This window comes from Oryctolagus cuniculus, chromosome 12 (genome assembly GCF_964237555.1).
Source record: "Oryctolagus cuniculus chromosome 12, mOryCun1.1, whole genome shotgun sequence".
In the NCBI taxonomy this organism is placed as follows: Eukaryota; Metazoa; Chordata; class Mammalia; order Lagomorpha; family Leporidae; genus Oryctolagus; species Oryctolagus cuniculus.
Window position 1 is genome coordinate 13,862,396 of NC_091443.1, and position 121,896 is coordinate 13,984,291.

General features: G+C 47.2%; 34 non-coding genes and 2 pseudogenes across 34 annotated transcripts; all 36 read left to right on the forward strand.

The window, feature by feature from the left end:
* The first annotated feature begins 25,159 nt into the window (after positions 1–25,159).
* Positions 25,160–25,226, forward strand: LOC127484066 (small nucleolar RNA SNORD109A). Its single transcript, XR_007910845.1, has one exon. It is a non-coding gene; the product is annotated as a small nucleolar RNA SNORD109A (small nucleolar RNA).
* A 10,696-nt stretch (positions 25,227–35,922) lies between these two features.
* On the forward strand, positions 35,923–36,016 carry LOC127483999 (small nucleolar RNA SNORD116). Its single transcript, XR_007910782.1, has one exon. It is a non-coding gene; the product is annotated as a small nucleolar RNA SNORD116 (small nucleolar RNA).
* A 2,557-nt stretch (positions 36,017–38,573) lies between these two features.
* Positions 38,574–38,667, forward strand: LOC127484006 (small nucleolar RNA SNORD116). Its single transcript, XR_007910789.1, has one exon. It is a non-coding gene; the product is annotated as a small nucleolar RNA SNORD116 (small nucleolar RNA).
* A 2,587-nt stretch (positions 38,668–41,254) lies between these two features.
* LOC127484001 (small nucleolar RNA SNORD116) lies at positions 41,255–41,348 on the forward strand. Its single transcript, XR_007910784.1, has one exon. It is a non-coding gene; the product is annotated as a small nucleolar RNA SNORD116 (small nucleolar RNA).
* Positions 41,349–43,913: 2,565 nt separating this feature from the next.
* LOC127483998 (small nucleolar RNA SNORD116) lies at positions 43,914–44,007 on the forward strand. The gene has a single exon (XR_007910781.1). It is a non-coding gene; the product is annotated as a small nucleolar RNA SNORD116 (small nucleolar RNA).
* Positions 44,008–46,572: 2,565 nt separating this feature from the next.
* On the forward strand, positions 46,573–46,666 carry LOC127484004 (small nucleolar RNA SNORD116). The gene has a single exon (XR_007910787.1). It is a non-coding gene; the product is annotated as a small nucleolar RNA SNORD116 (small nucleolar RNA).
* Positions 46,667–49,243: 2,577 nt separating this feature from the next.
* On the forward strand, positions 49,244–49,337 carry LOC127484003 (small nucleolar RNA SNORD116). The gene has a single exon (XR_007910786.1). It is a non-coding gene; the product is annotated as a small nucleolar RNA SNORD116 (small nucleolar RNA).
* A 2,563-nt stretch (positions 49,338–51,900) lies between these two features.
* On the forward strand, positions 51,901–51,994 carry LOC127483997 (small nucleolar RNA SNORD116). The gene has a single exon (XR_007910780.1). It is a non-coding gene; the product is annotated as a small nucleolar RNA SNORD116 (small nucleolar RNA).
* Positions 51,995–54,553: 2,559 nt separating this feature from the next.
* On the forward strand, positions 54,554–54,647 carry LOC127484016 (small nucleolar RNA SNORD116). Its single transcript, XR_007910799.1, has one exon. It is a non-coding gene; the product is annotated as a small nucleolar RNA SNORD116 (small nucleolar RNA).
* A 2,472-nt stretch (positions 54,648–57,119) lies between these two features.
* LOC127484015 (small nucleolar RNA SNORD116) lies at positions 57,120–57,213 on the forward strand. The gene has a single exon (XR_007910798.2). It is a non-coding gene; the product is annotated as a small nucleolar RNA SNORD116 (small nucleolar RNA).
* Positions 57,214–59,772: 2,559 nt separating this feature from the next.
* LOC127483993 (small nucleolar RNA SNORD116) lies at positions 59,773–59,866 on the forward strand. Its single transcript, XR_007910776.1, has one exon. It is a non-coding gene; the product is annotated as a small nucleolar RNA SNORD116 (small nucleolar RNA).
* Positions 59,867–62,429: 2,563 nt separating this feature from the next.
* Positions 62,430–62,523, forward strand: LOC127483996 (small nucleolar RNA SNORD116). Its single transcript, XR_007910779.1, has one exon. It is a non-coding gene; the product is annotated as a small nucleolar RNA SNORD116 (small nucleolar RNA).
* Positions 62,524–65,097: 2,574 nt separating this feature from the next.
* LOC127483995 (small nucleolar RNA SNORD116) lies at positions 65,098–65,191 on the forward strand. Its single transcript, XR_007910778.1, has one exon. It is a non-coding gene; the product is annotated as a small nucleolar RNA SNORD116 (small nucleolar RNA).
* A 1,507-nt stretch (positions 65,192–66,698) lies between these two features.
* On the forward strand, positions 66,699–66,792 carry LOC127484014 (small nucleolar RNA SNORD116). The gene has a single exon (XR_007910797.1). It is a non-coding gene; the product is annotated as a small nucleolar RNA SNORD116 (small nucleolar RNA).
* Positions 66,793–69,390: 2,598 nt separating this feature from the next.
* LOC138844849 (small nucleolar RNA SNORD116) lies at positions 69,391–69,484 on the forward strand. Its single transcript, XR_011381211.1, has one exon. It is a non-coding gene; the product is annotated as a small nucleolar RNA SNORD116 (small nucleolar RNA).
* A 3,062-nt stretch (positions 69,485–72,546) lies between these two features.
* On the forward strand, positions 72,547–72,640 carry LOC138844851 (small nucleolar RNA SNORD116). The gene has a single exon (XR_011381213.1). It is a non-coding gene; the product is annotated as a small nucleolar RNA SNORD116 (small nucleolar RNA).
* A 2,560-nt stretch (positions 72,641–75,200) lies between these two features.
* Positions 75,201–75,294, forward strand: LOC138844852 (small nucleolar RNA SNORD116). Its single transcript, XR_011381214.1, has one exon. It is a non-coding gene; the product is annotated as a small nucleolar RNA SNORD116 (small nucleolar RNA).
* A 2,537-nt stretch (positions 75,295–77,831) lies between these two features.
* On the forward strand, positions 77,832–77,925 carry LOC138844848 (small nucleolar RNA SNORD116). The gene has a single exon (XR_011381210.1). It is a non-coding gene; the product is annotated as a small nucleolar RNA SNORD116 (small nucleolar RNA).
* Positions 77,926–79,432: 1,507 nt separating this feature from the next.
* LOC138844853 (small nucleolar RNA SNORD116) lies at positions 79,433–79,526 on the forward strand. Its single transcript, XR_011381215.1, has one exon. It is a non-coding gene; the product is annotated as a small nucleolar RNA SNORD116 (small nucleolar RNA).
* A 2,598-nt stretch (positions 79,527–82,124) lies between these two features.
* LOC138844850 (small nucleolar RNA SNORD116) lies at positions 82,125–82,218 on the forward strand. Its single transcript, XR_011381212.1, has one exon. It is a non-coding gene; the product is annotated as a small nucleolar RNA SNORD116 (small nucleolar RNA).
* Positions 82,219–85,280: 3,062 nt separating this feature from the next.
* On the forward strand, positions 85,281–85,374 carry LOC127484000 (small nucleolar RNA SNORD116). Its single transcript, XR_007910783.2, has one exon. It is a non-coding gene; the product is annotated as a small nucleolar RNA SNORD116 (small nucleolar RNA).
* Positions 85,375–87,934: 2,560 nt separating this feature from the next.
* LOC127484009 (small nucleolar RNA SNORD116) lies at positions 87,935–88,028 on the forward strand. The gene has a single exon (XR_007910792.1). It is a non-coding gene; the product is annotated as a small nucleolar RNA SNORD116 (small nucleolar RNA).
* Positions 88,029–90,552: 2,524 nt separating this feature from the next.
* Positions 90,553–90,646, forward strand: LOC127484007 (small nucleolar RNA SNORD116). The gene has a single exon (XR_007910790.1). It is a non-coding gene; the product is annotated as a small nucleolar RNA SNORD116 (small nucleolar RNA).
* Positions 90,647–92,166: 1,520 nt separating this feature from the next.
* Positions 92,167–92,260, forward strand: LOC127483992 (small nucleolar RNA SNORD116). The gene has a single exon (XR_007910775.1). It is a non-coding gene; the product is annotated as a small nucleolar RNA SNORD116 (small nucleolar RNA).
* Positions 92,261–95,162: 2,902 nt separating this feature from the next.
* On the forward strand, positions 95,163–95,256 carry LOC127483994 (small nucleolar RNA SNORD116). Its single transcript, XR_007910777.1, has one exon. It is a non-coding gene; the product is annotated as a small nucleolar RNA SNORD116 (small nucleolar RNA).
* Positions 95,257–98,866: 3,610 nt separating this feature from the next.
* LOC127484012 (small nucleolar RNA SNORD116) lies at positions 98,867–98,958 on the forward strand. Its single transcript, XR_007910795.1, has one exon. It is a non-coding gene; the product is annotated as a small nucleolar RNA SNORD116 (small nucleolar RNA).
* A 928-nt stretch (positions 98,959–99,886) lies between these two features.
* LOC127484011 (small nucleolar RNA SNORD116) lies at positions 99,887–99,978 on the forward strand. Its single transcript, XR_007910794.1, has one exon. It is a non-coding gene; the product is annotated as a small nucleolar RNA SNORD116 (small nucleolar RNA).
* Positions 99,979–102,644: 2,666 nt separating this feature from the next.
* LOC127484010 (small nucleolar RNA SNORD116) lies at positions 102,645–102,736 on the forward strand. Its single transcript, XR_007910793.1, has one exon. It is a non-coding gene; the product is annotated as a small nucleolar RNA SNORD116 (small nucleolar RNA).
* A 1,673-nt stretch (positions 102,737–104,409) lies between these two features.
* On the forward strand, positions 104,410–104,501 carry LOC127484017 (small nucleolar RNA SNORD116). The gene has a single exon (XR_007910800.1). It is a non-coding gene; the product is annotated as a small nucleolar RNA SNORD116 (small nucleolar RNA).
* A 2,852-nt stretch (positions 104,502–107,353) lies between these two features.
* Positions 107,354–107,445, forward strand: LOC127484019 (small nucleolar RNA SNORD116). The gene has a single exon (XR_007910802.1). It is a non-coding gene; the product is annotated as a small nucleolar RNA SNORD116 (small nucleolar RNA).
* A 1,179-nt stretch (positions 107,446–108,624) lies between these two features.
* LOC127484008 (small nucleolar RNA SNORD116) lies at positions 108,625–108,716 on the forward strand. Its single transcript, XR_007910791.1, has one exon. It is a non-coding gene; the product is annotated as a small nucleolar RNA SNORD116 (small nucleolar RNA).
* Positions 108,717–111,316: 2,600 nt separating this feature from the next.
* Positions 111,317–111,408, forward strand: LOC127484020 (small nucleolar RNA SNORD116). Its single transcript, XR_007910803.1, has one exon. It is a non-coding gene; the product is annotated as a small nucleolar RNA SNORD116 (small nucleolar RNA).
* A 2,881-nt stretch (positions 111,409–114,289) lies between these two features.
* Positions 114,290–114,381, forward strand: LOC127484018 (small nucleolar RNA SNORD116). Its single transcript, XR_007910801.1, has one exon. It is a non-coding gene; the product is annotated as a small nucleolar RNA SNORD116 (small nucleolar RNA).
* Positions 114,382–116,084: 1,703 nt separating this feature from the next.
* On the forward strand, positions 116,085–116,176 carry LOC127484021 (small nucleolar RNA SNORD116). The gene has a single exon (XR_007910804.1). It is a non-coding gene; the product is annotated as a small nucleolar RNA SNORD116 (small nucleolar RNA).
* Positions 116,177–118,258: 2,082 nt separating this feature from the next.
* On the forward strand, positions 118,259–118,343 carry LOC127484022 (small nucleolar RNA SNORD116; annotated as a pseudogene).
* Positions 118,344–121,495: 3,152 nt separating this feature from the next.
* Positions 121,496–121,579, forward strand: LOC127484023 (small nucleolar RNA SNORD116; annotated as a pseudogene).
* Positions 121,580–121,896: the final 317 nt, after the last annotated feature.

Sequence of the window (121,896 nt, forward strand, 5' to 3'; positions counted from 1 at the left end):
TATTGGCATAGTAGAGGGCAAATGGCAAGTTTTGTTTTAGAATATGTTATTTATTTGAAAGCACTGTGACAGACAAGGAGAGACAGAGAGACAGAGATCGAACTTCCATCTGCTGGTTCACTCCCCAAATGACTGTAATGGCCTGGGCTGGTACAAATTAAAACTAGGATCCCAGAACTCCATCCAGATCTTCCACATGAGTACCAGGGGCCCAAATACTTGGGGCATATACTGTTGGTTTTCCAGGCCCGTTAGCAGGGAGGTGGATTGGGAGAAGAGCAGTTGTCATTTGAATAGGAACTCTGATATGGAATGCCAGCTTTGGAAGCAGTGGCTCAATCCAGTGTGCCACAACACTTGCCCCAAAGGGCAAGTTTTTGATAGTAAGTTACAGCAAGAAAATTGAACAGAGCCTTGATCATCGACAGGTTGATCAAATAATTTTCCTTAGTGAAGTTTAAAGCAGGGTGGTAGTTTCTGGTTAAGAGTTACTTTTGATCTTTAACATATGGTAAATCAGGAGTATTTTCACTGATTTTGTTCTTTATGTTCTTTAACCCTTGGAATGTTCAAGATTTCTTTTGATGAAAGGACTGCGTTTGTGTACTAGCCAATGCTAAACATTTTATTAACTTTTTGTCACGTTTCATCTTAACACTGTCCCTCTCACACTTCATGATAATGTCTGTATAGATCATATAGACTGTTACAGTAGCTATGTGGGTTAAAATCTATATATCTCCAAGCTTGGTCTTCTGTTTCTTATAACTAGGGCAGAATTTCACCAATAGTTACCTCAAATTTTATGCTAAAGGTTTTGAGAATAAAGGCATTTTTACTTTAAAGATGATGGAAAGTTCTTAATGTCCTGAATATAAATCATACAGGACCACTTGATAATCGAAGTGTCCTATTACTTTTTTTTTTTTTTTTTTGACAGGCAGAGTGGACAGTGAGAGAGAGAGACAGAGAGAAAGGTCTTCCTTTGCGGTTGGTTCACCCTCCAATGGCCGGCGCGCTGCGGCCAGCGCACCTCGCTGATCCGATGGCAGGAGCCAGGTGCTTCTTCTGGTCTCCCATGGGGTGCAGGGCCCAAGTACTTGGGCCATCCTCCACTGCCTTCCCGGACCACAGCAGAGAGCTGGCCTGGAAGAGGGGCAACCGGGACAGAATCCGGCACCCTGACCGGGACTAGAACCCGGTGTGCCGGCGCCCTAAGGCAGAGGATTAGCCCATTGAGCCACGGCACCAGCATCTATCACTTTTGACATTGTGAACTAGTGCAGTAGAATTAGAGATGAATGAAGATGACCTAAAGCTTTGGCTGAAAGTGATGATCTAAATGCCCCCTATTCTCTATCTGTACTTTTTTGTAGCTTTTAATGGAAGTCATGTGGTATAGACTTGGATACAATAAGGGTGTAATAAGGAGAAATGAAAATAAGGCCAACATTAGATTGTAAGCAAGTGAAGTATCCACTAAAGAATGTACAAATAAACACAAACATCCAGTGAAGAAATATGTCATCTAAAGAATAATAACCAATTAAAGCAGCCAAGAACTTACTGGTATCTGTACTATGAATACTTTTAAGTTTAATATGATAAGACTATCTTGGAAGATTTATTATCTACCTTATTAAAACGCCTCCTCTTTTCCCTGAGACAGCGTGTATCAGAAGACTTATGATGATGTTTTGCCAAATTCATAAATTTAGCTTTAATGTAGTAAGTCCTTGTTTTCTGTGATATGCAGAAGTTTTAAAAATTTAGAGAAGTTATTACAGGTAAGCATATTACTATGTAATCATTCTCTGTAATGGTAATGGAAACTGTAGTACCAAAAACTTTTTGATATAGGTAGAAATATAGAGTTGCTCCACACGGGAATTCAGCCTCTGTCTAACTTCAGTATACCCTTATTCTGGAGATGATTGCAAGGGGACATGATGTCTGGGTCTACTTCAGGAAGAAAGGAGCTTTCAAATTTTAGAATCTCTTTCTGCCAGTGGGAACAAAGTGATAGGTCAAAGAAAGCTTGAAGAGAAGATCTTTAGATCTGTTGAGCTTCCTTGTTCTCTGATAAATTACTTGCAAAACTATCAGGTTTATGGCTCTTCTGACAGTTGATTTGAGGAGGACAGGACAGTAATTAATTCTGAGGCAAAACTCTGCAGTTTGTTGAAAATATCACTGTATTTACTTGATGGTTTGAAATATTCTCTTTTACATTATTCTACTTAGTTTTTCATGTGAGATTATATAAGAATCATGTCATTTTTGTTTTTATTTCTCCCACAATAGAAATTCTCAATACATAATTTACATTGAATAATTATAGATTCTTGTGAAAATATTTACTTATTTATTTACTTGAAAGGCAGAATGATAGGCAAGAAAGAGAGGTTTTCCCGTTGCCTGGTTCAGTCTCCAAATGGTTGCAACAACCAAGGGTTGGTCAGTTCAAAGCCAGGAGCTAATAATGTCATCCTGGTCTCCCATGGAGTTGGCAGGGACTGAGAAACTTTTGCTGATGCTTTCCCTGGTACCTTAACAGGAAGTTGGATGAGACATGGAGTAGTGGAGACTTTGTCATTCCAGTATGGGATGCCAGTGTCACAGTGGCAGCTTAACCCACTGCACCACAAATGCAGCCCCAATAATTATAGATTCTAGAGGTGTCTTTCCTCCCTTAATTTCTCATTCAACTTTTTTTCTAAGAATGTTCTCACTTAAAGGGTTCTGTACAAAAATTGTCTCCCTTAATGCTATGGTTTATTCATTGTTAATAAAAGAGCTGCTTTGGATTTGTAAGATCTTTATTTTATTTATTTGAAAGGCAGGGGGACAGAAATGGAGAGAGAGAAGTATCTTCCACCAGCTGGTTCACTCCCAAAAAGGGCTTCATTGGCTGAACCTGGAACAGCCCAAAGACTAGAGCCCTGAGTTCCATCCAAATCTCCCATGTGGATGGCAGAGACCCAACCCAGGCACATTAGTAGGGAGCTGGATTGGAAGCAGAGCAGCTGGGACTTGAACTGGCTCTCTGATGTGGGATGTCAGTGTAGCAACTATGGCTCAAGTTGCTGTCCCACAACACCAGCCCCAATATTTCTAAATTTTTATTTCTAAAAGTTTTTCCTCTTCTGAGGAAAGCTTTATTTATTGGCTTGTATCAAGTCATGGATACAGCTGGAAGGTATAGTTCTCCAAAAGCAGCCACCCCCTCTGCAGTTTATATATATGTATGCATTCCACAAATTAGGTAGCACAGAGATCGCTGTGTAATGTCTAAATATATACTCTGATAAGATGTCAAAAGTAGAACAATTGCAAGTTTGTGATTATTTCAATGGTCATATGAAATGTTTCATTAGATTGGTTTGTCTGGAAGTATTGGGAAGTACTGAGATTTGGGGTGTATTTTGAAGTATTTCCAGCCTTACTTGTTATAGCATTGAAAGATAATCCCAAGTGATATTCCTAAAATCTAAACAGTTGACTGAAGGGTGACATCATTTACTGTTCATATTCCTCAGAGTGCCTGATTGAAGAAGAGATTCATGTTGCCAGTTTTAGATCTGTATTAAACTGATTGGCTTACCATTTTGATCTTTAAGGTAGAAGTAGGAACCTAGAGATCTTGGAGGTAGAGGTAACTAATATTGGATTAATCAATATATGACTTCTTATGGCCTTGAGAAAGGAGATCTATTGACAGACTGCATATGAGAATAGAAATGTATCCCTCTGAGCTTATGCCCTGAATTGCTTAGGGTTTAGGTATTAAGAAAGTAAGTAAGATCCTTTAAAGGAGAATATGAAAAGTGGCTAGAGTTACTAGGTGAAAACTAAGTAATATTGGTTTACCTAAAGAAAAATGAATAATGAGAGTAAAATTGACTGATAGTCAGCATTGCCATATAATAGATTCACTTGAATTTTTAAATGAAGAGAGTATCATTGATTTTTAGGGAAAACACGATGTTGACAGGCATAGAAGGTTCTTAATATTGGCAAGGCCAAATCAAAAGATAACCCATAGGTTGACAGTTCGTCCTATAATGATATTACTAATGTTAGCCGAACACGTGCTGATGCTGAAAATTTAGTATAGGAATATAGTAAGATGAGCATGCATCCCAATTGGTTTACTTCGTGTCTTCAGCATTCTATGTTAAATGTAGACAAGATAGAACTGTATATCTTTATTACATTATCAGTCATCCAACAGCAATCTATGTGGAATTCATCATTTCCATTCCCACTTGCTTTGGTATTTCTTTTGTTGGCCATGGAAGAGTGGTTCACTGAGGCAAGATTTCTGAATTATTCAGAGGTCTTAGCTTTCATGATATTTTTCAGCAAATAATTCTGAGTAAAGGAAATGTGTAAGGAACTAAGTGAAGGAAAAAGTAACAACCTAATAATGAGTAAGTGAAGAAAGTATGGTACTAAAAATAAGTGGGGTGAAGCAAGATAGGATGTGCAGAAGGGAGAATTTTGTAGGAAAGAGTTCCAGGTCAAGGCTATGGTATGTTGTCTGTTTTAGATACTAGTTCTAGCAGAAAGTCAATGAGCATAGCATCACTAAAGTCAAAGAAATGATACAATTGGAAGATATTTTCCTTTTGAGTCTGTAGAAACTGTTGAACATATCTTCAAAAATTTATTGCAAATTTTCATTTCCTATATGATGGCTTAGAGTTGAGTTTGTAGAAATTATTTGCCCAACCTGTCTAGATTATCATTATTTAAATAATATGTCACGCCTTGTGTCTCTAGCATTCAATTACCAAATTTCATTTAATTTTTCTTTTTGTATATCTGTTTAACAGACTAGAAACAATGAGCTCCTCTTGACAGGGATATTTTCCTATTCATATTTAACTTTTCATTATCTTACAGATCCCTATCACATAGCATATTTTTAATAAGAATTTTGGCTAACTACTTGTTTATAAATGAGTGAAATTATGATGAATGCGTGTCATTTACTTAAAGGATAAGAAAAACAAGGGTTTCTAGAGACCCAGTATGAAGTAGATGTTTGATAATTCTTCCAGGGAATATTTTGGCAACAGATTCTATATAGCGTGAAGTTAGATTTTGCAAATACAGATGAGGTACTGAACATCTTCTAGATTAGAATTTTTATAATAAACTAGGGGATAGGTTATAAATCCCCTGTTTCATTTTGTGTTTATGTGGCATGTGCCATCAGTGTTCTCTTTTTCAATCTATTTTTTCAAAAACAATCAAAAGATGAAGTCATTTGTATAGTAGACTTCTTAATCAGGAAAAATATCATTTATAGTAGTGCTCTTTTGATGTGCTTGTCATTCCCTAGGAAGGATCCATTTTTCCTTATTGTGTGCTCCTCTACTCAGAATTTCTCTTTTAAAAGAAGAGTTATTTTTGGAGAGAGGCTATGGGTGTTTCACTGATGAGAAATTACATTATAGAATATAGTCACTGAATAATGCCATAATAGGATAGCCCATGTTGCAGAATTCAGTGAGACTCATACTGTATTGTTGGTGTCTTTGAACTTAATAACTGTAAAAATTTACTCTTTATGTATCTGTATATCATAATATGCTAAGTATAATGGATATTTATCCCCAATTTTTACTGGTTATCTTTATTTCTTTGATCCAATTAGCCTTTTTTAATATTAGAATTCAAGAAGTGCTGAAGATGTGTCTACTTATTTATGATATATGGGAAGAATATGTTTATTTCACAAAAGATAACAAGAGAGGCAATAAGGAAAAAAAATTTTCTTTGAATCATCCACAGTATATTCAGCCTCCATGGTGATTATGAAGAGGTGAAATTGTGTAGAAAAATGCTCTGTTGGCAGGGAGCTAACCAGCTTGTTAGATAGTGTTGATTCATAGGGTGCATGAGGATATTAGGTAAACAGGACATGTACCTCCTTGTTTATTTCTGATGTCTCCTCAGCTGTTCTGAATAAGTTTAAACTTTCTTCTCGTTTTATTAGCTTTGGAAAAAGTAGTTATGTTTATTTAATTTAGAATAGTATCATTCAACAAGATAAAGATTTTTTAATATTATATGGGATTTCCACCTACACATATCTTAAATTTTGGTGGACAAGTGCTGGTTTGGAGAAAATATCAGAATGTAGTTTAGCTAACACAGTAAATTTGATGAGGTCATTGTTGAATGGCAGTTAGACCTGAGGTATTATAGGATTTATCAGTATGCCTTAATGTAAATAGATGCATGAAAAGTCATACTTACTTTGTCCATTTTGAGATCTTAAAAATTTTGTTTATATTATTATCAGTTATGAATCATGTAATGTTTTGTGTTCTGTCTCATTTTTCCAAAATAAATATAATGAGCTCCTACTTGACAGGGATTTCTTTTCTTTCTATTGTCTTATGCTGTAATGTCAAAAAGTAAGAATTTCATTAAAGTTTGTTGAATAAACAAATTTGTGAATAAATGAGTGAGAAATGAATAATGTGAGAGTATAGCAATAAAGGAGAGAGTGATAATTTGTTATACACTACATTATTTGAGAATTGGTTGAGTTGGACAATGCTGAGAAAAAAAGAACATAAAATTTAGTGAGATTTTTCTTTGTGAGATATAGAGAGACAACTCTGAGAGTAAAGTGCTTTATTTAAAGATAAGTGATATGTAAGAGGCTTAGAAATATCTGAAATATCTGAATTTGGGCAATTAGAATAGATTCTGCTCTTGGAGGGGACCTTCTTCCTATGTCTGTTCTGTGTACTAGTATTTGGTTCTCACTTTGCCATGGCTTCCTATCTGCTAACTCTTGTGAACCTTTACAGGAAAAGGGAGAAAGTCACTCCTTCAGGACACTTAGGGTCTCTGTGTGCTTTTTGGTAAAGCAAGGGACATGAGCTCCTATGAACTAAAAAATATTCTGTTACCAGTGGAAATAAAAAAGCTTAATTAATATATCATTTGTTATTGTTGGAAACTCCTTAAGAAGTCTGAATGCTGAGTTGAATCTTTCTTCTCAGTTAAATAGTTTACCTTTAATCTTAAAATAGTATTTATGAATTGCTAATATTTATCGAAATATTAACCATTTTCATTGTTCTTCATTCTCTGGAAGATCCATGTTTCTTACTATTATCATTATCCATCTATCTGAGATAATTTTCTTTAGTACTTCTTATACCACAGGTCTACTGGTGATTTTTTTTCTTTTTGTGCAATGGTAGCTTTTATTTTTTAGTTACCATTATTAAAAGGCATTGCTACTGAATCCCAGAATTATTGTTGACATTTTTACTAACAAAGAGTCGCTGTTATTGGCTTCCAGTCATTTTGATTGGAAATCACTAAATACTTGAATCATTGTTGCTCTATGTAATTATGCCATTTTTCTATTACTCATAATTTTCTTTTTATTTAGTTATTTGAGTATGATTTGACTAAGTAAAGATTCTTTTTGTCTTATTTCATGGTTTGAAGAGTTTATTGGATCTTTAATTGTATGTATTTGACCAACTATGGGGAAATTTCTGCTATTTAAATATATATATATATATTTTTTTGACAGGCAGAGTGGATAGTGAGAGAAAGAGACAGAGCGAAAGGTCTTCCTTTTGCCGTTGGTTCACCCTCCAATGGCCGCCACGGCTGGTGTACTGCGGCCAGCGCACTGCGCTGATCCGAAGGCAGGAACCAGGTGCTTCTCCTGGTCTCCCATGGGGTGCAGGGCCCAAGTACTTGGGCCATCCTCCACTGCCTTCCCGGGCCACAGCAGAGAGCTGGCCTGGAAGAGGGGCAACTGGGACAGAATCCGGCGCCCCAACCGGGACTAGAACCCGGTGTGCTGGCGCTGCTAGGTGGAGGATTAGCCTATTAAGCCACGGCACCGACTATTTAAATATATTTTATAATACCTTTCCTTCCCTAATACTACAGTCCCCTTCTGTTTATTCTGTTGTTTCCAATCTGTCCTGAAGCCTATCGTAGATTTGTACAAATGTTTAATATTCTATTTTTCAATTCCATCATTTTCATGGTTCTTGAGATGTCTTGTTTAATTACCATAATCATATGTTATGTGTCTTTACTGTAAGTATAATGACTTTTAAAGTTTGAACATCTTGACACTATGAGAAACAGTGACTTGATCAGCCCTTGTCATGACTGTCAAGGAACAGCTTACTATTCTGTTCTTTTCAATATTTTCTTTTTCTACTTAATACCATTGATTGAACTCTTTAATTAACACACAATTACTCTTTGATGTTTAAATTTGACTTAAAATTGGTCCCCATTAAAAATAAGAGTGGGAATAAAAGAGAGAGGAGACATACAGTTTGGACAAGCTCACTTGGACTTACCCCAATGGTAGAGCTAGAAACGTGCCATGGAACTCCAAATTCCATTAAGTTGGCAGGTGCTAATGCCATCTTACTAGTTAAAGTGATCAGTTTAAGTTCATAATCATAAAGATAGGATTAAGTGTCAGGGATCACATAAATAAGACCAATGTCTGCTAATAATAATTGATAGAATAAAAGGGAGAGAACAACCCAACATGAGAAGCAGGATACACAGCAGACTTATAGAATGGCAAATGCCCTAAACTGCACTTTGATCTCAGAATCAGCCCTTAAGGCATGTGGATCTGGCTAAAAAAAACCATGAGTATTTCAGGCATGGAAAGCCAAGACACTGGCAAAAAATGACCTAAATGAAATCTCAGTGAGTGAGATCCCAGCGGAAAGAACAGGCCATCAAAGAAGGAGGTACCTTTCTCAGAAGGGAGAACTTCCACTTTGATTATGGTCTTATCTAAATAAGGTCAGAGTTTGTGAACTCGAGAGGCTTCCATAGCTTTGGCAGCTCATGACAAGAGCCTTGGGTGATTACTGACATCATAAATAGGAGTGTCAATTGTTAAGTCAATAATGGGAGTCACTGTGCACTTACTCCCCATGTAGGATCTCTGTCCTTAATGTGTTAAACTAGTATTCAGACAGTACTTTATGTGTCCATGTGGGTTGAAATCTTTACTTGGTATATACTAAGTTGATATTCTGTATATGAAGATAATTAAAAGTGAATCATATTGAATGGGATGGGAGAGGGAGTGGGAGATGGGATGGATTGCGGGTGGGAGGCTGGTTATGGGGGGAAAAAACGATATAATCCAAAAGTTGTAGTTTCGAAATTTATGTTTATTAAATAAAGGTTTTCTTAAAAAAATAAAGGGACTCGAAGGGAGAATTCACATAATATTCCATATCTCTGACCACAGTAATAGTGAAATTAAATGTATTTTCATCATCAATTCTCTCCAGTAATTTACTTTGCTTTTTTAAATATGTCATCCATTTAGTCTCAGTTCAGTGAAAATACTATGATAGCAAACTACCCATTTAAAATATGTAATGATTGCTTGATTTATGATTTTTCTGATGTAAAAAGGGAGATGGGAGAATAAGGAGCTACCTCATGGTGGATGTCCTGGATATCTGACATGAGGTAATGCTTATGTGACTAACATGAAGGCTGATGGTAAAATGTAACCATATTTCCTCCTTGACTAGTGGGGTTTGACTGGTAAAGCAGGGTATGATAGACAATTTAACCAAGAGTACCTATGAAGAGTTATTAAACAGCTTTAGGTGTTGCTTTTTCTATCGTACATTTTTTTTTTTTCAAAATAATGCATTTGTTTGAAAGGGAGAATTATAGAGAAGGACACACACACACACAGGGAGAGGGAAGGCAGGGGGGAGAGGGAGAATGAGAATGAGAATCTCTCATCCACTGGTTCATTTCTTAAATGAGGGCAAACATCCAGGTCTGCTCCAGGCTTAAGCAAGTCAGAAATTCCATCCAGGTCTCCCACATGGGTGGCAAGGGCTCAGGAACTGAGGCCATCTTCTGTCTTCCCAGGTGCATTATTAGAAAGCTGGATCACAAGTGGCAGATTAATCACTGTGCCATAACATGGACCCCTGTTTCACAGTTTTGATAAAATGAACCCCTTTTGACAGGAATTAGTTTTGCCAATGATTCTTGCCTTACCCCAAAAAAATTCTAAAGCAAGCAGTCATTATATATTTTAAATGGGTACTTTGTTTTCATGATATTTTCGGTGAATTGATAACTTAGAGACTAAATGGATAGCTTATTTAAAAAAGCAAGATAAATTATTGGAGAGAATTGATAATGAATATTCATTTAATTTCACTGTTACCACGGCCAAGGCATAGATATGGAATATTATGTAGACATTTGATGTTTTTTTTTTAACACAGAATCAAGCTCTTGAAAGACTGTCTTTTATTGAAAAAAGGTGCATTTTAGTTATTCACACCTCAGAATTTTGGGAAGTTGAAATCAATCCTTCAGTTATATCTGGTTGATTTGAATAGTATATTTTTTTTGATTTTTATCATAACTACCTGGTTCCAAAACCCAGGGCAATTATGCAGGAAAGGGGAGCTTTTCACTTCTTTTGTACACAGCATTAAAGTGTAGTTACTATCCTTCTATGGTCTCAGAAGAAATTCAGTAATAATATATAAGGTAATATAAGGTAAATCAGCTACTATATAAAAAGAAGTGTTGAATTTTCAAAAACATCTTGTTTTTAATTACTGTATGTTATGTTACTGGTTATTCTCATACTCTGTTTTAGTTCTGCTTTTATTTGTTGACATCTTATATGTATCAGTTATCTATCTTACCTATCATCATCATCATAATTATGTCTTCCATGTGGACTACTGCACATCTGTCAAAAACATAGCAGTGGAAAACCAAATGATTTACCTCCCTTGTGAATGGCCAGTGGTGACGGTGGTCTGTGAAGTAATGATACATAGAAGGATAAAGCTTCCAGAAGAGATCATGAGAATGAGGGTCACTAACTCAGGGAAACTGCCCAGTAGGAACTCTGGTTTTGTTACTATGCTTCAATGTGAAAAATCCAAATATTTCCTATATTTTCTTGGCATGAGGAAATTTACAGTAAATGTTATGACTTTTTTTCTGTCCTTGTACACAGTCATATATAAAGCTCACTTTTAATTATATGGAATTACCACCCCAGCCTGTGCTAAACTAGACCAACATTTTTGTGTGTATAAGGAGCCAAATAAAAATTTTTAGTTATAAAATTTTTATTTCTGTTTCATACAATCTTCTCTGCTTTTGTGGTGTGAAAGGAGCTGCAAACAGTGGTAGGTGATTGAATTTATATAGACAGCCTGTGGATTAGTTTATAATACCTAAACTATAGCATGGTTAAAATAAGGATCTCAAAAATAATCAGATTAACTTAGTCACATAGAAAAAATAGCTGAGAATTGTTTTACCATTTTGTTTTCATGAAAATTTAGCTGCTCTCCAAATCCCATTCATAAGAGAGTGATATAAATGACTACCACATGCCATCATTATAAACAGTAAAACCAGCACTATATAAAGAAACATAAACTCCTTTCCAGTTATCAGAATATAGTGGGAAATACGTTTTTATGGAAATTAGTGTATTTTGATCAAAAATTTTGTTTCAGAAAATTTGCCTTTAAGTTAAATTAAATCTCTTTCTTTCGTAGTTCATTTATAATTTCTCCAAGTAATTAGTGTCTTAAGTCTAGCCTGTGACCTTTTCATACAGAGCACAATTAATATCAAAATGTTGTCTGTCTTCAGCTTTGATATCAATCTTCTTGATCAATGAATTCTTAGCTTATTTGAACTTGTCTGAGCTGTTGTAATTATGTCAACATATAAAGAATGATGACTACATGTCAAAGCTAGAATTAAATTTGGGTTACTTCTTATTTTATAAATATATATATGTGTGTGTGTGTGTGTATGTATATATATATATCTTAGTTATAAAAACTTTAGTATCCACCTTTTATAACAGGCTTATTCAAAAAAGAAAAAGCTGAGCATCCCAATAGGAAGTAGGAAGTAGGAAAGCACATAAATGAATAGTTCATAGAAAAGCATTGGAAGTGGCCAACAGCATATAAAAATATGCTCAGACTTATTAGCCTTAACAATGATATTATAAAAATTGTGTATACATTAAGTATATGAAGCAGATCTCTAAGTATTTACCATTTTTCACCTATCAGATTAATAGGTACATGTATGAACAAAGCGTGGATACTTTAAAATTCTTCCAGGAAGATAGTGGAAAATTCTTTGTAAATGGAAATTTGCTCAGTTTGACCAAAATTTTATTTTCAAAAATGTGCCTATAAGATATTATAGAAAGTGTTCAAAGGTGTATATAAACTCAAGGGTACTTATTGCAACATTAATTATATTTGTAAAATAGTAAATTACATGTTTCTCAAATCATAGTACCAGGGAAATTAGTGATGATGCCTTCATCTAGTTGACTTATTTTTTTTTGTTAATAAGGGATATTCAAATTAATTTATATGAAAATATAGGTCCCAAAAGTTCATTTATTCACTAGTTATTGAGTACCAACTATGCTCTAGGAATTAATATTGTATTTTATCCATGTGAAATGACATGTATATGTGCTTGTTCTGATACAATCAATAAACAAATTTTACAGGAAGAATACTCATAAAAATGTTCATAGTCCTGGTCATTATTTAACTTGTTCATGTGTGTGGTTTCAACTACTTATATTTCTATTATATATAGTATTTATTGTTTTCTAAAAGTGGTCTTCTTCAAAAGCTTCATAGAAAATGCATATTATTTTAAAAGTATGTACCAAAATAAAGTCAGTATACTAACTTTTCTGTGCAGGACTTGGTTTGAGGCACTTAAGAGTTATAAGATATGTTTGAAAAACTCATGTCAGAATAACACATTCTGCTAAAAATTGAAGCAAGAGCAAATACCTTTATGACAAAAGAGTGGAAGAGTGGTGAAATCATGGGCATTTTATAAAAAAATTTATGGGGACAACACCCTCCCATCAAATCAGCAGGTTATAAGTAGAATATTTGTAGGGACGTATGAGGTGATTTGCAGGTAATCTGAAGACCCTCAGTGACAGATCATCCACATTAATTTCTATTTCTTCAACTTTCCTTTGGAAGAAGACCCCAATTAGCAACAGCAGAAATAATAGCCAACATTCAGACATATATCAATTGGTTTAGCTTACATAATTCTGACTGAAAAAGTAGAGCAAATCTGCTGGATGAGTGTCAAAAGTGCATTGGCCAAAACAGTTACAAATTAGTAGAGCTTTCAATGGAAATTTTAAATGAGTGGGAATTCATACTTTGAGTATGTTATCAAGAAATGAAACATGATTTTATCAGTATGATCATGGAGACAAGGCTCAAAGGAATCACTATCAGGAGGTGGAAGTTATCCAAAGCAAAAGTGGATCAATCAAGCAAAGCATGGCACCAATTTATTTTTCTCCCTTGGTAGGGATCTGGCTATTCAAAACATTTTTCTTGGTGACCTTTTAGAGGATCAAAGCATGATAGCATCCTAATAGCGAAAGATTCTGAGAAAATGAGCTAAAGCTTTAGGAGAACAACATCCTGGAAATCTTACCCTGAGAGTCCCTACATGACATCATTCCTGCTTATGAAACAAGGACAATTTTGCAAGAGTTTCCCTGGGAATTCTTTAGAGGTCTAGCTTATATTCCTGATTTTGCTCCTTCTGAATTCCATTTATTTCCTATTTTTAAAAAATCTTGGAAGGACATCCAGTTTCCTTCTGTCAGTGTAAAAAGGACTGAGTTAAGTCCCAGGACTCTCATTGGCCCTTATAATTGTTTGTGAAAGTGCCTTAAACTTCATGGAACTTATGTTGAGGAATAAAGTTCATATCTTTATGTTTTATTCCGATTTTCCAAGAATTTCTTGAAGTCCCTTCATGTGTGCTATATATAAGTATGAAATAACTTTGCATAATGCTCACAAGTATATGGAGTATTGTATTTATTCCTTTTTCAAGATAAGTGAACTGATAGCTTTGCCATAATTCATACTGTTACAACAAAAGAAAACTATCCCATTGTGTTAGTCTTTGAATGATAATTAAGATCTCTTATAATTTGCTAAATTCATTGTGTGAAACTGTTTTATGGAAGAATGCATATTTCAAACATCATGTTATTCTTTTAAATCAGTTGGTTGAGAACCATTAGGTGTAGCATTTTGTTATAGAAAATATGTGTTGAGGTATTATAGCAACAGAACAAAAACATGAGATGGAAATTGATTTGTTTGACTGGTGTATGAATCAAGGAGTGACCTCTAGAGATATTAGATATCATTGCTTAAGAGGTGGAGCTTTGCATTCCTGGCAAGCTTTAGGATGTTGAGGGTGCATACGTCGAAGTTTAAAGTGATATGGCCAATAAAAAAGTGACTAAGAAGTTGGCTGTGGAATAGACCTCCTGATAGGAAATATTAAAAGCATACACTGTAAGTTCCAGGGAAAGGGGTCAATTGGAGTCTTTGAATGAAGAAAAAATCACCACTTTATGTAGACTTCAATTTCATAACCTCCTGTTGGGATGTTTTTTCAATTATAATTTATGTCTGTAGGTTCTGATTTCTAAATAATCTGTCCCATTTGATATGTATTCTACAAGCAATCTACTTTCCCAGTTATCTTAATTTCTTAGAATAATTTTCTAAAGATAACACTTTGTGAATTGCAGATTCAAACATATAACAGTTCCTAGCTACTAACAATGTGTTCAAAATGATTGAGAAATTGTGACATTTTGCTTTACTATGCTGTAGCACTGGTTGAAGTATATTTAGAAATAACTAGTTCGTGATGTAAGAAATGAGCCATGCTATTCTAATTTTGCTTTTTTGTTTTCCAGCATTTTGGGGGAAGGGAAATTGTTCAATATTCTTTCAGGTGAGACCTGGAACATCTTTGATATTGAAGGAGGAAAATGAGTACAGGATGAGAAAGCAGTCAGAAATAGGTGAAGCTGTATCTTTCAAAGAGGGCTGCTGGACACCCAACAGTGAACCACCTCTGGGTTTGACTGACGCTGTTTGTGGATATTTTCACATTGTAGTTCTCTTGAAGGATGCAAAAGCCGATACATGCTGGTAAGATATTTAAATATTGTTTAACACATATTTGAATGAATGAGTGGTATAGCAAGTAAAGCTTTCCTTTGTAATAGAAAACCATAATAAACAAAGTGAATGACAGCATTTGAAAAGTCAGTATTTTGCAATAATCACAATTATTTCAGCCAGGAAACATCAAATGATGTTAAAACTTGCAGTAAAATATTAAGGAAGAACAGGATACATAAGTAGTCTGCAGTTGTCCTCCTTAAGATATTTATCCATTGCAAAGGCAAGTTAATAATCTTGTTGTGAATAACTTGATAGAAAGCATCTGAATATTGAGCTGAAAGTTAATGCTACTACTAATAGGAATATCTGGCAGTGATGAGTGAATGCACTCAGAAGAACACAACCTTATTACTGTAGTTGTCACAAAGAAAAGTGCATAAACCTGAATCTACATGTGAGGGAACATCAGATCCAAATTAAGTTACATTCTGCTTTCAGTCTTCAAATATACCAATATCACTGATGAAATGTTACACTTTATTTTACACTAAATAGATATAAGAAATCAATACAAGGTCGACTTTAACAAAACATTCTATTTGAAGAAATTATATGAACTAGAATATATATAATAACGTAAGTATTAATTGCCTAATTTTGGTAATGACATTGAAGCTAGGTGCCAATATTTTTCATTTTATAAACATCAGCTAGACCAATTTTTTTAAAGATTTATTTTATTTATTTGAAAATCAGAATTACAGAGAGAGGAAGAGATAGAGATGTCTTCCATCCGCTGGTTCACTCCCCAGATGGCTGCAACAGCCAGAGCTGCGCCGATCCGAAGCCAGGAGCCAGGAGCTTCTTCCAGGTCTCCCATGCGGGTTCAGAGGCCCAAGGACTTGGGCCATCCTCCACTGGCATCTCAGGCCACAGTAGAGAGCTGGATCGAAGAAAAGCAGTTGGGACTAGAATCAGTGCCCATGTTTGATGCCGGCGCTTCAGGCCAGGGTGTTAACCCGCTTTGCCACAGCGCCGGCCCCTAGAGCGATTTTTTAAATTTATTATTCCTTAAAGATTTGTTTGTTTATTTTGAAAGAGTTAGAGAGAGAGAAAGACAAATATTCCTTCCACTGATTCACTTCCCAAATGGCTGCAACCACTGAGTCTGGGCCAGGCTGTAACCTGGAGCCAGGTGCTTCTTCCAGTCTCCCATGTGAGTGGCAGGGACCTAAGTACTTGGGGCATCTTCTGTTGCTTTCCCAGGCAATTTTCAGGGAGCTGGATTGGAAATGAGCAACCAGGACAAGAATTGGTGCTCATATGTGTTGTGGAAATCACAGGTGTTGGCTTAACCCACTACGCTACCACAACAACCCCTAAAAATATTTTTTTTTCTTAAGAAGTAAAAATATTCATGGAATATATATAAATAAAATAGTATGTGAATAGAATTGAAAAGAACAAGTAAAGGCAAACATGAAACAGATGTAGTAAAATATAGGCATCTCAGATGGTATTATCCAGGCATTTTCCTACCCTTGCATTTGATCAGTAGGTCAAAATTAGATCAAAATAATACAAAATAGTACGTAAAAAGAAGAGACTTAAGCATATTGCTTCAAGCATATATGCATACTTAGGAAATACACTGTGAAATTAATGCATGAGTGTTATACCGGTAGCTCTTGTGGTTATTTGCATTTGAAGCATTTACGTTTGAAGGGTTTTTTTTTTTTTTTAAAGATTTATTTACTTATTTGAAAAAGTTACATAAAGGCAGGAAGAGACAAGAGAGATCTTCCATTGCTGGTTCACTATTCAGTTTGTTGTAATGGCTGGGGCTGGGCTAGGCTGAAGCCAGGAGCCAGGAGTTTCTTCCAGGTATCCCTCTTGAGTGCCAGGAGTCCATGTGCTTAGGTCTTATTCTTCTTTTGCCAGGCCATTAGCAGGGAGCTGGCTCAGAACTGGAGAATCCAGGACTCATATGGGGTACTGGAAGGTTAGGCTACAACTTTACCCACTATGCCACAATGCCATCTCCTTGAAGAATTTTTTTTTTTACCCTGAATTGTTTCACTTGCATAATGTTTAGAAGGTTTAGCTATGTATCAGAATTCCATTCTTTTTAATAGATGAATGATAGTCTATGGGTAGATATACCATATTTTGTTTATACATTCACTGGTTAATGTGCATTTAGATTTTTTTTTCTTCTTGGCTGTTATGAATAATTCTCTTAGGAATATTTGGTGTGGAGGATTTTGTGTGCATATAATATTTTGTTTCTCTTAAGGGTGAGAATAGGATAATGTTTTAATATTTAATGATTTAATAATGATTAAATATTTAATATTAATATTTGAAGGGCTATGTCAGATTATGTTTCCTGCATTTGAAGTTAGCCAATAGTCTATGTACTATAAATATTGCATTGAATATTTTTGGAAGCTTTTCTTCTTGTGGAAGTGATTAAAATTGAGACTGGCAGTTACTTCAGCACATTTTCTAACATCTGGTTGATCCAGTGGGTGTGAGTAAAAACCAAATATTTGCTTGCTTTGGCCTACAGCATTATTACTTAAGATACAGGAAAGCTATCCATACTAAGTACTTGCAAACTTATGTATTGTACTGAAAAGTAGCAGGACAAATCACTCAGGTCGAATTTTGCCACAGGAATAAACTGACATTTCCCATAAAGTTTGCATTAAACTGCAATGCAAAATTGTTTTTTTGGCTTCATAGCTGATGCAGCCTCCCTCGGTCATTGTGATCATTAGATTCATTTCACTCTAGATCCTTTCTCACTAGCACAAAGGTGCCCTTTGCATGAATTTGCCCAAATCATACTCTGTAGAAATGAAGAGACAATATTTTTGAACCATTCCAAGCAAGTGAGTATGTGTTTATTCTTGCTCATTTCAGTACCAGCCACAGTTCTGGAAGATTTGAGTGCTAGCAATTTTGCATGTGTTAAGCATTTCCCCTCTGAATATCTGATTGCTTGATTAAAGTGATATTCCTAAGAATGCATGACTGTTACCACGTAAGCTCCATACATGAGACAGTATGGAATTGACACATGAAAAGCCCAATGGCCTGGCCCAGCCTTTTTCAGTTTCATATTTTTACCTTGTATATGACTTTTTATTTCACATATAGCAAAATTCACTGCATGTAATATACTTTAGGTTTGATATGTTTATCATAATATGGAGGAGTTGATGTCAGCCTCAAAATCTCTATGTTATTCCTTTATAGGCTGTCCCTCCCACATCTCTTCTGAGCATTTTCTCTGTAGTTCTATTTTTAACCAAATGATTAAATGGAATAAACAAATACTTAAGTTTTGAGTCCTGGCTCCTTTCACTTAGCAAAAAGCTTCTGAGATAAATAAAAATCATTTTTGTTTTTATCTATGTCAGTTAATCCTTTTAAAGCTGTTGAATAGGATTTTATTATATGGATATATATGGTTTCTTTATACAACCATCTTTTTAAATATATTTGGATTGTTTCCAATTTCAGGCAATTGAAAATAAAGTTGAGCATTGTATAAGGCTTTTGTGTAAATACACATTTTCATTATTCTAAGATAAATGCCCATTAATATGATCACTGGGTTACATGTTTAATTTTATAAGACAGTTTAAGTACCCAGTTGCTTTGCATGTTAGCATGAATAATGTCTTTTTTTATTTAAGTAATTGTAGTATCCTGATTCTTACTTTACATTTTGCTAAAGACTTAGAATATTGAACATCTTGTGTGTTAATTTTTGCCTCCCACATAGCCTCACTGATAGTGTCTGTTCAAGCCTTATGCCCACTTTCTAATAGAATTGTTTTTCTTTTTTTGTTTTTGTTGCTGTTTTCAAGACTTATATATTTATGTATTTGAAAACCAGAGAAACACAGAGAGAAAGGGGGAGAGAGAGAGAGAGACAGACAGACAGACAGACAGACACAGGAGCACAACAGGGATCTTCCATTCGCTGGTCCACTCTTCAAATGACTGCAACTGCCAGGGATTGGCTAGGCAAAAGTAAGGAGCCAGGAGCTCCATCTGAGTCTCCAACATGTGTGGCAGAAACCCGAGTACTTGGGCCATCTCCCTCTACCTTCCTAGGTACATTCCCAAGAAGCTGGAAAGGAAGCCAAGCAGCCAGGACTCAGACTAGCACTCTGGTATGGAATGCTGGTGTTGCAAGTGTAGCTTGAATCTGCTGTGAAACAATGTTGGCCCCCCCTGCAGCCCTAATTTGATTTTAAAGGAAGGAATGGTGGCTCTTCACAGCTTCCAGTCCCTTTTTCAAAAAGTGTTTTTATTTGAAAGGCAGAAAAAAGGAGGGGAGAAGGTAGGGGGAAGAGGGGAAAGGAAAGAGCAGTCTCTTCTCTCTGCTGGCTCACTTCCTCAGATGGCCACAACAGCCATGACTGGGTCAGGCTCATGCCAAAAGCCAGGAACTCCATCTGTGTCTCCTTCATGGGTGACGGGCACAAGTACTTGAACCATTCTCTGCTACCTTCTTAGGTACATTATCACTAAGCTGAATGGGAAGCAGAGTAGCCAGGACCTGAGCTGCAATGTGGAGTCATAAGCAAAAGCTTAACCAGTTGTGCTAAAACATTGGGAGACTTTTTTCCAATGCTGTTGACTTTCTTTTTAGTTTTTAAGCTTTGTATTCAGTGAGATAAATGCATAGGAGAAGGAAATATGGATTCGTACTGAGTACCAGGCGTCAGCCTCATGGGGGAGCCTGTAGGCCAGAAAGTGTGGGGTGGGTGGCCTGAGGGCCATGCACCCTGAAGGCACGGGGACATACTGTTGAGTTTTGAGCATTCTTTACATATTCTTTTTTTTTTTTTTTTTTAAGATTTATTTGATTGTCAGAATTCCCAAAAAAGATGGAGAGAGATTTTCCATCTGCTGATTCACTCCCCAAATGGCTGTAATAGCCAGGTCTGGGCTAGGCCAAAGTCAGGGGCTTTATCCAGGTCTCCAGCATGAGCTGTCTTCTCCTGCTTTTCCTGGAACATTAGCAGGGATTGGAAGTGGAACAGCTGGGGCATGAACCAATGTCCGTATGTCATGTCAGCATCACATGTAGTAGCTTTATCCGCTATGCTACAATGCTAGCCCCTTGATATATTCTTGATAAAAAGTTTCTTATGGTTGTGGTTTCAAATATTTTCTTCTAGTTTTATTCCATTTTTCAATATCTATTTGGAGTCGCATAGAATATGTTTTTAAGTTTGTCGAAGTATAACTTGTCTACTTCTTTTATGATAGTGCTGTGTTCTTTTAAAGATTTATTTATTTATTTGAAAGAGAGGTAGGGAGGGAAGGAGGGAGGGGGAGAGAGATATCTTCCATTTGCTGTTTTACTCCCCAGATGGCTGTAAGAACCATGGCTGGGCCAGACTGAAGCCAGGGGCTAGGAACATTTTCCACATCTCCCATGTGAATGCCCAGGGCCTGAGCACCTTGGAATATCTTCTGTTGCTTTCTGAGGCACATTAGCAGAGAGCTGGATTGGAAATGGAGCAGCCAGAACTCCAACTGGTACCCATATGGGATGCCAGCATCATAGGTGGAGGCTTTACCCTCTATGGCATAATGCTAACCTTGATAGTGCTTCTTTTGGAGACCAGGTTAATGGTTGTATATTGTAGAACTGTTTGTAATATTCTCTGATTATGTTCATTTGATGTCTGAGCAAAATATCCCTTACTTATTGCTTGCAAGTTCTCTCTCCTTTTTGAACTTTATTTTTGTCACGTGAACATGTCTTAAATAGTTATATTGGTCTTTAATGACAACCAGATTTTGCTATCACTCGCTTTTATTTTTTCAATTTCATTGAATTAATACATACTTTAGTATTTCTTGTCATCTGTTGTATTTCTTGGCTTTTGTTCTAGTATCTTATTGTTGGTATATGGGTTGCTGATTTTATACCTTTCTTTTCTGATATTAGAATCTTAACTTTATAGATATCCCTTTAAAGACTGCTTTAGATATATCCCAAGAATTTTGATGTTTAAATTTTCTTTTATGTTTTTAGAATATAATCTTTTTATTTTTTAACGATTTATTTATTTGACAATCAAAGTTAGAGAGTAAGGACAGAGTTATCTTCCATCTGCTAATTCACTCCACAGATGGCTATAACAGCTGGCGTTAGGCAAGGCCAAAGCCAGGGGAGAGGAGCTTCTTCCACGTATCCCTCTTGAGTAACAGGGACCCAAGCAGTTGGGCTGTAGTATGCTCCTTTTTCCAGGTCATTAGTAGGGAGCTTGATTGGAAGAGGATCAGCAGAAGCACAAACTGGCACACATATGTGCTGTTGGCATTGCAGGTAGTATCTTAATACATTAAGTCACAATGCTAGCTCTTTTAGACTATTTTCTAATTTATTTGAACCACAATGATTATTTAGAAGTGTTTTTTCAAATTCTAGTATTTATATGATTTTCTGGTTATATATATTTTCATTTCCTTTTTAAAAATCACCTTTTTAATTTCAGTCAGAAAATGCATTTTGCATGCTTTCAATTCTTATACAATTGTTAAAGTTTGTCGTATGGTCTAGATAAATTATTATGGTCTTGGTAAATGTCCCATGTGTATTTACAAATATTTAATTTTGTTCTACTGGTGGTTCTTGGAATGCTCTGTGAATATCCAATCTTTTTATGGTGTTCAGTTCTTTTTTAAAAAAAATATTTATTTATTAATTTGAAAGGCATAGTTACAGAGAGAAGGAGAGTCAGAGAGAGAGAGGTCTTCATCTGCTGGTTCGCTTCCCAGTTGGCTGCAATGGCTGTGCCGATTCGAAGACAGGAGCCAGGAGCTTCCTCTGGGCCTGTCTCTTGAATGCAGAGGCCCAAGGACTTGGGCCATCTTCTCCTGCCTTCCCAGGCCATAGCAGAGAGCTGGATCAGAAATGGAGCAGCCTAGTCTCGAACCAGGGCCCATATGGGATACCAGCGCTTCAGGCCAGGGCATTAACCCACTGTGCCACAGCGCCGGCTCCATGGTGTTCAGTTCTTTATATTTGTGGACTTTCTATCTTCATATAGTTGATTGCTGAGAGCAGAGTATTAGTGTTTTCATTTATAATTATAAATTTCACATCTGTTTTTGCTTCTTGCATGTTCAAGTTTTGTTGCTACCTGCTCACACATTTGATACAGTTATATCTTCTTGGTGAATTGATTTGTGTGGTGTCCTTTATTTTGCTTACAAACTTTTATTGTAAGGGCAACGCTGTGGCACACTAGGTTAATCCTCCACTTGCGGCGCCGGCATCCCATATGGGCGCCGGTTCTAGTCCCAGCTGCTCCTCTTCCAATCCAGATTTCTTCTGCAGCCTGGGAAAGCAGTGGAAGATGGCCCAAGTGCTTGGGCCCGTGTACCCACGTGGGAGACCAGAAAGAATCACCTGGCTCCTGGCTTTGGGTTGGCTCAGCTCTGGCCATTGCGGCCATTTGGAGAATGAACCAACGGAAGGAAGACCTTTCTGTCTCTCTTTCTCTCACTGTCTGTAACTCTACCTGTCAAAAAAATAACTATGAATCTTTAAAAAAATAAAAAAGTAATTTTTATTGTCCTGATTTACTTTTTTTATTAGTAAAATGGTCACTCCTTCCCTATTAAGTTTTTTGAAAATTTCAGATAGCTTTAAATTTACTAAAGAAATTTTTGTGGAGTTGTACAGAATTTTGTGGAGTTGTACAGAGTTCCCATGTAACCCACACTCAGCCTCCCTTATTATTAACATCATATGTATTTGTCACAATCTGTAAGCCACAGCCAGCTTCCTCTATTTCTTTTAATCCACACTCCCTCTATCCCTCCATTTATTTTCAGCCTCTAGTAATTGTCATTCTGTGTTCATATTGAGGTTTTTTTTTTCTTTAGCTCCCATATATGAGGGAGATCATGTAGTATTTGTCTTTCTATGTCTGACTCATTTCACCACTATTCCTTCCTATTTTAAAAAGATTTATTTATTTACTTGAAAGGCAGAGTTACTGAGGGGGAGAGAGAGTCTTCCATTCACTGATTCACTCCCCTAAAAGCCTGCAATGGCCAGAGCTGGGCTGATTTGAAGCCAGGAGTCTGGAGCTTCTTCCAGGTCTGCCACATGGGTGCAGGAGCCCAAGGACTTGGGTCATACTTTACTGCTTTCCCAGGCTGTAGCAGAGAGCTGGACTGGAAGAGGAGCAGCTGGGACTCAAACTGTCATTCACATTGGATGCCAACACCCATAGGACATGGCTTTAGCTGCTTTGCCACAGCACTGGCCCCCATCCCTTCTTTTTGATTTCTGTGTGTATACCTTATCTTTCTATTATGTCCTGTCACTTTTTTTTTGCCTACCTACATCATTATATTTATAACAGGTTTTTTGGATCTGTTTTTTTGTACTTAACAAGCAATTTTACATTTTATTTCCCAAATCCTCCCCTAGCGTTCTATGACAGTTTGAATTCCATGATTTACCTTCAAACATTTATTCTTCAAAGTCCTCTGTTATTCTACTCATGCATTCCTCCTGTGATCCTTAATTGAATTCTATGTTTTAATGTAGAAGGACCATGCTCACCCCATGTTACTCTCTTATGTGTTAGCCTTGTAATGTCCTATTTAATTTTTTTTAAAAAGACTCAGAGTTATGTAGAGATTTGGAGAGACAGAGAGTCTTCCATCTGCTGGTTCATTCTTCAGATGTCTGTAATGGCCAGGGCTAGACCAGGCTGTATCCCAGAGCCAGGAACTTCTTCTGGGTCTCTCACGTGGGTGGCAGGGTTCCAAGCACTTGACCATATTCTGCTTCTTCTCTCAGGCCAATATCAGAGAGCTGGATCAGAAGTAGAGGAGCTGAGACTCCAACAAGTGCCCAAATTGGATTCAGGTGTTGCAGGTGGCCTCTTTACTTTCACAATGCTTGCTCCAATTTGAGATTTTTTTTTAATAGTTTCTATTTCAGTTATGAAAATTTTCATCTTTTAGTATTCTGGTCATTGTCCTATCATTTTATATATAATGTTTTGAAATAGATTTAAAGTTTTACAGATGTATTTTTGTATACAGACTTCTTATCTCTTCCAGAATATTTATGTCAAAACATCCCTATTATGCGCCTTTCATTTTAGTTGCTAAAATAAAGTGTTTATTTAGTAGGTTACAACTTTAGAACCATTCAAAGAAGCAATTGCTGTGTCACTATTTTGCATAGCATGTTAGAGATGGTTATTGATTATTCGCAGAATGAGCAGTTCAGAAAGGAATGAATAAAGAAAGGAAATGACAGGTGTCAAGAGAGCAACAGTCTTGGTTTGTGTGGAGATGGCTGTATGATAAATAATTATAACAGAACCATTATTGATTTTTAAATAGATTTCCACATTTTTATCTGACTTAATTTCTTTGTGATATTTTGCTGCAGGTCAAAGTTTAGAACAAGTTAGAGTACTTAATGGAAGAGAGGTGAGTGACTACTGTGTTGCTTTTCAAATTGTTTTTGTGGATTGTGGCTAGCGATGCCACAGCTTCAAGATTGGGTAATCATGTTCTCAGAGGTTCAGAAGAGAATATTTTTTATGATAGATTTTTCCCCCTGTGACTGTCCCTAGTTTGTTAATAGAATCCTCATTGTTGTTTGTTCCTTTTTTAAAAATTTCTTTTTGATGTAGCCTGAATGATTTGGTGAATCATTGGTATATTTCCTTTCACCATTTTGTTTTGGATGAAAGTACTCTTGTATTAAAATTCAAGTTTGCTAAGTATTGATTATTTTATCTTTATCTGGCATATTCAAAGCATATTTCTACTCATATTTGTTCTATAATCATATTATTTCTTTTTGCTCACTCTTGTAGAATTTCAGTTGATTAGAAATGTTTTCTTTTTAAATTCCCAATAGATTTTCTATAATTTTATTAGAACAACCAAACATATTTATACACTGTATACTAAGTAAAACTTCCACTGTATAATTATTGTTCTTCCTTTATAATGCATTACATAAGCTTGCACAAAATAAGCCTGGCAATGGAAATACTTATTTGCTGGGAGGGTGCTTATCTGGATCGATGATGAGAACAAGTGTCTGAGGATGCTGAGGGACTCATTCCAGATGTCAATCTGAGGTCCAGATGAGTGGTTCTGTAATAGGGCAAATAAGACTCTCAGAGCCTGGCAATATTTGGTGACCTCTGTAATGACAATACTGATATAAATATGTGTTTTCTTTTTCTCAGAAAATAATATTAGCAATCTATATTATATACTTTTTTAAGAAAATGTTTTTTATTTATTTGAAAGGCAGAGTTATAAAGGAGGAGAGACAGAGAGAGATCTTCATCTAGTTGTTCACTCCCCAAATGGCTGCAACAGCTGGGGCTGGGCCAGGCTGAAGCCAGGAGCCTGGAGCTTCTTCTGGGCCTCCCATGTGGATGCAGGGGCTCAAGGACTTGGGCCATCTTCTGCTGCTTTCCCAGGTCCATTATCCGGGAGCTAATTCAAGTAAACCAGCCAGGTCTATGATCTAGCACCCATGTGGCTATGCCACAACACCAGCCCCAATCTTAAGTAATTTTTATAGTCTCAGTGACTCAAGACTTGCTTCAATTTGTTCACTGTGAACAAAGAGTGTAGATAGATACTGTATATAGGAAATATTAATTAATGAGTGAGAAAAGATTGCATTGAAAGTGGATTGTGCAAAATATTATGGGTTCTGCAAGTCTTATTAATGTTGGACTAAAGAAAGTTATCACCAAATGCCTATATTAAATGTTGACAATGGAAATAATTTTAGTGCTTTGTTATTTTTACTCTTAAGTATTTTCTGAGATTATTTCTTTTCTTTCTGTTTTAATTTGCTGAGGTAGAGGAGTATTAGAATGTGTTCTTCCACTTCAGAGAATAGGGGTGAGTAGCTAAACCAGCATCCATTGACAGTCATACATCTTGTGTTCCATGCCACATCTCAGGTCTTTGAGTTCATCTTTATAGTGGCATGTTGGATAATATTTCCTTAATGTCTCTTTATCCTGGTGAGAATCTCCACATTGTTTCTGAATCATTTCCTTTTATAATTTTATTTGATCTCACTTTTTCATAGAATGACAAGTGAAGAATTTTGGGGGAATGATTGGTATTTTTTTGCGGCTTCATATTGCAATTAAATATCCTTTTGTGAAATTCAACTAAGAATTTCTCAAAAAATTTTTGTGGTTACAGCATGTTGACTTAATAACTAAGATTATGGCTATTGGATCATTTTGGTCAGACCCATAAGCTCATTATGTATCTTTTTTTTTTCTTTTCTCATCATTGAGGTTTGACTTGCATTCATTTTCTTTTATACATTTTCTTGATGCATAAAATTATTTTTTCAATTTAATGAGATTTTTCTAAGGCCTTCAAGATTTTAAATAATAAAGAATCAAGAAACACTTCATTCTTCAGAAACAAAAGTATGTTTAATTTTTATTTTTTAAATTTTTTTAAATAAATCTTTTTTTAAGATTTATTTATTTATTTGAAAGTCAGAGTTACAGAGAGAGAGAAGGAGAGGCAGAGAGAGAGAGATCTTCCATCTGCTGGATCACTCCCCAGTTGGCTGCAACAGCCAGAGCTGCGCCAATCCAAAGCCAGGAGTCAAGAGTTTCCTCCTGGTCTCCCATGCGGGTACAGGGGCCCAAGGATTTGGGCCATCTTCTACTGCCTTCCCAGGCCATAGCAGAGAGCTGGATCAGAAGTAGGGCAGCCGGGACTCAAAATGGTGCCCAAATGGTATGCCAGTAATGCAGGCAGCAGCTTTACCTGCTACGCCACAGCTCCAGCTCCTATGTTTGATTTTTAATTCTGTGTTGGCCTCACAAAAGAAATTACATCAGATTCAGTAAGTAGAATGATAATAGCATTTCATATATTTTATCACTATTATTAATACAATTGAAATACAAACCCATAAGAAATGCATTTTGTATATTATTTTGCATGACTATGCAGAGTATGTGTTATGTGGGACCTAGAGTTCAGTTCTTTAGTAGGAGTAGGTAAACTCTTCCTTTTGACAAACTTCTTATCAAAAATTCTAACTTTTCTTCTAAAATATTAACTTTTGATGTTTATTTTACATTTATATATGAATGAATGTATTTTTATATATTTTCATTTCTCCGGAACCAGGCAAGAGTTCAAATGAGCTAGATAACAATGAACAAAGTGGTCCAAAACAGGGAGAGTTGTAGAATCTAAGAGGAAAAAAAAACCTTACCAAATACTGAAGTATACTTAGAATCCCCATCATTAAAAACTTGTGAGAGTGAAAATGAATGGGAGGAGCACTGAAATGTATTTTTATCTGGTAAATATAATCTTAAAAATCCCTACTTTGTATATTTGTGCATGTTAATATACAAAGATGTGTGGTCTCATGGCTGCCCTCTGAATCCAAAGGGTATTTAAGTATACTGGTATGTAATATTTGTTCTGTAAATTGCAAGTATTAACAATGTACAATCTAGTGTGTTTTTAAAAGATATGCTTTCTATTTACAATTGGGAAGAGAATAAAGATGCCCTGTCTCTTCATTTATGTAGAATTCTATCCCCAGCCACAGGGGAATGGAAAGAAATGATCCATAAAAATCAGAGGCAAAAAACAAATCTGTCTTTACAGATGCATTATTCTTTACATTAGAAAATCTCAAAGAACTTAGAATACTCTTAGAACTAGAAACATGGTTTAGCAAATTGGTAGGATTAAAAGTAAATATACAACAGTTATATTATTATATTAGCCTTGAAAAAGTAAATATAATTTATAATAATACAAAAGTGTATACGTAAGTGTAAATCTAGTAAGATATAAATCATCTCTATGTTTAATACTAAGCATTGATGAAGATTGTGAAGAAATATCTAAACTAATGTAGGTTATAAAAGTACACTATGTTTATTAATTAGAAATATCAATATTGTCAATTCTACCCAATTTTATCTGGAGATCCAATGCAAGGAAAAATCATTGCAAGCTCCTTGTAGATATTAGCAAGATGATTAAAAAATTAATATGGAATAGAATAAGAACTAGAACAGCAAAAAAGCTTCTGAAAAAGAATAATACATTCTGAGTAGTGACACTAACTTATATAAACTTTATAGTTTTATAGCTTTATAGCTACCATAAACAAGATGCTATTTTGCTATTTTTTGAAAAGTGTTAACATAGGTTAAGGAAGGTTAAGATGTCTCTGGGTTGTTGTGCAAATAGGTCATCTGGGTGTTCTCTGGAGTGCTGGCAAATACTGTTTCTTCTGTGTGTTGATCACTCATTGTTTTTGTGTAGTACAGATTTATTCAGGTATGTCTTAGTGTATAAAGTTTGCTGTATGTACATTCTACTTCAATAGAAAGTCAATAAACTATTCTAAGTATCATTAATATACTTCCTAAGAATATTTTCATTTAGATTGTGGTGTATTTGGGGCCTGCTGACTGCTGTTCTCAGGATGGTTCAAGAGTGCCTTCTCTGTCACACAGACATCTTTTTGTAAATCAAATTAGGGAATAGTTTATATATTGATACTTTTTACACATTTGTATGTTTTTCACGTTTTAGTTCTCTTAGCAATTTTCATTATGAAAATATTTTCATGAAAAATACAATACAGTATTAAGTACTGAAGGTATTTTTTTCTGTAATTCACTTTGGCATTAAAATTCTTTTTAAAAATATTATCAAGCAGTAAATTCCATTTTTAAAAATTTTGGTATTTATAAATTTTAAAAATGTAACAATGACCGTAATCAGGGAATGAAGTTATGCTTATTAAGATGAAATGGTTTTCAGAATGGGTCTCATAGTAATGATAACTGTATACTATACTTAAGAAATACATCCCCCCAAAAAATATTTGGTAAGTTTGAGAATTAAATAGACTCTACGCAAACACAAACACAAAGGAAACAGGGGTAGATATATTAACATCATAAAATTAAGGAAGAATATATTAATATGTCAGTTATAGAATTCAGTGAAAACATTTAAAAATATCTATATACCAAATATTATGGCATCTACATTTTTGCTGTATATATGTATGCATGTTTGTGTTTGTGTAAATAGTATATGAATGTATATGAGCGTGTGTGTATATATTTTAATGTCCACCTATGATACAAAAAAATACATTTCTTTATATGGATGGTTTATTTTAGTTGTAAATTTCAGTATTTTATTTTTTTGAAGATTTATTTATTTGAAAGAGTTACACAGAGAGAAGAGAGACAGATAGATCTTGCATCTGCTGGCTCACTTACCAGATGGCTGCAATGGTTGGGTCTGGGCTAAGGTGAAGCTAGGGGCCAGGAGCTTTTTCTAGGTCTTCCACGTGGGTGGAGGGGCCTAAGCACCTTGGCCAACCTTTGCTGCTTTCCTGGGTGCATTAGACAGGAGCTGGATGGGAAGTGCAGCAGCTGGGACATGAACTAGTACCCATAGAGGGTGCTAGCATTACAGGCAGTGGCTTTACCTGCTATGCCACAATGCTGGTCCCACCACAGATTTTACTTTTTTTTTTTTTGGCTGAGCACTATTCCATTGTGTATATGTACAACATTGTATTTATTCATTCATCCACTGATGGACATCTTGATTGGTTGAATATCATAGCTATTGTGAACACCACTATAGTAAACAAGAAAGTACAGGTTTCTCTTTCATGTGCTGACTTCATTATGTTTACATATGTTCTCAGAAGTAGGATAAAATGATCATATGATAGATCTATTTTTCATTTCTTAAGGAACCTCCATATTGTTCTTCATAATGATGGCACAAGTTTAAATTCACACCAGTAGTATACTAGAGTTCCCTTTTTACACCAACACTTTATTGTCTGTAGTTTTGCTAACTGCCACTCTAACTAGAGTAAGATAATGCTTCATTGTGATTTTTGGTTGCATTTCCCTTAAGGCTAATGATGTTGAGCATGTTTTTATGTGTTTACTGGCCATATGTATTTTGCCTTTGGAAAATGTATATTCAGATCAATTCTAAGATCATTGTTGAAGTTTTGGGTACTAGTCTTTTGTCAGATGCATATTTTATAAATATTTTCTTCCAGTGTGACACTTGTTTCTTCACTCTGTTGATTGTTTCCTTGGCTATGCAGAAATTTCTGAGTTTGATATAAACTGTTTTCCATTTTCACTGTTGTTAACTGTGATTTTGAGATCTCATGGTTACCAAAAAATACATGTATAGCCTATGCCATATAAGTGTTTCTCCTATATTTTCCTCTAGTAGTTTCATGTTTTACTTAGATATTTGATACTTTTCAAGTTGATTTTTGAATGCGAGGAAAAGTTGGGGGTCTTGATTCAAAAATTCTGCATGTGGAAATCCAGTTTTCCCACCACTATTCGTTGAAGAGACTGCTCTTTCTTCATGGAATATCTTTAACACCTTTATATAGCTATGGTGAAACTTGAAATTGCAGATACATGGAATGCTATCCTGGGTTTGTTTGTTTATTTACTTTCTTTTTACTTGTAATGCAGAGAGACAGAGGGACAGAGATATACATACCAAGAGAGATCATCCAACCCCTATTTCACTATCTAAATAAACAGAACAGCAAGAATGGAACAGGACAAACCCAGGAGCCTGAAATTCAATCTAGGTCTTCCTAGATCGAGTTTGTATCATGTTATATAGATTGGTTCATATCACTCATGTACTTAAGCCATCACCCGGTGCTTCCTAGAGTACAGATTATCAGGAAACTGGATAGGAAGAAGATGAGTCTGGACTTGATGTGGGCAACTCAAGTGACATCTGTTGTGCCACATGACTACCTATTTCTGTGTTTTTTAAAACACTTTTTTCTTTTTGAAGTTTTATTTGTTATTTATTAGGTTATCTATTTATTTATTTATCGATTGAATTCTTATTTTATTAAAGATAGATCTTCTATCTACTAGTTTACTTCCAAATGCCCTCACTAGCAAGGACTGGGCCAGAGTGAATCCTGGAGCCCAGGATTCTATCTGGATCTTGCATGTTTTTAGAGGGACACAAATACTTGAGGCATAATTTTCTGTCTCTGAGGTTGCATATATATATATTATATATATATATATAATAGAGTTTTTCATACACTTGGTTATTCCAAGGTATTTCATTTTTTTCGCTATTGTAAATGGAATTTCTCTTGTAAATAAGTTTTTTTTTCAGTGAGATCATTATTTATATATATAAATGTTGCTTTTTATACTCTGGTTTCTCTTCAGATTGTATAAATCTTCCACCTTTTACTAAAAATGCTGTTTTTTGGTGTCAATTTCGTATCTTGCAACTTTGTGGAATTTGTTTATCAATCCTAACAGTTTTGAAGTACTCCGTATGTCTATTCTGTGACTGTAACTTCATCTCTTGACTGTTCTTCTTTTGAATGGCATTCATGTTGTTTCCAACTTTGGCTGTTATAAATAAGGCCATGGATGATTATTTACAGTTTTTCTATGAACTTAAGTTTTCTATGTAGCAAGAATCAACAAACTTTATCTTGAAGCGCTAGATATATACGTGTTAGACTTCTTGTGCATATATTCTTTGTCAGAACCTATTCAGGTCTGCTACTCTAACTCAAATGGGTGTTGCCATGTTGTTTATATGTTTAATTTATTTTTTTTTCATTTACTTGGAAGACAGAATATGAGGGAGTAGGAGGAGAAGAGGGGGAGGAAGAGGAATAAAGAGAGGAGGTTGGGAGCTATAATTTAATTGCTGGTCTTCTAGAGGAGTTACCAGTGAAGGTTCTTATGATTAGAGTTGGGATGAGAGGTTTGTATTCAGCATTTGCCCAAGTTCCTGGTTGGTAGCAATCATGACCTTCCTTGGTTGATCAGCTATGTCATTTTCTTTATGATGGAAAGTGGGCTTCACTGCCTGGGGGCTACATGCAGTTAGAATTTTCTGCCTTGGGACTGGTATTCCTAAAAAAGAAACCTCTGGTGACATGACTGACCATCAAGCTAATTATCTATTATATATTTTTTTAAGATTTATTGTATTTATTTGAAAGAGTTGCAGAGAGAGGTGGAAACAGAGGGAGAGGTCTTCCACCCTCTGGTTCCCAGATGGCCACAACGGCCGGAGCTGCGCCGATCCGAAGCCAGGAGCCAGGAACTTCTTCCGGGTCTCCCTTGTGGGTGCAGGGGTCCAAGGACTTGGGCCGTCTTGTACTGCTTTCCCAGGCCATAGCAGAGAGCTGGACTGGAAGTGGAGCAGCTGGGACTAGAACCAGCGCCTATATGGGATGCCAGCACCTCAGGCCAGGGCTTTAACCCGCTGCGCCACACAGCACTGGCCCCTAGTTATCTATTATAGAAGCAAATAACCTCTTGAATTTGAAGACTAGGAATTTGTAGGAACATTGGCCAAAGTTGTGATTCAGCAGGTTAAGCACCTCTTTGACAATGGCATCCTGTAGTGGAGTGCCAGCTTGAGTTCTGGTTACTGTATTTCCTATCCTCCTTCTTGCTAATACATCTAGGATGGCAGTGGAAGATGACTTGGATTACAGTTGATTACTAATTTCTTTTAATCTAACTCATGTAAAAGTGTACCTTTTAACTGAAGAGTTTACTTCTTGTACCTTTCCTTTTTTTTTTTTTCAAATTTTTTCAAATTTTTGTTTTTCAAATGACATTGTTATTCATTCTAAGTCTCCTTTAAAAATTGTTTATTTACTTGAAAAAGAGGTGGGGGAGGGGTAGGGGGAAGAGAAATACTAATCTTCCATTTGCTTGTTCACTCTCCAGATGGCTTCAACCCAAAACCAAGAGCCTGGAATTCTCTCTGGGTCTTCCACATGGGTGATATGGCCCAACAACTTGGGGTAAATTCCACTGCCTTCCCAGGTACTTTTAGCAGGGAGCTGATTGGAAGTGGAGCAGGTGGAACTTGAGTCAGCACTCATTTGCGATGCAAGTATTGCAGGCAGTGACTTAAGCCGCTGGGCCACAATGCTAGCTCTATCATTAAAGTCTTTTACCAGTTTTAGAAGTATTGTGTATCACAGTTGTCTTTTTAAATAAATTTTATTTTATTTGAAAGGCATTTTATTTAAGAGAAAGAGGCAGAGAGCAGAAGGATATCTTCAATCTGCTGTTTCATTCCTCAGTTGCCCATAGCTGCCTGGACAGGCCTGTCCAGGCCCAAACCAGAAGCTGAGAGCATATTGCAGATCGATCCTGTATATGCGTGGCAAGGACCAAAGTAATTGAATCATCACCTGCCCTCTCCCAGTGTGTGCATTAGCAGGAAGCTGGATAAGAAACGGAATAACTGGGACTCAAACTAGTCACTACAGTATGGGATGTGTATGTACCAAGTGGTATTTTTCTGCAAACTTTTTATTTATTTATTTATTTAAATTTATTTGAAAGCCAAAGAAACAGACGTAAGAGAACAGAATCTACTAGATCAAATGCCTGTAACGGCCAGAGCCAGGCCAGGCTGAAGCCAGGAGCTAGAGTCCATCTGTATCTCCCACATAGGTGGCAGGGATTGTACTTGAGTATCAGTTGATGCCTCCCAGGATGTGCAGTAGCAGGAAGCTGGATTAGAAGAAGAGAGATTGAGACTCCAACCAGCAATTTCGATATGGGAAATGGGTATAAAATGTGTATCCTGCAAGCAGCATCTTAACTGTTGTGCCCATTGTCCATCCCTTGTAGCTATCTTTTAAACCTGATACGAGAAGCAAGGAATTTTAACAGGTAATACATTTATACTGCTTTTTGTAATGATTTCCTTAATATTTTATTGATCCTCTTTTCATCTGGAGTTGAAAGTTGCTATCTCGTGTTCTTCTATTTCACTTTCATAAATCTCCATTCAATTTTCCTCATAGTATATCATTCTGCAATACATTATCTTAGTTTTTGTTTATTTTTGAATGTCTTAAGTTATTCTTCATTTTTAAAGTCTAGCGCAGCTATCTAGGGAATTGTTCTGCATTTGTGTTTTGTTTTCAACAATTTGAATATGCCCTTAGGCCTCCATGTTTTCTGATCATAAATCTATTATCATCTTATTTAGGGTTAATGTTTTGTACATTTTTTCTTTGTCTTTTGCATTTTTAAAGTTTTATTTATTTGTATGGCAGAGTTACAGAGAGAAGCATTGATGGAGAGATCTTCTATCCACTGTTCACTCCACAAATAGCTGCAATGTTTGGGGCTGAACGAGGCCGAAGCCAGAAGCCTGGAAATCCACCTGGGTCTTCCATGTGCAGGTAAGGGGCCCAAGTACTTGGGCCATCTTCCACTGTCCTCTGAGGCACATTAGCAAGGACCTGGATTGGAAGTGGAACAGCTAGAACTCAAACCAGCACCCATAGGAAATGTTGGCATTGCAGGTGGTGGCTCAACCTGCTACACCAAAATGCTGGCCCCTATCTTTTGCATTAAAAAGGTATTTCTTTTACAGGAAGGAAAATGTGGGTGTGGGGGAGGGAGCAAGACAGATACACACATACACAGATCTGCCATCTGCTAATTCATTCTTCCTATATCTGCAACTTTTAGGACTGGTTCAGAGCACCAGCTAGGAATCATCAACTGAATACAGGTTTCCCACATGCATTATAGGAAGCCATCATTGGTTCCTCTCAGGATGTGCATTAGCAGCAAGTTGGAGACAGAAGCAGAGATGGGTATCCTATTGACAGCATTCTGGGTTTGTGGGCCAAGGGCAGATTTACTGAGAGCTGGCTTCAGGACATTCTGAGGGATTGACAGGATAAGGGAGATTGATGGCCAGCATCCTAGGAGGAGGACGCTGGGGGCCCATGCCCAAAACTGGATTCATCTGGGCAAAGGTACAGGTGCCTTCTGAGACCTGTGTGGCCAAAGGGTCTCCACTGACAAAATGTGAGATGGAGGGATACAGAGTGAAGGAACTAGGTTGGCCATATTGTAGTTGTGCTTTTCTCTTTCCCAGTGCAACACAGAACTCCTGGATCAGCTGTTGAGGAGGTCCCTTGCTTGTACTGAATTCTGGTGATGCTGGAAAGTGACCCAGACCCGCAAGATGCTACAGAGGGCCAAAGACTTGACTGTGTCTCAGGTCTTCTGAGGCAGCATGCATTGTACAAGTGGTACCAGGGAAGCTGAGTGGGTTTGAGGGAACTTGTCTCTCAAGGCCAGATGTAGGTGCCCTTCATGGAAAATTAGGAAATCAAGAAAAAAACCCACAAGGGCCTTTTCAGGAAAAACTTGTGTACCAATACTCCCATGTGGGAAGACTGGTTAGATTGAAAGGAAGATACAGGAAAGAGGATTGAGGGGACACGCAGTGGCATGGAACACCACGGGCAGCCTAAGCCTGGCAGCTCGGAGCAGGATATGGCTCTGGTTTTCTCAAGTGTGCCTGTGGTTTGTGTGTACCCCTCAGGACTGGTCGCTGATGATGACGTGGCCAGTGCATGGTGGAAAGAAGTGTGCTTATGCTGAGGACTTGAGGCCCTACAAGACGCTAGAATTCAAACTACCCTTGGTTAGCGGGAAGTTCCTGGATCAAAGAGGACGGTAAGCATGGCGAAGGCCAGCACTGGAGAAAAGCCCATAGCACTTAACAGCCCTGCAGACACCTGTATGGTCTCGGGAGACTTTGGTCGTGCCTGGGCCACACCTCTGCAGTGGTCGCCTTCCTCCCAAGCTGGGGCACATCCCTGGACCCTGCGCGGTGCAAAGGTGGTTAGACTGAGCAGCTGATGAAGCAACAGGCCTTTGGGGTTGAGGGCCCCACCCATTGGCATGTGCTTGGATCGATGATGACTCCCCCATAAACATTCCTTGGAAAAGCTGAACAAAATGAGTGAGAACTCACAACCGTCGTTCTCATCGTGACTGAGGTCCAGCACGTTGCCTCTGGCAGGGATTATGGCAGTGAGGGCCCACATCCAGGGTAGCGGTTCTCTCCACAACCCAGGGTGTACCCATGGTGAAAGGTCCATTTGAGCGGCGCCAGCAAGGCGATCTCTCAGTTGGCCACTCTGGGCAGCAGAGTGCCTGGTGCAGTGGTGCTGGGAGTTTGCATGACGGCTCCCCACGTGGGCAGCAGTGGTGAAGGATGCAGCAGGGTGTGCAGGATCTGATTGTTTGGATGCACGCAGGCCAAGTATTCACCTCCATGGTAGGCTGTGTGCAGCAAAGGCCCAGGTTGTCTGTGCAGTGGGTCTCAGAATCGGGTGGTCCTCTTCCTGGCCAACAGGAGATACATAGCCTGGTCGCCTGGCTAGCATTAGGTGTCTCAGCTGGTAGTCTGATGTGGCGGCAGAGTGTTGAGGTCTCTGAAGAGATCAGACATCCCCTTGAGTGTGGCATTGACACTTGGCAGTAGTGCCTGTATGACCTGGTGGTAGGAGTCAACCTGGCATGAATGTTGTGTTCCCTTCTCTTGGGAGAGTCTTCCACAGAGTAGAGTGGCTCTTGGGCTGGGTGCAAAGGAAATGACAGGGACAATGGGATGGGTTGTCTCTGAGGAAACCCTGGTGAGCATGGTTGCTGTGAGTTCTCAGGGCGTGGCAGCGAGTGCATCATGGATGACCCAGGGTGATTCCCGGTGATGTCAGAGTTTGATCATGCAATAGAGTTTGGGCACATGACTGGTACAATTTGGTTGGTGCCTTGGGGAGATTCTAGGCAAATAATGTGCTGGGATCCCTTTGCCGAGGGTGTGAGTGTCATGTAATCTGTTGTACTCTTGCCCATGGATGAAGCAGTTATGCAGGACTGTGCCACGAAGGCCCGGGTACTGTGCTTCTCCTATTTGAAATGGACAAACCCCCTTTACCTGGGCTTCAGAGGCAGGACCAGTGAAGTGACACAGTTACCTCAGGAGAGTTAGGACCTTGGGCATGGTAGCTTCCCTCAGCTAGTAACAACAGCTGTTGGACACTTCAGGGCCTATAACTCATGCCCCTGGCTCCTGTGCCTATATTCCTGGAGCCCGAGCCCAGATTGTCTTGGCCAGCAGAGAAACCTCAATGTCTTGTGGGTGGGAGGATGTTTTTAGAGGCATTTGCTGTACCCTGGGGTTTTGAGACTAATCCGTTGCCTGAACATACCCTGTCTTGGATGATTGGGTCATGTGGCAGGGCCATAATCCTGGTGGTTTTCCCTGTCTGTTGGGGGCTCACTTGTGCTGAATGTGGATCGTGTAGTCCTCTGGGTTGGCAGGTGTGAGGTTGAATCTTTGGTGGGTTTGAGGGCTGGTTGCATGTTCCCTTGTGCTGACTTGAGGACATTCAGAGGGCTTGCCAGGGTTGGGGCGATTAGGGAGGAGCAATTAGGGAGAGGTCACTGGGGTCAAGTCTGACCCTGGGTGCAGCTCGGCAAAGACATTGCTGGCCTCCCAGACCTGTGTGACCACTGAAAGAAAAACGAGATTGAGAGATGCAGGAGTGCAAGTACGAGGTGGGCTGTGTTTGCAGTGAGTCTCTTGCTCTTTGCTGCCGCAACACAGAAACCCTGGCAATGTAGAGGAGGTCCCTTGATTGTACACACTACTGGGGACTCTCAGAGCACACCACACCTGGCGGTGGTACAAGGAGTGAAAATGCATGACTCTGTCTCAGGTCCTATGAGGCAGTATGCCACACAAAGTGGCCTTTGTTTCCCTGGAAGTTGCCACGGGTTTTGGGGTGCGCGTGGAAATTTTCACTCTGTGCCAAATGTCAGTGCCCATCCACGGTATTAAAGGCTCAGACCCCCAGCAAAGCAGTGCCGGCAGGTAGATGTCAAACCTGTCCAGACCATGGTCACCGACGGCAGGACCAACACATACGAGGGACACGGACACATATATACCGTCACTCACATCTTCCCAGAATTTAGAAGTCAAGCTGATAACCCACAAAGGCCTACTCAGGAGAAACTTGTGTGCCCATAGTCCCATCATGGACAGACTGGCTTGTGTGTAAGGAAGCTTCAGGGATGAAGATTGAGGGGGGGCGCGGTGGCAGGGGTCACCATGGGCAGCCTAACCGTGGCTCGGCCGGGGCTCTCGTTTTATCAAGTGTCCCTGTGGTTTTGTGTGTACTTCTCAGGACCACTTGCTGATGTCAACGTGGCCATGCAGGGTGGGAAGAAGTGTGCTTCTGCTGAGGACTTGAGGCCCTACATGATGCTAGAGTTCAAACTACCCTTGGTGAGTGGGAAGCTCCTGGATCTCTGAGGATGGTAAGCATTTCCAGGGCCAACCCTGGAGACAAAGCCCTTAGCACCTCACAGCCCACAGAGAGCTGTATGCTCACTGTGCATTTGACCACGGTTGGGCCACACCTCTGCAGTGGACCGCCTGTCCTCCTTGCATTGGGGGGTATCCCTGGACTCTGCAGGGCTGGGAAGGTGGTTGGACTGAGCAGCTGACGAAGCGCCAGGCTTTGTATGTCTCTCACCTTGGCATGTGCTTGGATCAATGATGACTCCCCCATAAACATTCCTTGGAAAAGCTGAACAAAATGAGTGAGAACTCACAACCGTCGTTCTCATCGTGACTGAGGTCCAGCACATTGCCTCTGGCAGGGACTATGGCAGTGAGGGCCCACGTCCAGGGTAGCAGTTCTCTCCACAACCCAGGGGTGCCCATGGTGAAAGGTCTATTTGAACAGCGCCAGCAAGGTGATCTCTCAGTCGGCCGCTCTGGGCAGCAAAGTGCCTGGTGCAGTGGTGCTGGGAGTTTGCGTGGCGGTTACCCATGTGGGCAGCAGTGGTGAAGGATGCAGCAGGGTGTGCAGGATCTGATTGTGTGGATGTGCCCATGCTAAGTGTATACCTCAAGGGTCTGTTGCATGCAGCTGAGGCCCTGGTTGCCTGTGCAGTGGGTCATGGTACCAAGTGCTCCTCTTCTTGGCCAACAGGAGTCATGAAGCCCAGTCCTCTGGCCAGCATTAGGTCTCTCTGCTTGTGTTCTGAAGTGGCAGTAGTCTGCCGCAGGGCTCTGAAGAGATCAGACATCCCCTTGAGTGTGGCATTGACACTTGGCAGTAGTGCCTGTGTGACCTGGTGTTAGGAGTCAGCCTGGCATGACTGTGTGTTCCCTTCACTTGGGAGTTTCTTCCATAAAGTGCAGTAGCTCTTAGGGTTGATGCAAAGGAAATGACAGGGACAATGGGATAGGTTGTCTCCAAGGAAACCCTGGTGAGCATGGTTGCTGTGGTTTCTCTAGGTGGGGCAGAAGGGTATTCCTTGGGTCACCAAGGGTGAGCCCTGGTATTATCATTTTGTGACTATGCAGTAGAGCTTGTGCACACATCTGGTGCATTTTTGAAGGTTACTTGGTGGGAGGGATAACAGGTGAGCAATCTTCAGGGATCCCTTTAGCTGAGGGTGTGAGTGCAGCATAATCTGTTGTACTCTTGATCATGGATGAAGCAGCTTTGTAGGTCTGTGTCACAAAGACATGTTACTGTGCTTCTCCTATTTGAAATGGACTCTCTCTTTACCTGGGCCTCCAACGCAGAACCAGTGATGTGACGCAGTTAACTCAGGAGAGTTAGGACCTTGGTCATGGTGGCTTCCCTCAGCTTGCAACATCTGCTGCTGGAATCCTGAGGCCCTGTACCTCATGTCCCTGTCCAGTGCCTGTAATCCCAGAGCCTGAGCCCAGAAGTCATGGCCAGCAGAGAAACTTCGATGTCTTGTGGGTGGGAGGATGTTTTTAGGCATTTACTGTACTCCGGGGTTCTGAGAATAATCCAATGCTGGAACATACTCTGTCTTGGGTGACTGGGTAATCTGCCAGGGACATAATCCTGGTGCTTTTCCCTGGTCTGGTTGGTGCTCAGTTGTTCTGGTCATGGGTAGTACCGTCCTCTTGGTTGGCAGGTGTGAGGTTGAATCTTCAGTGGGTTTGAGGGTTAGTAGTATTTTCCCCAGAATTGATTTCAGGACATTCAGAGGGTTTCTCAGTGTCGGGGCAATTAAAGAGAGGCAATTAGCGAGAGGTCACTGGGGGTCAAGTCTGACCCTGAGTGCATCTGGGCAAAGCCACTGCTGGCCTCCCAGACATGCGTGACCACTGACACACAAATGAGATTGGGAGATTTAAGAGCGCAAGTGCGAAGTTGGCTGTGTTTCAGCAGAGCTCTTGCTGTTTCCGGCCGCAACACAGAAATCCTGGGCAGCTATTGAGGAGGTACCCTGATTGTATTCATGACTGAGGACTGTGCAGGGCACCCCACACCTGGCAGAGGTTCTAGGCGACCAAAGGCCTGACTGTGTCTCAGGTCCTATGAGGGAGTATGCCTTGCACAGCGGTTCTTTCTTTCCCTGTTAGCTGCCACAAGTGTGTGGGGTTCCTGTGGACCTTGTCACTCTGGGCCAGATGTCGGTGCCCATCATGATATTGAAGGCTCAGACACCAGCAAAGCAGTGCCGGCAGGTAGATGCCAAAACTCTTCAGGCAAAGGTCATCGATGGCAGGACCAATACACACTAGGGACATGGACACATATGTAGCGTAACTCGCAACTTCCCAGAATTCAGAACTCAAGCTGAGAACCCACAGCAGCACACTCAAGAGAAACGTGTATAACCAGAGTTCATCATGGACAGACTGGCTTGTGTGTAAGGAAGCTTCAGGGATGAAGATTGAGGGGATGTGCTGTGGCGCAGAGACCAGGGGCGTCCTAAGCATTGCAGGTCAGAGAAGGCCATGGCTCTGTTTTTCTCAAGCGTGCCTGTGGTTTGTGTGTACTTCTCAGGACCGCTTGCTGATGTCAAAATGGCCATGTAGGGCAGCAAGAAGTGTGCTTCTGCTGAGGACTTGAGGACCTATATGATGGTAGAATTCAAATTGCCCTTGGTGAGTGGGAAGTTCCTGGATCTCTGAGGACGGTAAGCATGGCCAAGGCTAGATATGGGCACAAAGGCAAGCACTTCACACACCAGCAGGCTTTTTATGCTCACTGGAGTCTTTGGGGTCTCCCTGGCCACACCTCTGCAGTGGACCGCACCACTGCAGTGGACCGTCTGTCCTCCTTGCACTGGAGGATATCCCTGGACTCTGCGGGGTGCGAAGGTGGTTGGGCGGAGCAGCTGATGAAGCAACAGGCCTTTGGGGTTGAGGGCCCTACACCTTGGCATGTGCTTGGATCAATGATGACTCCCCCATAAACATTCCTTGGAAAAGCTGAACAAAATGAGTGAGAACTCACAACCGTCGTTCTCATCGTGACTGAGGTCCAGGATATTGCCTCTGGCAGGGACTATGGCAGTAATGGCCCACGTCCAGGGTAACGGTTCTGCAAAACCCAGGGGGTGCTCATGGTGAAAGGTCCATTCGAGCAGCCCCAGGGGACGATCCCTCAGTTGTCTGCTCTGGGCAGAAGATTGCCTGGTGCAGTGGTGAAGTGAGTTTGTGTGGCGGGTCCCCACATGGGCAGCAGTGGTGAAGGATGCAACAGGGTATGCAGGATCCAATTGTGTGGATGCAGGCGGAGCCAAGTATTCACCTCGGGGGTCTGCTGGGTGTGGCCAAGACCCTGGTTGTCTGTGCAGTGGTTCTCTGAACCGAGTGCTCCTCTTCCTGCCAACAGGAGACACAAAGCCTGGTCGCCTGGCTAGCATTAGGTCTCTCAGCTGGTAGTCTAATGTGGCAGCAGAGTTCTGCAATGGTCTGAAGAGATCAGACATCCCCTTGAGTGTGGCATTGACACTTGGCAGTAGTGCCTGTGTGACCTGGTGGTAGGAGTCAACCTGGCATGAATGTTGTGTTTCCTTCTCTTGGGAGAGTCTTCCACAGAGTAGAGTGGCTCTTGGGCTGGGTGCAAAGGAAATGACAGGGACAATGGGATGGGTTGTCTCTGAGGAAACCCTGGTGAGCATGGTTGCTGTGAGTTCTCGTGACCCCAGGTAGAAGGTTAATCCTTGGAGCTCCCAAGGTGATTCCTGGTGATGTCAGAGTTGGTCATGCAGTAGAGTTTGGGCACACAACAAGTACAATTTTTTTGGTGCCTTGTTGGGATCTAGGCAAGTAATGTGCCTGGATCCCTTTGCTGAGGTTGTGAGTGCCATGTAATCTGTTGTACTCTTGCCCATGGATGAAGTAGGTTTGGAGGACTGTGCCACGAATCCTGGGTACTGTGCTTCTCCTATTTGAAATGGACGAAACCCCCTTTACCTGGACTTCAGAGGCAGAACCAGTGAAGTGACACAGTTAACTCAGGAGAGTTAGGACCTTGGGCATGGTAGCTTCCCTCAGCTAGTAACAACAGCTGTTGGACACTTCAGGGCCTATAACTCATGCCCCTGGCTCCTGTGCCTATATTCCTGGAGCCCGAGCCCAGATTGTCTTGGCCAGCAGAGAAACCTCAATGTCTTGTGGGTGGGAGGATGTTTTTAGAGGCATTTGCTGTACTCTGAGGTTCTGACTAATCTTTTGTCTGAACATACCCTGTCTTGGGGGATTGGGTCATGCGGCAGGAATATTATCCTGGTGGTTTTCCCTGGTCCAGTCGCTGCTCATTTGTGCCACTCCAGTATTGCACAGACCTTTGGTTTATCAGGTGTGAGGTTTATCTCAGTGGTTTGAGGGCTGGTTGCATGTTCCCCTGTGCTGACTTCAGGACATTTGGTGGGCTTGCCAGGGTCGGGGCGATTACGGAGAGGCAATTAGGGAGAGGTCACTGGGGGTCAAGTCTGACCCTGGGTGCATCTGGGCAAAGCCACTGCTAGCCCCCTAGACCTGCGAGACCACAACACACAAATGAGATTGGGAGATGCAGGAGCGGAAGTTCTCGGTTGGCTGTGTTTGCAGTGGGTCTCCAGCCCTTTCTGGCCACAACAGAGAACCCATGGGCAGTTGTTGAGGAGGTGTAGTGTTCGTACTCATGACTGGGGACTGTGCAGGGCACCCCACACCTGGCAGAGTTTCTAGCCGTGGAAATGCATGACTCTATCTCAGGTCCCGGGGGACAGCATGCATCACACAAGCGGTCCTTTCTTCCCTGGACGTTGCCACGGGTTTTCGGGGTGCCCATGGTCCATGTCAGTGTGGACCAGATGTCAGTGCCTACCCATGGTATTGAAGGCTGAGACCCCGAGCAAAGCAGTGCCTGCTGGTAGATACAAAAACTGTCCTTTTAAAGAACACTAGTGGCAGGTCCAACACTCACTTGTGACACAAATGCACATATACCGTGACTCACATCTTCCCTGAATTCCAAACTCAAGCTTAGAATTCACAAGAGCCTACTCACGAGAAACTTGTGTATGCATAGTGCTATCATGGAGACAGGCTCGAGTGAAAGGACGCTCAGGGATAAAGATTGAGGGGACGCACTATGGCGGGTGATACCACAGCAGCCTAGCGTGGCGGCACAGAGCAGGCCAGGGTTCTGGTTTTCTCAAGCGTGCCTGTGGTTTGTGTGTACCTCTCAGGACAGGTTGCTGATGTCGACGTGGCCGTGCAGGGTGGGAAGAAGTATGCTTCTGCTGAGGACTTGAGAACCTAGAGGATGCTAGAATTCAAACTACCCTTGGTGAGCGGGAAGCTCCTGGATCTCTGAGGATGGTAAGCATGGCCCAGGCCAGCACTAGGCAAAAAGCCATATCACTTGACAGCCCCACAGACACCTGAATGCTCGCTGGAGACTTTGGCCACGCCTGGGCCACACATCTGCAGTGGTCACCTTCCTCCCTGCACTGGGGCACATCCCTGGACACTGTGCGGTGAAAAGATGGTTAGACTAAGCAGCTGACGAAGCACCAGGCCTTCAGTGTTGAGGGCCCTACACCTTGGCATGTGCTTGGATCGATGATGACTCCCCCATAAACATTCCTTGGAAAAGCTGAACAAAATGAGTGAGAACTCACAACCGTCGTTCTCATCGTGACTGAGGTCCAGCACATTGCCTCTGGTAGGGACTATGGCAGTGAGGGCCCACATCCAGGGTAGCGGTTCTCTCCACAACCCCAGGGGGTGCCCATGGTGAATGGTCCATTCGAGCAGCCCCAGGGGACGATCCCTCAGTTATCTGTTCAAAGCAGAAGATTGCCTGGTGCAGTGGTGCTGGGAGTTTGCGTGGCGGCTCCCCACATGGGCAGCAGTGGTGAAGGATGCAACAGGGTGTGCAGGATCCAATTGTGTGGATGCAGGCGGAGCTACGTATTCACCTCAAGGGTCTGCTGGGTGTGGCCAAGGCCCTGGTTGTCTGTGCAGTGGTTCTCTGAACCGAGTGCTCCTCTTCCTGGCCAACCGAGACACAAAGCCTGGTCGCCTGGCTAGCATTAGATGTCTCAGCTGGTGGTCTGATGTGGCAGCAGAGTTCTGCAATGGTCTGAAGAGATCAGACATCCCCTTGAGTGTGGCATTGACACTTGGCAGTAGTGCCTGTGTGAGCTGGTGGTAGGAGTCAACCTGGCATGAATGTTGTGTTTCCTTCTCTTGGGAGAGTCTTCCACAGAGTAGAGTGGCTCTTGGGCTGGGTGCAAAGGAAGTGACAGGGACAATGGGATGGGTTGTCTCCGAGGACACCCTGGTGAGCATGATTGCTGTGAGTTCTCGTGGCCGGGAAGAAGGTTAATCCTTGGAGCTCCCAGGGTGATTCCCAGTGATGTCACAGTTTGATCATGCAGTAGAGTTTGGGCACACGACAAGTACAATTTTTTTGGTGCCTTGTTGGGATCTAGGCAAGTAATTTGCCGGGATCCCTTGGCTGAGGGTTTAAGTGCCACGAAATCTTTTGTACTCTTGAACTTGAATGAAGAATGTTTACAGGACTCTGCTACAAAGGCTTGGGTACTGTGCTGATCCTTTTGAAATGGACATCTCCCTTAACCTGTGCTTCCAATGCAGGAACAGTGATGTGACACAGTTATTTCAGGAGAGTTAGGACCTTGGGCATGGTGGCTTCCCTCAGATTGCAACAGCAGCTGCTGGACTCCTCAGGCCCTGTAACTCATGCCCCTAGCTCCTGTGCCTGTAATCCTGGAGCCCGAGCCCAGATTGTCTTGGCCAGCAGAGATAGCTTGATGTCTTGTGGATGGGAGGATGTTTTTGGAGGCATTTGCTGTACCCTTGGGTTCTGAGACTAATCCGCTGCCTGACTGCACCCTGACTTGGGGGATTGGGTCATGTGGCAGGGACATAATCCTGGTGGTTTTCCCTGCTCTGGTGGGTACTCACTTGTGCTAGATGTGGGTAGCGAAGTCCTCTGGTTTGGCAGGTGTAAGGTTGAATCTTCAATGGGTTTGTGGCCTGGTAGCCTGTTCCACTGAGCTGACTTCAGGACATTCGGAGGACTTGGCAGAGTTGGAGCTATTAGGGAGAGGCAATTAGGGAGAGGTCACTGGGGGTCAAGTTTGACCCTGGGTGCATCGGGGCAAAGCCCCTGCTGGCTGCCCAGGCCTGGGAGACCACTGACACACAAATGAGATTGGAAGATGCAGGAGCGGAAGTTCTAGGTTGGCTGTGTTTGCAGTGAGTCTCTTGCTCTTTGCTGCCGCAACACAGAAACCGGAGCAGCTGTGGAGGAGCTCCTGTGATCATACTCACTTGGTGACTCTCAGAGCACCCCACACCTGGCAGAGGTTCTAGGCGACCAAAGGCCAGACTGTGTCTCAGGTCCTGTGAGGCAGTATGCCTCACAAAGTGGTCCTTTCTTTCCCTGGAAGTTGCCACGGGTTTTGGGGTGCGCGTGGAAATTTTCACTCTGTGCCAAATGTCAGTGCCCATCCACGGTATTAAAGGCTCAGACCCCCAGCAAAGCAGTGCCGGCAGGTAGATGTCAAACCTGTCCAGAAAATGGTCACCGACGGCAGGACCAACACATACGAGGGACACGGACACATATATACCGTCACTCACATCTTCCCAGAATTTAGAACTCAAGCTGATAACCCACAAAGGCCTACTCAGGAGAAACTTATGTGCCCATAGTTCCATCATGGACAGACTGGCTTGTGTGTAAGGAAGCTTCAGGGATGAAGATTGAGGGGGGGCGCGGTGGCAGGGGTCACCACAGGCAGCCTAACCCTGGCTCGGCCGGGGCTCTTGTTTTATCAAGTGTCCCTGTGGTTTTGTGTGTACTTCTCAGGACCGCTTGCTGATGTCAACGTGGCCGTGCAGGGTGGGAAGAAGTGTGCTTCTGCTGAGGACTTGAGGCCCTACATGATGCTAGAGTTCAAACTACCCTTGGTGAGTGGGAAGCTCCTGGATCTCTGATGATGGTAAGCATTTCCAGGGCCAACCCTGGAGACAAAGCCCTTAATACCTCACAGCCCACAGAGAGCTGTATGCTCACTGTGCATTTGACCACGGTTGGGCCATACCTCTGCAGTGGACCGCCTGTCCTCCTTGCATTGGGGGGTATCCCTGGACTCTGCAGGGCTGGGAAGGTGGTTGGACTGAGCAGCTGACGAAGCGCCAAGCTTTGCATGTTGAAGGTCTCGCACCTTGGCATGTGCTTGGATCAATGATGACTCCCCCATAAACATTCCTTGGAAAAGCTGAACAAAATGAGTGAGAACTCACAACCGTCGTTCTCATCGTGACTGAGGTCCAGCACATTGCCTCTGGCAGGGACTATAGCAGTGAGGGCCCACGTCCAGGGTAGCAGTTCCCTCCACAACCCAGGGGGTGCCCATGATGAAAGGTCCATATGAGCGGCGCCAGCAAGGCGATCTCTTAGTCGGCTGCTCTGAGCAGCAGAGTGCCTGGTGCAGTGGTGCTGGGAGTTTGCATGGCGGTTCCCCACGTGGGCAGCAGTGGTGAAGGATGCAGCAGGGTGTGCAAGGTCTGATTGTGTGGATGTGCCCAGGCCAAGTGTTTACCTCAAGGGTCTGTTGGGTGCAGCTAAGGCCCTGGTTGCCTGTACAATGCATCTTGTTACCGAGTACTCCTCCTCTTGGCCAACAGGAAACATGAAGCCCGGTCCTCTGGCCAGCATTAGGTCTCTCTGCTTGTGTTCTGAAGTGGTAGTAGTCTGCTGCAGGGCTCTGAAGAGATCAGACATCCCCTTGAGTGTGGCATTGACACTTGGCGGTAGTGCCTGTGTGACCCGGTGGTAGGAATCAACCGGGCATGATTATTTGTTCCCTTCTCTTGGGGGTGTCTTCCATAGATTGGGCAGCTCTTGGGCTTGTGTCAAAGGAATTGAAAGGGAAAATGGGATAGGTTGTCTCCAAGGAAACCCTGGTGAGCATGGTTGCTGTGAGTTCTCAAGGCAGGGCAGAAGGGTATTCTTTGGAGTTCGCAGAATGAACCGCAGTAATGTCATATTTTGACTAAACAGTAGAGCTTGTGCACACGTCTTGTGCATTTGTGAAGGTTACTTGGTGAGAGGGATAATAGGCGAGCAATCTTCCGGGATCCCTTTGCTGAGGGTGTTTGTGCAGCATAATCTGTAGTACTCTTGATCATGGATGAAGCAGGTTTGCAATTCAGTTTCTCGAAGGACACGGTACTCTACTTCTATTTGAAATGGACTTCTCTCTTTGCCGGAGACTCCAATACAGTACCAGTGATGTGACAGTGTATAATCAGGAGAGTTAGGACCTCGGGCGTGGTGGCTTCCCTCAGCTTGCAACAGCAGCTGCTGGACACTTCAGGGCTTATAACTCATATCCCTGGCTCCTGTGCCTGTAATCCCAGAGCCTGAGCCCAGATAGTCTTGGCGAGCAGAGAAACCTCAATGTCTGCTGAGGTTAGAGGTTGTTTTTCCAGGGCTTTTGCTGTACCCTGGGGTTCTGAGACTAATCTGCTCCCTAACACACCTTTTCTTTGGGGGTTTGGTAATGGGGCCAGGGACATAAACCTGTCAGATTTCCCTGGTCTGGTAGGTGCTCACTAGTTCTGGTCATGGGTAGTACAGTCCTCTGTGTTGGCAGGTGTGAGGTTGGATCTTCGGTGGGTTTGAGGGCCGGTTGCATGTTCCCCTGAGCTGATTTCAGACATTTGGAGGGCTTGTCAGGGATGGGGTGATAAAGGACAGGCAATTAGCGAGAGGTCACTGGGGGTCAAGTCTGACCCTGGGTGCATCTAGGCAAAGCCACTGCTGGCCTCCCAGACCTGCGTGACCACTGACACACAAATGAGATTGGGAGATTTAAGAGCACAAGTGCGAGGTTGGCTGTGTTTGCAGTGGTGCTCTTGCTGTTTCCGGCCAGAACACAGAAATCCTGGGCAGCTATTGAGGATGTCCCCTGATCATATTCATGACTGAGGACTGTGCAGGGTACCCCACACCTGGCAGAGGTTCTAGGCGACCAAAGGCCTGACTGTGTCTCAGGTCCTATGAGGTAGTATGCCTTGCACAGCAGTCCTTTCTTTCCCTGTTAGCTGCCACAAATGTGTGGGTTTCTGTGGACCTTGTCACTCTGGGCCAGATGTCAGTGCCCATCATGATATTGAAGGCTCAGACACCAGCAAAGCAGTGCTGGCAGGTAGATGCCAAAAATGTTCAGGCAAAGTCATTGATGGCAGGACCAATACACACTAGGGACATGGACACTTATGTACCATAACTCGCAACTTCCCAGAATTCAGAACTCAAGCTGAGAACCCACAGCAGCACACTCAAGAGAAACTTGTATAACCAGAGTTCATCATGGACAGACTGGCTTGTGTGAAAGGAAGGTTCATAGATGAAGATTGAGGGGATGTGCTGTTGCGCAGGGAGCAGGGGCATCCTAAGCATTGCAGGTCAGAGCAGGCCATGGCTCTGTTTTTCTCAAGCGTGCCTGTGGGTTTGTGTGTACTTCTCAGGACTGCTTGCTGATGTTAACGTGGCCGTGCAGGGTGGCAAGAAGTGTGCTTCTGCTGAGGACTTGAGGCCCTACAAGACAATAGAATTCAAACTGCCCTTGGTGAGCGGCAAGCTCCTGGATCTCTGAGGATGGTAAGCATTTCCAGGGCCAAATCTGGGGACAAAGCCCATAGTACTTCACAGGCCAGCAGGCTTTTGCATGCTCGATGGAGGCCTTGGCTGCACCTGTGCCACACCTCTGGAGTGTTCTGCCTGTCCTCTTTGCCTTGTGGCATGTCCCTGGAGACTATGGACCTCGGAAGGTGGTCAAGCAGAGCAGCTGATAAAGCACCAGGCCTTTGGTGTTGCAGGCCCCACCCATTGGCATGTGCTTGGATCAATGATGACTCCCCCATAAACATTCCTTGGAAAAGCTGAACAAAATGAGTGAGAACTCACAACCGTCGTTCTCATCGTGACTGAGGTCCAGCACATTGCCTCTGGCAGGGACTATGGCAATAATGGCCCACTACCAGGGTAATGTTTCTGTCAAACCCATGGAGTGCTCATGGTGAAAGGTCCATTAGAGCAGCCCCAGGGGGACGATCCCTCAGTTGTCTGCTCTGGGCAGAAGATTGCCTTGTTCATTGGTGAAGTGAGTTTGTGTGGCAGGTCCCCACGTGGGCAGCAGCGTTGAAGGATGCAACAGGGTGTGCAGGTTCGGATTGTGTGGATGAACCCAGGCCATGTATTCAACTCGAGGGTCTGCTGGGTGTGGTCGAGGCCCTGGTTGTCTGTGGAGTGGGTCTCAGAATCGGGTGGTCCTCTACCTGGCCAACAGGAGATACCTATCCTGGTCGCCTGGCTAGCATTAGGTCTCTCAGCTGGTGGTCTGATGTGGCAGCAGAGTGCCGCAGGGCTCTGAAGAGTCAGACATCCCCTTGAGTGTGGCATTGACACTTGGCGGTAGTGCCTGTGTGACCTGGTGTTAGGTGTCAACCTGGCATGACTGTTCTTTTCCCTTCTCTTGGGACAGTCTTCCACAGAGTAGAGTGGCTCTTGGGCTGGGTGCAAAGGAAATGACAGGGACAATGGGATGGGTTGTCTCTGAGGAAACCCTGGTGAGCATGGTTGCTGTGAGTTCTCGTGGCCAGGCAGAAGGTTAATCCTTGGAGCTCCCTGGGTGATTCCCAGTGATGTTACAGTTTGATTATGCAGTAGAGTTTGGGCACACGACTGGTACAATTTTGTTGGTGCCTTGGTGGGATTCTAGGCAAGTAATGCGTCAGAATCCCTTTGCTGAGGGTGTGAGTGCCACGTAATCTGTTGTACTCTTGCCCATGGATGAAGCAGGTTTGCTGGACTGTGCCACAAAGGTCTGGGTACTGTGCTTCTCCTATTTGAAATGGACGAAACCCCCTTTACCTGGACTTCAGAGGCAGGACCAGTGATGTGACGCAGTTATTTCAGAAGAGTTAGGACCTTGGACATGGTGGCTTCTCTCAGCTTGCAACAGCAGGTGCTAACACTTCAGGGCCTATAACTCATGCCCCTGGCTCCTGTGCCTGCAGTCCTGGAGCCTGAGCCAAGATTGTCCTGGCCAGTAGGGAAACCTTGATTTCTAATGTGGTTGAAAGTTGTTTTTCCGGAAACTTGCAGTACCCTGGGGTTCTGAGTCTATTCTGCTGCCTGAACGCACCCTGTCTTGGGGGATTGGGTCATGGAGCCAGGGACATAAACCTTTTAGTTTTCCCTGGTCTTCTGGTGCTCACTTGTCTGGTTGAGAGTAGAGCCGTACTCCTGGTTGGCAGGTGTGAGGTTGAATCTTCGGTGGGTTTGTGGCCCGGTTGCATGTTCTCCTGAGCTGACTTCAGGACATTCAGAGGTCTAGCCAGGGTCAGGGCAATGAGGGAGAGGTGACTGGGGGTCCATTTTCACCCTGGGTGCATCTGGGCAAAGCCCCTGTTGGCCACCTGGACCTGTGAGGCCACTGGCACACAAATGAGATTGCGAGATGCAGAGGTGCAAGTGCTAGGTTGGCTGTGTTTGCAGTGAGTGTCTTGCTCTTTCCGGCCACACAAAGAACCCCTGGGCTGCTGTTGAGGAAGTTCCCTGAGCCTACTCACGACTTGGGACTGTGCAGGGTACCCCACACCTGGCAGAGGTTCCAGGTGACCAAAGACATGACTGAGTCTGAGGTCCTGGGGGGCAGCATGCATCACACAAGCGTTGCTTTCTTTCCCTGGAAGTATCTGCGGGTTTTTCGGGGTGCCCATGGAACTTGTCACTCTGGGCAGGATGTCAGTGTGCATCCACGGTATTAAAGGCTCAGACCCCCAGCTAAGTAGTGCCTGCCAGTATATGCAAAAACTGTCCTGGCAAATGTCACCGGTGGCAGGACCAACACACACTTGGGACACAGATGCACATATAACATCACACGCATCTTCCCAGAATGTAGAACTCCAGCTGAGAACCCACTAGGGCCTATTCAGAAGAAGCTTGTGTAGGCCTTGTCACATCATGGACAGACAGGTTCGATGACAGGAAGCCTCAGGGATGAAGATTGATGGGACGCGCTGTGGTGCTTGACACCACAGCAGCCTAGCGTGGCAGCTTGGAACAGGCCAGGGGTCTGGTTTCCTCAAGTGTGCTTGTGGTTTGTGTATACGTCACAGGACCGGTCGCTGATGTCGACGAAGCCGTGCAGGGCGGGAAGAAGTGTACTTCTGCTGAGAACTTGAGGCCCTACAAGACACTAGAATTCAAACTGCCCTTGGTGTGCGGGAAGTTCCTGGATCAAAGAGGACGGTAAGCATAGCCAAGGTCAACCCTGGAGGCAAAGGTCATAGCTGTTAACAGCCCCACAGATACCTGTATGCTTGCTGGAGACTTTGGCCACGCCTGGGCCACACCTCTGCAGTGGACCGTCTGTCCTCCTGCGCTGGGGTGTATCCCTGGACTCTGCAGGGCTGCAGAGGTGGTTGGGCGGAGCAGCTGATGAAGCACCAGGCCTTTGGTGTTGAGGGCCCCACCCATTGGCATGTGCTTGGATCGATGATGACTCCCCCATAAACATTCCTTGGAAAAGCTGAACAAAATGAGTGAGAACTCACAACCGTCGTTCTCATCGTGACTGAGGTCCAGCACATTGCCTCTGGCAGGGACTATGGCAGTGAGGGCCCACGATTAGGGTAGCAGTTCTCTCCACAACCCAGGGTGTGCCTAAGTTGAAAGGTCCATTCGTGTGGCTCAGGAAGGCAATCACTCAGTTGTCCATATGGGCAGCAGAGTGCCTTGTGCAATGGTGCTGTGAGTTTGCTTGGCAGCTATCCATGTGGGAAACAGTGGTGAAGGATGTAGCAGGGTGTACAGGGTCTGATTGTGTGGATGTGCCCAGGCCACTTGTTTCCCACGAGGGTCTCCTGCATGTGGCAAAGACCCTGGTCCCTGTGGGGTAGGTCTCAGAATCAAGTCTTTTCGTCTTGGCCAATTGGACCCACGAAGCCCGGTCCCCTGTCTAGCTTTAGGTCTATGAGCTGGTGGTCTGATGTGGCAGCAGAGTTCTGCAATGGTCTCAAGAGATCAGGCATCCCCTTTATATGGCATTGACACTTGGTGGTAGTGCCTGATGACCTGGTGGTAGGAGTTAACCTGGCATGAATGTTGTGTTCCCTTCTCTTGGGAGATTCTTCGGCAGAGTAGAGTGTCTCTTGGGCTGGGTGCAAAGGAAATGACAGGGACAATGGGATGGGTTTGCTCAAGGACACCCTGGTGAGCATGATTGCTGTGAGTTCTCATGGCCGGGAAGAAGGTTAATCCTTGGAGCTCCCAGGGTGATTCCCAGTGATGTCAGAGCTTCTTCATGCAGTAGAGTTTGGGCACACGACTGGTACAATTTGGTTGGTGCCTTGGTGGGATTCTAGGCCAGTAATGTCCCGGGATCCCTTTGCTGAGGGTGTGAGTGTCACGAAATCTTTTGTACTCTTGAGCTTGAATGAAGAATGTTTGCAGGACTCTGCTACAAAGGCTCGGATACTGTGCTGATCCTTTTGGAATGGACATCTCCCTTTACCTGTGCTTCCAATGCAGGAACAGTGAAGTGACGCAGTTATTTCAGGAGTGTTAGGACTTTGGGCATGGTGGCTTCCCTCAGCTTGCAGCAGCAGCTGCTGGACTCCTCAGGCCCTGTAACTCATGCCCCTGGCTCCTGTGCCTGTAATCCTGGAGCCCGAGCCCAGATTGTCATGGCCAGCAGAGATAGCTCGATGTCTTTGGATGGGAGGATGTTTTTAGAGGCATTTGCTGTACCCTGAGGTTCTGAGACTAATCTGCTGCCTGACTGCACCCTGACTTGGGGGATTGGGTCATGTGGCAGGGACATAATCCTGGTGGGTTTCCCTGCTCTGGTGGGTACTCCCTTGTGCTAGATGTGGGTATTGAAGTCCTCTGGGTTGGCAGGTGTCAGGTTGAATGAATCTTCAATGGGTTTGTGGCCCGGTAGCCTGTTCCACTGAGCTGACTTCAGGACATTCGGAGGACTTGGCAGAGTTGGAGCTATTAGGGAGAGGCAATTAGGGAGAGGTCACTGGGGGTCAAGTTTGACCCTGGGTGCATCGGGGCAAAGCCCCTGCTGGCTGCCCAGGCCTGGGAGACCACTGACACACAAATGAGATTGGAAGATGCAGGAGCGGAAGTTCTAGGTTGGCTGTGTTTGCAGTGAGTCTCTTGCTCTTTGCTGCCGCAACACAGAAACCGGAGCAGCTGTGGAGGAGCTCCTGTGATCATACTCACTTGGTGACTCTCAGAGCACCCCACACCTGGCAGAGGTTCTAGGCGACCAAAGGCCAGACTGTGTCTCAGGTCCTATGAGGCAGTGTGCCTCACAAAGTGGTCCTTTCTTTCCCTGGAAGTTGCCACGGGTTTTGGGGTGCGCGTGGAAATTTTCACTCTGTGCCAAATGTCAGTGCCCATCCACGGTATTAAAGGCTCAGACCCCCAGCAAAGCAGTGCCGGCAGGTAGATGTCAAACCTGTCCAGAAAATGGTCACCGATGGCATGACCAAAACATGCTAGGGACACAGACACATATATACCATCACTCACATCTTCCCAGAATTTAGAACTCAAGCTGATAACCCACAAAGGCCTACTCAGGAGAAACTTATGTGCCCATAGTCCCATCATGGACAGACTGGCTTGTGTGTAAGGAAGCTTCAGGAATGAAACTGAGGGGGCGCGGTGGCAGGGGTCACCACAGGCAGCCTAACCGTGGCTTGGCCCGGGCTCTCATTTTCTCAAGTGTCCCCGTGGTTTTGTGTGTACTTCTCAGGACCATTTGCTGTTGTCAATTTGGCTGTGAAGGGTGGGAAGAAGTGTGCTTCTGCTGAGGACTTAAGGCCCTACAAGACAATAGAATTCAAACTGCCCTTGGTGAGCAGGAAGCTCCCGGATCTCCTAGGATGGTAAGCATTTCCAGGGCCAACCCTGGAGACAAAGCCCTTAGCACCTCACAGCCCACAGAGAGCTGTATGCTCACTGTGCATTTGACCACGGTTGGGCCACACCTCTGCAATGGACCACCTGTCCTCCTTGCATTGGGGGGTATCCCTGGATTCTGCAGGGCTGGGAAGGTGGTTGGACTGAGCAGCTGACGAAGCGCCAGGCTTTGTATGTTGAAGGTCTCGCACCTTGGCATGTGCTTGGATCAATGATGACTCCCCCATAAACATTCCTTGGAAAAGCTGAACAAAATGAGTGAGAACTCACAACCGTCGTTCTCATCGTGACTGAACTCCAGCACGTTGCCTCTGGCAGGGACTATGGCAGTGAGGGTCCACGTCCAGGGTAGCAGTTCCCTCCACAACCCAGGGGGTGCCCATGGTGAAAGATCCATTTGAGCGGCGCCAGCAAGGCGATCTCTCAGTTGGTAGCTCTGGGCAGCAGAGTGCCTGGTGCAGTGGTGCTGGGAGTTTGCATGGCGGTTACCCATGTGGGCAGCAGTGGTGAAGGATGCAGCAGGGTGTGCAAGGTCTGATTGTGTGGATGTGCCCAGGCCAACTGTTTACCTCAAGGGTCTGTTGGGTGCATTAGGTCTCTCTGCTTGTGTTCTGAAGTGGTAGTAGTCTGCCGCAGGGCTCTGAAGAGATCAGACATCCCCTTGAGTGTGGCATTGACACTTGGCGGTAGTGCCTGTGTGACCTGGTGGTAGGAGTCAACCTGGCATGATTGTGTGTTCCCTTCTCTTGGGAGTGTCTTCCACAGAGTGGGGTAGTTCTTGGGCTTGGTTCAAAGGAATTGACAGGGACAATGGGATGGGTTGTCTCCGAGGAAACCCTGGTGAGCATGGTTGCTGTGAGTTCTCAAAGCAGGGCAGAAGGGTATTCTTTGGAGTTCGCAGAATGAACCGCAGTAATGTCATATTTTGACCATACCGTAGAGCTTCTGCACACGTCTGGTGCATTTGAAGGTTACTTGGTGGGAGGGATAATAGGCTAGCAATCTTATGTGATCCCTTTGCTAAGGGTGTCAGTGCAGCATAATCTGTAGTACTCTTGATCATGGATGAAGCAGTTCTGTTTCTCAAAGGACACGGTACTCTACTTCTATTTGAAATGGACTTCTCTCTTTGCCGGAGACTCCAATACAGTACCAGTGATGTGACAGTGTATAATCTGGAGAGTTTGGACCCCGGGCGTGGTGGCTTCTCTCAGCTTGCAACAGCAGCTGCTGGACACTTCAGGGCCTATAACTCATATCCCTGGCTCCTGTGCCTGTAATCCCAGAGCCTGAGCCCAGATAGTCTTGGCGAGCAGAGAAACCTCAATGTCTGCTGAGGTTAGAGGTTGTTTTTCCAGGGCTTTTGCTGTACCCTGGGGTTCTGAGACTAATCTGCTCCCTAACACACCTTTTCTTTGGGGGTTTGGTAATGGGGCCAGGGACATAAACCTGTCAGATTTCCCTGGTCTGGTAGGTGCTCACTAGTTCTGGTCATGGGTAGTACAGTCCTCTGTGTTGGCAGGTGTGAGGTTGAATCTTCGGTGGGTTTGAGGGCCGGTTGCATGTTCCCCTGAGCTGATTTCAGACATTTGGAGGGCTTGTCAGGGATGGGGCGATAAAGGACAGGCAATTAGCGAGAGGTCACTGGGGGTCAAGTCTGACCCTGGGTGCATCTAGGCAAAGCCACTGCTGGCCTCCCAGACCTGCGTGACCACTGACACACAAATGAGATTGGGAGATTTAAGAGCACAAGTGCGAGGTTGGCTGTGTTTGCAGTGGTGCTCTTGTTGTTTCCGGCCAGAACACAGAAAGCTTGGGCAGCTATTGAGGATGTCCCCTGATCATATTCATGACTGAGGACTGTACAGGGTACCCCACACCTGGCAGAGGTTCTAGGCGACCAAAGGCCTGACTGTGTCTCAGGTCCTATGAGGTAGTATGCCTTGCACAGCGGTTCTTTCTTTCCCTGGATGCCCTCACGAGTTTGTGGGGTTCCTGTAGACCTTGTCACTCTGGCCAGATGTCGGTGCCCATCATGATATTGAAGGCTCAGACACCAGCAAAGCAGTGCCGGCAGGTAGATGCCAAAAATGTTCAGGCAAAGGTCATCAATGGCAGGACCAATACACACTAGGGACATGGACACTTATGTACCATAACTCGCAACTTCCCAGAATTCAGAACTCAAGCTGAGAACCCACAGCAGCACACTCAAGAGAAACTTGTATAACCAGAGTTCATCATGGACAGACTGGCTTGTGTGAAAGGAAGGTTCAGAGATGAAGACTGAGGGGATGTGCTGTGGCGCAAGACCAGGGTCATCCTAAGCATTGCAGGTCAGAGCAGGCCATGGATCTGTTTTCCTCAAGCGTGCCTGTGGTTTGTGTGTACTTCTCAGGACTGCTTGCTGATGTCAGCGTGGCCGTGCAGGTGGGAAGAATTGTGCTTCAGCTGAGGACTTAAGGCCCTACAAGACAATAGAATTCAAACTGCCCTTGGTGAGCGGGAAGCTCCTGGATCTCTGAAGATGGTAAGCATTTCCAGGGCCAATCCTGGGGACAAAGCCCATAGTACTTCACAGGCCAGCAGGCTTTTGTATGCTCGATGGAGGCCTTGGCTGCACCTGTGCCACACCTCTGTAGTGTTCTGCCTGTCCTCCTTGCATTGGGGGGTATCCCTGGACTCTGAAGGGCTGCAGAGGTGGTTGGGCGGAGCAGCTGATGAAGTACTAGGCCTTTGGTGTTGCAGGCCCCACCCATTGGCATGTGCTTGGATCAATGATGACTCCCCCATAAACATTCCTTGGAAAAGCTGAACAAAATGAGTGAGAACTCACAACCGTCGTTCTCATCGTGACTGAGGTCCAGCACATTGCCTCTGGCAGGGACTATGGCAGTGAGGGCCCACGATTAGGGTAGCAGTTCTCTCCAGAACCCAGGGGGTGCCCATGGTGAAAGATCCATTTGAGCGGCGCCAGCAAGGTGATCTCTCATTCAGCCGCTCTGGGCAGCAGAGTGCCTGGTGCAGTGGTGCTGGGAGTTTGCGTGGCGGTTCCCAACATGGGCAGCAGTGGTGAAGTATGCAACTGGGTGTGCACGGTCTGATTGTGTGGATGGATGTGGAGCCAGGTTAAAACCTCTAAGGTCTGATAAGTGTGGCTTAGGTCCTTGTTTTTTATGCAGTGGTTCCTGGAACTGTGTGCTCCTCTTCTTTGCCAACAGACACACAAAGCCTGGTCACCTGGCTAGCATTAGGTCTCTCAGCTGGTGGATTGATGTGGTAGCACAGTGCCTGTGGGCTCTGAAGAGATCAGACATCCCCTTGAGTGTGGCATTGACACTTGGTGTTAGTGCCTGTGTGACCTGGTGGTAGGAGTCAACCTGGCATGAATGTTGTTCTGCTTCTCTTGGAAGAGCCTTCCACAGAGTAGAGTGGCTCTTGGGCTGGGTGCAAAGGAAATGACAGGGACAATGGGATGGGTTGTCTCTGAGGACACCCTGGTGAGCATGATTGCTGTGAGTTCTCGTGGCCGGGAAGAAGGTTAATCCTTGGAGCTCCCAGAGTGATTCCCAGTGATGTCACAGTTTGATCATGCAGTAGAGTTTAGGCACACGACTGGTACAATTTGGTTGGTGCCTTGGTGGGATTCTAGGCAAGTAATGTGCCGGGATCACTTTGCTGAGGGTGTGAGTGCCACGTAATCTGTTGTACTCTTGCCCATGGATGAAGCGGGTTTGCAGGTCTGTGCTAGAAGGCCCGGGTACAATGCTTCTCTTAATTGAAATGCACAAACCCCTTTTACCTGGACTGCAGAGACAAGACCAGTGATGTGACGCAGTCATTTCAGGAGAGTTAGGACCTTGGACATGGTGGCTTCTCTCAGCTTGCAACAGCAGCTGCTAACACTTCAGGGCCTATAACTCATGCCCCTGGCTCCTGTGCCTGCAATCCTGGAGCCTGAGCCAAGATTGTCTTGGCCAGTAGAGAAACCTCGATGTCTAATGGGGTTGGAAGTTGTTTTTCCGGAAACTTGCTGTACCCTGGGGTTCTGAGACTATTCTGCACCTGAACTTACTCTGTCATGGGCAATTGAGTCATGGAGCCAGGGACATAAAGCTTTTGGTTTTCCCTGGTCCGCTGGTGCTCACTTGTCTGGTTGAGAGTAGAGCCGTACTCCTGGTTGGCAGGTGTGAGGTTGAATCTTCGGTGGGTTTGTGGCCCGGTTGCATGTTCTCCTGAGCTGACTTCAGGACATTCAGAGGTCTAGCCAGGGTCAGGGCAATGAGGGAGTGGTGACTGGGGGTCCATTCTCACCCTGGGTGCATCTGGGCAAAGCCCCTGTTGGCCACCTGGACCTGTGAGGCCACTGGCACACAAATGAGATTGGGAGATGCAGGAGCGCAAGTGCTAGGTTGGCTGTGTTTGCAGTGAGTGTCTTGCTCTTTCCGGCCACACAAAGAACCCCTGGGCTGCTGTTGAGGAAGTTCCCTGAGCCTACTCACGACTTGGGACTGTGCAGGGTACCCCACACCTGGCAGAGGTTCCAGGTGACCAAAGACATGACTGAGTCTGAGGTCCTGGGGGGCAGCATGCATCACACAAGCGTTGCTTTCTTCCCTGGAAGTATCTGCGGGTTTTTCGGGGTGCCCATGGAACTTGTCACTCTGGGCAAGATGTCAGTGTGCATCCACGGTATTAAAGGCTCAGACCCCCAGCTAAGTAGTGCCTGCCAGTATATGCAAAAACTGTCCTGGCAAATGTCACCGGTGGCAGGACCAACACACACTTGGGACACAGATGCACATATAGCATCTCACGCATCTTCCCAGAATGTAGAACTCCAGCTGAGAACCCACTAGGGCCTATTCAGGAGAAGCTTGTGTAGGCCTTGTCAATCATGGACAGACAGGTTCAATGACAGGAAGCCTCAGGGATGAAGATTGATGGGACGCGCTGTGGTGCTTGACACCACAGCAGCCTAGCGTGGCAGCTTGGAACAGGCCAGGGATCAGGTTTCCTCAAGTGTGCTTGTGGTTTGTGTATACGTCACAGGACGGCTCGCTGACGTTGATGTGGCCATGCAGGGCGGGAAGAAGTGTGCTTCTGCTGAGAACTTGAGGCCCTACAAGACACTAGAATTCAAACTGCCCTTGGTGAGAAGGAAGTTCCTGGATCTCTGAGGACGGTAAGCATGGCCAAGACCAGCACTGGGGACAAAGGCATAGCACTTGACAGCCCCACAGACACCTGTATGCTTGCTGGAGACTTTGGCCACGCCTGGGCCACACCTCTGCAGTGGACCGTCTGTCCTCCTGCGCTGGGGTGTATCCCTGGACTCTGGAGGGCTGCAGAGGTGGTTGGGCGGAGCAGCTGATGAAGCACCAGGCCTTTGGTGTTGAGGGCCCCACCCATTGGCATGTGCTTGGATCGATGATGACTCCCCCATAAACATTCCTTGGAAAAGCTGAACAAAATGAGTGAGAACTCACAACCGTCATTCTCATCGTGACTGAGGTCCAGCACGTTGCCTCTGGCAGGGACTATGGCAGTGAGGGCCCACGATTAGGGTAGCAGTTCTCTCCACAACCCAGGGTGTGCCTAAGATGAAAGGTCCATTCGTGTGGCTCAGGAAAGCAATCACTCAGTTGTCCATATGGGCAGCAGAGTGCCTTGTGCAATGGTGCTGTGAGTTTGCTTGGCAGCTATCCATGTGGGCAGCAGTGGTGAAGGATGTAGCAGGGTGTACAGGGTCTGATTGTGTGGATGTGCCCAGGCCACTTATATCCCACGAAGGTCTGCTGTGTGTGGCAAAGACCCTGGTCCCTGTGGGGTAGATCTCAGAATCAAGTCTTCTCATCTTGGCCAATTGGACCCACGAAGCCTGGTCCCCGGTCTAGCTTTAGGTCTATGAGCTGGTGGTCTGATGTGGCAGCAGAGTTCTGCAATGGTCTGAAGAGATCAGACATCCCCTTGAGTGTGGCATTGACACTTGGCGGTAGTGCCTGTGTGACCTGGTGGTAGGAGTCAACCTGGCATGAAAGTTGTTCTGCTTCTCTTGGGAGAGTCTTCGGCAGAGTAGAGTGTCTCTTGGGCTGGGTGCAAAGGAAATGACAGGGACAATGGGATGGGTTGTCTCTGAGGACACCCTGGTGAGCATGGTTGCTGTGCGTTCTCGATGTGTGGCACCAGATTCTCTGTGGAATACTCAGGATTATCCTTGGTGATGTCAGAGATAGATCCTGCAGTGGAGCTTGGCACACATCTGGTGCATTTAGGTTGGTGCCTTCATTGAGGGATTCCAGGCAAGTAATGAGCCGGGATCCCTTTGCTGAGGGTTTGAGTGCCACGAAATCTTTTGTACTCTTGAGCTTGAATGAAGAATGTTTGCAGGACTCTGCTACAAAGGCTCAGGTACTGTGCTGATCCTTTTGAAATGGACATCTCTCTTTACCTGTGCTTCCAATGCAGGAACAGTGAAGTGACACAGTTAACTCAGGAGAGTTAGGACCTTGGGCATGGTGGCTTCCCTCAGCTTGCAGCAGCAGCTGCTGGACTCCTCAGGCCCTGTAACTCATGCCCCTGGCTCCTGTGCCTGTAATCCTGAAGCCCGAGCCCAGATTGTCTTGGCCAGCAGAGATAGCTCGATGTCTTGTAGATGGGAGGATGTTTTTAGAGGCATTTGCTGTACCCTGAGGTTCTGAGACTAATCTGCTGCCTGACTGCACCCTGACTTGGGGGATTGGGTCATGTGGCAGGGACATAATCCTGGTGGGTTTCCCTGCTCTGGTGGGTACTCCCTTGTGCTAGATGTGGGTATTGAAGTCCTCTGGGTTGGCAGGTGTCAGGTTGAATCTTCAATGGGTTTGTGGCCCGGTAGCCTGTTCCGCTGAGCTGACTTCAGGACATTCGGAGGACTTGGCAGGGTTGGGGCTATTAGGGAGAGGCAATTAGGGAGAGGTCACTGGGGGTCAAGTTTGACCCTGGGTGCATCGGGGCAAAGCCCCTGCTGGCTGCCCAGGCCTGGGAGACCACTGACACACAAATGAGATTGGAAGATGCAGGAGCGGAAGTTCTAGGTTGGCTGTGTTTGCAGTGAGTTTCTTGCTCTTTGCTGCCGCAACACAGAAACCAGAGCAGCTGTGGAGGAGCTCCTGTGATCATACTCACTCCTGGTGACTCTCAGAGCACCCCACACCTGGCAGAGGTTCTAGGCGACCAAAGGCCAGACTGTGTCTCAGGTCCTATGAGGCAGTGTGCCTCACAAAGTGGTCCTTTCTTTCCCTGGAAGTTGCCACGGGTTTTGGGGTGCGCGTGGAAATTTTCACTCTGTGCCAAATGTCAGTGCCCATCCACGGTATTAAAGGCTCAGACCCCCAGCAAAGCAGTGCCAGCAGGTAGATGTCAAACCTGTCCAGAAAATGGTCACCGATGGCATGACCAAAACATACTAGGGACACAGACACATATATACCATCACTCACATCTTCCCAGAATTTAGAACTCAAGCTGATAACCCACAAAGGCCTACTCAGGAGAAACTTGTGTGCCCATAGTCCCATCATGGACAGACTGGCTTGTGTGTAAGGAAGCTTCAGGAATGAAACTGAGGGGGGGTGCGATGGCACGGGTCACCACGGGCAGCCTAACCCTGGCTCGGCCAGGGATCTCATTTTCTCAAGTGTCCCTGTGGTTTTGTGTGTACTTCTCAGGACCGCTTGCTGATGTCAGTGTGGCCGTGCAGGTGGGAAGAAATGTGCTTCTGCTGAGAACTTGAGGCCCTACAAGACACTAGAATTCAAACTGCCCTTGTTGAGTAGGAAGTTCCTGGATCTCTGAGGACGGTAAGCATGGCCAAGGTCAACCCTGGGGACAAAGGTCATAGCTCTTAACAGCCCCGCAGACACCTGTATGCTCCCTGGAGACTTTGGCCACACTTCGGCCACACCTCTGCAGTGGACCATCTGTCCTCCTGGGCTGGGGTGTATCCCTGGACTCTGGAGGGCTGCAGAGGTGGTTGGGCAGAGCAGCTGATGAAGCACCAGGCCTTTGGTGTTGAGGGCCCCACCCATTGGCATGTGCTTGGATCGATGATGACTCCCCCATAAACATTCCTTGGAAAAGCTGAACAAAATGAGTGAGAACTCACAACCGTCGTTCTCATCGTGACTGAGGTCCAGCACGTTGCCTCTGTCAGGGACTATGGCAGTGAGGGCCCACGTCCAGGGTAGCAGTTCCCTCCACAATCCAGGGGGTGCCCATGGTGAAAGATCCATTTGAGCGGCGCCAGCAAGGCGATCTCTCAGTTGGTAGCTCTGGGCAGCAGAGTGCCTTGTGCAATGGTGCTATGAGTTTGCGTGGCGGCTCCCCACGTGGGCAGCAGTGGCGAAGGATGTAGCAGGGTGTACAGGGTCTGATTGTGTGGATGTGCCCAGGCCACTTATTTCCCACGAAGGTCTGCTGTGTGTGGCAAAGTCCCTGGTCCCTGTGGGGTAGGCCTCAGAATCAAGTTTTCTCGTGTTGGCCAATTGGACCCACAAAGCCCGGTCCCCTGTCTAGCTTTAGGTCTATGAGCTGGTGGTCTGATGTGGCAGCAGAGTTCTGCAATGGTCTGAAGAGATCAGACATCCCCTTGAGTGTGGCATTGACACTTGGCGGTAGTGCCTGTGTGACCTGATGGTAGGAGTCAACCTGGCATGAAAGTTGTGTTCCTTTCTCTTGAGAGAGTCTGAGAGTGGAGCAGCTGTTAGGCTGGGTGCAAAGGAAATGACAGGGACAGAGGGATTGTTTTGCTCAAGGACACCCTGGAGAGCATGGTTGCTATAAGTTCTTGAGGTGCAGCAGCATGTGTTCCATGAATCACCCAGGGTGATCCCCAGTAATGTCATATTTTGATCATGCAGTGGAGCTTGGGCACACATAGGCTGCAGTTTTGAAGGTTCCTTTGTGGGAGGGATAACAGGTGAGCAATCTTGCGGGATCCCTTTAGCTGAGGGTGTGAGTGCAGCGTAATCTGTAGTACCTTGATCATGGATGAAGCAGGTTTGCAGATCTGTGCCACGAAGGACACGGTACTGTACTTCTACTATTTGAAATGGACTTCTCTCTTTACCTGGGCCTCCAAAGCAGGACCAGAGATGTGACACTATATAATCAGGAGAGTTAGGACCTCGGGTATGGTAGCTTCCCTCAGCTTGCAACAGCAGCTGCTGGACACTTCAGGCCCTATAACTCATGCCCCTAGCTCCTGTGCCTGTAATCCCAGAGCCTGAGCCCAGATTGTCTTGGCCAGCAGAGAAACCTCAATGTCTACTGGGGATGGAGGTTGTTTTTTTGGAAACTTGCTATTCCCTGAGATTCTGAGAATAATCAGCTGCCTGAACACACCTTGTCTTGGGCAATTGGGTCATGGAGCCAGGATCATAAACCTTTCGGTTTTCCCTGGTGCAGTCAGTGCTCATTTGTGCTGCTCGTGGGTAGCACAGTCCTCTGGTTTGGCTAGTATGAGGTTGAGTCTTCAGTGGGTTTGAGGGCTGGTTGTATGTTCCCCAGAGCTGACTTCAGGACATTCAGAGGGCTTGCAAGGGTCAGGGCAATTAGGGAGAGGAAATTAGGGAGAGGTCACTGGGGGTCATGTCTGACCCTGGGTGCATCTGGGCAAGGCCCCTGCTGGCTGCGCAGACCTGCGAGACCACTGACACACAAATGAGATTGGGAGATGCAGGAGCGCAAGTGCCAGGTTGGCTGTGTTTGCAGTGGGTCTCTTGCCCTTTCCAGCTGCAACACAGAAACTCTGTGAGCTGTTGAGGAGGTGTCGTGATTATACTCATGACTGGGGACTCTCAGAACACCCCACACTGGCAGAGGATCCAGGACCCAAAGGCCTTTGTGAGTCTTACATCCTGGGGGCAGCATGCATCGCACAAGTGGTTTTTTTCTTTCCCTGGAAGTTGACATGGGTTTGCAGAGTGCCTGTGGACCTTGTCACTCTGGCCCTGAGGTGGTTGTCCACCCATGGTGTTAGAGACTCAGACACCCAACAAAGCAGTACCAGTACATGGATGCCAGAACTGTCCTGGCAAAGGTCAGTCGGCCCCTGGCAGGGCCGACACATCCTTGGATACAGATGCATATAAACTGTCATTCAGATCATCCCAGAATTCAGAATGCAAGCTGAGAACCCACAAGGCCCACTTAGGAGAAACTTGTATAACCATAGTCCCATCATGGGCAGACATATTGAGTGAAAGGAAGATTCAGGGATGAAAATTGAGGGGCACGCTGTGGTTAAGGACACCACATCAGCCTAGTACGGCAGCTCGGAGCAGGCCAGGGCTCTGGTTTTCTCAAGCGTGCCTGTGGTTTGTGTGTACTTCTCAGGACTGCTTGCTGATGTCAACGTGGCCGTGCAGGGTGGCAAGAAGTGTGCTTCTGCTGAGGACTTGAGGCCCTACAAGATGCTAGAATTCAAACTGCTCTTGGTGAGCGGGAAGTTCCTGGATCTCTGAGGACGGTAAGCATGGCCAAGGTCAACCCTGGGGACAAAGGCATAGCACTTGACAGCCCCACAGACACCTGAATGCTTGCTGGAGCCTTAGGCCATGCCTGGGCCACACCTCTGCATTGGACCACCTGTCCTCCTTGTGCTGCGGTGTGTCCCTGGACTCTGCGGGGCTGCAGAGGTGGTTGGTGGATCAGCTGACGAAGCACCAGGCCTTTAGTGTTGAGGACCCCACCCATTGGCATGTGCTTGGATCGATGATGACTCCCCCATAAACATTCCTTGGAAAAGCTGAACAAAATGAGTGAGAACTCACAACCGTCGTTCTCATCGTGACTGAGGTCCAGCACATTGCCTCTGGCAGGGACTATGGCAGTAATAGCCCACATCCAGGGTAGCGGTTCTGCCAAACCCATGGGGTTTTTGTGGGTGGGAGGATGTTTTTCGAGGCATTCGCTGTACCCTGGGGTTCTGTGACTAATCTGTTGCCTGAACGCACCCTGTCTTGGGGTATTGGGTCATGTGGCAGCAACATAATCCTGGTGGTTTTCCCTGGTCCAGTCGCTGCTCATTTGTGCCGATACTGGAATGCGCAGACCTTTGGTTTAGCAGGTGTGAGGTTTATCTCAGTGGGTTTGAGTGCCGGTTGTATGTTCCCCTGTGCTGACTTCAGGACATTCGGAGGGCTTGCCAGGGTCGTGGTGAATAGGGAGAGGCAATTACGTAGAGGTCACTGGGGGTCAAGTCTGACCCTGGTTGCTTCTGGGCAAAGCCACTGCTAGCCCCCTAGACCTGCGAGACCACAACACACAAATGAGATTGGGAGATGCAGGAGCGGAAGTTCTCGGTTGGCTGTGTTTGCAGTGGGTCTCCAGCCCTTTCTGGCCACAACAGAGAACCCATGGGCAGTTGTTGAGGAGGTGTAGTGTTCGTACTCATGACTGGGGACTGTGCAGGGCACCCCACACCTGGCAGAGTTTCTAGCCGTGGAAATGCATGACTCTATCTCAGGTCCTGGGGGACAGCATGCATCACACAAGCGGTCCTTTCTTCCCTGGAAGTTGCCACAGGTTTTTGGGGTGCCTGTGGTCCATGTCAGTGTGGTCCAGATGTCAGTGCCTACCCATGGTATTGAAGGCTGAGACCCCGAGCAAACAGTGCCTGCTGGTAGATGCAAAAACTGTCCTGTTAAAGATCACTAGTGGCAGGACCAACACGCACTTGTGACACAAATGCACATATACCGTGACTCACATCTTCCCTGAATTCCAAACTCAAGCTTAGAATTCACAAGAGCCTACTCACGAGAAACTTGTGTATGCATAGTCCTATCATGCAGATTGGCTCGAGTGAAAGGAAGCTCAGGGATAGATTAAGGGGATGTGCTATGGTGCGTGACACCACAACAGACTAGCGTGGCAGCTCGGAGCCAGCCAGGGCTCTGGTTTTCTCAAGCGTGCCTGTGGTTTGTGTGTACATCTCAGGACTGGTCGCTGATACGACGTGGCCGTGCAGGGTGGGAAGAATATGCTTCTGCTGAGGACTTGAGAACCTAGAGGACGCTAGAATTCAAACGGCCTTTGGTGAGCGGGAAGCTCCTGGATCTCTGAGGATGGTAAGCATGGCCCAGGCCAGCACTAGGCAAAAAGCCATATCACTTGACAGCCCCACAGACACCTGAATGCTCGTTGGATCCTTTGGTCGTGCCACGGCCACACCTCTGCAGTGGTTGCCTTCCTCCCTGCACTGGGGCACATCCCTGGATTCTGTGCGGTGAAAAGATGGTTAGACTGAGCAGCTGACGAAGCACCAGGCCTTCAGTGTTGAGGGCCCTACACCTTGGCATGTGCTTGGATCGATGATGACTGCCCCATAAAGATTCCTTGGAAAAGCTGAACAAAATGAGTGAGAACTCACAACCGTCGTTCTCATCATGACTGAGGTCCAGCACATTGCCTCTGGCAGGGACTATGGCAGTGAGGGCCCACGTCCAGATAGCGGTTCTCTCTACAACCCCAGGGGTGCCCATGGTGAATGGTCCATTCGAGCAGCCCCAGGGGGACGATCCCTCAGCTGTCTGCTCAAAGCAGAAGATTGCCTGGTGCAGTGGGGCTGGGAGTTTGCGTGGCGGCTCCCATCCTGGGCAGCAGTGGTGAGGATGCAGCAGGGTGTGCAGGATCCAATTGTGTGGATGCAGGCGGAGCCAAGTATTCACCTCAGGGGTCTGCTGGGTGTGGCCAAGGCCCTGGTTGTCTGTGCAGTGGTTCTCTGAACGGAGTGCTCCTCTTCCTGGCCAACAGCAGACACAAAGTATGATTGCCTGGCTAGCATTAGGTCTGTCAGCTGGTAGTCTGATGTGGCAGCAGAGTGCTGGAGGGCTATGAAGAGATCGGACAACCCCTTGAGTGTGGCATTGACACTTGGCAGTAGTGCCTGTGTGAGCTGGTGGTAGGAGTCAACCTGGCATGAATGTTGTGTTCCCTTCTCTTGGGAGAGTCTTCCACAGAGTAGAGTGTCTCTTGGGCTGGGTGCAAAGGAAATGACAGGGACAATGGGATGGGTTGTCTCTGAGGACACCCTGGTGAGCATGGTTGCTGTGATTTCCTTTTTTTTTTTTTTTTTTGCTGTGATTTCTTGATGTGTGGCACCAGGTTCTCTGTGGAATACTCAGGATTATCCTTGGTGATGTCAGAGATAGATCCTGCAGTGGAGCTTGGCACACATCTGGTGCATTTAGGTTGGTGCCTTGGTTTGAAGGATTCCAGGCAAGTAATGTGCCAGGATCACTTTGCTGAGGGTGTGAGTGCCACGAAATCTTTTGTACTCTTGAACTTGAATGAAGAATGTTTGCAGGACTCTGCTACAAAGGCTTGGGTACTGTGCTGATCCTTTTGAAATGGACATCTCCCTTTACCTGTGCTTCCAATGCAGGAACAGTGAAGTGACACAGTTAACTCAGGAGAGTTAGGACCTTGGGCATGGTGGCTTCCCTCAGCTTGCAGCAGCAGCTGCTGGACTCCTCAGGCCCTGTAACTCATGCCCCTGGCTCCTGTGCCTGTAATCCTGGAGCCCGAGCCCAGATTGTCTTGGCCAGCAGAGATAGCTCGATGTCTTGTGGATGGGAGGATATTTTTAGAGGCATTTGCTGTACCCTGAGGTTCTGAGACTAATCTGCTCCCTGACTGCACCCTGACTTGGGGGATTGGGTCATGTGGCAGGGACATAATCCTGGTGGGTTTCCCTGCTCTGGTGGGTACTCCCTTGTGCTAGATGTGGGTATTGAAGTCCTCTGGGTTGGCAGGTGTCAGGTTGAATCTTCAATGGGTTTGTGGCCCGGTAGCCTGTTCCACTGAGCTGACTTCAGGACATTCGGAGGACTTGGCAGGGTTGGGGCTATTAGGGAGAGGCAATTAGGGAGAGGTCACTGGGGGTCAAGTTTGACCCTGGGTGCATCGGGGCAAAGCCCCTGCTGGCTGCCCAGGCCTGGGAGACCACTGACACACAAATGAGATTGGAAGATGCAGGAGCGGAAGTTCTAGGTTGGCTGTGTTTGCAGTGAGTTTCTTGCTCTTTGCTGCCGCAACACAGAAACCGGAGCAGCTGTGGAGGAGCTCCTGTGATCATACTCACTCCTGGTGACTCTCAGAGCACCCCACACCTGGCAGAGGTTCTAGGCGACCAAAGGCCAGACTGTGTCTCAGGTCCTATGAGGCAGTGTGCCTCACAAAGTGGTCCTTTCTTTCCCTGGAAGTTGCCACGGGTTTTGGGGTGCGCGTGGAAATTTTCACTCTGTGCCAAATGTCAGTGCCCATCCACGGTATTAAAGGCTCAGACCCCCAGCAAAGCAGTGCCGGCAGGTAGATGTCAAACCTGTCCAGAAAATGGTCACCGACGGCAGGACCAACACATACTAGGGACACGGACACATATATACTGTCACTCACATCTTCCCAGAATTTAGAACTCAAGCTGATAACCCACAAAGGCCTACTCAGGAGAAACTTGTGTGCCCATAGTCCCATCATGGACAGACTGGCTTGTGTGTAAGGAAGCTTCAGGGATGAAGATTGAGGGGGGGCACGATGGCACGGGTCACCACGGGCAGCCTAACCGTGGCTCGGCCGGGGCTCTCGTTTTATCAAGTGTCCCTGTGGTTTTGTGTGTACTTCTCAGGACCACTTGCTGATGTCAACGTGGCCGTGCAGGGTGGGATAAGTGTGTTTCTGCTGAGGACTTGAGGCCCTACATGATGCTAGAATTCAAACTGCCCTTGGTGAGCGGGAAGCTCCTGGATCTCTGAGGACGGTAAGCATTTCCAGGGCCAACACTGGAGACAAAGCCCTTAGCACCTCACAGCCCACAGAGAGCTGTATGCTCACTGTGCATTTGGCCACGGTTGGGCCACACCTCTGCAGTGGACCGCCTGTCCTCCTTGCATTGGGGGGTATCCCTGGACTCTGCAGGGCTGGGAAGGTGGTTGGACTGAGCAGCTGACGAAGCGCCAGGCTTTGTATGTTGAAGGTCTCGCACCTTGGCATGTGCTTGGATCAATGATGACTCCCCCATAAACATTCCTTGGAAAAGCTGAACAAAATGAGTGAGAACTCACAACCGTCGTTCTCATCGTGACTGAGGTCCAGCACATTGCCTCTGGCAGGGACTATGGCAGTGAGGGCCCATGTCCAGGGTAGCAGTTCCCTCCACAACCCAGGGGGTGCCCATGGTGAAAGATCCATTTGAGCGGTGCCAGCAAGGCGATCTCTCAGTTGGTAGCTCTGGGCAGCAGAGTGCCTGGTGCAGTGATGCTGAGAGTTTTCATGGCAGTTCCCCACGTGGGCAGCAGTGGCGAAGGATGCAGCAGGGTGTGCAGGATCTGATTGTGTGGATGTGCCCATGCTAAGTGTATACCTCAAGGGTCTGTTGGGTGCAGCTGAGGCTCCGGTTGCCTGTGTAGTGGGTCTTGGTACTGAGTGCTCCTCTTCTTGGCCAACAGGAGACATGAAGCCCGGTCCTCTGGCTAGCATTAGGTTTCTCTGCTTGTGTTCTGAAGTGGCAGTAGTCTGCCGCAGGGCTCTGAAGAGATCAGACATCCCCTTGAGTGTGGCATTGACACTTGGCGGTAGTGCATGTGTGATCCGGTGGTAGGAGTCAACCTGGCATGAATGTTGTGTTCCCTTCTCTTGGGAGTGTCTTCCACAGAGTAGAGTGGCTCTTGGGCTGGGTGCAAAGGAAATGACAGGGACAATGGGATGGGTTGTCTCCGAGGACACCCTGGTGAGCATGGTTCCTGTGAGTTCTGTAGGTGGGGCAGAATGGTATTCCTTGGGTCATCCATGGTGATCCTCGGTAATGTCATATTTTCACCCTACAGTAGAGCTTGTACACACGTCTGGGGCAGTTTTGAAGGTTACTTGGTGGGAGGGATAATAGGCTAGCAATCTTATGTGAACCCTTTGTTGAGAGTGTGAGTGCAGCATAATCTGTAGTACTCTTGATCATGGATGAAGCAGGTTTGCAGTTCTGTTTCACGAAGGACACGGTACTCTACTTCTATTTGAAATGGACTTCTCTCTTTGCCGGAGACTCCAGTACAGTACCAGTGATGTGACAGTGTATAATCTGGAGAGTTAGGACCCCGGGCGTGGTGGCTTCTCTCAGCTTGCAACAGCAGCTGCTGGACACTTCAGGGCCTATAACTCATGCCCCTGGCTCCTGTGCCTGTAATCCCAGAGCCTGAGCCCAGATAGTCTTGGCGAGCAGAGAAACCTCAATGTCTGCTGAGGTTAGAGGTTGTTTTTCCAGGGCTTTTGCTGTACCCTGGGGTTCTGAGACTAATCTGCTCCCTAACACACCTTTTCTTTGGGGGTTTGGTAATGGGGCCAGGGACATAAACCTGTCAGATTTCCCTGGTCTGGTAGGTGCTCACTAGTTCTGGTCATGGGTAGTACAGTCCTCTGTGTTGGCAGGTGTGAGGTTGAATCTTCGGTGGGTTTGAGGGCCGGTTGCATGTTCCCCTGAGCTGACTTCAGAACATTTGGAGGGCTTGTCAGGGATGGGGTGATAAAGGAGAGGGAATTAGCGAGAGGTCACTGGGGGTCAAGTCTGACCCTGGATGCATCTAGGCAAAGCCACTGCTGGCCTCCCAGACCTGCGTGACCACTGACACACAAATGAGATTGGGAGATTTAAGAGCGCAATTGTGAAGTTGGCTGTGTTTCAGCGGTGCTCTTGACGTTTCCGGCCACAACACAAAACCCTAGGCAGCTATTGAGGATGTCCCCTGATCATATTCATGACTGAGGACTGTGCAGGGTACCCCACACCTGGCAGAGGTTCTAGGCGACCAAAGGCCTGACTGTGTCTCAGGTCCTATGAGGTAGTATGCCTTGCAAAGTGGTGTTTTCTTTCCCTGGAATCTGCCACAAGTCTGTGGAGTTCCTGTGGACCTTGTCACTCTGGCCAGATGTCGGTGCCCATCATGATATTGAAGGCTCAGACACCAGCAAAGCAGTGCCGGCAGGTAGATGCCAAAAATGTTCAGGCAAAGGTCATCGATGGCAGGACCAATACACACTAGGGACATGGACACTTATGTACCATAACTCGCAACTTCCCAGAATTCAGAACTCAAGCTGAGAACCCACAATAGCACACTCAAGAGAAACTTGTATAACCAGAGTTCATCATGGACAGACTGGCTTGTGTGAAAGGAAGGTTCAGAGATGAAGATTGAGTGAATGCATTGTGGCGCAGGGACCAGGGTCATCCTAAGCATTGCAGGTCAGAGCAGGCCATGGCTCTGTTTTTCTCAAGCGTGCCTGTGGGTTTGTGTGTACTTCTCAGGACTGCTTGCTGATGTCAACGTGGCCGTGCAGGGTGGCAAGAAGTGTGCTTCTGCTGAGGACTTGAGGCCCTACAAGACGATAGAATTCAAACTGCCCTTGGTAAGCGGGAAGCTCCTGGATCTCTAAGGATGGTAAGTGTCGCTCCCCGTCTTCGTGGAGGAATGACACAGGACCCTGCGCTGTTCTTTTGTCTGCTCGGCCCTCCCCGGGTTTGCTGCTGGTTCTTCCCGGGTTGGCTACCGACCCTTCCACCTCCGTGGAAGGGCGGTTCCCCCTGCCACTTTCCCCACTTCCGCGGGGGAGCGGCACACCGCTGGCCGGCTCTCTCGGGGGCTGCACAGGTGTTCCTTCAGATAGATGTTCCCTGATGCATGTTGTCTCTCTCCTCCTTTATAGTCCTCTTCCACCAATCCCAACTCTGCTACCCACACGCCAAGTACGCTGCTCTCCTCCAATCAGGAGCAGGTCCTACAGTTTATTGGTTGAATTGGGGGCAGCTGTGTAGAAGCTGTTTCTCCCTTCCCAGCGCCATATTGTGGGAGAGCAGATGCAGAGAATAAGTCTTAATTCCAGTAACTTAGTCTAGTCCGAGTTGCTCCCAGTTGCTCCCCACAGTAAGCATTTCCAGGGCCAACCCTGGGGACAAAGACCATAGCACTTCACAGGACAGCAGGCTTTTGCATGCTAGCTGGATCCCTTGGCCGCACCTGGGCAACACGTCTGGAGTGTTCTGCCTGTCCTACTTGCACTGTGGCATGTCCCTGGACACTGTGGGCCTGGGAAGGTGGTCAGGCAGAGCAGCTGATGAAGCACCAGGCCTTTGGTGTTGAGGACCCCACCCATTGGCATGTGCTTGGATCAATGATGACTCCCCCATAAACATTCCTTGGAAAAGCTGAACAAAATGAGTGAGAACTCACAACCGTCGTTCTCATCGTGACTTAGGTCCAGCACATTGCCTCTGGCAGGGACCATGGCAGTAATGGCCCACTACCAGGGTAATGGTTCTGTCAAACCCATGGAGTGCTCATGGTGAAAGGTCCATTAGAGCAGCCCCAGGGGGACGATCCCTCAGTTGTCTGCTCTGGGCAGAAGATTGCCTTGTTCATTGGTGAAGTGAGTTTGTGTGGCAGGTCCCCACGTGGGCAGCAGCGTTGAAGGATGCAACAGGGTGTGCAGGTTCGGATTGTGTGGATGAACCCAGGCCATGTATTCAACTCGAGGGTCTGCTGGGTGTGGTCGAGGCCCTGGTTGTCTGTGGAGTGGGTCTCAGAATCGGGTGGTCCTCTACCTGGCCAACAGGAGACACAAATCCTGGTCACCTGGCTAGCATTAGGTCTCTCAGCTGGTGGTCTGATGTGGCAGCAGAGTGCCGGAGGGCTCTGAAGAGATCAGACATCCCCTTGAGTGTGGCATTGACACTTGGCAGTAGTGCCTGTGTGACCTGGTGGTAGGAGTCAACCTGGTATGAATGTTGTGTTCCCTTCTCTTGGGAGAGCCTTCCACAGAGTAGAGTGTCTCTTGGGCTGGGTGCAAAGGAAATGACAGGGACAATGGGATGGGTTGTCTCTGAGGACACCCTGGTGAGAATGGTTGCTGTGAGTTGTCGTGGCCAGGCAAAAAGTTAATCCTTGGAGCTCCCAGGGTGATTCCCAGTGATGTCACAGTTTGATCATGCAGTAGAGTTTAGGCACACGACTGGTACAATTTGGTTGGTGCCTTGGTGGGATTCTAGGCAAATAATGTGCTGGGATTCTTTTGCTGAGGGTGTGAGAGCCACGTAATCTGTTGTACTCTTGACCATGGATGAAGCAGGTTTGCTGGACTGTGCCACGGAGGCCAAGGTACTATGCTTCTCCTATTTGAAATGGACAAACCCCCTTTACCTGGAATCAGAGGCAGAACCAGTGATGTGGTGCAGTTAACTCAGGAGAGTTAGGACCTTGGACATGGTGGCTTCCCTCAGCTTGCACAGCAGCTGGTGGACACTCCAGGGCCTATAACTCATGCCCCTGGCTCCTGTGCCTGCAATCCTGGAGCCTGAGCCCAGATTGTCTTGGCCAGTAGAGAAACCTCGATGTCTAATGGGGTTGGAAGTTGTTTTTCTGGAAACTTGCTGTACCCTGGGGTTCTGAGACTATTCTGCACCTGAACTTACTCTGTCATGGGCAATTGAGTCATGGAGCCAGGGACATAAAGCTTTTGGTTTTCCCTGGTCCGCTGGTGCTCACTTGTCTGGTTGAGGGTAGAGCCGTACTCCTGGTTGGCAGGTGTGAGGTTGAATCTTCGGTGGGTTTGTGGCCCGGTTGCATGTTCTCCTGAGCTGACTTCAGGACATTCAGAGGTCTAGCCAGGGTCAGGGCAATGAGGGAGAGGTGACTGGGGGTCCATTCTCACCCTGGGTGCATCTGGGCAAAGCCCCTGTTGGCCACCTGGACCTGTGAGGCCACTGGCACACAAATGAGATTGGGAGATGCAGGAGCGCAAGTGCTAGGTTGGCTGTGTTTGCAGTGAGTGTCTTGCTCTTTCCGGCCACACAAAGAACCCCTGGGCTGCTGTTGAGGAAGTTCCCTGAGCCTACTCATGACTTGGGACTGTGCAGGGTACCCCACAACTGGCAGAGGTTCCAGGTGACCAAAGACATGACTGAGTCTGAGGTCCTGGGGGGCAGCATGCATCACACAAGCGTTGCTTTCTTTCCCTGGAAGTATCTGCGGGTTTTTCGGGGTGCCCATGGAACTTGTCACTCTGGGCAAGATGTCAGTGTGCATCCACGGTATTAAAGGCTCAGACCCCCAGCTAAGTAGTGCCTGCCAGTATATGCAAAAACTGTCCTGGCAAATGTCACTGGTGGCAGGACCAACACACACTTGGGACACAGATGCACATATAGCATCTCACGCATCTTCCCAGAATGTAGAACTCCAGCTGAGAACCCACTAGGGCCTATTCAGGAGAAGCTTGTGTAGGCCTTGTCAATCATGGACAGACAGGTTCAATGAAGGAAGCCTCAGGGATGAAGATTGATGGGATGTGCTCTGGTGCTTGACACCACAGCAGCCTAGCGTGGCAGCTCGGAACAGGCCAGAGATCTGGTTTCCTCAAGCGTGCTTGTGCTTTGTGTATACGTCACAGGACCGGTCGCTGATGTCGACGTGGCCGTGCAGGGTGGGAAGAAGTGTACTTCTGCTGAGAACTTGAGGCCCTACAAGACACTAGAATTCAAACTGCCCTTGTTGAGTAGCAAGTTCCTGGATCTCTGAGAAAGGTAAGCATGGCCAAGGTCAACCCTGGGGACAAAGGTCATAGCTCTTAACAGCCCCGCAGATACCTGTATGCTTGCTGGAGACTTTGGCCACACCTGGGCCACACCTCTGCAGTGCACCCTCTGTTCTCCTGTGCTGAGGTGTATACCTGGACTCTGGAGGGCTGCAGAGGTGGTTGGGCGGAGCCGCTGATGAAGCACCAGGCCTTTTGGTGTTGAGGATCCCACCCATTGGCATGTGCTTGGATCAATGATGACTCCCCCATAAACATTCCTTGGAAAAGCTGAACAAAATGAGTGAGAACTCACAACCGTCGTTCTCATCGTGACTTAGGTCCAGCACATTGCCTCTAGCAGGGACTATGGCAGTGAGGGCCCACGTCCAGGGTAGCGGTTCTCTCCACAACCCAGGGTGTGGCAATCCCTCAGTTGTCCAATCTGGGCAGCAGAGTGCCTTGCGCAATGGTGCTATGAGTTTGCGTGGCGGCTCCCCACGTGGGCAGCAGTGGCGAAGGATGTAGCAGGGTGTACAGGGTCTGATTGTGCGGATGTGCCCAGGCCACTTATTTCCCACGAGAGTCTGCTGCATGTGGCAAAGACCCTGGTCCCTGTGGGGTAGGTCTCAGAATCAAGTCTTCTCATCTTTGCCAATTGGACCCACGAAGCTCGGTCCCCTGTCTAGGTTTAGGTCTAGGAGCTGGTGGTCTGATGTGGCAGCAGAGTTCTGCAATGGTCTGAAGAGATCAGACATCCCCTTGAGTGTGGCATTGACACTTGGCGGTAGTGCCTGTGTGACCTGGTCGTAGGAGTCAACCTGGCAAGAATGTTGTGTTCCCTTCTCTTGAGAGAGTCTGAGAGTGGAGCAGCTCTTAGGCTTGGTACAAATAAAATGACAAGGACAGAGGGATGGGTTTTCTCAAGGACACCCTGGAGAGCATGGTTGCTATAAGTTCTTGAGGTGCAGCAGCTTGTACTCCATGAATCACCCAGGGTGATCCCCAGTAATGTCATATTTTGATCATGCAGTGGAGCTTGGGCACACATAGGCTGCAGTTTTGAAGGTTCCTTTGTGGGAGGGATAACAGGTGAGCAATCTTGCGGGATCCCTTTAGCTGAGGGTGTGAGTGCAGCGTAATCTGTAGTACCTTGATCATGGATGAAGCAGGTTTGCAGATCTGTGCCACGAAGGACACGGTACTGTACTTCTACTATTTGAAATGGACTTCTCTCTTTACCTGGGCCTCCAAAGCAGGACCAGAGATGTGACACTATATAATCAGGAGAGTTAAGACCCCGGGCATGGTAGCTTCCCTCAGCTTGCAACAGCAGCTGCTGGACACTTCAGGCCCTATAACTCATGCCCCTGGCTCCTGTGCCTGTAATCCCAGAGCCTGAGCCCAGATTGTCTTGGCCAGCAGAGAAACCTCAATGTCTACTGGGGATGGAGGTTGTTTTTTTGGAAACTTGCTATTCCCTGAGATTCTGAGAATAATCAGCTGCCTGAACACACCTTGTCTTGGGCAATTGGGTCATGGAGCCAGGATCATAAACCTTTCGGTTTTCCCTGGTGCAGTCAGTGCTCATTTGTGCTGCTCGTGGGTAGCACAGTCCTCTGGTTTGGCTAGTATGAGGTTGAGTCTTCAGTGGGTTTGAGGGCTGGTTGTATGTTCCCCAGAGCTGACTTCAGGACATTCAGAGGGCTTGCAAGGGTCAGGGCAATTAGGGAGAGGAAATTAGGGAGAGGTCACTGGGGGTCATGTCTGACCCTGGGTGCATCTGGGCAAGGCCCCTGCTGGCTGCGCAGACCTGCGAGACCACTGACACACAAATGAGATTGGGAGATGCAGGAGCGCAAGTGCCAGGTTGGCTGTGTTTGCAGTGGGTCTCTTGCCCTTTCCAGCTGCAACACAGAAACTCTGTGAGCTGTTGAGGAGGTGTCGTGATTATACTCATGACTGGGGACTCTCAGAACACCCCACACTGGCAGAGGATCCAGGACCCAAAGGCCTTTGTGAGTCTTACATCCTGGGGGCAGCATGCATCGCACAAGTGGTTTTTTTCTTTCCCTGGAAGTTGACATGGGTTTGCAGAGTGCCTGTGGACCTTGTCACTCTGGCCCTGAGGTTGTTGTCCACCCATGGTGTTAGAGACTCAGACACCCAACAAAGCAGTACCAGTACATGGATGCCAGAACTGTCCTGGCAAAGGTCAGTCGGCCCCTGGCAGGGCCGACACATCCTTGGATACAGATGCATATAAACTGTCATTCAGATCATCCCAGAATTCAGAATGCAAGCTGAGAACCCACAAGGCCCACTTAGGAGAAACTTGTATAACCATAGTCCCATCATGGGCAGACATATTGAGTGAAAGGAAGATTCAGGGATGAAAATTGAGGGGCACGCTGTGGTTAAGGACACCACATCAGCCTAGTACGGCAGCTCGGAGCAGGCCAGGGCTCTGGTTTTCTCAAGCGTGCCTGTGGTTTGTGTGTACTTCTCAGGACTGCTTGCTGATGTCAACGTGGCCGTGCAGGGTGGCAAGAAGTGTGCTTCTGCTGAGGACTTGAGGCCCTACAAGATGCTAGAATTCAAACTGCTCTTGGTGAGCGGGAAGTTCCTGGATCTCTGAGGACGGTAAGCATGGCCAAGGTCAACCCTGGGGACAAAGGCATAGCACTTGACAGCCCCACAGACACCTGAATGCTTGCTGGAGCCTTAGGCCATGCCTGGGCCACACCTCTGCATTGGACCACCTGTCCTCCTTGTGCTGCGGTGTGTCCCTGGACTCTGCGGGGCTGCAGAGGTGGTTGGTGGATCAGCTGACGAAGCACCAGGCCTTTAGTGTTGAGGACCCCACCCATTGGCATGTGCTTGGATCGATGATGACTCCCCCATAAACATTCCTTGGAAAAGCTGAACAAAATGAGTGAGAACTCACAACCGTCGTTCTCATCGTGACTGAGGTCCAGCACATTGCCTCTGGCAGGGACTATGGCAGTAATAGCCCACATCCAGGGTAGCGGTTCTGCCAAACCCATGGGGTTTTTGTGGGTGGGAGGATGTTTTTCGAGGCATTCGCTGTACCCTGGGGTTCTGTGACTAATCTGTTGCCTGAACGCACCCTGTCTTGGGGTATTGGGTCATGTGGCAGCAACATAATCCTGGTGGTTTTCCCTGGTCCAGTCGCTGCTCATTTGTGCCGATACTGGAATGCGCAGACCTTTGGTTTAGCAGGTGTGAGGTTTATCTCAGTGGGTTTGAGTGCCGGTTGTATGTTCCCCTGTGCTGACTTCAGGACATTCGGAGGGCTTGCCAGGGTCGTGGTGAATAGGGAGAGGCAATTACGTAGAGGTCACTGGGGGTCAAGTCTGACCCTGGTTGCTTCTGGGCAAAGCCACTGCTAGCCCCCTAGACCTGCGAGACCACAACACACAAATGAGATTGGGAGATGCAGGAGCGGAAGTTCTCGGTTGGCTGTGTTTGCAGTGGGTCTCCAGCCCTTTCTGGCCACAACAGAGAACCCATGGGCAGTTGTTGAGGAGGTGTAGTGTTCGTACTCATGACTGGGGACTGTGCAGGGCACCCCACACCTGGCAGAGTTTCTAGCCGTGGAAATGCATGACTCTATCTCAGGTCCTGGGGGACAGCATGCATCACACAAGCGGTCCTTTCTTCCCTGGAAGTTGCCACAGGTTTTTGGGGTGCCTGTGGTCCATGTCAGTGTGGTCCAGATGTCAGTGCCTACCCATGGTATTGAAGGCTGAGACCCCGAGCAAACAGTGCCTGCTCGTAGATGCAAAAACTGTCCTGTTAAAGATCACTAGTGGCAGGACCAACACGCACTTGTGACACAAATGCACATATACCGTGACTCACATCTTCCCTGAATTCCAAACTCAAGCTTAGAATTCACAAGAGCCTACTCACGAGAAACTTGTGTATGCATAGTCCTATCATGCAGATTGGCTCGAGTGAAAGGAAGCTCAGGGATAGATTAAGGGGATGTGCTATGGTGCGTGACACCACAACAGACTAGCGTGGCAGCTCGGAGCCAGCCAGGGCTCTGGTTTTCTCAAGCGTGCCTGTGGTTTGTGTGTACATCTCAGGACTGGTCGCTGATACGACGTGGCCGTGCAGGGTGGGAAGAATATGCTTCTGCTGAGGACTTGAGAACCTAGAGGACGCTAGAATTCAAACGGCCTTTGGTGAGCGGGAAGCTCCTGGATCTCTGAGGATGGTAAGCATGGCCCAGGCCAGCACTAGGCAAAAAGCCATATCACTTGACAGCCCCACAGACACCTGAATGCTCGTTGGATCCTTTGGTCGTGCCACGGCCACACCTCTGCAGTGGTTGCCTTCCTCCCTGCACTGGGGCACATCCCTGGATTCTGTGCGGTGAAAAGATGGTTAGACTGAGCAGCTGACGAAGCACCAGGCCTTCAGTGTTGAGGGCCCTACACCTTGGCATGTGCTTGGATCGATGATGACTGCCCCATAAAGATTCCTTGGAAAAGCTGAACAAAATGAGTGAGAACTCACAACCGTCGTTCTCATCATGACTGAGGTCCAGCACATTGCCTCTGGCAGGGACTATGGCAGTGAGGGCCCACGTCCAGATAGCGGTTCTCTCTACAACCCCAGGGGTGCCCATGGTGAATGGTCCATTCGAGCAGCCCCAGGGGGACGATCCCTCAGCTGTCTGCTCAAAGCAGAAGATTGCCTGGTGCAGTGGGGCTGGGAGTTTGCGTGGCGGCTCCCATCCTGGGCAGCAGTGGTGAGGATGCAGCAGGGTGTGCAGGATCCAATTGTGTGGATGCAGGCGGAGCCAAGTATTCACCTCAGGGGTCTGCTGGGTGTGGCCAAGGCCCTGGTTGTCTGTGCAGTGGTTCTCTGAACGGAGTGCTCCTCTTCCTGGCCAACAGCAGACACAAAGTATGATTGCCTGGCTAGCATTAGGTCTGTCAGCTGGTAGTCTGATGTGGCAGCAGAGTGCTGGAGGGCTATGAAGAGATCGGACAACCCCTTGAGTGTGGCATTGACACTTGGCAGTAGTGCCTGTGTGAGCTGGTGGTAGGAGTCAACCTGGCATGAATGTTGTGTTCCCTTCTCTTGGGAGAGTCTTCCACAGAGTAGAGTGTCTCTTGGGCTGGGTGCAAAGGAAATGACAGGGACAATGGGATGGGTTGTCTCTGAGGACACCCTGGTGAGCATGGTTGCTGTGATTTCCTTTTTTTTTTTTTTTTTTGCTGTGATTTCTTGATGTGTGGCACCAGGTTCTCTGTGGAATACTCAGGATTATCCTTGGTGATGTCAGAGATAGATCCTGCAGTGGAGCTTGGCACACATCTGGTGCATTTAGGTTGGTGCCTTGGTTTGAAGGATTCCAGGCAAGTAATGTGCCAGGATCACTTTGCTGAGGGTGTGAGTGCCACGAAATCTTTTGTACTCTTGAACTTGAATGAAGAATGTTTGCAGGACTCTGCTACAAAGGCTTGGGTACTGTGCTGATCCTTTTGAAATGGACATCTCCCTTTACCTGTGCTTCCAATGCAGGAACAGTGAAGTGACACAGTTAACTCAGGAGAGTTAGGACCTTGGGCATGGTGGCTTCCCTCAGCTTGCAGCAGCAGCTGCTGGACTCCTCAGGCCCTGTAACTCATGCCCCTGGCTCCTGTGCCTGTAATCCTGGAGCCCGAGCCCAGATTGTCTTGGCCAGCAGAGATAGCTCGATGTCTTGTGGATGGGAGGATATTTTTAGAGGCATTTGCTGTACCCTGAGGTTCTGAGACTAATCTGCTCCCTGACTGCACCCTGACTTGGGGGATTGGGTCATGTGGCAGGGACATAATCCTGGTGGGTTTCCCTGCTCTGGTGGGTACTCCCTTGTGCTAGATGTGGGTATTGAAGTCCTCTGGGTTGGCAGGTGTCAGGTTGAATCTTCAATGGGTTTGTGGCCCGGTAGCCTGTTCCACTGAGCTGACTTCAGGACATTCGGAGGACTTGGCAGGGTTGGGGCTATTAGGGAGAGGCAATTAGGGAGAGGTCACTGGGGGTCAAGTTTGACCCTGGGTGCATCGGGGCAAAGCCCCTGCTGGCTGCCCAGGCCTGGGAGACCACTGACACACAAATGAGATTGGAAGATGCAGGAGCGGAAGTTCTAGGTTGGCTGTGTTTGCAGTGAGTTTCTTGCTCTTTGCTGCCGCAACACAGAAACCGGAGCAGCTGTGGAGGAGCTCCTGTGATCATACTCACTCCTGGTGACTCTCAGAGCACCCCACACCTGGCAGAGGTTCTAGGCGACCAAAGGCCAGACTGTGTCTCAGGTCCTATGAGGCAGTGTGCCTCACAAAGTGGTCCTTTCTTTCCCTGGAAGTTGCCACGGGTTTTGGGGTGCGCGTGGAAATTTTCACTCTGTGCCAAATGTCAGTGCCCATCCACGGTATTAAAGGCTCAGACCCCCAGCAAAGCAGTGCCGGCAGGTAGATGTCAAACCTGTCCAGAAAATGGTCACCGACGGCAGGACCAACACATACTAGGGACACGGACACATATATACTGTCACTCACATCTTCCCAGAATTTAGAACTCAAGCTGATAACCCACAAAGGCCTACTCAGGAGAAACTTGTGTGCCCATAGTCCCATCATGGACAGACTGGCTTGTGTGTAAGGAAGCTTCAGGGATGAAGATTGAGGGGGGGCACGATGGCACGGGTCACCACGGGCAGCCTAACCGTGGCTCGGCCGGGGCTCTCGTTTTATCAAGTGTCCCTGTGGTTTTGTGTGTACTTCTCAGGACCACTTGCTGATGTCAACGTGGCCGTGCAGGGTGGGATAAGTGTGTTTCTGCTGAGGACTTGAGGCCCTACATGATGCTAGAATTCAAACTGCCCTTGGTGAGCGGGAAGCTCCTGGATCTCTGAGGACGGTAAGCATTTCCAGGGCCAACACTGGAGACAAAGCCCTTAGCACCTCACAGCCCACAGAGAGCTGTATGCTCACTGTGCATTTGGCCACGGTTGGGCCACACCTCTGCAGTGGACCGCCTGTCCTCCTTGCATTGGGGGGTATCCCTGGACTCTGCAGGGCTGGGAAGGTGGTTGGACTGAGCAGCTGACGAAGCGCCAGGCTTTGTATGTTGAAGGTCTCGCACCTTGGCATGTGCTTGGATCAATGATGACTCCCCCATAAACATTCCTTGGAAAAGCTGAACAAAATGAGTGAGAACTCACAACCGTCGTTCTCATCGTGACTGAGGTCCAGCACATTGCCTCTGGCAGGGACTATGGCAGTGAGGGCCCATGTCCAGGGTAGCAGTTCCCTCCACAACCCAGGGGGTGCCCATGGTGAAAGATCCATTTGAGCGGTGCCAGCAAGGCGATCTCTCAGTTGGTAGCTCTGGGCAGCAGAGTGCCTGGTGCAGTGATGCTGAGAGTTTTCATGGCAGTTCCCCACGTGGGCAGCAGTGGCGAAGGATGCAGCAGGGTGTGCAGGATCTGATTGTGTGGATGTGCCCATGCTAAGTGTATACCTCAAGGGTCTGTTGGGTGCAGCTGAGGCTCCGGTTGCCTGTGTAGTGGGTCTTGGTACTGAGTGCTCCTCTTCTTGGCCAACAGGAGACATGAAGCCCGGTCCTCTGGCTAGCATTAGGTTTCTCTGCTTGTGTTCTGAAGTGGCAGTAGTCTGCCGCAGGGCTCTGAAGAGATCAGACATCCCCTTGAGTGTGGCATTGACACTTGGCGGTAGTGCATGTGTGATCCGGTGGTAGGAGTCAACCTGGCATGAATGTTGTGTTCCCTTCTCTTGGGAGTGTCTTCCACAGAGTAGAGTGGCTCTTGGGCTGGGTGCAAAGGAAATGACAGGGACAATGGGATGGGTTGTCTCCGAGGACACCCTGGTGAGCATGGTTCCTGTGAGTTCTGTAGGTGGGGCAGAATGGTATTCCTTGGGTCATCCATGGTGATCCTCGGTAATGTCATATTTTCACCCTACAGTAGAGCTTGTACACACGTCTGGGGCAGTTTTGAAGGTTACTTGGTGGGAGGGATAATAGGCTAGCAATCTTATGTGAACCCTTTGTTGAGAGTGTGAGTGCAGCATAATCTGTAGTACTCTTGATCATGGATGAAGCAGGTTTGCAGTTCTGTTTCACGAAGGACACGGTACTCTACTTCTATTTGAAATGGACTTCTCTCTTTGCCGGAGACTCCAGTACAGTACCAGTGATGTGACAGTGTATAATCTGGAGAGTTAGGACCCCGGGCGTGGTGGCTTCTCTCAGCTTGCAACAGCAGCTGCTGGACACTTCAGGGCCTATAACTCATGCCCCTGGCTCCTGTGCCTGTAATCCCAGAGCCTGAGCCCAGATAGTCTTGGCGAGCAGAGAAACCTCAATGTCTGCTGAGGTTAGAGGTTGTTTTTCCAGGGCTTTTGCTGTACCCTGGGGTTCTGAGACTAATCTGCTCCCTAACACACCTTTTCTTTGGGGGTTTGGTAATGGGGCCAGGGACATAAACCTGTCAGATTTCCCTGGTCTGGTAGGTGCTCACTAGTTCTGGTCATGGGTAGTACAGTCCTCTGTGTTGGCAGGTGTGAGGTTGAATCTTCGGTGGGTTTGAGGGCCGGTTGCATGTTCCCCTGAGCTGACTTCAGAACATTTGGAGGGCTTGTCAGGGATGGGGTGATAAAGGAGAGGGAATTAGCGAGAGGTCACTGGGGGTCAAGTCTGACCCTGGATGCATCTAGGCAAAGCCACTGCTGGCCTCCCAGACCTGCGTGACCACTGACACACAAATGAGATTGGGAGATTTAAGAGCGCAATTGTGAAGTTGGCTGTGTTTCAGCGGTGCTCTTGACGTTTCCGGCCACAACACAAAACCCTAGGCAGCTATTGAGGATGTCCCCTGATCATATTCATGACTGAGGACTGTGCAGGGTACCCCACACCTGGCAGAGGTTCTAGGCGACCAAAGGCCTGACTGTGTCTCAGGTCCTATGAGGTAGTATGCCTTGCAAAGTGGTGTTTTCTTTCCCTGGAATCTGCCACAAGTCTGTGGAGTTCCTGTGGACCTTGTCACTCTGGCCAGATGTCGGTGCCCATCATGATATTGAAGGCTCAGACACCAGCAAAGCAGTGCCGGCAGGTAGATGCCAAAAATGTTCAGGCAAAGGTCATCGATGGCAGGACCAATACACACTAGGGACATGGACACTTATGTACCATAACTCGCAACTTCCCAGAATTCAGAACTCAAGCTGAGAACCCACAATAGCACACTCAAGAGAAACTTGTATAACCAGAGTTCATCATGGACAGACTGGCTTGTGTGAAAGGAAGGTTCAGAGATGAAGATTGAGTGAATGCATTGTGGCGCAGGGACCAGGGTCATCCTAAGCATTGCAGGTCAGAGCAGGCCATGGCTCTGTTTTTCTCAAGCGTGCCTGTGGGTTTGTGTGTACTTCTCAGGACTGCTTGCTGATGTCAACGTGGCCGTGCAGGGTGGCAAGAAGTGTGCTTCTGCTGAGGACTTGAGGCCCTACAAGACGATAGAATTCAAACTGCCCTTGGTAAGCGGGAAGCTCCTGGATCTCTAAGGATGGTAAGTGTCGCTCCCCGTCTTCGTGGAGGAATGACACAGGACCCTGCGCTGTTCTTTTGTCTGCTCGGCCCTCCCCGGGTTTGCTGCTGGTTCTTCCCGGGTTGGCTACCGACCCTTCCACCTCCGTGGAAGGGCGGTTCCCCCTGCCACTTTCCCCACTTCCGCGGGGGAGCGGCACACCGCTGGCCGGCTCTCTCGGGGGCTGCACAGGTGTTCCTTCAGATAGATGTTCCCTGATGCATGTTGTCTCTCTCCTCCTTTATAGTCCTCTTCCACCAATCCCAACTCTGCTACCCACACGCCAAGTACGCTGCTCTCCTCCAATCAGGAGCAGGTCCTACAGTTTATTGGTTGAATTGGGGGCAGCTGTGTAGAAGCTGTTTCTCCCTTCCCAGCGCCATATTGTGGGAGAGCAGATGCAGAGAATAAGTCTTAATTCCAGTAACTTAGTCTAGTCCGAGTTGCTCCCAGTTGCTCCCCACAGTAAGCATTTCCAGGGCCAACCCTGGGGACAAAGACCATAGCACTTCACAGGACAGCAGGCTTTTGCATGCTAGCTGGATCCCTTGGCCGCACCTGGGCAACACGTCTGGAGTGTTCTGCCTGTCCTACTTGCACTGTGGCATGTCCCTGGACACTGTGGGCCTGGGAAGGTGGTCAGGCAGAGCAGCTGATGAAGCACCAGGCCTTTGGTGTTGAGGACCCCACCCATTGGCATGTGCTTGGATCAATGATGACTCCCCCATAAACATTCCTTGGAAAAGCTTAACAAAATGAGTGAGAACTCACAACCGTCGTTCTCATCGTGACTTAGGTCCAGCACATTGCCTCTGGCAGGGACCATGGCAGTAATGGCCCACTACCAGGGTAATGGTTCTGTCAAACCCATGGAGTGCTCATGGTGAAAGGTCCATTAGAGCAGCCCCAGGGGGACGATCCCTCAGTTGTCTGCTCTGGGCAGAAGATTGCCTTGTTCATTGGTGAAGTGAGTTTGTGTGGCAGGTCCCCACGTGGGCAGCAGCGTTGAAGGATGCAACAGGGTGTGCAGGTTCGGATTGTGTGGATGAACCCAGGCCATGTATTCAACTCGAGGGTCTGCTGGGTGTGGTCGAGGCCCTGGTTGTCTGTGGAGTGGGTCTCAGAATCGGGTGGTCCTCTACCTGGCCAACAGGAGACACAAATCCTGGTCACCTGGCTAGCATTAGGTCTCTCAGCTGGTGGTCTGATGTGGCAGCAGAGTGCCGGAGGGCTCTGAAGAGATCAGACATCCCCTTGAGTGTGGCATTGACACTTGGCAGTAGTGCCTGTGTGACCTGGTGGTAGGAGTCAACCTGGTATGAATGTTGTGTTCCCTTCTCTTGGGAGAGCCTTCCACAGAGTAGAGTGTCTCTTGGGCTGGGTGCAAAGGAAATGACAGGGACAATGGGATGGGTTGTCTCTGAGGACACCCTGGTGAGAATGGTTGCTGTGAGTTGTCGTGGCCAGGCAAAAAGTTAATCCTTGGAGCTCCCAGGGTGATTCCCAGTGATGTCACAGTTTGATCATGCAGTAGAGTTTAGGCACACGACTGGTACAATTTGGTTGGTGCCTTGGTGGGATTCTAGGCAAATAATGTGCTGGGATTCTTTTGCTGAGGGTGTGAGAGCCACGTAATCTGTTGTACTCTTGACCATGGATGAAGCAGGTTTGCTGGACTGTGCCACGGAGGCCAAGGTACTATGCTTCTCCTATTTGAAATGGACAAACCCCCTTTACCTGGAATCAGAGGCAGAACCAGTGATGTGGTGCAGTTAACTCAGGAGAGTTAGGACCTTGGACATGGTGGCTTCCCTCAGCTTGCACAGCAGCTGGTGGACACTCCAGGGCCTATAACTCATGCCCCTGGCTCCTGTGCCTGCAATCCTGGAGCCTGAGCCCAGATTGTCTTGGCCAGTAGAGAAACCTCGATGTCTAATGGGGTTGGAAGTTGTTTTTCTGGAAACTTGCTGTACCCTGGGGTTCTGAGACTATTCTGCACCTGAACTTACTCTGTCATGGGCAATTGAGTCATGGAGCCAGGGACATAAAGCTTTTGGTTTTCCCTGGTCCGCTGGTGCTCACTTGTCTGGTTGAGGGTAGAGCCGTACTCCTGGTTGGCAGGTGTGAGGTTGAATCTTCGGTGGGTTTGTGGCCCGGTTGCATGTTCTCCTGAGCTGACTTCAGGACATTCAGAGGTCTAGCCAGGGTCAGGGCAATGAGGGAGAGGTGACTGGGGGTCCATTCTCACCCTGGGTGCATCTGGGCAAAGCCCCTGTTGGCCACCTGGACCTGTGAGGCCACTGGCACACAAATGAGATTGGGAGATGCAGGAGCGCAAGTGCTAGGTTGGCTGTGTTTGCAGTGAGTGTCTTGCTCTTTCCGGCCACACAAAGAACCCCTGGGCTGCTGTTGAGGAAGTTCCCTGAGCCTACTCATGACTTGGGACTGTGCAGGGTACCCCACAACTGGCAGAGGTTCCAGGTGACCAAAGACATGACTGAGTCTGAGGTCCTGGGGGGCAGCATGCATCACACAAGCGTTGCTTTCTTTCCCTGGAAGTATCTGCGGGTTTTTCGGGGTGCCCATGGAACTTGTCACTCTGGGCAAGATGTCAGTGTGCATCCACGGTATTAAAGGCTCAGACCCCCAGCTAAGTAGTGCCTGCCAGTATATGCAAAAACTGTCCTGGCAAATGTCACTGGTGGCAGGACCAACACACACTTGGGACACAGATGCACATATAGCATCTCACGCATCTTCCCAGAATGTAGAACTCCAGCTGAGAACCCACTAGGGCCTATTCAGGAGAAGCTTGTGTAGGCCTTGTCAATCATGGACAGACAGGTTCAATGAAGGAAGCCTCAGGGATGAAGATTGATGGGATGTGCTCTGGTGCTTGACACCACAGCAGCCTAGCGTGGCAGCTCGGAACAGGCCAGAGATCTGGTTTCCTCAAGCGTGCTTGTGCTTTGTGTATACGTCACAGGACCGGTCGCTGATGTCGACGTGGCCGTGCAGGGTGGGAAGAAGTGTACTTCTGCTGAGAACTTGAGGCCCTACAAGACACTAGAATTCAAACTGCCCTTGTTGAGTAGCAAGTTCCTGGATCTCTGAGAAAGGTAAGCATGGCCAAGGTCAACCCTGGGGACAAAGGTCATAGCTCTTAACAGCCCCGCAGATACCTGTATGCTTGCTGGAGACTTTGGCCACACCTGGGCCACACCTCTGCAGTGCACCCTCTGTTCTCCTGTGCTGAGGTGTATACCTGGACTCTGGAGGGCTGCAGAGGTGGTTGGGCGGAGCCGCTGATGAAGCACCAGGCCTTTTGGTGTTGAGGATCCCACCCATTGGCATGTGCTTGGATCAATGATGACTCCCCCATAAACATTCCTTGGAAAAGCTGAACAAAATGAGTGAGAACTCACAACCGTCGTTCTCATCGTGACTTAGGTCCAGCACATTGCCTCTAGCAGGGACTATGGCAGTGAGGGCCCACGTCCAGGGTAGCGGTTCTCTCCACAACCCAGGGTGTGGCAATCCCTCAGTTGTCCAATCTGGGCAGCAGAGTGCCTTGCGCAATGGTGCTATGAGTTTGCGTGGCGGCTCCCCACGTGGGCAGCAGTGGCGAAGGATGTAGCAGGGTGTACAGGGTCTGATTGTGCGGATGTGCCCAGGCCACTTATTTCCCACGAGAGTCTGCTGCATGTGGCAAAGACCCTGGTCCCTGTGGGGTAGGTCTCAGAATCAAGTCTTCTCATCTTTGCCAATTGGACCCACGAAGCTCGGTCCCCTGTCTAGGTTTAGGTCTAGGAGCTGGTGGTCTGATGTGGCAGCAGAGTTCTGCAATGGTCTGAAGAGATCAGACATCCCCTTGAGTGTGGCATTGACACTTGGCGGTAGTGCCTGTGTGACCTGGTCGTAGGAGTCAACCTGGCAAGAATGTTGTGTTCCCTTCTCTTGAGAGAGTCTGAGAGTGGAGCAGCTCTTAGGCTTGGTACAAATAAAATGACAAGGACAGAGGGATGGGTTTTCTCAAGGACACCCTGGAGAGCATGGTTGCTATAAGTTCTTGAGGTGCAGCAGCTTGTACTCCATGAATCACCCAGGGTGATCCCCAGTAATGTCATATTTTGATCATGCAGTGGAGCTTGGGCACACATAGGCTGCAGTTTTGAAGGTTCCTTTGTGGGAGGGATAACAGGTGAGCAATCTTGCGGGATCCCTTTAGCTGAGGGTGTGAGTGCAGCGTAATCTGTAGTACCTTGATCATGGATGAAGCAGGTTTGCAGATCTGTGCCACGAAGGACACGGTACTGTACTTCTACTATTTGAAATGGACTTCTCTCTTTACCTGGGCCTCCAAAGCAGGACCAGAGATGTGACACTATATAATCAGGAGAGTTAAGACCCCGGGCATGGTAGCTTCCCTCAGCTTGCAACAGCAGCTGCTGGACACTTCAGGCCCTATAACTCATGCCCCTGGCTCCTGTGCCTGTAATCCCAGAGCCTGAGCCCAGATTGTCTTGGCCAGCAGAGAAACCTCAATGTCTACTGGGGATGGAGGTTGTTTTTTTGGAAACTTGCTATTCCCTGAGATTCTGAGAATAATCAGCTGCCTGAACACACCTTGTCTTGGGCAATTGGGTCATGGAGCCAGGATCATAAACCTTTCGGTTTTCCCTGGTGCAGTCAGTGCTCATTTGTGCTGCTCGTGGGTAGCACAGTCCTCTGGTTTGGCTAGTATGAGGTTGAGTCTTCAGTGGGTTTGAGGGCTGGTTGTATGTTCCCCAGAGCTGACTTCAGGACATTCAGAGGGCTTGCAAGGGTCAGGGCAATTAGGGAGAGGAAATTAGGGAGAGGTCACTGGGGGTCATGTCTGACCCTGGGTGCATCTGGGCAAGGCCCCTGCTGGCTGCGCAGACCTGCGAGACCACTGACACACAAATGAGATTGGGAGATGCAGGAGCGCAAGTGCCAGGTTGGCTGTGTTTGCAGTGGGTCTCTTGCCCTTTCCAGCTGCAACACAGAAACTCTGTGAGCTGTTGAGGAGGTGTCGTGATTATACTCATGACTGGGGACTCTCAGAACACCCCACACTGGCAGAGGATCCAGGACCCAAAGGCCTTTGTGAGTCTTACATCCTGGGGGCAGCATGCATCGCACAAGTGGTTTTTTTCTTTCCCTGGAAGTTGACATGGGTTTGCAGAGTGCCTGTGGACCTTGTCACTCTGGCCCTGAGGTTGTTGTCCACCCATGGTGTTAGAGACTCAGACACCCAACAAAGCAGTACCAGTACATGGATGCCAGAACTGTCATGGCAAAGGTCACCGGTGGCAGGGCCGACACATCCTTGGATACAGATGCATATAAACTGTCATTCAGATCATCCCAGAATTCAGAACTCAAGCCACAAGGCCCACTTAGGAGAAACTTGTATAACCATAGTCCCATCATGGGCAGACATATTGAGTGAAAGGAAGATTCAGGGATGAAAATTGAGGGGCACGCTGTGGTTAAGGACACCACATCAGCCTAGTACGGCAGCTCGGAGCAGGCCAGGGCTCTGGTTTTCTCAAGCGTGCCTGTGGTTTGTGTGTACCTCTCAGGACCGGTCACTGATGTTAGTGTGTCCGTGCAGGGTGGAGAGAAGTATCCTTCTGCTGAGGACTCGAGGCCCTACAAGATGGTAGAATTCAAACTGCCCTTGGTGAGCGGGAAGTTCCTGGATCTCTGAGGACGGTAAGCATGGCCAAGACCAGCACTGGGGACAAAGGCATAGCACTTGACAGCCCCACAGACACCTGAATGCTTGCTGGAGCCTTAGGCCACGCCTGGGCCACACCTCTGCATTGGACCACCTGTCCTCCTTGTGCTGCAGTGTGTCCCTGGACTCTGCGGGGCTGCAGAGGTGGTTGGTGGATCAGCTGACGAAGCACCAGGCCTTTAGTGTTGAGGACCCCACCCATTGGCATGTGCTTGGATTGATGATGACTCCCCCATAAACATTCCTTGGAAAAGCTGAACAAAATGAGTGAGAACTCACAACCGTCGTTCTCATCGTGACTGAGGTCCAGCACATTGCCTCTGGCAGGGACTATGGCAGTGAGGGCCCACGTCCAGGTAGCGGTTCTCTCCACAACCCGGGGTGTGCCTAAGGTGAAAGGTCCATTTGAGTGGAGTCAGCAATTTGATCCCTCAGTTGTCCAATCTGGGGAGCAGAGTGCCTGGTGCAGTGATCCTGGGAGTTTGCGTGATGGCTCCCCATGTGGGGAGCAGTGGGTAAGAATGAAGCAGGTTGTCAGGGTTCCGATTGTGTGCATTTAGGTGGAGCTAAGTATTTACCTCGAGTGTCTGCTGGGTGTGGCCCAGGCCCTGGTTGCCTGTTCAGTGGGTCCTGGGACCAAGTCCTCCTCTTCTTGGCCAACAGGTGACGCGAAGCCTGGGCACCTGGTTAGCATTAAGTTTCTCAGCTAGTGCTCTGATGTGGCAGTAGAGTTCTGCAGGGTTCTAAACAGTTCAGACATGCCCTTGAGTGTGGCATTGACACTTGGCGGTAGTGCCTGTGTGACCTGGTGGTAAGAGTCAACCTGGCAGGAATTTGTGCTGCCTTCCTTGGGCGTGTCCTGCACAGAGTAAAGTGGCTCTTGGGCTGGGTGCAAAGGAAATGACAGGGACAATGGGATGGGTTTTTTCCGAGGACACCCCGGTGAGCATGGTTGCTGTGAGTTCTCTGGGCGGGGCAAAAGGGTATTCCTTGGATCACCCAGGATGAGCCCCAGTAATGTCATATTTTGATCATGCAGTAGAGGTTGTGCACACGTCTGGTGCAGTTTTGTAGGTAGTTGGTGGGAGGGATAACAGGCGAGCAATCTTCCAGAATCCCTTTGCTGAGGGTGTGAATGCAGCTTCATCTGTTGTACTCAAGACTGTGGATGAAGCAGGTTTGCAGGTCTTTGTCACAAAGGATACGGTACTGTGCTTCTCCTTTTTGAAATGGACAAATGCCCTTCAGCTGGGCTTCCAACGCAGGACCGCTGATGTGATGCTGTAAACTCCGGAGAATTAGGTTCTCACACATGGGGGCTTCCCTCAGCTTGCAACAGCAGTACTGGACACTTCAGGGTCTATAATTCATGCCCCTAGCTCCTGTGCCTGTAATCCCAGAGCCTGAGCCCAGATTGTCATGGCCAGCAGAGAAACCTCAATGTCTAATGGGGTTGAAAGTTGTTTTTCTAGGTTACTTGCTGTACCCTGGGGCCTGAGACTAATCTGTTGCCTGAACTCACCTTGTCTTGGGCAACTGGTTCATGGGTCCAGGGACATAAAGCTGTCAATTTTCCCTGGTCCGGTGGTGCTCACTTGTGCCGCTTGTGGGTAGTGTAGTGGTCTGGGTTGGCAGGTGTGAGGCTGAATCTTCGGTGGGTTTGAGGGCTGGTAGCATGCTCCCCTGAGCCATACCTCTGCAGTGGTTGCCTTCCTGCCTGCGCTGGGGCATATCCCTGGACTCTACGCGGTGCAAAGATGGTTAGACTGAGCAGCTGACGAAGCACCAGGCCTTCAGTGTTGAGGGCCCTACACCTTGGCATGTGCTTGGATCGATGATGACTCCCTCATAAACATTCCTTGGAAAAGCTGAACAAAATGAGTGAGAACTCACAACCGTCATTCTCATCGTGACTGAGGTCCAGCACATTGCCTCTGGCAGGGCTGTAGCAGTGAGAGCCCACATCCAGAATTATTTTTCCTGCCACCACACAGTGTTGTTGAAATCCAAGCGTCAGATGTGGGATCATAATAACAAGATATATCTGTTGGCTTTTCCTGGGCTTTAGAGTGCTGGGTGCAGGAGTGCTGTGAGTTTGCATGGTGGCTCCCCACGTGGGAAGGAGCAGTGAAGAATGCATCAGAGTGTGCAAAGGTCCAGTTGTGTAGATTTGCACAGGTCCAAGTGTTTACCTTGTTTTTGGCCCATTAGACCAGAACCCTGGTTGCTGTGTGTCTTTTCCATTATTCAGTTTTACTCTTATTCACCACCAGGAGTCATTTTCTGCCCCTTTGCCAGTGTGAGGTCTCTTTCTCTCTCTCTCTCTCTCTCTCTCTCTCTCTCTTTTTGACAGGCATAGTTAGACAGTGAGAGAGAGAGAGAGAGAAAGGTCTTCCTTTTCCATTGGTTCACCCCGCAAGTGGCCACTACGGCCAGCACGCTGTGCCGATCCGAAGCCAGGATCCAGGTGCTTCCTCCTGGTCTCCCATGCGGGTGCAGGGCCCAAGGACCTGGGCCATCCTCCACTGCACTCCCGGGCCGCAGCAGAGAGCTGGCCTGGAAGAGGAGCCTCCGGAACAGAATCTGGCGCCCCACCCGGGACTAGAACCTGGGGTACTGGCGCTGCAGGCAGAGCATTAGCTTAGTGAGCCATGGCAGCAGCCCGTGTGAGGTCTCTTGAGCTGGAGGTATGTCGTGCTGGGAGAGCCCTGCTTGTTGCCGAAGGGCTCGGTCATATCCTTGAGTTAGGCATTGGGACTTTGTGGTAGTGTGTGTTACCTGATGGTGGACCTCAGCCTGGCATGCATGTAGTGCTTCCTTCCCCCAGGAGAGTGTTTCACAGAGATGTAGCTACTCACGGGCTTGGTGTGAAGGAAGTGACAGGAACAATGCCCTTGGTTGGCTCTGAGTGTCCATGGTTCCTCTGACTTCTTGTGACTGGTCAATGGGTACTCTGAGCTACCCTCCAGGATGATCCCCAGGAATGCCGGAACCTGGTGATGATGATGGTGCTCACATTCCCCCAGTGACAGGTACGTTTGTGTGTGCCCAGGTGCGCAAATCTTTCAGGATCCCTTTGCTGAGTTTATGAGGACAGCATATTCTGTTTCACTCTTGACCGTAGATGAATAAGGTTTCCAGGCCTGTCCCAGGAAGGCCAATGTCCTAGGCTTCTTCTTTTAGAAATGGACCTCCCCCTGTGCCTCCAACACAGGACCGTTGAAGTGGCACTGGAAACCCAAGAGAGTTAGGTCCCCAGGCATGGTGGCTTCCCTCAGCTTGCAGCAGCAACTGCTGGACTCCCTTGGCCTGCTACCCATGACCCTGTCTCTTGTGCCTGTTCTCCCCGTGCCTGAGCCCAGGGTGTCTTGGCCAGTTGAGATGCCTTGGTATCTAGTTGGGTTGGAGGTTATTCCAAACCACTTGCTATACCTTGGTGCTGAGACTATTCAGCTGCCTGAATCTACAGTATCTTGGAAGATGGGTCATCGGGCCAAGGACATCAAGGCTGCAGTTTTCCCATGTGTGATGCTCACAATGCCAGTAATGGGTGGTGCAGACCTGGGAGTGGCAAGTGTGAGGTCAAATTGTTGGCAGGTTTGTGAGCTGATTGAGTGTTTCCTAAGAGCTGAATTCAGATCTGAGGGCATGACAGGGTCAGGGTGATCTGTTGCCTGAATTAGAAAAAGTTTGCTGAGTGTCCATGGCTGACACTGGGTGCATCTAGGTACAAGCTCTGGTGCCCTCTAAGACCTGATAGCCAAAGGTTCACCATTGACACACAGATGAGATGGGGTGATGCAGAAGCACAAGTGGTAGGTTGGTCCTGTTTGTAATGGTGCTCTACCCTTTCCCAGTGCAACACAGAGCACGTGGAGCAGCTGTGAGGAGGTCCCATGTGCGTACTGATATCTAGGGACTCTGCAAAGCGCCCCGTACCTGGGAGAGGTTCCAGGGGGCCAAAGGCCTAACTGTTTCAGGTCCTGTGAGGCAGCAAGTGTCTGCACAAGCAGTCCTTTCTTTCCCTGGAAGCTGTTGAGTGTTTGTGGGGTACCTGTGGACCTTGTCTTTCTGGGCCAGATGTCTGTGCACATCCATGGTTTTGAAAGCCCAGGCCCCCAGCAGAGTGATTTGGCAGGCGAGACCAAAAGCTGTCCAGACAGAGGTTACTGGTGGCATGACCAATAAACCCAGGGGGACACATTCACGCATATACTCTCACTCACAGGTTCCCAGAATTCAGAACTGTGATGAAGGGGTCCGCGCAGGAGAACCTTGTGTACCTGTACTCCCATTCTGGGTAGGCTTGTTTGTGCAAAACAAAGTGTCAGAGATAGAGATTTAGGGGATACTCTGTGGCACGGGACACCACGAGCAGCCTAAGCATGGCAGCTCAGAGCATGGTAGGACACTGATTTTCTCAAATATGCTTCTTGTTTGTGTTTACCTCCCAGGTCCAGTTGTTGATGTTGACGTGGCCAGGGAAGGGCCAGAAGTATTTCTGCTGAGGACTTGAGGCCCTCTAAGGCAGCGGAATTCAAACTGTCCATGTTAGGCAGGAAGTCCCTGTATCTCTGAGGACGGTAAGCATGGCCAAGACCAGCACTGGGGACAAAGCCCATAGCACTTCACAGCCCCACAGACACCTGTATGCTTGCTGCTGCCTTTGGCCATGCCTGGGCCACACCTCTGCAGTTAACCGCCTGTCCTCCTTGTGCTGGGGCTTGTCCCTGGACTCTGCGGGGCTGCAGAGGTGGTTGGGCAGAGCAGCTGATGAAGCACCAGGCCTTTGGTATTGAGGGCCCCACCCCTTGGCATGTGCTTGGATCGATGATGACTCCCCCATAAACATTCCTTGGAAAAGCTGAACAAAATGAGTGAGAACTCACAACCGTCGTTCTCATCGTGACTGAGGTCCAGCACATTGCCTCTGGTAGGTGCGTAGATGTGAGTCCTTTTCCAAAGGTTCAAATTGTGGGCACCATTCCGGGTGTCCATAAAGGGAAATGTGTGACACAAGTGGTACCAGCAACATGATTCCTCAGTTGGCCGTGCCTGGGTAGCAGAGTGTCTGGTGCAATGGTGTTTTCTTTTTTTAGATGTATTTATCTGAGAGTCAGAATTACACATAAAGAGAAGGAGAGGAAGAGTGAGAGAGAGAGGTCTTCTATCTGCTGGTTTACTTCCCAATTGGCCACAACTTCCGGAGCTGTGTCGATCTGATACCAGGAGCCAGGAGCTTCCTCCAGGTCTCTCATGTGGGTGCAGGGCCCAGACTTGAGATATCTTCTACTGCTTTCCCAGGCCATAGCAGAGAGCTGGATTGGAAGTAGAACATCGGTACTTGAACCAGTGCCCATATGGGATGCTTTCACTATAGGTAGTGGCTTTACCTGCTATGCCACAGCACCAACCCTGCAATGCTGTTTTGAGTGGGCATGGTGGTCCCCTAAGTGTGCACGAATGGTGAAGGATGTGGCAGAGCTGTGGTTGCCCAGGGCTATGGAGCCTAGCCCATCCTCAGGTGGCCCTCCTGGGCTGGCTGGATGGGCCTGAGGCCCTGGTTTCCTTAGTGGTCAGTGTCAGGAACTTGTCCTCTTCCTGATATACAGGAGACATGAAGCTAGGTCTCATCCCACATGAGATTTCTAGACCTGGAAGGAAGACCTGGTCTGGCCAGTGGCTCAAGGGGTGGAAGATGGCATGCATCCCCTGCTAATATGGTGTATGCAAGTTGTTTTAGTCTATCATGACCTACTCTCAGGACTTGTCCATGTGGGAATGTAGCTCTGGTTCCCCTTTTTGGGTATTCCACATACAGGGGCATCTCTTGGGCTTTGTGGGAAAGAAATTCCAGGGACAGTGGACTTGGATTGCTCCATGGATAGACCATGGTTGCTGTGACCTCTCTAACCCCAGTAGCAGTTGCTCCATGCAATGGCAGAAGTTACCCATGAAGGAGGCCCAGCTACACAGGTGTGCCCTGGCCAGTTGATGCCTTGTACAAACCCAGGAGACCAAGTATTCCAGGGTTTGTTTGGTGAGGGTGAGAATACTGCAGATTCCTTTGATGAAGAAGGGTTTCAGGCTTATGCCATGAAGTCCTGGGTCCCTGGCCGCTCCTCTTTGAAGCAGCCTTCCTGCTATGTCCAAGCGTCTACTACGGGGCCTTTGATGTGGCACTGGACACTCAGGAGAGCTGCAGCCCTGGGGAATGTTGCTTCCCTCAGCCTCCAGCAGCTTGTGCTGGTTCCCCCTAGGCCTGTAACTCAGGCCCATTTTGGTCAGTGTCTGTTCCCTAGTGATGAGGTCTGGGAAGTATTGCCCCTTTGAAATACCTCCTTGTGTTGGAGGTTCTTTCAGAGTACATGGTCTACCCTAGGGTGCTGAGAGATTTCAGCTGGCTGAGCCCCAAAGTCTTGTGCTTGAATGGGCCATGGGGAAAGGGATGGCAAGGTTGTCCTAGGGAAGGCACCTACGTATGCTGCTCGTGGTGAGTGCAGGCTTCTTCACGGTCAGGTTCCCCAGCGTTATCTTGATGCTGCTCAGGGTTGTGGGGTGACATGTATGAGGCTGACCCTTGGGCAGGTATCCTGGAGATTGCAAGTTCCTTTAGAGGTGACTATGGAAGGCCTGAGGGTGTGGCAGAATCAGGCCCAGAATTGATCCACCCGCATTGCAGGGGAAGCTCTCTGAGAGTATGTGCCTGGCCCATCATGGCAAAGCCCCTTGTGCCTCTGAGGCCCTCTTGGACAACAGAGGGACATTGAAACCAACCTGAAAGGTGGAGGTGCACAAGTGCAAGTGCCAGGTGGGCTACTTGGGCCAGGGCCCTCCCGCCATTGGTGGTGTGCAGCAAAGAACCCTGTAGGCAGCCCTAGATGGCATCCCTTGCCCAAGTTTGGCGCCTGGGATTCTAAGGGCTTTACTTCTTACAGTGTGTGGTCATGGTTAACATGTTGACTGAATCTGAGCCCCATGTAGCCCAAAGCCTAGATACCAGGCACCACATCCTGAGGAGGAGAGCATAGAGTGCCAGTTCTCAGGTACAAGCTGGTGTTTGTGTCTTTGGGTGGATAATGTTTACAAGCCAACATTGTAGGACTAAATGAAAAAGGAAGCATTGTGGTGGACGGACTCCACCCTATTCTGTAAATCTGGCAGGATGCTCTGAGGGGTGTGGCCACACAAGGGCCTGCTACTCATCAACCTGGGTTCAGGGCCTGCAGCCTATCTTGGATTTGGATTCCCTTGGGCTTGGAGGGAATGTGTTGCTGGGAAAAACCGTGTACTGTGGCTGAGTGGACACAAATGGGTGCAGGTTTCCTGTGTCTTGTCCTGATCTGGCAACTGGAGCTCCCTGGAGTGTGGCATGGGTAAGCAGTGGGCCTCGTGGACGTGCTTCATCTCCTGTTTGTCCTGCTGGGCCCCTCTTTTGGTCATCCCACTGCTAGAGTTCTTGAGATCTTCCTGCTGACTTTGCTTCTAGGTGCTGCAAGGTGACTGCCAAGGCAGACCATCTTGGGCTCACATGCACTTTCCATGGCAGGAAAAAAACTCATGGTGATTGTAGTCATTGGAGGCATGTCCCACCAAGATGACTGGAATCCTATACTTGGTGTATAATGGCCTTGGGAACCAGCCAAAAGTGACCCAAGGGCCTCGCTGCTAGGTGACTACGAGTTGGCTCCTTGGTGTCAGGCTGGAATGACATGTGTTCATGATGAAAGCAAGTGCAGAGTTGTGGTGTGTTGACCAGCACATGGTTAGGTGGACAAGGCATGACACTACCCAAGTTCCATAATTGCCAAACACCATGTTCCTTGTTTTTTTTTTTTTTTGTTTTTTTGTTTTGAGACTAGCATAGGACTCTGGTGACTGAAGGAAATTTCAGCCCACAACACAATGGGGTACAACCACACACATTCCCATGTCAAAAGTCACAGGAAGAACCACAGGGAGTCCCACAGGGAGAACTCTTGTGTGCCAGTGGATCCCTGTCCACACATAGGATCCTTGAATGGAAAGGGGGCTAGGGATAAAGACTTTGGGCTTCTGAAAGGGAGCATTGCGCCATGCCTGGCTATGGATTCGGGCCATGATCTGTACACTGGGTCTCTTGTCTCACATGTGCCCCTGGTCTGTGTGCAATTCTCAGGGGAATTGAGATCAGTGGCATTTCTTCTGGAATGATGCAAGATGTACCCTTGGTTGAGTACTGGAGGCACTGGAGGGCACTGGAATCCCTGTGTCCAGTAGGAAGCTCCATTTCGCTGGAGGTCTGAGGAAGGTAAGCATTCACAGGACCAGAGGCCCTGCAAAACCCCAAGTATTCTGGAGACCTGAGGGACCTGTGTGCTGGCACTCCACTGATGGCCTGCTGGCCTGCACTGCTCTGGCAGATTGCCTGGCCTTCTTTCTCTGAGCCATGGACCTGGTCTCCCCAGGCCCATGAAGGTCTTTGTGGTTGCCAGGCTCTTCCCTAGCCCTGCCACAGTGCTCCTCTCCCAGCATGTGGGCATGTGCTTGGATCGATGATGACTCCTGCAAATACATTCCTTGGAAGCTGAACAAAATGAGTGAGAACCTCATACCGTCGTTCTCATTGTGACTGAGGTCCAGCACGTTGCCCCCAGCCAGGGTCCTACAAGGAGTGGGTCCACGTCCCCAGCCTCTTGTTCCCTCCAGCAGTCAGGTTATCAGGATAGGCAAATCCTGCCACCACACAGGCAAACGGAGCCAGTCCTCCGAGACAGTGCCCAGGCCGGGGAGTGCTTGGTGGGATGGGCATATGTGTGGATGTGGTGTTCTTGCAAGGGGCCTTAGGTCTTGGCAGTGTGCTCACCGAACCTGTGTCCACTGTGGTGTGAGGCCCAGATCCCGGGGACTGTGTCCTTGATTGTTTGAGGGGGAGAGCTTAGAACACCAGTTCTTTGACTGGAGGTGGTGCTTGTATCTATGGTCTGCCTCTGTTGTGAGCCAACAGTGTAGGGCAGGTGGAAACAGGGGCCTTGGTGTGGCCAGATTCCACTCTGTTACAATGCAGGCAGGGTATGCTCAGGGGCGTGGCCAATTAAGGGCCTGCCCTTCAAGTCCTGTATCACCATGCCATGCCTGGCTTTGGATGCAGGCCATGACCTGTACACTGCATTGGTCGTCTTACATGTTTCACTGGTCTGTGTGCACTTGACAGGGGAAATTGATGTTGGTGGCATTTCTTCTGGGATGATGCAAGATGTACTCTTTGTTTAGGACCAGAGGCACTGGAGGGCGCTGGAATCCCTGTGTCCAGTAGGAGGCTCCATTTTGCTGGAGCTCGAGAATGGTAAGCATTTCCAGGCCCAGAGGCCTTGTACCACCCCAAGCAATCTGGAGACCAAAGGGCTTATGTGCTGGCTTGCAGGGCTGCGCTGCTCTGGCAGATTGCCTGGCCTTCTTTCTCTGAGCCATGGACCTGGTCTCCCCAGGCCCATGAAGGTCTTTGTGGTCACCAGGCTCTTCCCTAGCCCGGCCACAGTGCTCCCCTCTCAGCATGTGGGCATGTGCTTGGATCGATGATGACTCCTGCAAATACATTCCTTGGAAGCTGAACAAAATGAGTGAGAACCTCATACCGTCGTTCTCATTGTGACTGAGGTCCAGCACGTTGCCCCCAGCCAGGGTCCTACAAGGAGTGGGTCCACGTCCCCAGCCTCTCGTTCCCTCCAGCAGTCAGGTTATCAGGATAGGCAAATCCTGCCACCACACAGGCAAACGGAGCCAGTCCTCCGAGGCAGTGCCCAGGCCGGGGAGTGCTTGGTGGGATGGGCATATGTGTGGATGTGGTGTTCTTGCGAAGGGCCTTAGGTCTTGGCAGTGTGTTCTCCGAACCTGTGACCACTGTGGTGTGAGGCCTAGATCCCGGGGTCTGTGTCCTTGATTGTCTGAGGGAGAGAGCTTAGAACACCAGTTCTTTGACTGGAGGTGGTGCTTGTATTTATGGGTTGCCACTATTGTGAGCCACGGGAATAGGTCAGGAGGAAACAGGGGGCCTTTTCATTGCCGCACTATGCTGTAGTGCAGGCAGGATATGCTGAGGGATGTGGCTGCACAAGGTCCTGCCCTTCAAGTCCATGTCACAGGATTACAAAATGTGTTGGAATTGGGTTCCCTCAGGTGAGAGGGAAATTATTGCCAGGAAAAATGTCATAGAGTGGTTGCTTGGCACTTGTGCTTTCACGTTTTACAGTTTTTTCCACCTCATGCACAAGGAGCTCTCTAGAATTTTGGGAAATCTTAGAGATGGCTGCTTCTGTGGGTCTTTAAGGTCAGAGTGTACTCTATTGCCTATGTTCCCTGAATACTGTTGGGGATCCCCCATGACTCGCTCTTGCCATGGTGCTTTGCCTTCCAGTCACTATGACCCCAGCCTTGCAATGCTCCAAACTTGCAAATGTGTGGCATGGGTAGCCAGTTTTCCACGGCCAAGTTTCATCTCCCCTTTGTCCTGAAGGGACCCACTTTTGGTCATTGCTCTGCCTGGGTTGTTGAGATCTTCCTCCTCACTTTGCCCCTAGGTGCCCCAGGCAACTGCTGAGGTGGGCTAACTCAAGCCAAGGTGCTGTTGCCCCCGTGCAGGAGAAAATGGGAGTTGTGGACACGGAGCTGTGTCCCAGCCAAGATGATTGGAGTCCTGTACTTAGTGTATAAGGGCCTTGGGGGCCAATCCCATAGGCCTCACTTCAGGCTTACTGTGAGTTGGCTCATTGGTGCTAGGCTGGAGTGGCGTGTGTTTGTGATGAAGGCAAGTGCAAAGCGCCAGGTCATGGTTTGTCAGCCAGCACATGGAGAGGGGGAGAAGTCCTGACAATACCTGAGTAACTTAGTTTCCAAGCACCATCTTCCTTTATGATTTCTTTCTTTTTTTGACAGGCAGAGTTAGAAAGTGAGAGAGAGAGAGAGACAGAGAGAAAGGTTTTCCTTCCGTTGGTTCACCCCCTAAATGACCGCTTCAGCTGGCGCGCTGTGCCGATCTGAAGCCAGGAGCCAGGCGCTTCCTCCTGGTCTCCCATGTGCGTGCAGGGCCCAAGTACTTGGGCCATCCTCCACTGCCTTCGTGGGCCACAGCAGAGAGCTGGACTGGAAGAGGAGCAACCAGGACAGAACTGGCACCCCAACTGGGACTAGAATCCGGAGTGCCAGCAATGCAGGCAGAGGATTAACCTAGTGAGCCGTGGCGCCGGCCAACCTTTATGATTTCTTGAGCTAGCCTGGAGTAGAACCCGGCTGATGGAAGGCAAGTTTGGTCAAGAAGCAGTTGTTAGGGCACTAAAAATGGAGCCTTGTGGCACTGGCCCAGGGTTTCTGAAACCTAATCCAGTCATGGCTTATGTCACCTTCATGTATGTCTCCTGAGGTCCAATGCAGTAATTTATCACAGTAGCAGGTCTGGCCATCAGACTTCCTGAATATCTTTGTGTCTGTCTGTGAGGGTGTGTATACATGTGTTTTGCATGCTGTCACAGGAGGCAGCGGATGTCCCATGGGGAGTCCTGGGCCTAGGTCATCACCTTGAAGAGTGTGAATACACGTCTTGCTGATCGAAGGTGCAGAGATCAAAGGGTTTAAATGAGATGCGCGGGAAGGCAGCCCTGGGAGGTTAAATGCCAGCCCAGGCATCCAGGGACCTCAGCTCCACAACACAATGGGGTACAGCCACACACGTTCCCATGTCAAAAGTCACAGGAAGAACCACAGGGAGTCCCACAGGGAGAACTCTTGTGTGCCAGTGGATCCCTGTCCACACATAGGATCCTTGAATGGAAAGGGGGCTAGGGATGAAGACTTTGGGCTTCTGAAAGGGAGCATTGCGCCATGCCTGGCTATGGATTCGGGCCATGATCTGTGCACTGGGTCTCTTGTCTCACATGTGCCCCTGGTCTGTGTGCAATTCTCAGGGGAGTTGAGATCAGTGGCATTTCTTCTGGAATGATGCAAGATGTACCCTTGGTTGAGTACTGGAGGCACTGGAGGGCACTGGAATCCCTGTGTCCAGTAGGAAGCTCCATTTCGCTGGAGGTCTGAGGAAGGTAAGCATTCACAGGACCAGAGGCCCTGCAAAACCCCAAGTATTCTGGAGACCTGAGGGACCTGTGTGCTGGCACTCCACTGATGGCCTGCTGGCCTACACTGCTCTGGCAGATTGCCTGGCCTTCTTTCTCTGAGCCATGGACCTGGTCTCCCCAGGCCCATGAAGGTCTTTGTGGTTGCCAGGCTCTTCCCTAGCCCAGCCACAGTGCTCCCCTCTCAGCATGTGGGCATGTGCTTGGATCGATGATGACTCCTGCAAATACATTCCTTGGAAGCTGAACAAAATGAGTGAGAACCTCATACCGTCGTTCTCATTGTGACTGAGGTCCAGCACGTTGCCCCCAGCCAGGGTCCTACAAGGAGTGGGTCCACGTCCCCAGCCTCTCGTTCCCTCTAGCAGTCAGGTTATCAAGATAGGCAAATCCTGCCACCACACAGGCAAACGGAGCCAGTCCTCCGAGGCAGTGCCCAGGCCGGGGAGTGCTTGGTGGGATGGGGATATGTGTGGATGTGGTGTTCTTGCAAAGTGCCTATGGTTTGGGATTGTGCTCAACAAACTTGTGCCCACTATGGTGAGAGGCTCAGATCCTGAACACTTTGCCCCTAGGTGCCCCTAGTTGACTACTAATGTGGGCCCTTTCTGGCCAGGGTGGGTTTGACCTGGTGGTGGAGAAAACTCATGATATTCATGAACAGCAGAGCTGTCTCCATACTAAGGTTATTGGAATCTTATACTTGGCCTTTAGGGTCTGGCCTGCTGCGCGTTGCTACTGGGAGTTGACTTGTTGGTGTTAGGCTGGAGTGGCTTGTTTTTGTGATGAAGAGAAGCACAGTGTCATTCACATTGCCATGGTTTGTCCACCAGCATATGATTAGGGGGACAAGGCCTGATAGTACCTGAGTTCCTTAGTTGCCAAGCACAGTGTTCCTTTGAGATTTCCTGTGTGCTAGGCTGGTGTAGGTCCCTGGTGACAGAAGGAAAGCTCCATCAGGAAGCAGTCTTTAAGTTAATAGTGGATGGAGCCTTTGTGGCCCTGTCCCAGGGTTCTTAATCCTGATCTAGTCTTGGCCCATGTCACTTTCATGTGTGTCCCCTGAAGACGAACACAGTGAGTTTCCGGGGTAGCAGTTCTGGCTGGCAGACTTCCTGACATCTTTTTTCTGTCTGGGTGGATGTGTCCACATGTGCTTTGCATGCTGTCTCAGGATGCAGTGGGTGTTCCATGGGGAGTCTATGGCCTCTGTCATTACCTCCAAGGTTGTCCACACGTGTTGTGCTGAAGGAAAGTCCTGACCCTGAGCATCAGTAGTCAAGGGATTTGAATGAGATGCCCCGGAAGGCGGCTCAGGGAGGTTAAATGCTGGTCCAGGGTTCCAGGGACCTCACATTCACAACACAATGGGGTACAACCACACTCATTTCCCTACTTGAAAGTCATGTGGAAAACCACACGGATTCCCAACCAGAGAAGCCTTTTGTGCCAGTGTATCCCTCTTCACACATAAGATCCTTGAATGGGAATGAGGCTGGGGATGAAGACATAAGGCAGGTGAAAAGGGAGCATGTGCCATGGCTGCTATGAATGCAAGCCTTAATCTGCACTGAGTTCATTGTCTCACTTATGCCCCTGGTCTGTGTGCACTTCTCAGGGTCAGTGTCGTGTCTTCAGGGGTGATGCAAGATGTACACTTTGGTGAGGACTGGAGTCACTGGAAGGTGCAGGAATCCCTGTGGCCTATGGTGGGCTCCAGTTCGCTGGAGCTCTGAGGTTAGTAAGCGTTCCCAGGTCCCAGTGCCCCATATCACCCCAAGCATTCAGGATGCCTGAATGACCTGTGTGCTGGGTGGCCACTGATGACCTGCTGGGCTGCACTGCTATGGTGGATTGCCTGGCCTTCTTTCTCTGAGCCATGGACCTGGTCTCCCCAGGCCCCTGATGAGAGCTAGGCTCTCCCCTTGCCCGGCCACAGTGCTCCCCTCCCAGCACATGGGCATGTGCTTGGATTGATGATGACTCCTGCAGATACATTCTTTGGAAGTTGAACAAAATGAGTGAAAACCCCATACCATCATTCTCTTCATTACTGAGGTCCAGCATGCTTCCCCCTGTAGGAACATTAGGGATATTATCCCATGTCTTTTCCCTCACACTCCTTCCAGCCCTCAGGGTATCACTAAAGGCAAATCCTCCCCACCACACAGGTGAACAGACCTGTCCAAGGGCTCTGCCCAGGCCAGTGAGTGCTCGTTGGGATGGTGATACGTGTGTGTGGTGTCCTGGCAAGGAGCCATAGGTTGGTATTTTTGGTTAGGATGCAGGTTAGGGTCTTGCGGTGTGCAGGCCGTGAGCCTATCAATGAATTAGTGACTTTTGTGGACCTGTTCACCAAACCTATGTCCCATGCAACATGCGTCCCAGATCATTGGGACTGTGTTCTTGATCCCTTGAGGAGTAAAACATGGAGTGCAAGTACCCTGACTTAAGGTTGCACTTGTATCTATAGGCTGACAATTGTTGTGACCCATGGTGTAGGGCATAGTGAAACAGGGGGCCTTCTCGTATCCGGATTCCACCCTATGGTATAGTGCAGGAAGGATACACTGAGGGGCCTGGCCATATGAGGGCCTGCCCTTCCTCATGCTGCATCACGGGATTTAACCTGTGTTTGATGGAGGCTCTCAGGCTGAGACGTATGGTCTTTCCAGGAAAAACAGCATACTATGGTTGAGTGCAGACTCACAGATGTGCGTTTTCCAGCTGCAGCACAAGGAGCTCTCTGGAGTTTCTGGGAACCATGGAAGTGGTGCTTTCTGTGTGGGTTTAGGATCAGAGTGTGCTCTGGTGCCTGTGTTCCCTGACCACTATTGGAGAGCTAGGTCTTTGCACTGTGGGACTCAGTGCAGTTGTATGTCCTGGGGTGTGCAGGCCCCTATGGACCTGCTCACTGAACCGAAATCCTGGGGATCACATACTAGATTCCTTGAGGAGGAGAGCATAGGACGCCAGTGCTCAGGGTACAAGTGGTGCTTGTATCTGTGGGTGGCCAGTGGTTGAAACAACAGTGTAGGAAGGGAAGAAACAGGGAACCTTATTGTGGCTGGATTTCATCCTATGCTGTAGTGCAGACAGGATCCTCTGGGGGAGCGTGGTCATAAAAGGAGTTGCCCAACCAAAGCCCAAATCATAAGACTTCAGTGTGTGTTGGATTTCAGGCTCTTGGGCTTGAGGGGAAAGTGTTGTTGGGCAAAATGGCATACCATTGTTGAGTGAACACTCATGGATATGCATTTTCCACATCTTTATCAGCTCCAGCACAAGGAGCTCTCTGGAGTTTCAGAGAACCTTGGGGATGGCGCTTTCTGTGGGGACTTTACAGCCATAGTGTGCTCTGTTGTCTACATTCCCTGACCACTGTTGGAGAGCCCCCATGAGTGGCTCTTGCCATTATCCTTTGCCCTCCATGGCACTAGGAGCCTGACCTCCCCATGCTTCCAAACTTGCAAATACATGGCATAGATTGCCAGTGTGCCTTGTGGTCAAGTTTCAACATTACTTTGTCCTGCATGCACCCTTTTTGATCATCTCACTGCCGGGATTGTGGAGATCTTCTTTGTTACTTTGGCCCTACATTTCCCATGTTGACTGCCAAGTATATCATCTTGGGCCAGCCTGTGCTTGCCCTGGCACAGGAGAAATTTCAAGGTGGTCATGTTGAGCAGATCCGCGTCCCAACCAAAGTGATTACAGTCTTGTACGTGGTATATAAAGGCCTTGGAGGCCAAGCCTACTGGGCCCTACTGCTAAGCAATGTGAGTTGGTTCACTGGTTCTGGGTTAGAGTGGCTTGTACCTGTGGCATTGGCAATCATAGTGTCATGGTTTATCGGCTGGCACATGGTTAGGTTCCATATTTGCCAAAGACCAAGTTACTGGGGGTTACTGTGTGCCAGCCCAGCGTGGGGCCTCAGTGACAGCAATTAATCTTGGTCAGGAAGCAGTCATTTGGGCACAAAGAGGATGAGTCTTTTTAGCCCTAGCCCAGGGTGACCAAAACCTATCTCCAGGCTTGGCTCCTGTCCTTTCCATGTGTGTGGCCTGATGTTTGAAGGCAGTGTACTTGATGGGGTAGCAGGACCAGGGGGAAGACCTCCTGACTGCATCACTGGCCCTTTGAGAAACAGCATTTCCACACATGCCTTGCATGCTGTCAAGGGAGGCAACTACTGTTCCATGGGGAGCCCTTGGGCTTTGTCATCACCCAGAAGGGTGTCAAATGTGTCCTGCTGAAGGAAGGTTCTGAGCCTTGGCAATGGGGGCTTAAGGGGTGAGAATGAGAGGTGCCCAGGATGGCAGCCCTGGGAGGTCAGATGCCAGCCCAGGTGGCCAGGGGCCTTACCCTCACAACACAAAGGGGTACACCCACAGGCTTTCCCAAGCAGAAATCCTGGAAAAATACCCAGAGTCCCACCCAAAGAATCCTTGTGTGCCAGTGGTCCCCTCTTCACATGTACAGTCTGTGACTGTTAACCATGTAGGGCAGACATAGGGCATGTGAGAGGGAGCATGGTGCCGTGGCTAGTACGGACAGTGGTGGTGACTTGTGTAGCAGGTTCATCATCTCATGTTCATCCCTGGTCTGTGTGCAGTTCTCAGGGGGATTTGTAGCCTACAGTGTGGATCCAGCGAAGACACAAGATCTACACTTCTCCTGAGGACTAGAAGCACTCGGAAGTGGTGGAATCCCTATGGCCTGTAGAGGGCTCCATGTCTCTGGAGCTATGAGGACGGTAAGCATTCCAGGCCCAGAAGCCCTACACTACCCCAATCATTCTGGAGACCTGAAAGGCCTATATGCTGGCCCACCACTGATAGCCTGCTGGGCTGCACTGTGCTCACTGGCTCCCCCCCCCCCCCCCCCCCCCGCCAAGCATGTGGACAAGTGCTTGGGCTGATGATGACTCCTGCAAATACATTCCTTCATAGCTGAACAAAATGAGTGAAAACCCTATACTGTCTTTCTCATCACGACTAAGGTCCAGCATGTTGTCCCCAGCTAGGGATGTTAGGGGTATGGGTCCACGTCCCCTGCCTCATGTTCCATCCAGCAGTCAGAATATCAATAAAAGCAAATCCTGCCACCACATAGGCAAATGGAACTGTCCTCCAAGGACTCTGCCCAGGCAGGGGAGTGCTCCATGGGATGGTGATATATGTGGATGTGATGTCCTTATAAGGAGCCATAGGTCTTGGCATTGTAGTAGAGGGTGCAAGTGGGTGTCCTTCAGTGTGCAGGCCATGTGCTTTGCAATGGTTGGCCCCTGTGGATCTGATCACTGAACCTGTGCCCAATGTGGCCTGAGGCCCAGATCCTTGGGACTGTGTCCTTATTTCCCTGAGGAGGAAATTTTAGAATGCCAGTGACCAGACTTGAGGTGGTGCTTGTATCTTTGGGCTGCCAATATTTGTGAGCCAACAGGAAACGGGGCTTTTTGTGGCCAGATTCCACCCTATGCTGTAATGCAGATAGAATATGCTGAGGGACATGGCCATACAAGGACCTGCCCTTATCATGGAATAGCAACATGTGTTGATTTGGGAGTCCTCAGACTCGGAGGTAAAATCTTGCCAGGAAACGTGGATGAGTGGTTACTCATGGTACTCATAGATGTGCATTTTCTGCATCTTTTACAGCTCTAACACAAGGAGCTCTCTGGAGTTTCAGGGAACCTTTGAATGGCACTTTCTATGAGGCTTTAAGGTCAGAATGTGCTCTACTGCCCATGTGCCCATGACCTGTGCACCAGAATCTGTCTCACATGTGCCCCTGGTCTGTGTGCATTTCTCAGGGGGAGTCGAGGCTGGCAATATATCTTCTGGGATGAAGTAAGATGTACGCTTCTCTTGAGGACCAGAGGCACTGGAGGGCGCTGGAATCCCTGTGGCCTGTGGTGGGCTCTATTTCTTGGATTTCTGAGGATGGTAAGCATTCCCATGCCATAGGCCCTGCAGCACCCCAAGCATTCTCAAGAACTGAAAGACCTATATGCTGGCCCTCCACTGATGGCCTGCTGGCCTGCACTGCTCTGGCAGATTGCCTTGCCTTCTTTCTCTGAGCCATGGACCTGGTCTCCCCAGGCCCATGAAGGTCTTTGTGGTCGCCAGGCTCTTCCCTAGCCCTGCCACAGTGCTCCCCTCCCAGCATGTGGGCATGTGCTTGGATCGATGATGACTCCCACAAATACATTCCTTGGAAGCTGAACAAAATGAGTGAGAACCTCATACCGTCGTTCTCATCGTGACTGAGGTCCAGCACGTTGCCCCCAGCCAGGGTCCTACGAGGAGTGGGCCCACATCCCCAGCTTCTCGTTCCCTCTAGCAGTCAGGTTATCAAGATAGGCAAATCCTGCCACCACACAGGCAAACGGAGCCAGTCCTCCGAGGCAGTGCCCAGGCCGGGGAGTGCTTGGTGAGACAGTCATATATGAGCATGTGTGGCATCCTTGCAAGGAGCTATAGGTCTTGGCATTGTGGGAGAGAGTGCAGGTGGATGTCCTGCGGTGTGCAGGTAGTGGGCTTGACAATGGATGACCTCTGTGGAGCTGTTCATCAAGCCTTTGCCCCATGCCGCCTGATACCAGGATCCCTAGGACTTTGTCCTTGATTCCCTAAGGAGGAGAGCAAAGAATGCAAGTGCCCAGACTTGAGGTGGTGCTTGTATCTGTCTTTTGCCAATGGTTCTGAGACAGCAGTGTAGGGCAAGTGGAAACAGGGGCCTTGGTGTGGCCAGATTCCACTCTACGCTGTAGTGTAGGCAGGATGCACTGAGGTGTGTGGCCATGCAAGGGCCTGCCCTTCCACATCCCACATCACAGTTTTGTAACCTGTTTTGGATTTGGGGCCCCTCAAGCTCAGAGGGAAAATCTTGCCAGGAAAAATGGCATACCATGGTTTTTGGACACTCATGAGTATGTGTTTTCCACATCTTTTCCAGCTCCAGCATAAGCAGCTATGTTGTAGTTCAGGCAGCATACACTGAGGGTCCTGGCCATACAAAAGGCCTGCCCCTCCTGTTCCCATGACATGGGACTGCAGCATTTGTTGGATTTGTGGTTCCTCTGGCTGAGAGGGAAATAGTTGCTGGGTAAATGGCATGCCATTGTTGAGTGTGCACTCTTGATTTTGATTTTGCCTGTCTTCTCCAACTCTGGCCTACGGAGTTCCCTGGAATTTTGGGGAACCTTGCAGATTGCACTTCCACCCTGCCAGTAAGGGTAGAGTGTGCCAAACTGCCCGTGTTCCCTGACCACTGCTGAGAACCCCCTTAACTGGCTCTTTCTGTGTTTCTAGAAGCCCATCATCCCTGTGCTTCCAAACTTGGAAACATGTGACCTGGGTAGCCATTGTATTTTGTGGCCAGGCTTCCTAACCTCTTTGTCCTGCATGGGCCCTCTTTTGGTCATCCCCCTGCCTGGGTTGTTGAGATCTTCCAGCTGAATTTGGCCCTAGGTGACTGCCAAGGTTTACCATCTTGTGATAGCATGCACTTGCCCCAGCACAGGAGAAAACTCATTGTGGTCTTCATTTGTTTGTTAGAGTTCTGTACTTGTTTTATAAGGGCCTTGGGAGCCAGGACTCAGGTAGTCCCCTAGGCTTTATTGCTTGGCTTGTGGGAGTTGACTCACTGGTGCCTGGCTGGAATGGCACATGGGCAGGACAAAGGCAAGTGCAATGGAGTGGTGTGCTGGCCGTCACCAGGTGGACAAGACCTGACACTAGCGTGTTCCATAGTTGCTACATACCTTCTTCCTTCAGGGGTTCTTGTGTGCCAGGCTGGCATGGGGTTATGGGGATGGAAGGAAAGCTCAGTCAGGAAGCAGTCATTTGGGCACTAGGGGGTGGAGTCTTTGTGGCCCTCTTCCAGGGTTTCTGAATCCTGCCTCCATGTTTGGCCCATGTCCCTTCCATGTGTGTGGCCTGATGGTTGAAGGCAGTGTGCTTTCCTGGGTAGCAGGAATAGAGGGCAGACCACCTGACTGTGTCTTTTTCCCTGTGAGGGAGGACATGTCTGCACGTTCCTTTCATGCTGTTACAGGAGGCAGTGGCTGTTTGACTGGGGGTCTGTGGCCTCTGTCATCACCCAAAAGGGTGTGCGTGTGTCTTTCTGATGGAAAGTCCTGACCCTAGGCAGTGGAAGTTCAAAGGCTGAGAAAGAGAGGTACCTGAGATAACAGCCCTGGGAGGTCAGATGCCAGCCCAGATAGCCAGAGGCCTTACCCTCATGACACAAAGGGGTTAACCCACTTACCTTTTGAAGTAGAAAGCCATATGGCAAACCACATGGAGTCCCACCTGTATAAGTCATATGTGCCAGTGGTCCCCTCTTCACACATGTGATCCACAATGGGGAACCAGACTGGGATGCAGATGTAGGGCATGTGAAAGGGAGCATTGCACCATGGCTGGATATGGACTCAGGCTTTGAGCTGTGTAGCAGGTTCATTGTCACATGTGTGCCCCTGATCTGTGTGCACTTCTCAGGGGAGTTGCGGCTGGCAACATGGCTTCTGCGGAGGCACAAACTGTACACTTTTCCTGAAGAACAGAGGCACTTGGGGGCCCTGGAATTCCTGTGTCCTGCAGTGGACTCCATGTCGCTGGAACTCTGAGGATGGTAAGCATTCCCAGGCTCAGAGGCCCTGCAGCACCCCAAGCATTCTCAAGAACTGAAAGACCTATGTGCTGGCTGGCCATTGATAGCCTGCTGGGCTGCACTGCTATGGTGGATTACCTAGACTTCTTTCTCTAAGCTGTGGACCTGGACTCTCCAGGCCACTGAAGGTCTTTGATGTCACCAGCTCTCCCCTTGCCTGGCCACAGTGCTTCCCTCCTAGCACATGGGCATGTGCTTGGATCAATGGTGACTCCTGCAAATACCTCCCTTGGAAGCTGAACAAAATGAATGAAAACCCCATACCGTCATTCTCATCATGACTGAGGTCTGGCTTGTTTCCCTTAGCAGGGACCTTAGAGATGTGGGCTCACATCCCCTGCCTCAAATTTCCTCCATCATTAAAGGTATCAACAAAGACAAATTTTGCCACCATACAGGCTAATGGAACCTGTTCTCCATGGGCTATGCCCCAACAGGGGAATGTTTGGTGAAATAGCAATGTTTGTGGGTGTGGTGTCCTTGCAAGAGAGCATGGGTTTGGTGTTGTAGGAGAGGATGCAGGTGGGTGTCTAGGTTGTGCAGTCCATGGACCTGGCAATGGGAGGCCCCTGTGGACCTCCTGACAGACCTTGCACCCTGTGTGGCCACATCTTGGAATCCTTGAAGAAAGCTTAGGACACCAGTGCCCAGACTTGAGGTGGTGCTTGTATCACCAGTCAGGAGAGCATCAAAGGCAAATCTGGCCACCACACATGCATACAGAACCTATCCTCCATGGGCTTTGTCCATGGGATGGTAATGTGTGTGGGAGTGTTCACTTGCAAGTGGGCTTAGGTGTTAGCTTGGTGAGAGAGGGTGCGAGGGTGCAAGTGTTTGTCCTGGGGTATACACGCTGTTTACCTGGCAATAGGTGGCCCCTACAGACCTGCTGACCAAACCTGAGCCCTGTGTGGCCTGAGGTCAAGAGCCCTGGAAGCATGGGTCATGGAATTGCAGCATGTGTTGGTTTTTGTGGTTCTTATGCTCAGAGGGAAAAAGTTGCAGGGCAAAATTGGGTACTGTGGTTTAGTAGATACAGGTGTACGTTTCCCTTGTCTTCTCCAGTTCCAGCAACCAGAGCTCCCTGGAATAGTGGGGAACCTGTGGATGGCACTTCCTGTGGGACTTTAAGGTCAGAACATGCTCTACTGCCCGTGTGCCCTGACCATTGTTGGTGAGCCCTCATGACTGGCTCTTGCCATGGTCTTCGATCTCCTTGGTGCTTGGAGCCTGACCTCTCCATGCTTCCAAGCTTGCAAATATGTGGCATAGGTAGCCAGTGTGTGTCAAAGCCAGGCTTCTTTACTGCTTTGTCCTGCAGACGCCCTCTTTTGGTCATCCCACTGCCTGGGTCATTGAGATCTTCCTGCTCACTTTGGCCCAAGTGCCCCTAGGTGACTGCCAAGGTGACCATCTCTGGACAACGTATGCTTGTCCCAGTGTAGGTGAAAACTTACAGTGGTTGTCATCAGCAGAACTGTGTCCCACACAAGGCGATTGAACTCCTTTACTTGATTTGTAAGGACCTGGGGGGCCATATCTGCGGTGGCCTCTTGGCCTTGCTGCTGGGTGTCTGCAAGTTGGCTCACTATTGTCAGGCCAGAGTGGTGTGTGTGCATGAAGAAGGCAAATGCAATGGCTTGCTGTGTGTCACCTGGCACACAGTTAGGTAGACAAAGCCTGATACTGAGTACCATAGTTGCCAAGCATTGTGTTCCTTCAGGGGTTCTTCTGTGCCAGGCTGGCATGGGGCCTTGGGGATGGAAGGAAAGCTCAATCGGGAAGTAGTCATTTGGGAACTGGGGGGTGGAGCCTTTGTGGCTCTCTTCCAGAGTTTCTGAATTCTGCCTCCATGTTTGGCCCATGTCTCTTCCATGTGTGTGGCCTGATGGTCAAAGGCAGTGCTCTTGATGGGCTAGTGGGACTAGAGGTCAAACCTCCTGACTATGTCATTGTCTCTGTGAAGAAGGGCTTGTCCACACATGCCTTGCATGCTGTCACTTGAAGCAGTTGCTGTTCTACTTGGAGTCTGTTGCCTCTGTTATCACATGAAAGAGTTTTCTGTGTGCATCCTGCTGATAGAAGAGCTTGACCCTTGGCAGCAGATGTTCAAGTTGTCAAAATTGGAAGTTTCTAGGAAGCAAGCCCTTGGATGTCCAGATGATTGGGCAGGTGACCATAGGTGTGACCCAACCAGAATCTCCTCTTGAAAACCTCACACATATGCAGTCATAGGGTGCCAGTGTTTGATCCTCCCATTCAAAGGAATAGACCCATACACCTTCTCAAGCAGATACTGAGTTGGACAACCACTTACAGGTTTTTTTAAATTTATTTAACAGATAGAGTTAGACAGTGAGAGAGAGAGAGAGAAAGGTCTTCCTTCTGTTGGTTCACCCACCAAATGGCTGCCACAGCCGGTGCTACACCGATCTGAAGCCAGGAGCCAGGTGCTTCCTCCTGGTCTCCCATGCGGATGCAGGGGTCCAAGTACTTGGGCCATCCTCTACTGCCCTCCCGGGCCACAGCAGAGAGCTGGTCTGGAAGAGGAGCAACCGGGACTAGAACCCGGCACCCATATGGGATGCCGGTGCTGCCGGCAGAGGATCAACCAAGTGAGCCACAGCGCTGGCCCCACCTAGAGTTTTATGTATTGAAATTTTGTGTTCTAGTAGTCTTCCCTCACAAACACAATTTCCATTTGCAAATGATGTCAGGGATGTAGACTTCAGGCACGAGAATTGGAGGATGATACCATATCTTGCAATGGCATGTGGGCTTAGCTTGTATACCTTGTTCATTTTCTTAAACTTGCCTCTGATCTGTGTGCTTTTCTCAGATGGCATTGTGGACAGTGGCTTAGTTCTGCAGATACACAAGATGTATGCTTCTCCTGAAGATCAGAGGCATTCTGAGGTGCTGGAATACTTGTTGCCTGCAGCAGACCAGAAGTCGCTGGAGCTTGATGACAGTAAGCATGCCCCAGACCAGCAGCCCTACACTGCCCAAAGAATTTTGAAGACCTACAAAGACCTGTGTGTGTGCCGGCCTCTAATGCTAGAGTAGATTGCCTAGCTTTTCTCTGGGCCATGGCCCTGGATTCTCCTAGCTTGAAGGTCTTTGATGTCACCAACCTGTGGTGCTCCCCTCCCAGCACGTGGGTATGTGTTTGGGTTGATGATGACTCCTGCAAATACAATCCTTGGAAGCCGAACAAAATGAGTGAAAACCCCATACAGTCATTCTCATCGTGACTGAGGTCCAGCAAGTGTCCTCCAGCATTAACTGGAGGGTTTAGTTCTCACGTTCTCCACTGTATGTTTCCTTCACCAGCCACAGTTCCTCATGTCTATATGTGTGATTTTTCTCTGTGCATTCCATTAACTGAGGTTTATAATGTTTTCTGGAATGATATTCTATTAAAATCCCATGCAGAATGCTACCTTGATTTTTCAAGGAAACCAAAGTTATTCTCTTTTTTGCCTGTGTGGTTAGGTTTTAGTTGTGGAACCCTGTTTTTTTTTTCACCCTTTTTGGCTTGACTACATGAAATGTTCCCCCTTGTGATTCTTTGGTATATGTTGTCAAGATTTTTGTTCTCATTCCATCATACTTTAAGAAGTTTCCAACCATGTTCCTCTAAAGTTCTGATTGCTGTTCTTTTTGTTGAAATCTGGTATCCCTTATTCCTCTATTCCAATCTTCTTCCTACATGCACTTTTCCCTAAGAAGAGGTACATTCCATTGCCTAATTAATTCATTTAGTCTTCAGTGACATTTGATTTCTCTCATGGGGGTATTACGTTTTCTGTGTTTCCTTGTTGTCATCTGGTGATGGAACAGTTAGATCTCCCATCTCCATAAATATTAACTTTCCTTTTTCATGGAGTTATTTAATTTTTATCTTTCTTTTCCTTGTGTTGAAATATTTTCTTTTCTTTTGGTGTGGCATTTAGTCTTGATGTACCAAGGAGGAGATAAAACATATGTTGTTATTAAATTGTCTTAAGATAAGTCACAGTATGTTGTGGTTGTGATCATTGAAGCCATCTTATACCTTGTATGCATGTCATGATGCAGATGTTCTGGGTTGGCCTGCATCCAGTAGTAGTGTTTTCTGTTTTGTGTGATTGGCCTTTTGTGTGATTGACCCTTTCTTCTGATTCTTTGCAGGAAATTTTTTGGATTTGAGAAAATTACAGTTGGTAGTGTACTTCTCTGTTACCAATGGGTATTAGGTTGATCAGTCCATTTTTGAAAGCTACCTAGACCCTGCTGGTGTCTTCTTGGGTTATTAAGTGCAGGAATCTGAGTTATAAGATGCAAGTGCTTGCCTTGGTGTCCATTGCCAACCTGATGGAGAGCTCTTCTCAAATTAATGCCATTTCCAAGAAATATGGTTAAGAAAAGTAACACTAGTTATTGCATCACTTTGTCTCTTTGGTGACCATTTTCTTCCTTAACAATTGAGGTGATCATGACAGGGCATTCAGAAATAGTATCTCCTCACTGACATCATATGATTTGTGAGGAAATGTGTGTGCACCAAGTACTGTTTTAACAAAAATAGTGACTGTTAGAAAGGAAGTTTCTGGCCTTGTTACAGTATTTCTAGTTGTTACAGTATTTCAGTAGATAAAAGAGATAGTTTTCGTTGAAGAATTTGGGTGTAGCAGTAGGAGGGAAAGTGGTGAGAAGGCGCCTTTTATTTTATGTCAACAGTGAAGTGAGATTGAAAATAGGAATTTAGTTTTGAACTGTTCAGAAATTCCAGTCTGAGTGATAAGAATTCACTGACTTAAAAAAAACATTGAATAATATATTGGTGAGTAAATTTCTCCAGACTTTCTCAGATGTTTCCCTTTCAGGATTTGAACAGTAGGGACATATACATTCTCCAGAATGGCTGCACATGACTAGGTAAACATGCCCATGGTCTGCTTTTCAATAGAAAATGAAGGTTCATGGATTGATATTGACATTTAAATATGTATTTCTTGGAAGATTGAACAAAATGAATGAAAATGTTATGGCATTGTCCTCATTGAACTGAGATCCAGCACTTTGCTTCAGCAGGAAAGAATGTAACAGGGACAATTCTTCATTCTTCTACTTAATAACAACTGATGATTGATTCAGGATTTGTGTTTCCTGCTTGGGTGCAGGACGTTCAGTGAGTCCTTGAAAATATCAGGCCTACTAGGTAGCTTGATTGAGAAGCCTGTCTTTGAGAAACCTATAAGTGGCATAAGTATAGTCTCTAAGAATAAGGGTGGGTACATGTGTCCCAGCAATGCTTATGTGAAAGACTGCATCTATTCCACCAAATTCAACTGTAATTACATCCGTTAAGTTCTTCAGATCTCCAGAGACACAGCTCCCTCTGGTTTTGAACATAGCACAGGGCTAGTCTCTAGGAGTCATTATTGGCATCCTTGGCCCAGCAGACTCATCTAGTGGGTTGTGTCTGTTCAGTCATTTTCAATTTTCATTCACATTTGTTTGGTCCTTTGTTCACTCAATCAATACAGGTCCCTCCACTGATGAGTGAAGAATAGGGCCAGGATCCTCTGGCTCTCTTTGAATGCTGACCAAGGAAGCTGCTATGCCAATGGAGATGGTGTCCACTCTTGGAGCATCCAACATTAGAAGAGGTGACACTCATTTGGAATCCATTAAGCAAAGTCAGGAAGGGCAGCACAACTTGTAGGTTGACCTTGTAATGATGTCCCAGTCAGGTGGCCTTTGATGACTGGAAAGAAAGAATTCAGTGCATTATCTAAGTTCATGCCCTGGGCTTATATATTATGTGTGATGTTGCATGGAGGCTTTGTTGTTTTTCCTCCCTAGACATTATCTGTACATGGAAACTCCATAGTGTATGGGTTTAATTTCCTTAGGGAATTAAAATCTATACAGGTTCCATTATTTCCATCTTTTCTTTTACTTTATACTAGTACCAAAGCACCAGGGTTCTGGGTGGTTCCCCTTTCTGAGTTTTTCCCCTGAGGCCAGAACACTGAAAGATTCTGGTTCTGAAACTGCTGTCAGGCCCAGGGAATAAGGCACTTAGTCATGAATAATAAACCACGTACATTTTACTGGAAGTACAGACTCTCCAAATGTTTCTAGAAGAGACACTTATTGCCATCACATATGATCCACCAGCCTTCAAAAGAACCCACACTGTCCCCATTTTCTCAGCCTACTGGTGCTAGTATTTTGCATTTCTTAGAACAAGTGCTTGTCCATAAGCACTGACAATTAATTGGTGTGGTAATTGCAGTGACCTTGACATATGGGCAGCTTAGGAGCTTTTCCCAATATCACACAGGGTTACACTGGTTGGCAAATAGGAATGTGGGAATTACAGATCTCCTTGATTCTAAGCATAGTGCCACAGTCACTATGGATGACATCTAAAGCAAATTTTCCCATTTACCTCCAATGACCTGTGATGAGAATATTGTTGCATGATTAGAGGGTTGCTATGCCATCCTTGGTCTGATTGTCAAACAGTCTGCATGTGATTCCAGTAGAGTTCAATAGCATCATCAGGATCTTTGTGGGAATCTAAGGGCTGTCCTAATCAGCATTGCAGGCCTTGGATCCTAAGTGAGTGGCTTAGCATCATAGCTTTTTCTTGTTAAACAGAGGCATGATAAATGTCATTGTGCACCCCACAATTTCCATAGTGTCCATATGTCCAGAAACAACTGAGGCACATTTGAGTTACTATATATATAATAGTAATATAATATATAAGTAATATAGTAATATAATAATATAATTACTATAATTAGTAAAATAGTAATATATATTAGTATATATAATAGTAATATAATATATATTACTAAATATATGGTGGTGGTGGGGTGGCGGGTTGGGCATTGGCAGTGTGACATGTGTACATGTGGTCAAGATTGACACTCACCCATGTCTCCTGTGCACTTCCCAGGCATCATTCCTGTGCAGTGAATATTGGTAACCTTAAGGAAGGATGTATATATTCTGAAATTCCCGAAGATACCACTGAAATCCTAGTCGCATACTGCTTTGGTTCATCTGGAGGCTGGTGGATCACCATGATGATGGTAAGCATTTCAAGGATCCACATTTCCAGTGATGAGGAGTATGTGTGGTTCAATGATGATGTTCAAATATGCATTCCTTGGAAAGATAAAGTGAGTGAAACATTTTAAAAATGTTTGTTTATTTGAAAGGCAGAGTTAGAGAGAAGGAGAGACAGAGGGAATGAGACCTTTCATCTGCTGATTCACTCCCCAAATGGCCACAAAGCCAGAGCTAGGCCAGGTCAAAGCCAAGAGTCTAGAACTCCATTTGGATCTCCCAGGTGGGTTACAGGTTTCCAAGCACTTGGGCCATTTTCCACTACTTTCCCAGGCTCATTAGCAGAAACTGGTTCAGAAGTGGAGAAGCTGGAACTCACTCAAACTGGTGCTCATATGAGATGCTGGCATCATAGGTGGTGGTTTAACTCACTGTGCCCCAATACTGACCCCTAAAATGAGTGAAAATTCCATGTTGTTAACCTCATAGAAATGAGGTCCCAGCATATTGTTCCAGCAGGGGGGAAGTAGAGCCTATTGTTCAACTTGGTGCAAATTTTGTTTGGTCAAGGTTTAAATTGTGCTTCTCCTGGAGTACAAGACATTCAGTGGATCCTTGAGAATGCCAGGCTTCCTAGATACCTTGGCTGAATGGTCTCCCTTTGAGATTCATGCAACTGGCACAAATACAGTCTCTAGGAGTCAGGATAGATATATGTGGTTCAGCAAAGCTCATCCCATCTACTGTAGGGGAAAGCCACTTTCAGCCTTGAGTGGTATCTGTTTAATCCCTTTACAGTAAATGAAAACAGGTAACTCTGGTGCTAAAGACAGTACAGGACCCGGCATTGGCAATCTTCTTGCTCTTTTTAGATGTTGCCTGAAGAAAATGTAGTATTTATTGAGATGAATTCTATTCTTGGAGAACTGGTCATCAGGGGGACTGATTTTCATTTGGACTCCTGACAGCTGCCTAGAAAAGGCTGTACAGGTTACTTATATGTTAGCCTTGTATTGATTTCCCAATCAGGAGGCTCATAATGTCCTCTGCATGTGGGAGAGGAAGAGCTCAGTGGGTTCCTTGAGTCCATGCCCTAGATATGTCAGTTTGGTAAAGTTTCCAGAGTAAACTTTGTCTCCAAATCAGTCTTCATTCTAAATGCAACTGTGCCTTTTTTAAAGATTTAATTTTTTTGAAAGTCCGAGTTACAGAGAGAAGGAGAGGCAGAGAGAGAGAGAGGTCTTCCACTTGCTGTTTCACTCCCCAGTTGGCCTCAATGGCCAGAGCTGTGCCTATCCAAAGCCAAGAGCCAGGGGCTTCTTCCAAGTCTTCCACGCAGGTGTAGGGGCCCAAAGACGTGGGCCATCTTGTACTGCTTTCCCAGACAATAGCAGAGAGATGGATTGGAAATGGAGCATCCAGGACTCGAACCGGTGTCCATATGAGATGCTGTCACTGCAGGCAGTGGCTTTACCTGCTATGCCACAACACCAGCCCTGCAACTGTGTATTCATTTATGTACCTGGCTCCATATATCCACAAATAACTAAGGTATATATTGTAGGTTGATAAGAATGGGCATTGTGTCCTGTTTACCTGTTGCCTTGTCTAAAGCCTGCCCATGTTTACCAGACTGTTGCCTGTTGTCATTGCCATGGAAAGAATTCCAGTCTCAATTATGAAAATTTATGTGTTGTTAGATACCTTGATTTTTTTTCTGGATATTGTTGCAGTTGTAAAGAGAAAGGATTAATCTGCCTTGATATTTCCAGAATTTTTTTTATTTTTTATTTATTTATTGTTTATTTTTTAATTTTTTGACAGGCAGAGTGGACAGTGAGAGAGAGAGACAGAGAGAAAGGTCTTCCTTTGTCGTTGGTTCACCCTACAGTGGCCGCTGTGGCCGGCGCACTGCGCTGATCCGAAGCCAGAAGCCAGGTGCTTCCTACTGGTCTCCCATGTGGGTGCAGGGCCCAAACACTTGGGCCATCCTCCACTGCACTCCCGGGCCACAGCAGAGAGCTGGCCTGGAAGAGGGGCAACCGGGACAGAATCTGGCACCCCGACTGGGACTAGAATCCCGTGTGCTGGCGCCACAGACAGAGGATTAGCCTATTGAGTCGTGGCGCCGGCCTTCCAGAATTTTTTTTTTAAAGATTAGTTTATTTATTTGAAAGGCAGAGAGAGAGAGAGAGAGAGAGAGGGAGAGGGAGAGGGAGGGAGAGGGAGGGAGGGGCGCTCTATCTGATGGTTTACTCCCCAAATGGCCGCAATTTGTGATTACTTGCTAAGCACTTTTAGCATGATGTTTAAAATCCTTATTAAATAATGACATTTCATTAATTTTGATATTGTCCTCAGTTGATTGTCTTTTTTCCATCCTATTTGTGGTTTTCCTGGTTTTTGTTTTATAGGTGGTATTTTATTGTATCCTAGAAAATTTCCCTATCAGGTGAGGGGAATCTGAATCTTAAATGATATTTTTAATTAGAAATACACTGTTGTGGATTAATACAAATAGCCTATCCTACTTTCATAGGATGTAGTTATAATGGCAATCTAATTATCAGAGTGATATGGAGTTGTTTTGGTCACTTAGTTTATCTGCTGCTGTTGAACCCGCAATGATCTCCTGTCAGTGCTATTTGTGATGGTGAATGGTTTTCCCTAGACTGGGATTCCTAGTGCCTCTAAGTGTGGGAAGGGATACTAGCTCATGGAAGTGAAAAATGCTTCTAGGTCAGGCAGCACACTCATATTGGCAGTGTCATCCAGCACATGTCATCTAGTCAGTAGCTTCATCAAGTTTGGGAGGAGACCCCTGCAATGTAGGGAACATCAAAGCTATGCAGGCAAAAATGCCTGTATGTAGTGTGGGATCCCTGGACCATTTAAATAAGGAATGTCTGTGTTACACATCCTTCTCTTCTCATCATTGCTTCATTCATGCAGCCCATGTGGTATCATCACAGGTTTTATATGAAAGAGTTACATTTTTTCACCTTGAGAAGTGACAGAATGGAGAGAATAATGAATGCATCTGACATCAAGAAATCCAGAGCCAGTTTGAATGCTCATCCTGGTAATCATTTTGTCCTGACAATCCTGACATTCTTCTTAGGGAATCATAATACCCTAATAATGATGAGACCCTGGTTGTACTAGGCAATAACGGGGCTGGTCATTGACTGAGACTGATCTCCATTTCTGAATAGTGTGGGTCAGTGAGTCTCAAGGTTATAGGAAACTGAGTGCTCAGTATCTGCCACATAGCTCAGATTCAAGGCTCATATTACATATGTGCTTGGATCAATGATGACTCTTAAAAACTGAAACATGTTAGAATATGAACAAAATGAGTGACCAAACCACTTCTGTGATCTGAGGTCCAACACAGGGGCCATCCTAGGAAGACATGTGGAACAAGTACAGTTTCATCAGCAACTGGTTTCCAAAAGGTGTGAGCTATTGGAAAACCAAACCACTCACATATATTAAAGCAAATGAATTAAACAAGCCCATGTACCCAATTGTGGTTTCATGGAAATTTTTGAAGACTTGTTAAATAGCATTTTGCCACACAGATTATCCAATGAATTTCTAATGTGAATTTTTATAACCACATAACTAAGTAGTCCATTAGAAAAATTGTTTTTGCAGATCTGACATTGTGGCACATCAGGTTAAACTGCTGCCTACATGCCAAC